General features: G+C 25.2%; 27 protein-coding genes across 27 annotated transcripts; 17 read left to right on the top strand and 10 right to left on the bottom strand.

Annotated features, from left to right (window-relative positions):
* Positions 1–7,902: 7,902 nt before the first annotated feature.
* On the top strand, positions 7,903–8,911 carry OCT59_013755 (uncharacterized protein; the record flags this gene model as incomplete). The annotated part of the gene is made up of 6 exons (XM_066141724.1): positions 7,903–7,996; positions 8,087–8,153; positions 8,225–8,262; positions 8,336–8,411; positions 8,486–8,814; positions 8,886–8,911. 6 exons carry the CDS (start codon positions 7,903–7,905, stop codon positions 8,909–8,911), a joined length of 630 nt encoding a protein of 209 aa, XP_066001832.1.
* A 1,163-nt stretch (positions 8,912–10,074) lies between these two features.
* OCT59_013756 (uncharacterized protein) lies at positions 10,075–12,258 on the top strand. The gene is made up of 3 exons (XM_025317110.2): positions 10,075–10,741; positions 10,820–11,090; positions 11,185–12,258. The coding sequence occupies exons 1-3, from the start codon at positions 10,276–10,278 to the stop codon at positions 11,993–11,995; spliced, it is 1,548 nt and encodes a 515-aa protein (XP_025179050.1). The 5' UTR covers positions 10,075–10,275; the 3' UTR covers positions 11,996–12,258.
* Positions 12,259–13,526: 1,268 nt separating this feature from the next.
* On the bottom strand, positions 13,527–14,829 carry OCT59_013757 (uncharacterized protein; the record flags this gene model as incomplete). The annotated part of the gene is made up of 1 exon (XM_025317109.2): positions 13,527–14,829. The coding sequence occupies one exon, from the start codon at positions 14,827–14,829 to the stop codon at positions 13,630–13,632; it is 1,200 nt and encodes a 399-aa protein (XP_025179049.1). The 3' UTR covers positions 13,527–13,629.
* Positions 14,830–16,059: 1,230 nt separating this feature from the next.
* Positions 16,060–18,400, top strand: OCT59_013758 (uncharacterized protein). Its single transcript, XM_066141725.1, has one exon. It carries the CDS (start codon positions 16,125–16,127, stop codon positions 17,835–17,837), a length of 1,713 nt encoding a protein of 570 aa, XP_066001833.1. The 5' UTR covers positions 16,060–16,124; the 3' UTR covers positions 17,838–18,400.
* A 554-nt stretch (positions 18,401–18,954) lies between these two features.
* OCT59_013759 (uncharacterized protein) lies at positions 18,955–20,639 on the top strand. The gene has a single exon (XM_025317107.2). The coding sequence runs from the start codon at positions 19,189–19,191 to the stop codon at positions 20,488–20,490; it is 1,302 nt and encodes a 433-aa protein (XP_025179047.1). The 5' UTR covers positions 18,955–19,188; the 3' UTR covers positions 20,491–20,639.
* Positions 20,640–22,290: 1,651 nt separating this feature from the next.
* Positions 22,291–26,012, bottom strand: OCT59_013760 (uncharacterized protein; the record flags this gene model as incomplete). Its single annotated transcript, XM_025317105.2, has 6 exons — positions 22,291–22,580; positions 22,657–23,795; positions 23,881–23,974; positions 24,051–25,402; positions 25,483–25,566; positions 25,657–26,012. 6 exons carry the CDS (start codon positions 26,010–26,012, stop codon positions 22,291–22,293), a joined length of 3,315 nt encoding a protein of 1,104 aa, XP_025179045.1.
* Positions 26,013–27,125: 1,113 nt separating this feature from the next.
* On the top strand, positions 27,126–28,679 carry OCT59_013761 (uncharacterized protein; the record flags this gene model as incomplete). Its single annotated transcript, XM_025310767.2, has 1 exon — positions 27,126–28,679. The coding sequence occupies one exon, from the start codon at positions 27,126–27,128 to the stop codon at positions 28,602–28,604; it is 1,479 nt and encodes a 492-aa protein (XP_025179044.1). The 3' UTR covers positions 28,605–28,679.
* A 123-nt stretch (positions 28,680–28,802) lies between these two features.
* Positions 28,803–30,216, bottom strand: OCT59_013762 (uncharacterized protein; the record flags this gene model as incomplete). The annotated part of the gene is made up of 5 exons (XM_025317104.2): positions 28,803–29,601; positions 29,681–29,750; positions 29,842–29,897; positions 29,994–30,045; positions 30,135–30,216. The coding sequence occupies 5 exons, from the start codon at positions 30,214–30,216 to the stop codon at positions 28,803–28,805; spliced, it is 1,059 nt and encodes a 352-aa protein (XP_025179043.1).
* A 1,706-nt stretch (positions 30,217–31,922) lies between these two features.
* OCT59_013763 (uncharacterized protein) lies at positions 31,923–32,822 on the bottom strand (the record flags this gene model as incomplete). The annotated part of the gene is made up of 4 exons (XM_025317103.2): positions 31,923–32,296; positions 32,375–32,479; positions 32,573–32,677; positions 32,747–32,822. 4 exons carry the CDS (start codon positions 32,820–32,822, stop codon positions 31,923–31,925), a joined length of 660 nt encoding a protein of 219 aa, XP_025179042.1.
* Positions 32,823–36,298: 3,476 nt separating this feature from the next.
* OCT59_013764 (uncharacterized protein) lies at positions 36,299–36,703 on the top strand (the record flags this gene model as incomplete). The annotated part of the gene is made up of 1 exon (XM_025330357.2): positions 36,299–36,703. One exon carries the CDS (start codon positions 36,299–36,301, stop codon positions 36,701–36,703), a length of 405 nt encoding a protein of 134 aa, XP_025179041.1.
* A 4,286-nt stretch (positions 36,704–40,989) lies between these two features.
* Positions 40,990–42,797, top strand: OCT59_013765 (uncharacterized protein). The gene is made up of 2 exons (XM_025331992.2): positions 40,990–41,125; positions 41,223–42,797. Exons 1-2 carry the CDS (start codon positions 41,123–41,125, stop codon positions 42,753–42,755), a joined length of 1,536 nt encoding a protein of 511 aa, XP_025179040.1. The 5' UTR covers positions 40,990–41,122; the 3' UTR covers positions 42,756–42,797.
* Positions 42,798–42,934: 137 nt separating this feature from the next.
* Positions 42,935–44,421, top strand: OCT59_013766 (uncharacterized protein). Its single transcript, XM_025317102.2, has one exon. The coding sequence runs from the start codon at positions 42,944–42,946 to the stop codon at positions 44,363–44,365; it is 1,422 nt and encodes a 473-aa protein (XP_025179039.2). The 5' UTR covers positions 42,935–42,943; the 3' UTR covers positions 44,366–44,421.
* Positions 44,422–44,837: 416 nt separating this feature from the next.
* On the bottom strand, positions 44,838–46,070 carry OCT59_013767 (uncharacterized protein; the record flags this gene model as incomplete). Its single annotated transcript, XM_066141726.1, has 5 exons — positions 44,838–44,861; positions 44,937–45,160; positions 45,238–45,409; positions 45,481–45,909; positions 45,972–46,070. The coding sequence occupies 5 exons, from the start codon at positions 46,068–46,070 to the stop codon at positions 44,838–44,840; spliced, it is 948 nt and encodes a 315-aa protein (XP_066001834.1).
* Positions 46,071–46,418: 348 nt separating this feature from the next.
* On the bottom strand, positions 46,419–47,876 carry OCT59_013768 (uncharacterized protein; the record flags this gene model as incomplete). The annotated part of the gene is made up of 4 exons (XM_066141727.1): positions 46,419–46,658; positions 46,734–46,954; positions 47,017–47,179; positions 47,280–47,876. 4 exons carry the CDS (start codon positions 47,874–47,876, stop codon positions 46,590–46,592), a joined length of 1,050 nt encoding a protein of 349 aa, XP_066001835.1. The 3' UTR covers positions 46,419–46,589.
* A 411-nt stretch (positions 47,877–48,287) lies between these two features.
* OCT59_013769 (uncharacterized protein) lies at positions 48,288–49,809 on the bottom strand. The gene is made up of 3 exons (XM_025317099.2): positions 49,209–49,809; positions 48,671–49,104; positions 48,288–48,595 (listed from the first exon to the last, which is right to left on the bottom strand). The coding sequence occupies exons 1-2, from the start codon at positions 49,791–49,793 to the stop codon at positions 48,931–48,933; spliced, it is 759 nt and encodes a 252-aa protein (XP_025179036.2). The 5' UTR covers positions 49,794–49,809; the 3' UTR covers positions 48,288–48,595; positions 48,671–48,930.
* A 147-nt stretch (positions 49,810–49,956) lies between these two features.
* On the top strand, positions 49,957–51,501 carry OCT59_013770 (uncharacterized protein; the record flags this gene model as incomplete). Its single annotated transcript, XM_025317098.2, has 5 exons — positions 49,957–50,514; positions 50,606–50,656; positions 50,724–50,895; positions 50,958–51,193; positions 51,269–51,501. The coding sequence occupies 5 exons, from the start codon at positions 49,957–49,959 to the stop codon at positions 51,302–51,304; spliced, it is 1,053 nt and encodes a 350-aa protein (XP_025179035.1). The 3' UTR covers positions 51,305–51,501.
* A 1,056-nt stretch (positions 51,502–52,557) lies between these two features.
* On the bottom strand, positions 52,558–53,816 carry OCT59_013771 (uncharacterized protein; the record flags this gene model as incomplete). Its single annotated transcript, XM_025317097.2, has 4 exons — positions 52,558–52,581; positions 52,654–52,883; positions 52,958–53,150; positions 53,235–53,816. The coding sequence occupies 4 exons, from the start codon at positions 53,814–53,816 to the stop codon at positions 52,558–52,560; spliced, it is 1,029 nt and encodes a 342-aa protein (XP_025179034.2).
* Positions 53,817–56,024: 2,208 nt separating this feature from the next.
* Positions 56,025–57,458, top strand: OCT59_013772 (uncharacterized protein; the record flags this gene model as incomplete). Its single annotated transcript, XM_025325882.1, has 4 exons — positions 56,025–56,687; positions 56,753–56,954; positions 57,027–57,340; positions 57,435–57,458. The coding sequence occupies 4 exons, from the start codon at positions 56,025–56,027 to the stop codon at positions 57,456–57,458; spliced, it is 1,203 nt and encodes a 400-aa protein (XP_025179033.1).
* A 701-nt stretch (positions 57,459–58,159) lies between these two features.
* On the top strand, positions 58,160–59,905 carry OCT59_013773 (uncharacterized protein). The gene is made up of 4 exons (XM_025325881.2): positions 58,160–58,984; positions 59,050–59,284; positions 59,357–59,649; positions 59,746–59,905. The coding sequence occupies exons 1-4, from the start codon at positions 58,202–58,204 to the stop codon at positions 59,815–59,817; spliced, it is 1,383 nt and encodes a 460-aa protein (XP_025179032.1). The 5' UTR covers positions 58,160–58,201; the 3' UTR covers positions 59,818–59,905.
* A 2,033-nt stretch (positions 59,906–61,938) lies between these two features.
* On the top strand, positions 61,939–62,268 carry OCT59_013774 (uncharacterized protein; the record flags this gene model as incomplete). The annotated part of the gene is made up of 2 exons (XM_066141729.1): positions 61,939–62,040; positions 62,161–62,268. The coding sequence occupies 2 exons, from the start codon at positions 61,939–61,941 to the stop codon at positions 62,266–62,268; spliced, it is 210 nt and encodes a 69-aa protein (XP_066001836.1).
* A 2,228-nt stretch (positions 62,269–64,496) lies between these two features.
* OCT59_013775 (uncharacterized protein) lies at positions 64,497–66,064 on the top strand. The gene is made up of 4 exons (XM_025317095.2): positions 64,497–65,146; positions 65,235–65,424; positions 65,510–65,739; positions 65,836–66,064. Exons 1-4 carry the CDS (start codon positions 64,565–64,567, stop codon positions 65,863–65,865), a joined length of 1,032 nt encoding a protein of 343 aa, XP_025179030.1. The 5' UTR covers positions 64,497–64,564; the 3' UTR covers positions 65,866–66,064.
* Positions 66,065–75,687: 9,623 nt separating this feature from the next.
* OCT59_013776 (uncharacterized protein) lies at positions 75,688–77,706 on the top strand. The gene is made up of 2 exons (XM_025317094.2): positions 75,688–76,521; positions 76,611–77,706. The coding sequence occupies exons 1-2, from the start codon at positions 75,769–75,771 to the stop codon at positions 77,208–77,210; spliced, it is 1,353 nt and encodes a 450-aa protein (XP_025179029.1). The 5' UTR covers positions 75,688–75,768; the 3' UTR covers positions 77,211–77,706.
* A 10,789-nt stretch (positions 77,707–88,495) lies between these two features.
* Positions 88,496–88,747, top strand: OCT59_013777 (uncharacterized protein; the record flags this gene model as incomplete). The annotated part of the gene is made up of 1 exon (XM_066141730.1): positions 88,496–88,747. One exon carries the CDS (start codon positions 88,496–88,498, stop codon positions 88,745–88,747), a length of 252 nt encoding a protein of 83 aa, XP_066001837.1.
* A 2,335-nt stretch (positions 88,748–91,082) lies between these two features.
* Positions 91,083–91,469, top strand: OCT59_013778 (uncharacterized protein; the record flags this gene model as incomplete). The annotated part of the gene is made up of 2 exons (XM_066141731.1): positions 91,083–91,230; positions 91,300–91,469. 2 exons carry the CDS (start codon positions 91,083–91,085, stop codon positions 91,467–91,469), a joined length of 318 nt encoding a protein of 105 aa, XP_066001838.1.
* A 6,491-nt stretch (positions 91,470–97,960) lies between these two features.
* On the bottom strand, positions 97,961–101,013 carry OCT59_013779 (uncharacterized protein). The gene has a single exon (XM_025317092.2). It carries the CDS (start codon positions 100,909–100,911, stop codon positions 98,380–98,382), a length of 2,532 nt encoding a protein of 843 aa, XP_025179027.1. The 5' UTR covers positions 100,912–101,013; the 3' UTR covers positions 97,961–98,379.
* Positions 101,014–102,618: 1,605 nt separating this feature from the next.
* Positions 102,619–104,595, bottom strand: OCT59_013780 (uncharacterized protein). The gene is made up of 4 exons (XM_025317091.2): positions 104,465–104,595; positions 104,207–104,398; positions 103,065–104,141; positions 102,619–102,971 (listed from the first exon to the last, which is right to left on the bottom strand). Exons 1-4 carry the CDS (start codon positions 104,582–104,584, stop codon positions 102,720–102,722), a joined length of 1,641 nt encoding a protein of 546 aa, XP_025179026.1. The 5' UTR covers positions 104,585–104,595; the 3' UTR covers positions 102,619–102,719.
* A 128-nt stretch (positions 104,596–104,723) lies between these two features.
* Positions 104,724–106,287, top strand: OCT59_013781 (uncharacterized protein). The gene is made up of 7 exons (XM_025325880.2): positions 104,724–104,793; positions 104,866–105,019; positions 105,131–105,165; positions 105,236–105,454; positions 105,521–105,610; positions 105,698–105,853; positions 105,930–106,287. Exons 1-7 carry the CDS (start codon positions 104,751–104,753, stop codon positions 106,169–106,171), a joined length of 939 nt encoding a protein of 312 aa, XP_025179025.1. The 5' UTR covers positions 104,724–104,750; the 3' UTR covers positions 106,172–106,287.
* Positions 106,288–139,798: the final 33,511 nt, after the last annotated feature.

Raw genomic sequence — 139,798 nt, forward strand, 5'->3', positions numbered from 1 at the left:
CCTTTTAGATAAAATTAATATACAATTATAAATTTTTTGCAGCAAATTAGAAGATATAATCATTGACAGTGAAATTTATCTGAATAATTTATTAAGTTCAATTAAAAACTGTATTGATTTACCTGATAATTTGTATAAGCAGTTAATTACTTATTATAATGAAGTTTATTTATATATGTTGAATTTAATTCTATATCAAATCTAATCAGTTAAAGTTTGCAGAATAATTTTCAACTAATAATATTAATAGTTAATGTAAAAGAATTTAAGTAATAGCTGAAATTTTTAAATTAGCATTAATACTTTAATATAAGAAAAGTTCTTATATTTTAGCAAAATTTACTTAAAATAATAAATAATACTCAGAAATGGTATAATTTTATTTTTGAGCATATATTACGACTTTCAACTATTGATGAAAAAATACACAAACTTGCTTATGTCAAATAGTACCTACTGGTTAATAATTATTGAATTAGATTTTACTGCTGAGTTAAATAGAACGATAACTACAATATTAATATTGAATTTTGAAAACTTAATAATAAATTTTTTGAAATATCTTATAATAGTATAATTTCAATTCATAATATTGTAGCTAAAGTTGCTGGAGAAACTAGGGGGTTTTGGCAAGTTAGTAAAATGCTAAAATGGCAAAAATTTGCCGAAATTATATGAAAGTCTTATTAAAAAGTTGGCGAAACTTTGGAGAAAAGCAAAACCTGATGAAACTTATTATAAATATTGAAACTGCCAAAACCTTGCCAAAACTAAAGTTCTAACAATGGCCAGTTCTACCAGTTTCTTTAAAGTATGACGCAGAATCAAGAATCCGGACTAACTGAACCGAAATCATCCAGTTCAGTTCAGTTCTATTTAATTTAAGAAAAAATGCAAAAAAATGAATACATGCGCATTCAGTAATCATATAAGGACGAGTCATAGTTCATTAGATTCCTCTCACTGAGACGCGTTGAATGGTGGTAAATTTATATCTCTAGCATCGATAAATCACTCAATAGCACATAGTGAGTATTTCTTAAACAATTCGCATTAGCAAATGACTCATTGATACTAGAGACATGAATTTACTACCATTCAACACGTTTTAGTGAGATGAATCTGATGAGCTATAATTTGTCATTTTATGATCACTGGATGGTGAATAAATTCACTTTTTGCATTTTTTTTAAATTTTTGAACGTTAAAAATCAAAATGCCAATACAAGCGATTAAACGCAATCCAGTAATTGTATAAAGATGAGTTATAGCCCATTGGAATCCTCTTGCTGAGATGTGTCAAATGGCGGTAAAATCATGTCTCTAGCATTGATAGATCGCTCAATAATCTATGGTGAGTGTCTTTTATAAAATTTGTATTAGCAAACGATCTATCGATGCTATAGACATGAATTTACCACCATTTGACTCATCTCAGTAAAACGAATCTAATAAGTTAAAATTTGTCTCTGTGTGATCAAATAGATGGCGTTTAATCGCTCATATCAGCATTTTGATTTTTAACATTCAAAAATTTAAAAAAATGCGAAACATGAATTTATTCACCATTCAGTGATCATAAAAAGACAAATTATAGTTCATTAGATTCGTCTCGCTGAGATAAATTAAATGGTAGTAAATTCATATCTCTAGCATCAATAGATCATTTGCTAATTCGAATTGTTTAAGAAACACTCACCATGTGCTATTGAGTGATCTATCGATGCTAGAGATATGAATTTACCACCATTTGACGCGTCTCAGTAAGAGGAATCCACTGAGCTATGGCTAGTTCTTGTGTGATCACTGGATGTGTATGTATTCATTTTTTTGCATTTTTTCTTAAAATTAAATAGAATCAGACCAAACTGGACAGTTTTGGTTTCAAAACTGAACTGAATTTTTGGTTAATTTCAGATCGGTTCCTGATTTAAACTGGAACCATTCAGAGCTTTAGCCAAAACTATAATAAAACTATAGTAAAATTTTGGAAAAACTAATCATAGAATTTTGGAGAAGTTTAGGTAGACAACCTTAATTGTAGCTGTTTTATTCTTACTAAATTTACAATTAGAACAAATAACAATAATAGCATGAAAAGTGAAAACTTATATAATAGTAATATTGATTAACTATAAGAAGTTTTATTAGAATCCCAAATATTACTAAAACAACTCAGATTCTATGTAACCAAAATTTCAAAATGTGATATTTCAGTCAATATTATACCTAAAAAGACGAATTATATATCAAAATGTTTGTCTTGTTGAGGCGAATCTAACAAGCTAAAGATCATTAAAATCCAATTACTAGATCCTAAAATAGCAAAATTTGAGGCTAAAATTTACATATAACTTTATACATTCAGAACAGAAATTAATTATAAGATTTATACAAATTCAGATCTGAGTTTTTTTAGTAATATTCAGGGTCCTATTCTATTTATAATTTCTATTATTATTAATATAAAAATTATAATAAATTGGTTATTTTATTTTATACATACCAAGTATACTTAGTAAATATTTATATTAAATATATTATTAAATATTATACATTCAGTAAAAATAATATAATATATATGAATAGTTATTAGACTAACAGATTAAAAACTACCAATTGGTTTATATCTATTGAATTCAGTTTTACATATAATAATAATTTTATATTAAATCAAATAATAATTATTGAATAATTACCTAATTTATTTAAATAAATAAATACTTCTAATCCAAATAGCCTAAATTTTTATATAGTTAACAATCAGATATATACTCTATTAATTACTAATTTTTAGCCAATCTATTAGTCTAATAGTTATCAATAAGATATATATCCAATTTTTCAGCTTCTAATCTGTATTTCATTTCTTTTGTTGCATTTTATTTTTTATTATTACCTTTTATTGCATTCATATTTATTTTATTTTTCATTATCATTTTTCATTACTTTTTATTTTTTATTATTACCATATATAGCGGGCCACAGTACCCTGGGTATCTTGCAAAAATCGGGGTTTAATCCTGTACCCCTGGGTACTAAACAAAGCCTAAAAATTCCGTTTTTTGCGAATATCTCACGATCTACCAGTCCAATTTGAATGATCTTTTTTTTATTTTGAAAAGCTCAATGAGAGCTATCAAACAAAAAAATGATGGCTCAAATCTAATCACTGGATCACAAGATAATTGTAAAATACCCCCAGGTACTATACAATTCTATAAAATTTTTCAAGAGGGGTACTATGCATAGGGAGGATACTATAGCCCACGATATACAGTATTTTTCATTATATTTCATTTTTCATTTTTCTTATCACTTTCCTTTTAGTTTATTTCTATTTTTTTAATTTATCTTTTTTTTCCTTTATTCTTCTTTAATTTTATACTTTATCCTTTTTATTGTATTCTTCATATGGGCTGATTTGTTTACTCTGCATTAAAAAGAGTTATTGAATTGATCTTCACAATTTTTGTTACTCAAAATTGTTTTGTAATACCAAAAAATCATCTGATTGATGATCACTTGACTAAATAATAAGTTGAGCAAAAATTTACATTTGCGAAACTTAAATTATTAAATGTAAAAGAGCTGTAAAAAAACCCATTTCACTAATAAAAAACCCATTTCTCATATATATGGAATTTTTAACATATATTATTAAAAAGTAAGTATATTTTAATAAAATATAAAGTAAAATAAAAATTTATATAGTCTTAGTAGCTATAAATGTTTATAAAAGTATAATAAAAATATCATATAAAAGATGGTATCATAATAGATATTTTCAAACAATAAAAATAATTATTTTATGTTGGAGTTTGTATTACCATCTTTAAACGCAAATATATCAAGATTCACTGATCCGTTTTCTATAATTTTAGGCTTGTTGGAAAGCCCTTGTTCTGGACTTTATAGGCGAAAAAAGAGCTCGTCGATTGAATCATTAGATCCGGAGATATTTACGTTTAAAGTTGAGGTACGAACTTTTTAACATGCCTAAATGCAAATATCTTGGGATCCACTGATTTATCTTTTATAAATTTAGGCTCTTTGGAAAGCCCTTGATCTGGTCTATATGAACGAAAAAAGAGCTTGCCGATTGGATCATTGGATCTGGAGATATTTACGTTTAAAGTTAAGATACAAATTTTTAACATATATAGTAAATACTAAGAATTATATTAATTTAAAAGAAATATTTACCAATTTATAGTATAATAACATTAAATAAAAATTTTTTAATACTCATCTCCAATTTACTGTATATTATATAGTATTTTGTATAATAAAAATGTAATAAAATCAATATTTTAATTAAAGGTAGACAAATCAGCTCATATGTTTTTGTTTTTTCTTTATGTATTATAATAGAATTTTATTTACTTATAATAAAGATCACCATAGAAAATTGGCCCTTTATTAATGATTTTTACCTTACTTTTTTCATAAATTCTATCAGTTAATTAGCTAAAAAAAAAAATTATAACAATGTAACATAAAATTTTCTTTCATAATAGGATTTGTAAAAAATTTTATATATGATTTTTATCTTAAATTTAAAGGTGATCTATAAGTAAACAGAATCCTATTATAATATTTGTACTAAAGTATTATTGTAATGTAATTTAATAAAGTCAATTTTTATTGATTAATTAAATTAATAAAATTGAAAAAATTAGCCAATAAAATTTTTATATAATCGCATGATATGTATTTTTTAGTTTTTTATTAAATTTTTTTTTTATTATATTCTTTTTTTGAAATAATCAGCAAAATGATTGGTATAATATTATTTTTATATATTAAATTTAAGGAATTAAGAAATTACTTAAATAAAAAATATTTTTTCTTCAATATATATATATATGCTTAAGGTTGCTTGTCTAAACCTCTTCAAAATCCTACGATTAGTTTCGTCAAAATTTTACTATAGATTTATTATAGTTTCGGCAGAGTTTCGGCAGTTTTGGCATTTATAATAAGTTTCGGCAGTTTCACTTTTCTCCAAAGGTTCGCCAGTTTTTTAATATAACTTTAATATAGTTTCGGCAGAATTTCACTTTTTGGCAAAACGCCATCTTGCCTAAACCCCTAGGTTTCGGCAAGCAACCTTATATATGCTATCCAAATTATTTTGAAATATATTTGGATTTTAGAATGCTGTAATTCTATGTAATTTATTATATAAAGTGCCAAAGATATCATAATTAAATTCGGGATTTTATTTATAATTATAGCAGCTCAAAATAATTTAGATAGTAATATAAAATTTAAAAAAAAATATTTTTTATTATATATTTTGCTATATAATAATTAATTATAAAAAAATGAAATATAGCTTATTTAAATTGTTTTAAAAATGATATAAATTATTTTAAATTAATATTTAAATTAATATTTACAGATTTAATTTTAAATAAAAATTATAGTTTAATAATTATCAAATTTTAAATAAAAATAATTTTATTATATTATGAAATTATTAAATAATTTTAAATTTAATTAATTAAATTAGCAATATAATAAGAGCAGTAATATATATTAGTTAATATTATTTTAATAGTCAGTAAGATTTTATAACCAATTATAACTATTTTACATGGTTTATATTATGTGTAATTTAAGATTTTCTTTTACTCTTCTATCCTCTAAAATATTAGTCATTACCCTACTAACTTAATGTAAAATATAAGAATATTTAGCATTTTTTTTTAAAGAAAATAATATTTCTTATTTAAAGAAATAATTATAAAAATAGACTTATATTAAATAATTACATTCTACTTATCTGCATTCTATAAGTTAATTAAATATCGTAGTTATTATTTATAAACAACTTATAATATACATTTATAAATTATATAATTAAAATTTATATTATTACTATATACAACCATTAACTATTACTTTTATTAATTTTACATTATATATATATATAATAGATATATACTTAATAAATAAAATTTTTGAAATGATTAATAAGCAGAAAAATAATACTAATTTTTTCTATAAGTATTAATAATTTTTTATTTATTTATAAATAAAGTTTTTTGTAAATTAATATATACAGTCATCCTTCCATATAATCACACCCTTTGGGATCATAAAAAAATGGTGTGACTATAAAAATTATATATGATGTGATTAAAGGGAAGGTTTTTTTAATAAGTTTATTAGTAACTTGGGATTAATGTAAATGTGCTTATAAGGGAGTTGTGATTATACAGGGGGTGACTATATAGGAGGACGACTGTATATATAATATATATAATTTTTTTTATTTAAATTTACTGGAAGTAGTAATTTTATTAGAAATAATTTACATAAAATAAATATTCTTATAATAGCAATTTATATATATACCAGTTAATATAATTTATTAAAAAAAAACCTCCTATTTATAAAATATATTAAATATTATATATATTATATATATGATATATTATTTCTAAAAAATTATATAACTTTTTATTAAAAACTATTTAATTAATTCAAAATATTAAATCAATTATATTATATAATAATAAAATCTTTTCAGTTATGCTTATGATTATTTTTTAATAATAATAATAATTTTTTTATTTTCTTTAATTTTTTAATATAAATCTTCTATTTTATTTAAACTTTTAATATTTTAGATTCTAGTTGTGTAATTTACATATATGGATTTTTTTTAAGCATTTCATTTTTTTAAGCATTTTTTACCATAGTTTTCCTTGCACTTATAATAACTATACATAATAGCTTATTCAGTTATACTGTAAAAACCTATAATATTAATATAGTTTTAACAATATTAACCCTTTAATAATATTTTTGAATACTCAACTACAATATAAAAAGAGTTAACTAAAACTTTTTATCAATAAAGAGCTACCATCATTTCAATAAAGTCCCCCAATGTTTATAGTTATTAAAATAGATTTTATTTATTATATTATTGTTTTTAACTTTTTTTATGAATAAATAAAATCTCTATTTATAAAAAAAGCACTATCATTATTTTAATATAAATATTATACAATTCATATACCATATAATACTTTAAGAATGAAATTAATATAATGTAAAAGCTTAGTTAATAATAACTTTTGTGAATATATATATATTGTATTATTGCATTTTATTTAAAAGGATTAAATTTTAAAATTTGAAAAAAATTTGGCTTGCAAATATAAAACTTTCTTAAAGCTTGAATATTCTAAAATCTGTTACTTTTGTCTTTTTTAAAAAAAAAGAGGATATAACAATAAAACAATTGTAAGATATATTGTCAGGTCACATTACATCACATCTGGCGCCTCACCTGATCTCAAAGTTTTTTATAAACTTAAACTTGATTATTAATATCACGTTACCTGTAATATCGTACGATACGATCAACGATCGAGACCATGAAAATTTCATATATATCATAATCTAGCCATTTGTGGGTTTACTGTTTGATAGTTATTTATTTAGTAACGCGATTTCTTAACCTCACTATAATACGGTTAAAGACCAGGTGAATCAAAGATCGTTTAAGAAAATTTATGATACGGACATCAATTCATGTGATTAGATTATATTTCAAACACGTGTCAATCCAGAATTCATTTATATAATAGTATCATTTAATATCCACATATTTTTAACGAGTTATCTGTTCTCGTTTTCATAGAAACAATGTGAAATCATCATGCATAGTAATAGTAATTATATTAAATTTAAACTTTTAAATTTCTATTTTTAGCCACTAACTTATTATGGCGTAACAATTCCTTAAATTACGAAATTATATAAATACGGTGCCTACAATTTTCAGCCCCTCCAAAAAAAAAAAAAATTTATAAAAATAGTCCAAATTTTTCACTAATCCAATTTTTATCATCCAATTTTTTTATATTTCAAAAATCAAGTATGGCACTTTCCGTGAAAAAACCTTTAGCGTACGTAATATTAATTATAGTTTATTTACTTTGTTTATCGATGACAACAGTATGTTTAGCATTCGGTAACTTTTTAAGAATTATTCCGACTTTTTTTTTTTTCAAAAAAAGAGAATTTTTAACACGAAATGACTATTTTGATCTAACTTTTATAGCGGTTAAAAAACGAAATGCATTTATTGAAAATGAAATAAATTTTAAAAGTGAAATGATTGAAATCCTGTAAGTATAAAAAATGATTTATTTATTTGTTTATTCCATTTATTCATTTATTCTTTTCCCATTTTTTTTAGGTATTTGTTAACAATAATAGTAACAATAGTAAGCGTTGGTAAGTAAAAAAATAAGAAGTGTAGATAAATTGAAAAAAACATTAATTATACAATTTTTTTTTATTATAATAGGAGTATCAATGTGTTGCTCATTAACAAGCAATGAACCAAACATATTAGGAGATGGAGGAACTGCATTAGTACAATTGTAAGGATCTTTTTTTTATCGATTTTCTTTTTTTTAATTCAAAAAAAAAAACGAAAATATTCCTTTTTTTACAGGATAATAGCAATAATATGGATGATATTACCAGCTGCATATACAGTGCTAACTATAAATGAATTAGAAAATTATGATTTCTCTTGTACAAAATCATCACACGTATGTACGATACGTAGAAATAATTTTATATTTATGTGGATTAATAGTGGAATAATGCTTTTATCGACGTTTACACTTTGCTTTTGTTATTATGGGATGGAAATTCAGGAAGAAGAAATTATAGGTATACCACTTAGTACAAATACTGAATCAATTCAGGAAGAAATTATAGGTATACCACTTAGTGCAAATACTGAATTATCTACACCACCTGTTCTAAAAAGATTGGGTCCGTATTTTTGTAATTAATTAATTTCAGTAATGATAAAAGGACAATATTTAACAATTTTAGGATTTTAGCCGATCCTAAATTTTTAATTTTTTGATACGCACTGGATGCGTAAATTGATACTTATTTATCGTAGATATACAGGGACCGATGCTCTAATACTGTGATGTGCATTACGTAAATATAACATCAGTAATTTAATTACAATTATAAATAAAAAAAAAACTGTGAAACAATTTGAATTCGCTTGTTATTTCTAGAAATTTTATTACATTAGCTTTAATTGGGTTGTGATTTTTAAACTGGCTAAATTATCCTTTAAAATATTTGCTGTTTATGTGAAAAAATTATGTAACTTATTATGGATTTTGTGTGTCAATTTTGTGGCGCAGCCGGCCGATTGTGGCTCATAAAAAGTGATGTAATTTTGGCTGATCTCGCAAATTACTTTATTGATCTTTATAGTTGATCTTATTCGACAAAAAAATTTTGATCATTTTTGGAAAGAATAAATCAATCATTTATCCGAATCCTAACTTACATCTGCATTATGCTGAAGTTTAAAAAGCTTCATGTCAAAGAAAGGATGACGTTTCATAATTTCATGTTTAGTAATTAATTATAAAGAAACAATTCTGACCAGATTAAAAAATGAACACCGGCTGATAATATTTGATAATCTCATTATCAATTAAAAATTATAACGTTCCCGAACAACACAACTTGTGCTAATTCATTCGGGTAAAAGTAAGTCCAGTACGTGGTTATTCAGAGGGTATCCTTTATAACTTATAAGAACAAAGTGCGTTTTGAAGTTCCTAAATTGTCATTGAAAAAATCCTTAGAAATATGCATCAAAGTCAAACTGGATTAAAAAATTTATTTCGTACAACTAATGGATTTTTTTTAAATACAAAAAAGAGGAATAATTTAATTAGAATTCAATAATAGAAGTAATCTTTATTCTTTAAACGAAGAAAAACAATAATAACACAAAAACGCCAAGAAGTAAAGTCACGTTACAGAAATTATAGAGCACATAGAACACATGAAACATGATTTAAATAAAAATGTTTATATTGCATTTGAATTGTTTGTATCTTTTTGAATCGTACAACAATGTACAACAATTGTAAAATGAGATTTAGCTTATCATACAGAAATGGAAACAGAAATAGAAATAACCAATTAAAAATTCTTGATGGAATATTAATAGAATTGCCTTATTGAAACTCCCCGAGGGTTTCATCTCAAAATAGAAGTTGGCTTTTTTTCCCTTTAGCTTGCTTTATTTTATATATATCAGCGTTTTATATACGTTTAACGTTTCTATGAAATAATTTACGCTTTGACCTTTATTGAACTAGCAAGAACAATTTCAAAAATTGCAGAATAACAAATATATTCCTTTTTTTCTGTTTCCTATTTATCTCGAAAAAGTTCTGCGAATTTATTTTCAAAATGGTAAAATGGAAAAGAGAAAAAGTTCAAGATCATAAATTTGATTTTGTTGATGTGGAGCAATTTGAAAAAAAAGGTTTTGCTAATAAAATAAAATATTCATACGTATTTCTTATAGTATTAAAGTCTGTTCTTGTATATCTTGCTGATTTATATAATGCTGGAGGGTTAATATTAAGTGACTTGGGTGATAAATGGGGAGGAATTACTCCAAAAATTCCTTTTAGTATATCAAGATGGGTCTTTCTGGGGTCTGTGGTTGTTTCGTTCATATTATTGTTCATTGAAGTTAGAAAAGCAAAAAAAATTATAGCTTCGGGTGACATTTCTTATGCTTTTACGAGTACGGTAGCTACTCGTTATTATACGTTAACGAGTTATGCTCATTGGTGTTTCTTTCAAGAAATAATAAATCAACAAAGAACACAAGATAGAATTGCTTTCTTTGTCTTTTTCGCTTTCAAAGGTAAATATATTTTTTCATCATTTTATTGAAGAATTTATATTATATACTAATTTATTTATATCATTCCAATGTATATAGGATGGAAACGTTTAATATTTTGTGATGGGCCACGTCAAGTAATTAATGCTTTCATTTTGTTCGCAATTTATCAACAAAAAGGTGTACATACAAATTTAAAGATATATGGTGGATTATATAGACAAGCTTCAATTGCTGTTATACTTTTCACTGTCACGGTGTTTGTTGTGTCCCTTTTATTATTGCTTTTTGCGTTTCTTCTGTATCTTCCTCTTTTATGTAAAATTCGAGGAAATTTAAAAGAATACTGTTGCCATATTATAGATAAGAGGTATAATTTCTTTATATAATTTTAATTAATATATATTCTTTTTTAAGTTTATCAAAACTTCAATATTAATCTATATATTTTTTTATTTTGTTAGAATTGCTGAACTTCTCTTAAAACAAAGGAAAAATCGTAAAAAAGATGGAAAAGCTTTAAAAGCTCCAAAACATCTTGCTGGAGTAGCTCCAACGTTACCAAGCATTGATGATGATAAAGAATCATATAACCAAATGTCACCCCAAATGCGTCCGCCGGTTGCATACGGAATGCCACCACCAACAGACCCATATATAATGGGAAAGCCTAATATTCCTCAAAATTATTCTCCACCTCCTCAAATAATGTATAACCATCAACATAGTAATAGCGCAGGATCTTTGGAAGGTAGAATTGGATTTAATAATCCATATATTGGTGGAGGTAATGATTCATCACAAGGAGTTGCCCCAATATATAACGCAAATGGTCAATTTATTGGTACAGATAAATATCCCGAAAGGCCTGATAGTAATAATTCAAATTCCGCATATTCTGATACATCGACTAAGTATTCAGCTGGACAGGGAAGAACCCCATATCCATATCCACCTCAACATCAATATCCTTACCAACAAATGCCGAAGGGCGGGTTTAATGATAATGTAGATCCATATGGTCAAAAAATTCCCTATAATCCTCCTAATCAATATCATGAACAAAATTATTATGATGCCAATGATTATAATGATTATGATTATAATAATTATTCACCATCTCAAAAATCACCTCAAAATACACAATTTTTTCCAACAGAGAGCGCTAGACAACAAATTACAAATGCAATTCCACCATCACAGAGAAATAATGTAAGGTATCAACAAAATCGACCTTATAATAATTATCAATCACAGGGCAATCCAAGATATTGATTTAATTTAAAAAGAAAAAATATTATAATTTAATTTGTGTATTTAGTATGTAAAAAAGAATAGATGATTAATTATATTTGAAAATATAAAAAAAGAATGTGGGTAACCTTTCTGTATCATAATATCGTAACATCGGGGGGTATTTTTTTTTTTAACTTTAATATAATATAAAATTATATTGTATTTTTAATTATCATTAATTAAAAAAAAATAATAAAATTATAAAGGTGTAATTATTAAATGTATTATTAATTAAAATCATCAAAAAATGATGCGTATATTTCCTTTTATCAATTGATCTTTTTCGTTTTTAACGTGTGACATTACGAACAATTCGTTGCTAGCTTTCTTTCGGAATATACTGTGGTCGTGATGGGTTGATATTTATTATACTACATGCTCGTTTAAATTGATAGCAATGCCAATTTTAACCTGTCTAATAATAGCATATTAAAAAATTATTTAGTTCAAATTTTTTTCTCCAACTTTTTTGATACTAATAATATCAAATCAAAAAAATAGAACAATTTTTATAATCTACCATTGAATTACTCACTGACTTAGTACCTTAATGGGAAAAGCATTGAGCCGATAAGGAACTGTGGTGAACCCGAAAATAATTAATTCAGTTATCATGGATATTTCATTATACACAAATTTACGATTTAGAGTTAGCATATTCACCAATTCTAGTATATAATTTTAAAACTATGCAATCAATTTTTTTAAATTACTTTTTTAGTCTATGAAGTAAAAAATTTTAACCCCTATTTAATACTTGAATTGATTAGAACTCCCAGATATCGACATTTTTTTCACCAAAATTGGAAATTTAAAAAAATAGTAATAATAGTAAAAATAAATTGAGGACGTTCATGTACCACATTAATTTTGGCCCCGACATGATTTTGACGTAAAAAGATAGGTTAAATAAACATTAAACCCTATTGTTAATTACTTGTCTATTCTAAGAACAAATTATTAACCATTCATTCATCATTATTTGATCATTAATTAATACCAGTTAATAATTAGATGCTAATGATTTCCAATATACTGTATATATATATATATATACAATGATGTGCTCTTGGTATATTGGAAGCATTATTAGAAGCACCTTTGGAAAAGATTGGAAGCATAAATTTTTAATAAAGCCATTTGGATTGGAAGCTTCCAACCAAATTTTTATGCGATTGGAAGTACAAATGTACATCACTGTTAATATACCTATATATATATTATATATTATAGAAGAAATCCAATCAAATTTAATGAACAATTTTTTACGTGAGAATGATGAATTTTTCAAATAATTGATTGACAGGTTTGTAAAAAAATATTTTTTTTACGTGTTTACACAAGATCATGATAATGTACATTATTTATGGTGCGCAGTATCAATAAATAAAGATGCAATAATTTCTTTATATCAATTGTTGACCAATTAAAGTATCATGAACAATACAAAGAAAAAAAGGAGGTGGTTAACATTAAAAATATTACTAATCTTTTTTACTACTAAATTAAAGTTCTTTTTTCTATTAAATGAATTTACTTTTTTATTTATTTATAATTTTTGAGATAGAAAAAGAAATAAATTATTTTGCTAAATGTACAATTTAATTAATACATTACCATATATACGAATTTTCATTATTGTGATTGGGAGGATAAATATCAAAAGAATCTCTATCATTCATAATTGAAACATTATCTAATTGATTATGATAATAATTATTGTTGTCGTAGTTGTTACCATATAAAAAGCTATCTCTATTTAATGTAGGAGGAGGAGGTAATAAAACGGAGAATTGATCAGAAGAATCTCTTTTGACATTTTTAGAATAAGAACGTGATAAAGTAGATGATATTCTTGATAATAAACTTGAACGTAAAGTAGAAAAGGAAGATAAATGTTTTGAAACAAATCTTGATTGATTAGTGTTGATTGTTGTATCATTTCGTAAGTAATTATCGGACGGAAATAATTTATTCTTTGAAGAATCTAAAAGTAATTGTTTCTTTTTCTGAACTCTTATTAAAAATATTATTATTAATAAAATTAATGTGCCAAACCCAACAGAAATTGATATTATAATTAATAATGAACCCTTCCCTCCCGAATCTGAAGCTTTATCATCTATTTTTCCAAAAGAATAATTTATATCGTTTTCTTCAACGCATTTCCTTTCAGTTGTATCATCAGGTGCATTTTTATCATACTTCTCACAATAATGAGTAAGACATTGATTAGAAGAAGTACAATTTTTTCCAGTACTTAGTAAAGTTTGACAAGTTAAAAGATCTTTATCACAATATTTAGATTTCAATGGACAATTTCCTAAATATTCAAATATATTAAACCAAGCAGATTCACGACCCTCAAACCCTGACCCGAATTCACTGTTACTTAATAAATTCATTATTGTTTCTTTAACTTCTAAATTTTCCGGTGGTTTAAATAATTCACATTTTGGATTAGGGATTTGACCATTATTTAAGATCAAACCATCTAAAGGACTAATCCTCCAACCTAATTTTTCTGTAGGACCGCAAAAGATATTATCACCATCTACAAAACAATATGGTTTTTCTAATGTACAATTACTTATTACTCCAAATTCCGAACATATATCAGGTATGGTTTTTGAATAGAGATTATTTGTAGGAAAAGTTTTTGTAGGTGTAGTTGATGGTTCATGATGTTCATAATGTTTAAGATATTTCGTTCTAATATCATTTTCATTAGCGCTCTCAATCTCATGAGTACTTATAACGAGACCAGCTCGTAATATTATTAATAATAAGAAATAAATTAGAATAAGACCCATAAAAGTATTTTTAATTGAGAGCGCTAAAATACATTTAAAAAAAAAATAAAACTGAAAGAAAAAAAATAAAATTAAACGTTATTTTATTTGAAACATAACTCCTAATGTTTGATTAAATCTTTTTCCGATGATGTACAATTAAAATGGACACGTGTATACAAATATTTTATTTTTTTGTATGATTACTACCATGTTCTTTTACTAACCAAACATACGCTCATTCAAAATACTAAAACAATAATCCGAAGAATAAATTTTGTGCGACTTAATATTACCTAAATAGTATCAAACCAACAAATCTACGGCATCATACTCTCGTTATATTCTTTTTCTTCAAATTATTATTATAAGTCCACAATACCTTTTTAGGGTATAACCGAATTTAATTTTTATAAATTAAAGCTTTGATCTAAGCGAAATTTTAATTGGTAAATATATTTTTTTGTTCCACTATAGTCGTAAACACAAAAAAAAAGAAAAGAAAATTCTATGATACCGGGAGCCGATCAAGTCAAGCAGGATTTCATCTATATCGAACCTATGTGGTTAGACGGCTTAAAAGATTATTAGGCAAATTTGTGTTACTAACGCCACGGTTTTTTTTCTTTTTATATTATACAATGGATAAAAAACAAGAAGCGACAATCGTATTCCTTCTTACAGCACAATTACTAATTTAATACATTCATTATTTGAATATATTATTCTTCTTTTCAATCAAGAATGTGATAATACAATGAGATTCTTTAAGAGAAAAAAAAAAAAAAAAAGGAAAAAAAAAAAGATAATAATAATCAATAATAAATAATGATTATATATATATATATATATAGTATATACTGTATTTATATATACATTCAAAAAGAAAAAGGAAATTATAATAAACAACTTTACAGACAATTTAAAAATTAAATTAATTATTCACTTAAAAAAAAATATTTCCTGTAATGCTTGAAATGCTACAGCATATACCTTTTAATAGAAATTTTAGGGAAATTCGGTTACAATCAAATTCCAAAAAAGTGATTTTACGGCCGGAAATGATTGAATCAAATATATCAATAAGTAGTTCACGTCCATGTGATCTGCGATAAACCGTTCTATTTTTATGGGATTGTACATGATCTGAATACAATGGCGCTTATTGTTCATAATTGTTTTAAAAAAAAAAAATTTTTTTTTTTTTTCTTGAATAGAAAAAAAATTTAATTGATATTTTTGTATTTTTGAAGGGATGACAGATAACAATCTTAGTTTTTTGTATCACTTAAGATCGTATAAATATTTACCTTTTTATGAAAATTATTATCCGTACAACCAAATCAAATAGAAAAAAATTATTCTTCTTTTTTTTCTTTTTTCTTAATAAAAAAAAAATAAATATGCCATATTGTTATTGCTTTAATGTGATAGTCAAATTATTTAAGAATCAATCAACTACACCAGTTCCAACCCTACCAACAGAATGTATGGAAAAAATATTTTTACATGTCGGATTGAAGGAAGAATTATTTTCTTGTCTTCTCGTTAATAAATATTGGTGTAAAAATGTTTTACCTTTATTATGGGCGAACCCATTTGATGGTTTAGAATCATCAAAAATCAATAATTTTAAATTAATAAGAATGTATCTTGCTTGTCTTGATAATAAAGAATTGAATTCTTTAAATTCTTATTTAAAACATCATAATATATCACTCTCAATTTCCTCAAAACCTCTTCACGATTATACCTCATTTTTAGAAGAATTTTCTTATAAAAAATTGGAATTGGCAGTTTCATTCTTTCTTCATGAATGGCATAATAGAGATTATAATATAGATTATAAAGAAGAAATTATTTTTTATTTATCCTCATCAATTTATAACCTTTTCATGAGTCAAGCCACTAATTTAAAATCCTTAAAGATCGATCAACATTTTCGTCGTTTAGATATTCCTGATATTTCAACATTCTCTAAAATTCAACCCGTAATTACTTTATCAAAAATTACAAAATTTCAATTAGATTATGAAAAACCTGTTAGTAATAATTTAAATAATTTTTTAGAAATATTACCAAAATATAGTACAGAAATTAAATCAATGGAATTTAAAATAACTTCTTTTGAATATAAATTTGATATTATAAAATTGATTGGTAATATAATTAAATTACAAAATTGTTTGGAAAATTTTAGTTTAACCGGAGTACAAAATTGTGTGGAAGATTTAATGCCAGAATTACATTCAAAATCAGATACTTTAATTAATGTTAAATTTAGAAATGTTCATTTTACTGAACATTCATTAAGTTTATTATCAAATTTTAATAATTTAAAACATTTCGAAATTTGGTATTGTGATGGTTTAAGTTCAAATTCTTGTAAAATTTTATTAAGTGGAGATTTTCCTAATTTAAAAAGATTACATTTAGGATGTTCAGAAAATCAAGATCTTATTACAGCTTTTTTAGATAAAATTGGTCCTTCAATAATACAATTAGGTTTAAATATTATAACTGATGGAACAATTAAAGCAATATTAAATAATTGTACAAATTTGAAAGATTTACAAATTATTGATTATCATCCTATGGATCATCCTGGATTTTTTAAATTATTCCACGGATTAAAAGGTTTAGAAAGGTTAAGAATTAAAATTAGTCCTGATAATAAACATTATGAAAAAATGATTTTATGGGCACGTATTGGAGCTCATGATTTACCAATTTCTTTGAAATATTTAAAATTAGAATGTGGTTTACCAATTTATCAACTTAAAAGATTTTTGGATCCACGTAATAACAAGGTTACTCCTCATTTATCTACCTTGATTATTAATGATTTGAATTTTGATTATTCTCATATGGAAGTAATTAGTGATTTTGTTAAGAAAAGAGGAATATTAAAAGTTTTAGGAATTGGTGGTCCAACAAAATTTAGTTGGAGAACTTTAAGAGAATTTAAAACATTAAGAGAAAAATATCGTGTGCATATTATTCCAAAAGATGATTTGGACCAATGGTAAAAGAAAGAATAATAATAATAATAATAATAAAAAAAGAAAAAAAAATATTTAAACATTACGATAAGATTATCTGCGAGTGGCGCAGGATATGCTCATATGCATACTTAAGCATAACATCCACGTGAGTATTCATGTAGGGCGTTATCCTTTTTCAACAAAATAAGAAAACAAGGACAAAAATGAGCAAAGTACAAAAAAAATAAAAAATAAAAAAATAAAGAAAGAAAGGAAAAAGAAAAAGGAAAAAAAAAAAAGAAAAAAAGAAAATGTAATTTATTTTTATTTTTAGGTTTTATATATATATGTGTAATTATAATTTAAGTTGTACAATTTTTTATGTAAATAGTAATTACTTTTTTTTTTTGATAAGAAATTTTGTAAATTGTTTTTTTCTAAGAAAAATTTTGTAAATTATTTATTTTTTTTTTATTTTAATAATTTATATATAGAATTAAGAACGTGACGTTATTTTTCGCATTTATCGAAGAAGAAAAAAAAAAGATATATATATATATATTAAGGAATACCTAATATTTTTTATAATTAATTATGTACATAAACAAACAAAATTATGAATAAATAAATTTAATTATAACAGATGATGTTAATCAAGATCAGAATACGGAACTTCTTTCTTCTTCAAAAAAATAAAAAATAAAAAATTAACTATTATTTTTACAATTATCTTCTCGAAATAGAAAAATAATTATAACAATAAATCGGTTTCGAACGAATGCGAACAATATAATACAAATCGGAAGTTCGAATAAATTTCAAAGAAAAAAAAAACTTAACAATTAAGTTTCCTAATTCATTAACATGAAAAAAAAATAACCATAATCGTGAAACTGAACAATCATAAAATGCTGATCGATTAATTTGACAATTTATTCAACAACCAATCAAATCAGGTTTTGAAACCTTATTATAAAAGTGTCCTAAATCGGGGGATTGACTCCGTATTTATATTTACAACAAACACAATTATCATTGTGTTTCATATTAATTAATCAAGTTACTTCTCAAAAGTCAAAATGGCTTATAATTATATTTTATTTTACTTATTATGCTAGGAAATATATATATACATTCTACGCGTATAGTTATCCACATTTTTAAATTCATCATTCTCCAATTCCCCACTTCATTAAACATATATCTATTATATCCTACAAATTCTCTTCTGGAAGGAGAATTACGCGCAAACTGTCATTCTTTATAAAATAATAATTCTTTATAACATTGTTTAAAGAAGTATTAATAAATTAATTTGACATTTCAAATTTTTTACCTTCCGACTTTTTACCTTTCAACTTTTTACAAATAATTTCAATTAAAAGATCCATTCATCATGCAGAAACGAAGTGCCAAATATGCTCTTGAGCGATTTGAAAACCCAAAAGTTTATAACCCTTACATCTTTCATCGTCCATTTATGTTCCGTTGGAAAGGTTCGGTTATTCCAAAAGTCTTACCACAATCGCTCCTTGTAACCATATTATCGGCTATCATTACTTACCTTTACGAAGAAACACAAATAAATCTTGGAATGAAACAAACATTTATCACAGTACTTGGTTTAGTAGTGAGTTTATTACTTGCGTATAGAACAAATACAGCGTATGATAGATATTGGGAAGGTCTTGGAACTTGGTCGAGAATGGTTGGTGCTATTAGAAATATGACACGCTGTATTTGGGTAAACGTTAACGCTGAAGATTCTGAGAAAGTTATAGACGATAAAAAAAGAGCAGAACATTTGGCAGAAAAGAAAACCGCTATAAACCTTCTTTTAGGTTTCGCCATTGCTACAAAACATTATCTACGTGAAGAGCCAGTAAAATTTGATGATATTAAACCATTTATCTCAAATAGTGATAGTAATTCTCCTGGAGTTCAAGTTTTAGTTGGTAGCGGAGAAGATTATTTTCCTGAAACTGGTAGTAATAGTAGTACAAGCACTTTTGGCGGAAAGTTTATAAAGAGTCTCAAAAATCTTTTACCTACATTTAAATCAGAAAGCAAAGTTAATCATAATTTACCTTACGAACTTACTTTATATATTTCATCATATATTCATAGTTTACATGTCAAGAAAACAACAGATGATGCAACAATTAGTAATTTATATTCTAATTTAAATTGTTTAACTGAATGTTTAACATCCTTCGAAAGAATTTTACGTTCCCCAATTCCTTTAGCCTATGCAATTCACTTAACTCAAGTAACTTGGATTTATTGCCTAAGTTTACCTTTTCAATTATTGGAAGATCTTGGATGGTTAACTATTCCCGTTACATTCCTTATTACAATGACATTATTTGGGGTTGAAAAAATTGCCGGTGAAATTGAGAATCCATTCGGGTGGGATGAAAATGATTTAGGTTTAGATGATTTTTGTGGTTTATTAAATCGTGAATTAAGTCATGTAACTTCTGAACCAATTCCACCTATAAATGAATGGATTTACACAAAAGAAAATCTTCCTTTCGAAACAGTAAATATTAATGCCATTCCAGCTCGTAATTTACAGGAAATATTTAATTCGAATACCAGTGAATCTGTTGAAAAAAATGTTGAAAATTATAAAAATGATGAAAATCAGAATGATCATAATAATGATAATAATGATACTGTTATTAAAATGGAATAATAATATTAATTAATAGAATCATGTATTATTTAATTATTTCTTTTTATTATAGTTAATTAAATTTCCTTTCTTTATAATTTATATGTACATGTAATTATTATAATACCAAAACAATAAAAGAACTTTAATTTTAATAATTTTTACTTATAAATTCTTTCACTACGTAATCCATGTCTTGTTATGTAACCATTGATATTATTTCAATATATATATATATACAGTATATATATCTTCGAAATACAGCGAAATATGTAATTTATAAATTGACCTTAAAATAGTTATATATAAAAATTGGATTATATTAAATATCTTTAATTGCCTTTTTTTTAAAAAAAAATAAAAAAAAGCGGTTTGGGCCGATTCGCGTACAGCTATCATAAGACAAGCAATTTTTTTTACCAATCGGCTTTTTGTATTTGTAGTTAAGACTCAAGATTACTAACCTTTCACTTGCATTTAAAGTTAATGAATTTTTTCGGGATGGAGCACACCGAGACACCTTTAATCCTTTAATAATAAATGTTGAGTATGGGACATTGTCCAACAGGATTTTAATGTCTCCCAATGCCGATACCGGCGATACGACGATAATGAGTATGATATGTATATATGGTATGGTCAAATATCAGCTATATAGAGTTTTAATATGTACCCATACTATACTTACCATGAATGTCATATCATACTCATTATTTATTTTCTCATCCAATGGTATTACGATCCGAATAAATCCGCTTAATTTGGTTTAATTTTAAAATTTGTTGATTTTAATAAGATAATGATTAATGTAATGTTGATTATGATGAAATATTATTTTAATAAATATTTGCATTTTAAAATTATTTATCGTTAATATCAGTTTAAAGTAAAATTAAAACATTATGACGGATTAGCCAAACGGAGGATTGAAGGCTCATAGTAGAGATATGATTATTAATCCATAATAATATAAATAGAAAAAATCTCCTTTTTTTAAAATACATATGAAACAGTTCTTCATAACATTTCATACAAACGCAACAACAATGTAGGGATTAGAATCAATTGAATAATCGAAATGTTTTGTTTGTCCGCATTCCTTTCGTTAATTTGTTTGTAATTTTTAATTATTGCAGCCGCATGCCAAGACCTTTGTCATTAATTATAAACCTACGGATCATATTTTTTATGGTGCAAAAGAGCTCTTGTCGGAATTATCGGAATTATCGGAAATTCGGAATTGCATATCAAAAAAAGAACACCAATTTTCAGATCACCCGTGACATCAACACGTGATCTGTGGATTGCTGAGGTTGCTGCGCCACTAACCTTTTTCTATGCCCTGAAAAATCTTAGTATTGATTTCCATATTATGTCGTCTCACACCTCACAGGGATTTCCTATAGTTTTATTTGCAACAGGATCGATAAATGCAATACCAAGAATCAATGGCAACACTTCAGTTATACCAAGACATGAAAGAAGTTTAGTTTCTCTTTATAAAGATAGGAAGCATTGACAACTAAGACAACTAAAGCGTAACAAATAATATGATTACAAAATTTTAGGAATAAGATAAACATTTTTGTTTTTCGTTTTTAAAAATAAATTATTCAAATATTTTGTTTATCAATGAATTTTTTTTTATTGTATAAATAAAGTTAGTCATATTATTATTTATTATAATTATAAAAGTAAGGGTTAAATATTAAAAAGTATTATATTATAAGAAATCCACTCCATCCAAATAAAAAATTCATATCAATTAATATAATTAATTAATATAAAAAAAAAATGATAAAAAAATTATACACATTAACATTATATGAGATAACAACTCAATCTTCCAGAATAATATGATAGTATCATTCCTACAAACATTATAGTGGCTTGATATGCATTGAACTTCACATTATCAGTAATGACGAATATATCTTCATTGAAATCAAACATCTGGTGTTGTTCGATGGGGGTTTCATTGAAAGTCTTCATAATCTCTTCATATTCTTCTAAATTTTCAGATTCATCGCTAACATTGCCAATATCGGCAGCATAATTATTTTTTTTATTATTTCCAATTTTTGCTGATATTACTTCAGAAATAATATTTTCTAAAAAAAACCAAATAAACATTAATATCATCATTTTTTAGACGCGTATATATTAATCATAAATTTAATTAATTACCTTCTTTCTCATAAAAAGTACTTGGATTAATAATACTTGGTGATTCTGCAAACGATAATCTCTTTGATTTACGTTTGGAGGTACGATCTTGCTGAACTTTATCAACAATTTCATTTGAAACAAGTGTAGCATTAGGATCTAGCGATTGAGAAATTTTTCTTGAATGTCTTTGATTCTTTTGATTAAGTGAGGAGAGACTATCTCGTTCGTTATTATTTGTAGTATTTAAATCTATTGGATGAGAAAGATTTCTTGAATGCCTTTGTTGTCTATGCAAAGCAAAACTACTTTGTTCGTCAAACATATCGGCATCAACGATTCCATTTGCAACAGGTGTAGAATTAAGATTTATCGGTTGAGAAAAATTCCTTGAATGTCTTGAATATCTTTGATTTTGAGATTTTTGTACGGTCTCAAATTGTGAAATCGGTTGTGCAGATTTCAATGAAGAATAATTTGCAGTGATCGGTATATTTTTTGTTGATACTTCTGCTACTTTTTTTTGAGCTAATGGAATTCTATTCTTTTCATTATATGTCGTTTTAAAACCTTCTGTATATTTTGTGATTTTAATCTGCATTTTATTACTAGAAACATCTGAAGGGTGTATAATCCTAACAATTTCTTGATCATCTGGAAGTAATTCAACTTTAACATTATTGGGTATAATATTTATATCAAAACCATTCGGATACATTTTCTTGGAGTAACGGATATCTGTAAATTCATTATTTTTAGCAACAAATGTCAAATTATATTGGAAATTTTTTGGATGAAGATTTTCTGATACTATCAAAGATGATGAATTCATTATGTAAGGTGGAAATCCAATTTTTTTCATCATATCATCAATTTTTTGAATAACCATTGGAGTTCCAGTTGAGATGGATTTGAGGATAGCACTCGGAACAGAATCAAGTTTTATATCGGTATCAACAACATAAATTATACCTAATGCTTTAGTATTTCCATTTGCATCAAATTTTGGAATTATTTTCCATCCAGCAAAATGAATATGACCACGAACGTATTTTTTAATCTCTGGAATTTCTGGATCAGTAACTGAAGTCGTAACAAAATAAATTGCACTAGTTTCCTGATCGCGTTCAACTTTTCCACATAAAGCAAAATCGCGTCCACTTTATAAAAAAAACAATCATAGGTATTAACTTTTAGTTTACTAACATGTATATAAAAAAAAAAATCATTTAATAGTAAATGCACCTAATAGGAAAAGTTCCTTTCAACGAGACCTTGCTCAAATTATTGTCATTATCATACAGTTTTACGTTTTCACCGTCTTCGTAACGATCATCCCCTATTGAGGTTTTGAGAATAAATCAATTAAAATTTATATAATCGTGCAATATATCAAAATATGAAAGATGACTTACAAAATTTTCGCATATCTAAGTTTTTAATAACTGATAAAAAGTCATCAGCCGTAAACTTTCCAATAAGTGTATAGTCTCCACGAATAATTGGAGTTGATCTATTGGCAACATCTTTTGTATATATTTTAACACCCTTACTTTCTGAATAAAGGTCCCAACCTTCCAAGGTTTTAATATTATCCTTAAAAGTCGTAACAGCTTCATTTACAGCATCATCATATGGATGTTTTATTTTTGGTGGTGGAGGTGGTGGAAGCGATAAGGGTGGTGAGGATGGTGGAGGGGGAACGTAAGGTTTAGATTGAACAGGACTTGTAGGTTGAGTTTGTATGGGTACAGTTTCTTGGTCAGGGGGTAACGGAAACTGAAATCTTCTAGGTGATGTTGGTGATGATGATGTTGTTGGTGGTAATGTTGGTAATACTGGTAATGTTGGTGATACTGGGAATGTTGATGATGTTGGTGATATTGGTAATGGTGTTAATGCTGGTGATGTTGGCGATGTTGGCGATGTTGGTGATGTTGGTAATGGTGGTAATGTTGGTAATGTTGGTGATGATGGTGATGTTAGTGATGCTGGTGACAATTTTGGCAGAGGATGTAGCTCATCAAGCGTAACTTGAGAAGAATGAGAACTAAGATCATTATCATTATCTGAGTGAAGAAAAGTTTCCTTCTTAATGTTGTGCAATTTCAGTGAATCAAATGACGTTTTTCTGTTGATTTCTTTTTTAAAAGATAGAGCATGAATAGTATTATTATTATTTGAATAAAATGGCCTGTTGGTTTGTATTGAAGGTAAATCAAGTGACATTTTTCTGACGATTTCTTTTTTTAAGGGCTGAGTACTATCACCAAATGTAATTTCTCTCCTGTGGTTTTGCATTGAAGGTGAATCTGATGACTGAGATTCTTTAAAAGTAATTTCACGTTTAAATTTATTCCGTTGCTGATCTGCCACATCTATTTGATTTCTTGGAGGAAAAAATGAAGCATTACTTCCATTACGAGAATGAGGATTTGAATCTGGAGGGGAAGCACTAATAACCATAGGTGGAGGTCCATTCTTTTGCAAATATTGATCGATAATGTGAACAACAAGTGGGCGTCTTGTTAAATATTTTTTAGCCACAACTGAGGGCACCCATCCATTAACCTTAGTTTGAAGTACATAAGTGACTTTTGTACGGAGAGGATTATAAGAAATTGGTTTAATGATCCAGCCATTAAGATAAAGATATGCTCGAATTCTATCAACAACATGGGGTACTTTTTCAACTGAAGTAGCCGCAAAGTAAATAGTTCCGTCTTGAGTACATTGAATTTTTTCTACTAGAGATAAATCTCTAATTCTATTTTTAAAAGATATAAAATATTTAAGTTAATTTTTTTTTTAAAAAAAAAAAAATTAATTCGAATAAAAATTATTTACCTAGTACCAGCCACACCTTGCATTACCATATAAGTTAAACTTGTTGAATCGTTTAAATTATCGACGAGATTTCCTTCTTCGTACCTAAAAAAAAAAATATTTAGTTTAACATCTGATTTCTAAATTTAATCAATCAACCATTTTTGAACAAATAAATCACGTGAAATTATTTACCAAGGATCCCAAAGTTTTCTCATTCCAATAACAGCGAAAATTGATTGAGGACTAAATCTTTCAATAATATGTTGACACATAAATATAGGCGCTTTTTCACTACCACCAATTCCATTTTTAGTATAAACAGTAGTATTTTTAACCGTAAGAGCTTTTTTCCAACCACCTTCATTGACAATTGATTTTAATTTCTCTAAAGCCTTTTCACCTTGTTCAATATGATAAGCTGGTGTCGTTACTACAGGATCATAATGAAAAGATTCATTTTCTTCACTAGGTATCAATTCACCAGATTCTTCAACGAATCCTTCATCGTCTTCAAAATCAGGAAGTACTGTGTAACGAGTTTCAGCCATTTTTTATATTGAAATTTTTTTTTAAAAAAAAAATGTAAATAAATTAAATATAAATTATAATTAGATTATAAAGAAAGAATGATTAAAGAAAATAAAAAAAAAATAAAAATTTTTTTTTTTTTGAGAAATTTATGAAGTTGGCAAACAAAAAAATTCTACAAAAATTCGAAGAATTTTATCATGAGTAGAATAATTTTGTTCGCTCTCGTTAAACACTAAGGTATGAGCAACCTTAGGAAAAAAGAAAATGATTAATATGAAAAAAAATGAAAAGAACATGTCTTATATGTGATCAATCAACAATATTGATTAGTCAAAAAGAATATGGAGCCTGGACCATAAAAGATAACTTTATCGGAAATAAATTATCTTATAATTAAAGGGGTTGGTTATCATGAGAAATCTCATGGTTTAATAATCAAAAATGTTAAAGATCTAAAAAATTAATAATCATACGATTTCGTGTTACATTGACCGTTTCATTTTATATGCATTAGAAGGAGGATAGAGGAGAAAAAAAAATAAAAAAAAAGAGGAGGAATAATGGTAATCACGCAGATCCTTTTCATATTTTCCTTTTTATTATACCGATCAAAATGAATTTTTAATTGATTTATTTAAGAAAATCATTTTTTTCTTTTATTCTTGTAGATCCTGATTATAGTATGAGATTTAGAGTTAAACTAGTTTTACTACTTTCTTCTTCCACAAATGTATCAGAATTATCGGGAATCCGACAGTTGTGATGGTGGATAATCCCGCTGTACGATCTAGCATATATATCACATGTGGTGGGAGACTGGGAGTTGTGAGACGAATTCGCGATCACAGGGGTCAAGTTAAGTCCTCGTTCCTGAGATTATATGCTCGAAGCAATTTTTTTATTAAAAATATTAAAAATATCGATCTTAAAAGAGTTGTGATACATTTTTTATTGAATCAAACCATTGGACCTATCAAAATTTGCATCTGATTATCAAATCCAGTATTCTTTGAAACGTGACATGACATAATTTATGCAACAAATATGAAGCATACATACGAAAATTTTTTTTTTCTTCTCTCTCTCCCCTCTCCCAACTTTTTTTTTCTTTTAATAATAATAAAAACACTATGAAATTACCTACGGAATGTTTATTAAAGATTTTCGAAAATTTTAGTCCAGAGCATCATTTTTGGGATGATGATTATAAACTTTTATATAAATGTATATTAATTAATAGAGAATGGTGTATTACAGCAATTTCAATACTTTGGAGAGAACCTATAGATTGGATACATTTTAGTCAAAAAAAAGATAGACTTGATCCAATAATATCAACATATCTTTCATGTTTACCAAAAGAAATTAAAACTAAACTTATTGAAGAAGATGGAATTAATTTACCTTTAAAATTTGAGAAACCATTATTCGATTATCCATCATTTTTACAAAGTCTTGATTATGGAGCTTTATATAAATCAGTTAATGGATGGTTAAAAAATACCAACCAACTTGATAATATAAGTAATAAGATTTGTAAAAATTTTCAATTATTTAATTCATTAGCAAATTTATTTATAGATAGATGTTATTTAAAAAGACTTCGATTTTCTAAAGGAGAGAAATTAGAATTTATTATACCTTTAAGTACATTACCAAAAGCAAGTATTTGTTTAGAAAATTTAACAACATTTATGTGTGAAGGATGTACGATGCCAGAAATTATGTTTGCAGCAGCAAAAATTTGTAAATATATTTCAGAATTTCATATTTCATGTTGTTGTAAAGATAACGAAGGATTAGCGGAACTTATAGAATCACAAATAGTTTTAACAAAATATATTTTTATTAAAGCCACCAAAGATGAAAATTTTCCAATATTAGAAAAAGCTTTAAAGAAAAGAGCTCATTCAATTAAAGATTTATGGATATATGGATATAGTTTTACAATAGATTATTTTTGTAAAAGTAATAAATTACAAAATTTAACAATTCATTCAAATATGATGGATAGAAAAGTAATGGAAAGATTTGTTAAAACAAAATTTACTCAATTAAAAGAATTGGAAATTTCATTACAAGTTATAACATTAAAACAACTTTGTACTTTAATTATAAATACAGAAGGAAATCTTGAATCAATTTTAATATTATGGTCAGAATCTGAAGAATCAGAAAATTTAATTTTACTTACAGAAACTGTTATAAAATATGGTAAAAATTTAAATTATTATGAGGCACCATTTTCTTCTGAAGCAATTCATTTATTACCTTTACTTTTTCAAAATTGTAACAAATTAGAAACATTAAATATATTTAGTAATGAGGAAGAAGAAGGTTTTATATATGATATTAGTGATATATTTATTAAACTTGGGGAATTTGTACCTTTAAAATTACAAAAACTTTTTTTAAATCATACTTGGGATATTTCCGCTGATGCTTTGGAAAAGTTTTTACTTGATTGTTCAAAGAAATTAAAGAAAAAATTAAGTTTTGATCTTAATAATTCAACAAGTGATCATGATTTAATTATGTATAGGTATAGTATAAAAGGTGTATGTGAACCTGGTATTTTTGATTATTCCAAAGAATATTACATTTGTTAAAAGTAATATAATAGACTTTTTTTTATTTTTTATTTTATTTTTTTATATTTTTCCTTGTAATTTTTTTCTCTCTTCCTTTTTTTCTTTTTTTTTTAATAAAAAGAAAGAAAGAAATTAATATAATTAATATGATCTTTCTAATCCGTTCACTAATCCGTTCACGTAATCTGTTCACGTAATCAGGTCACGTTAATCCGTTCATGTAACTAATTTTATAATAATTGAACCATCATAATTACTACTTCTAGAAGTTTTATCACTAAATGTCGATGATAAACGTTTGCTATTAATACTGTTTTCACTATGAGTAGAAACGATTTGATTTCTACCTATTATATTAGAATCATCAGAATATTTTCGTGGAATAATTATAGAACCATAAGTTCTACTAAAGGAACTACCTAAACTATATTCCGATATATAAGAATTATTAGAAGAATTATCAGAAAATCGTTCGTGTTTAAGAAAAGAAGGTGAAGGTTTACGAAATATTACTATTGTACCATCAGACCTATTAAATTCAATATCATCTTGATTAATTGCAACGTTAATATTCTTTGATCCAGCTAATTTAGTTGAATCAAATGATGATATTAAGTTACTATTTATAGGATTTGAGTTGATATTGGAATTGAAATTTGAAATGCGATTGTGATTGTGATTGTGATTGGAATTGGAATTAAAATTAAAATTAAAATTAGAATTAGAATTAGAATTAGAATTAGGATTAGGATTAGGATTGGGATTGGGATTGGGATTGGAAATGGAAATGGAATTGAGTTGAGAATTTTTTTGTTCCATCCATAACCATGTGGATATTATTGCCGTTAAAAAATATGAACCGGAAATAACATATCCAAGTACTAAAGTTGATATATATGTAATACATCCTTCACGTTGTTTAAATTGATATTGATTACAAGTCAAAATATTACTCATATCGAATTGCGGAGATAATCGTAATATACCGAATATCATCCAAGCGTTCATCAAAACGCTATTATTTTAAAAATCGAATAAGATTATAAAAATAAATAAAAAAATTAGAGAATTTTATAATTATAATTAATAATTACCAATCTACAAAAATATGTAATTTATATGGTCCTTGTTTCCGTCGTTGATTTAATTGAAACAAGTAAAGGGCTAAATTTTAATATTAAATTTAATTAATTTATTTGAAATTACAAAAGTAAGTAATACAAGTAAATGCAATAATTGATAATCGATAAATTACCACTTAAAACGAATCCTAGATTCATTACGCAATATTCAAAGAATAGTTCGTAATTACTAAGAAAATAATAATAAATAATGATGAATTTTTCTTGTATTAAACAATATTCTTAAATTGACAAAAATCATAAAATTATATTATTGTTCACTTACTTTGGAATTACTCTTTTTAAATCGATTATAGAACCAGTATGTCGAAGTATTTCTAAATAAAAAAAATTTAACGAATCAATATATATATATATCAGATACCAATATTACCGACTACCAATATTCAAAGAAATCGCAACATACCAATAATAATAGTTATCAAAGAACCCAAACATTGTAATAATCTTAAAAGAATCAAAAACATCAGTAGATTATTAGAATCCATTATATTAAAGTCATTTCAATAATAACAAAAAAAAAAATAATTTTTTTTTTTAAAAAAAAAATAAGAAAAAAGATTTTTAAAGAGAGTGGAAAAACTCTAGAGAAAAATAAAACTCTAGAGAAAAAAAAAGGTGATTTTTTTTTCCACGTCTAGAATAGTCTTTATTAAATATTAAAAAAAAAAAAAAGTATATATATATATATTATATATTATATATATATATTTTTTTTATTTTTGTTTTTTTTATTTTCTTTTTTTTAATTTTTCGTTTCAGATTTTTTTTATTATTTTTATATTATAAAAATGTTTGAAATGAAGTGACCAATTAAAAAATTTATCGGAAAATTTTTTACCTTGTAAAGATCGGATATTCCTTTCACATAAATGTTGATTCCAAAATTTTATAAAGAAAAATTGATCTAGCGCATGTTATTTCCTTATTTATTCCAAAATACCGTGGAGTTTATAATTATGATATAGAAAATTTTATACTAATAAAAATAAATAATAAATTAAGCGGGATTTCCCTCCCCGTTTTACATATTTGAGCTATTTTTTCCTTTTTTTTTTTTTATTGAAAAAAAAAAAGTGTGTGGATTAATGAAAGCCATGCTTTTTAAATCTGATTAGGGTTGATTTTTTTCTTGAAAATCTGGAAAATTTTGGATAATCCAAAAAAAAAATTTTTTTCTTCTGCTCTCATCTAAAAAAGGAAGATAAACACTTTAAAATGCACGGTGTTTAAAGGGAACCTAATCAAAATGATAAACACTTTAAAATGTATGGTGTTTAAATTGATGATTAGATTAATTTTAAATAATAATTACCGTATTTATGACAAATACATATCAGTTATTAAATTCCTATTTCCGAATAAATTACATATTAAAGCATTCTGAGTGGATTATCATCTCATGTAATAATATCACGGGATGATTTTTTAGTTAGTAGTTATATACATGAAAAAACATTGCTTGTACCGGTAATACTCAGTCATACGTATTCCCGTGGAATTTGCAGGAATCTATCGGAATCTATGCCAATTTACATTAATAATACTGTACAAATCTCATAAAATTCCACGGAACGCACGTCGAATTTACAACATTGGTAATACTTCCGGTATTAAATGATATTACAAATAAACATTAGTAACATTGGAGAATTTTAGATCGTTATTAACTTATTATTATTATCAAAAGAAATTTAGAAATTTAAATCAATTATCATTGCCAAGAAATTTAGTAATTGTTGTCTTACATTGTGATTGATTATTGTGATAATTAACCATTTTTGAAGATTCATAGTACAATAATTCTATTAATGTTATCTTTATTTTCTTAATATGAATTCTAAATTTGGATTTTAGCTTCTTTTTACGTAAAAAAAAAAAAAAATCTATTAAGAAAATAAAAAAAAATTCAAAAGAATACAATAAAAATACATATATATATGAAAAAATACACAATGTAGTGCACTATTATATAAAAAATTACATAAGAAAATAAATCTGTGTAAATTATGTAAAACCATGTGGTCGATCGCATTTGAAATTCAAAAGCATCATACAATTAACGTAATTATACATATAATAAAAAAAATAGGTAATATAATAATAATAATAATAATATAATAAATAAATAATATATATAAATACTGTAATAATGTAATAAAATATAAGCGAATAAATAAGTGATATTACCTTATTACCTTAAATGACTTAAATTATTATATGGTGGTATTGAACTATTATTACTATGTATTGATGATACGTTGTTATAACGATTATAATTATTATTTTTTGAATATCTTGGATGAAATTGATTTGTTTTTGGTTGTGGTTTGAATTTTTCTTTATCAATATTAATATTATAACCTTCATTATAATTATCATCATTTTCTTCATCTTCTTCATCGACTGATTTAAAGCATACAGCGCTTAGTATTGATATAAAAAGCATTGATGAATACGCCCACATTAATATGAAGCTTATTTTACGTAATAGGCAAACCATCATGTATTGTTGTGGACACATTGATGAAAGTAATTGTCTGTCTAATTCGAATTTTGTATATAATGCTATCAATAGAAAGAATATATATTAGAATTTTGGATATTTATTATTCCTATATAAATAAATTTTTATTTTTATCTTACTTGGAACTACAATCCATGCTATTAATAAAAGAATCTGTGAAATAATTTGTTGTCTTGGATTCAATAGATTTAATGATCCTCTGAACGCTGCAATAATTAACGTAACTATTCAAAAAAAAAAACAAAAAAAAAATAAATAAATAAATAAAATAATAATAATATTATTATTATAATATTTCACTCGAATTTTAAATTTACCATCTTTAAGAGCTGTTACTGATATCAATCCTAAGTAAACATAATCAACATTATTAATTGGAATTTCGAAATTAATTCGTTTTAAGGATAAATATTTCGCGATAACTAAAAAAAAAAGAAGAGATTTAGAAAGATTTTCTATTACACGTTAATTCATAAAATTAAATTACTTACAAAATCCAAGACATATTAAGTTAAGTAGCATTAATATAACAAATAAAAGAGTGGAAAATATGACTTGTAATTTCATTTTTGGTCAAAATGTATTTTTTTTTAAATTATTTATCGCCCTAGAAAAGTAAGATATATAATATATTTTTTGTTTTTTTTTTGTGTTACTTCGATTGCTTTGTGAAATATTTAGATTTTCTTTTACCGCGAATGAACGTCGTTTTTATATGTATTTCGTTATTAATTAATTTGAAAATCATTCCTTACCTTTATAAAAATCGTATACAAAGTGGTTCAACAATAAATAACCAATCAATGAGGCTAAAATAAAACCAACCCTTTTTGTAAATACGAATGTCGTCCCATTTTCTTTTAAATAAATTGTGTATTTATGTATATTAATTAAAAAGCGTTAAAAAAAAAAAAATTTCAAATGGCGTCAAATCATACCTTTAACAAGGTTAATTTAAAATACCGAAAAGGTGGGTGTAATGATCATCCTAATTATAGTTTGTATGAAATCATGAGTCAAATTATTTAAATCATCTTGTAACACATATTCTCAATGATCTCTCAGCGAGATATATTAGAATATATAGATTAAATTGATTAAATTTACATCAGAAAATTTTCTCTCCAAGAATCTTTGTAATTCTGCGTTAACCTGCGTAACCCTGCGTAACCCTGCGTAATCTTTAAATCATTTTATAAAGGAATCTACATGACATATTTTGCACTTCCATTGTGACCGTCGCTGATTGAGTTATGTTAAAATGGGCATAACGTGTTACTATTCGCGTCATTTGTTTTTGTCGTGTAAGGTGACAAAGAAATGAGTCATTTTCCATTTCGTGTGCTGGTGTACTGGAAAAATTAAATATTTTAAATTTAGTATTCATAGTTCAAATGAATTGTTTATTATAGCCTCTATTTAGCTTAAATAGGAAATGTTGAACTTTAAATGTTAACCAGATTGCATGATGAATTAATGATGCATTTTATAAATATTTTATTCACACCCAAGCATATGAGGAATACTCCTCCGTTAATAATCTGCAGTTGGATTTTTCTTTTAAATTAATGATGTTCATGTTACTAACAATCTTCAAACAACATTTAGAATAAAGGACTTCAAAGTTAGTCCACCCTCGGTTATAATAAATTTGACGTCCGAGCCGTTCGGTAATACTATAAATAATTGAGTAACTATGAATACTATGAAGAAATTTTCGTTATATTTTTCGGTTTTCTAAATTTTAATATTATCATACTATTATTATTATTATTATTTGTTTTATTGAACCTCTTTAAAAATTTCCTAATTAATATTAATAAATAATTACTATTATTTTTAATAAAAATATTTCATTTCATTTTTGGTATATTCATAAAAATTCAGAAAATAAGAAAATTCGGTATAAAAGAATCTATTATAGACACTTTACTTATATGGTTACGAAGCTTTTTTTTTTTTCATAGTTCAAATCTGTATGACTCCCACATACTTGTGGGATCACCTATTTAGTAAAACCATATTGCCTTAATATCCTTGTGTTACGATCAAATTCTTTCGGATAGATTTCTAATGCATAAATTTTAAAGATTGACTTTTAATAATAAGTGTTACACAGGTAACCTATTTATTTTAAAAAGAAGCGAAAGATTATTAGACGACCTCGAGTAAATATCAGCAGTGCATTTTTAAACGAAAATCGGTGTTTCCAACTGAGATACACCACAAAACAAGTCGAAGCATTCGACACATTGGGGAAATATCAGGATGCAAAAAACTGAGAATTAATAAACACAAGGAAGCGTTTCGGACGAGTGACTTCTTGTGATTTGTTTTTGATGAGGAAGTGCTAAAAATTGAGAAGCAAGATAAACAAAGGACTCCCTGTAAAAAAAGTCGATCCATTTTTTACATTCCATCTTTTTTCCGTAAAAGGCTCATATTTCCGGAATTAATAACCTCACGGAATTTATCAAATTATTTACATTTTCCGTAAATGGATCCGTGAAAGGCTCATTTTTACGGAGTTTTTATAGAAATAACGGATAAAATTTTAAAATTTTTTATAGGGACTAGAGCACAAGTGCGAGCGAACCTGCACCTCCCTTTAAGATTTGCAACACGAGTCTGAAATGATCCTCATTGTATCAACATCTGTTTCACTGACATAAAAATTTATCGCTCGTTTTCCCGAAACTATTTCAATGGATCATTTTGCCCGACATGAGACATAGTATTGAAGACGATGAAATTTTGCCTTCGAAGTTTTTTTTTTTTTGAATAATATCCTGTATTTTTTAATTATAATTATTTTTTTTACTAGATAATTAAAAAATATATCATTTATATTTGTATTTAGGCCATTCCAAACTAAATATTATTAACGTCCTTTCTGGCGCGAAAATTTGAGAAGTGTTATTTTACGGTATGTTCATTTGTATTTATTACGGTATTGTGCTTTAGGTAATACATTAATCTTTTTTTTTTACTTACTTTTTTTAAATGTTTTCAAGAAAATAAAATTATTTATTTATTATTGCTTTAACAATTAATATTAGTTATATTATATATTAGTTACTTAAATGTTGAATTGATAATATCCTGAAAAAAAAAAAAGATCTCTAAAAATAATTTTTTTATTTTCATTGCGCGATGAATATTTTTTATAAAAATGTTAATCGCTACTATTTTTCGACGAAATGTCCATTCGGCGATTCGGTGAAATAGATTCATAAAATACACTTTCGGCGAAACGTCCTTTCAGTGAAATATCCTTTCAGCAAAACTGATTAAAAAAAGATAAAGAAAATTTTTTTTTATAAAATCAGTATTCATTTTGTCTATTGTTCATATGAATATTCAATTTTAGAAAAGAGAAGGGGTGCTTTAAACATATGTGAACATATGTAAATCATTTTTTAAATTTTCAAAAATAGAGGGGGGGGGAGGGAAGGATGTTAAATTAATTGGAGCGGTCTTATCACTTTCTAAATAAATAAACAATCAATAAAAATAAAATAATAATTATTTATTTATAATTGGTGCTATATAGTTAATTTTGTAATCAGTTCGTTAAACTTCTTTTTGCATTTGGCATTTGAAATAATTAGCACTGAGGAGCATCTAATAAAATTTTCGGAATTTTACATATCAGTAAATGGCATTTCGGTGAAATGGAGTAGGTAAATTTTCATGTCGGTAAAATGGAAGCCAGCAAAATTGCGTCGGTCATAATATCATGTCGGTAATGTAACCAAATATATTAATATACGTAGCATAAATTTAATATTAAACTACAAATATTAACCAATAGATTAAAAAGTCTTGGTATAGCTATATAAACAAAAGAAGTCTAATTGTCATAATAAAATACACATAAAAATATCGGTAACATTGGTAGCATTTACGCATCGCGTATAATTAGTTAATCATATACTTAAAATGTTATATAAATACATCTCAAAAAACTTTTTTACTTAGTTAAATACTATCGTTTTAGAAAAATAAATTAGAACAATATTATTAGAAGAATTAGATGAACCATGGATGAGACCTCGAGAGTGAACGCGATGAAGGTGCAATGGGCCTCAAATATTGCCCTTACTCAAAACATTGCAAGCATCCTTTGGGAAATCGTTCCAATTCGGCACCACCATTGGAGCCGATACGTGGACAAAGGACTCCCAAATGAAGTGTGTCGCCTTGTTCTCATGCACCCCCTATCCTTTGTTGATCAAGAGTCCGTCTCACATCTACTTTTGGTTAATGATCTTCCCTATGATAGTCGCGATCCAAAAGAATTTACTGAATTTACTGATTATATGGAGAGTGTTGCAGAATTCGGTTTTAATCATATCATAATCATTGGAGAGATCGATTACGGAATGGTTTTTATGGATTGCTATAGTCTTCTATTTCAATATGTGCCAAAGATTGTGGCCAAGTAAATCAGATGATGGTTTACCGCGATTTGTGGAATATAATGGGAATGTATATAAGTACAAATCAAAATTGCAAACAAAATTATATATTAGTGAAAATATCATAAAAAAATAATTCTTTTACATTATTTGCGAAAATTCTTGAAAATAATAAATAATAAAGTTTGAATTCACTAATAGATGATAAATGATGTTTGATTGTTTGATCGACATGTATCACATACAGAACTGCTTAAAAGGCGAAAAGGACAAGTTTATGATTTTATTATCAAACAGCTCCCTGACACCAAGCGTAAAATTTTATATAAGCAAACACAGAAAGCTTTGAGGATTACCAATTTATTCGAAAAATAGGAATGGGCATAAAGACATAGAGCGGATACTATTTCAAAATTTACTAATTCTCAGATTCAAAAGATAATAGATCTCTTCACCGAAAAACCCACATTGAAGATCCTGAGGATGAAAAACAAGAAGATAGGCTCAGAATCGTGTTGTACATTCCCGAATTTTTATCGCATGATTAAGAAACGTATGTTCGATTGGCCTTCTAATTGGATATATGAGTTTTTTCATTAAATTAAATAATTTTAGCCTTATGCAAAGATCGTATTTATTTTATGCAGAATACAATGAGAAAATCCAAACTAGGATTCAATTTGTACACTAAATTATATTATTAAAATTGAAATTATAAAGTACAAATACATCATATATTTTTTCCTAACCCTCCATTAAAGATTTTATTTCAGGGGTGTTAATTTCAGATCAAACACATCAAAATAAAAAAATTAAAAAAATTGTGTACAACTAACTACAAATTTCTCAGCATTTCCATCACCGCCAAATCTTCATGTCATTTGCTAATATGCTATTACATTCAATTGTTGATATATAAAAAAATAAATAAAATAACGAAATTTCCAAACAATAAGTATAGTGATTCAATTTGTAAAATTTCGTTCAGAAATAAAGATGTCAATTTACCGTATTTTGCCAGAAAAATACGGCGAAAGAAAATAAAAAAAGAAAAAAATAAATAATAAATAAAATAAATAAAAATATAACTTTCCCAAAGTACCCAAAATACTCAGCTCATCGCTCGGCCAAAGCGATCTAAAAAGAATACCACAATAACGTTCACACTGATATAAACCCAACCCGATTAACATCATTATAAGTCGGTGGGATTGAGAGTGCTGCAGCTTGACGAACATGGTCTATTTACTTATAACGCACATATTAAACGTACTCATGACTTTACTCGTAACGCGCGTCTCCTCCCCGTTGCTTTTTTTGGCGATTATATATTTAATTATGACACAGTAGCAGAATCGTCTGCAAAATTGATGATTCATGCACGTTTGATTATTTTAAAATGCACTTCAAATTATTATTGAAATTTACTATTCTGGTGTAAGAAGAATTAAATACTTGAAATTTTTTAAGCAGTAACAATTCATCTTAATCTTGAAGAATTGATTTTTGGGATACAAGAGCAAGGCATTTCCTAAGGTTCTGTATCCATTCACTTCATACCAGATTAGTGTTATATCCCTGTATTTTTAACGCATATTCTAATTTTTCATAAACTATTGATTAAAATAGATAATACGAGACCAACTAACGTATACTTTGGCAATTGTAAAAATTACTTTTTTTAACTATTTTAACTTTTGGGTTTAGAAAGTTATTAGCCCACATTTGATCGATGACCTGAACACTATTTACTTTGTAAATTTAAATCTCGAACTAAATTCCTCCAGTTTCTCTCGCACTGTTGTACGTGCACATTATATTAAAATCCCAAAAATTCTTCGTGCAATACTATCCCAAAATTTAGCTTATTATACGCATTCCATCTCCTTTACATTATTTATTTTATAGGAAGCCAATACGCTTGCGCGTATCTTGTAGCTGTTGTTTGCTTCATATTCTAGATTGGCAAGTACGGTATGACACACACTCTCTCTAAGAATCCTTTTCAACAATATAATTTTGTTGAAAAGAGCTTTCAACATTCTAAGACATATATTGTCCGGTTTTCGATTGAAGATCTCTTCATATAATATATCCAAGACAGGCTAATGACGTTCCATACCGTTATAATAAGTAGAGGACGAAACTTGTCCGTGGTCCCATATGGAGCAGTTCACATAAAATAATTTTTATGTTAAATTATAAATCAAGCAGTATTTTTGTCCTCAGATATCATTGAGTTTAAATTCTTTTTTTAATTAACCAAGAAAAAAGAAAAAAAAAATTTAGTAAATTAAAAGTATAGATTCCCGTTCAACATCACAATTCTTACCATTTTTATTGGTTTAGAAATGGTTCAATTCTAATAAACAACTAAGCCGTTCCTAATAAAAAAAAAAAAGTTAATGTCCTTTCAAATCCCAGAAAAACCAAAAGAAATAAATTAACGCTTACGAGTCGACTCTTTAAATCCTTAGAAGCCAGGTTATCTCCAAAAGGAAGTCCACCTCCCAGGAAAAAATTGGGTATTCTAAACCATTGCTGTACCAGTCATCCCTAAAAAGGAAGCTATAGCATTTAAACAGCTATTCTTTTTTAGGAACATTTTTCGGCACTTGGCTTCTTTGCGAGCGTCTCGGGTGGCGTGTTTGCATTTTAAAATGACAATGAAACACTTCAATTACCAAGTTCGTACCAAGAAATCCCACGCGGCTGCTGAAAATTTTTTAAAACTACCCAATCTAAAAAGAAAGATTAACTGCTGTTAATAGTCAATTGAATAATAGAAAAAAAAATAATGATGAGCGCTTACTAAGTCTGTCCAGGAAAACCAAAGGAAGCCTGTCCTAAAAAAAAAAGAATGGATGAATGTTGTTCCTAAGATTAAAAGAAGAAGCGAACGCTTACCTTTAATTTTCTCAAGGGAAACCAGACGGAAAAAAAATAGATTATCATTTATAGATTGAGCAATTTGGCAATTTAAGCATACTGTGACACACTCGTAACATGGCGCGACTGGCGCGTCATCATCATTCAGTGTTCTTCCCGAATAGTATTGTACATGTATTAATGAATAAATGTCAAATGCCTACATTGAAATAACAACTCGAAAGAAACAAAATTAATAATTCTATTTGTTGGGTTATAGCGTTGCTTCCAAGAGGTAGAGGAATGGTGTATTATGTATTGGTAGAATACATGTGATAAACTTCCTTCGATTATTTGCCATATCGCAATTATCGCATGCTTACATATCCCGTTCAGTTATGAGCTTTTGAATGATTTCAATCTATCTATTTTAAGATCATATTCTAAATTGAATGTAAAATAACAGTTTGTGTTATAGCATTGAAATTTATAAATATCGCATTTTATTAATATCAGATATATTGAAAGTACATGTAAATTTTTGAATTCGTCTAACTATTCGTATATACTCATAAACATTAGTTTTGTCATTTGATAAATCGTTTTAAAAAGGAAAAGGGTGGATAGTCAACTAGCAATCTAGCACCAGTACATAGTAGCACGATCAAGAAGAAAAACTTTAGACCAACGCGAAATACTTCATTCTGCATGTGATCGCGAATATACGGCAGTCAAAATTACAAAATATTACGCAATCGGTAAAAAGTTAATTTAATATCATAAGAGATTGAACTGATGTATCATAATTTTAATGCTAGTAATTTTTTTATACGGGATTCTTTAAATAGTAAAAGAGATATGAGCTTTCAAAACCTTTTATATTTTCAATACAATTATATTATAAACAGAGTACAATATCTATCAACAAATTTTGTTTATTAACTCCGAAATTAAATTCCAAATACTGTACGTAATTTTTTTCTTTAAATTTTTTAGGATCAGTCATTTTTTAGAAATAAGATTCCTAATTTAATTAACCCTGCGTAACAGTAAATCATTTATAAGCTTGAATCTAGAACAATTCATATAGTACGTATAATACACTAAAATAGGAAGTAACACTAATGACGTCGCGTCATTACTTTTGTTGTGTAAGATGACTAATAAACCACTGCGCCATTGCGCGCGCTGGAAAATTAAAATTTTAAATTTAGTATTCATATTTTGCATTTAAAATTGGTCCAATGATTATTATAGCTGCGCGCAGAAATCTAGAATTAGCTTAAATAGGAAATGTTTAACGTTAGTCAGAATATTTACCATGGCGTGATGACGTAATAAATGTAATAAATGTAATAATAAATATTGATCTAACAAGTTTTCTCATGTTTACAGTTAGTTATTTCTTTCCCGCAGTTTTTATTTTTATTTTTTATTTTTTTTCCGTCAAACTTTTTTGAAACAATTTCTTTATTACAGCTTGAAAAAAAAAAAAGTAATATTTAAGAGTTAGCTTTATTGGTGTGATATTATTGATATTGTAAAAATTGCGATATAGATAAAAGTTTTTTCGTACGCATGGTAATTTTTTTTTTTTTTGGCAAGTTATATAATAAGGTATTTATATTTATAATATTAATCCGTTAATTATCTCTTTTAAATGAACCACACTACTTAGTTTAAAATGAGTCCTAGATTGCCACCCGAATGTCTTTTATGTATCTTTGAAAATTTTGGTCCGAGAAACAATGATTGGACTGACAGTTTCAAATCATTATATGCTTGTATCTTGGTGAATCGCAAATGGTGTGAGGTCGGGCTTACTATACTATGGAGAGAGCCAATTGAATGGTTACATTCTAAAGAACGAAATAGAAGTCGACTCGTATCATTAATGACCGTTTATATTTCTTGCTTGCCAGATGACTCAAAATTGCAAATATTGAATAGTGCATTACAATTACCCGATTCAACATTGAAATCGGCGTCTATTGATTATTCATCATTAATGAAAGGTTTTGATTACCAATCTTTATATAATGCGATTGGTTTTTGGTTATCAAAAAATTATAATCAACAAAAAAATATGGCAACAAATGAAATAAAATTTCATCAATTACAATTCATGAATCTTGTTTGCAAATTATTTATGAATAAATGTAAAAATTTAAGAAGATTTAGTATATTTATGAAAGCTGGAATCAAAGATGAAATTTTACATCTTCCTCTTCTATTAGGAGCCGAAGAATGTTTATCCAACATCACAGAATTTTCATGTAAAGGATGCCTTTCCTCAGAATTTATGTACCTCGCATCTCAATCGTGCAGGAACATCAAAAGATTTAATATAGAATGTTGTTGTACGGACAATGGAGGATTGATTAGACTTATTGAAGTACAAAAAGTTCCCTTGGATTGTATTTTGATAAATATGAAAAACAATAACATCCCTCTTCTTGAAGATGTTATTAGGAAAAGATCACATTCTGTTACTGAAATACGATTATTTGGATTAGATTATTCATTAGATTTCTTTAAAGAGAGTAAGAATCTTGAAAAGATAAAAGTATTTCCCACCATGCATATCGATGAATCGATTTGGGAAAATTTTATTCATTGTTCATTTCCAAAACTTAGGGAATTAAGAATTCGTCCAAAATATTGTTCTTTATTACAATTGGGTGCCTTGATTAAAAATACTCATGGAAGTTTGGAATATTTGGAAATTAATTTTGCTGATTCAATTAACGTAGAGGAATTTCCTGCGTTTACTGAAATATTAATTAATAATTGTAAGAATCTTTATTATTATAATGGTCCATTTCATATTGAAGGATTTGAAATGTTACAATCATTTTTTCAAAAATGTCCAAAACTCGAGTATTTAATTATACGCAATTCAAAATCTGATGTTGAATACGTTAAAAATGGAGTTGATATTAGCAATTTATTACAACAATCTGGATCATTTATTCCAATCAATTTAACAAAGTTTCAGATTATAGGTAATTTTATTATTTCAGTTGAAGCTTTAAAAATCTTTTTACAAGAATGTTCTATTAGATTGCTTAAAGTTTTAGAATTTAAATTTACGCCACAATCTCTAGATATTGAATTAGTAATGGAAAATTTTGCAAATCAAAATGTTATAAAATCAAATTATAACAAATACGAATTATGTGAAAATCCTTTAGAATTTATACAAGAATGATACAGTAATAAATATTTATATTTTTTTAATAAATCATAAATTAAATTTTAAATTTTTTTAAAATTTAATAAATTAAAACCCTGATTGATCAAAATGACGTTATGCACGTCATAATAACTAGCATAGTTTGTGCGACCATAAAAGCAATAAATAATCTCAGTCTTTCTCCGAATCAACATATTGTAAAGATGGTCTCACTTCCATCACAATGTCTTTTAAAAATATTCGAAAATGTATCAGTATCCATTTATAAAACTTTGCACAATTGTATTTTTGTGAATAAACAATGGAGTTTATTGGCAATTTCTATTCTTTGGAGAAATCCTTTGGAAAATATATCATCAGAAAATGATGTCGATGATCGTATCATTTCAATTATGAAAACATATATTGCATGTATTTCACAGAAATCAAAAGATTCTCTTATGAAAAATAATTTACAATTATCAGAAGAAATTTTGCGACAAGCATCATATGATTATCCATCACATTTACAAATTTTAAATGTTCAAAAAATTTATGATGGTATAACACTTTTGATAGAAAAATATTTTCATAAAGAAGATAGAGAAAAAGAATTTCATCAACATCAATTATTAGATCATATTTTTAGGATGTTTATGAATAAATGTAGAAATATATACAGGATCGATATTTCTGATGTACCAAAATCGATTAAAATCATTCACTTTCCATTTTTACCTGATAGTGATAAATGTTTATCAAATATCACAGAATTTTATTATAAAGGAAAAACACATTTAGATTTCATATACATTTTATCACAAGTATGTACACAAATTAAATCTTTTCATATAGAACAACAATATCAGAGTAATGAAGGATTGATTAATTTATTTAATGTACAAAAAGTTCCTTTGGAGTCCCTAAGTATTGATTTTAAATCTAATTTAACGTTTTTTATCGAGGATATTATAAAAGAGAAAAATCCTGATAATATTATTAAATTAAAAATAAGTGGAAATTCTAAAATTTTCCTCTTAAAATTTAATAATTTGAAAGAATTGGAGAGTAATACATGTTATGATAATTATTATTTACGCGCAATATTTCCAAAATTGGAGAAATTGATCCTTCATGAATTTTCTTATATTAGTAATTATGCTTTTTGCGATTTTTTGAAAAATCATAAAATAAAATATCTTTATCTTATAGATAGTCGGATACAGGATTTGAGACAATTTAGTGAAGCTATCATTAATTCTTGTCCAAATTTGGTAGAATATGAGGGATATATTTGTACCAAAACTAAAAAAGCTAGAAATAATCATTTATTAGTATTATTTAAAAATTGTCCAAAATTAGAAAAGTTAAGATTTTTGGGAGAAGATACTTCTTGCGGAATTAATGATATTTTAAAATATTTATCAGATTATATTCCTAAAAAATTAAATACTTTACGATTTGATCCATGTTGGGAATTTAACGAAGTATCTTTAGATGAATTTTTAAATGGGTGTAAGAAAAGATTGACGAACAAATTAAATCTTGAAATTTCATCATCAAGAAGATCTCAAGATATTAATTTAGTATTAGATAAATATGTAAGAGAGAATGTCTTGTATGAAGAATGTATGAATTATTATTAATTCGGTATAAGAAAATATTTGATTTTAAATTTACCATACATGGTATATAAAATTCATTTGGTGGTTCCTTTATTTAATTTGGTAACTTTTTTCTATAAATAGGAAACGCGTAAAATCATATGAATTTGCTACATCGTATATATACCCATATTATTATTAACCATAAATAGGTATATTCTTTTTTTTTATGATAGAATAAATATCAAAAAACCATGTGAATTTGATTATGGGATCTTATCGAGATTACACTAAAAAATTTTCTTTTTGATCAGATTGTAAATTAGAGCGGATGAGAACGAGATGTAAATATAATCCTGAAACATTATTATTGAGGCTGAAACATTATTTTTAACGAATTTTTCGAATTTTTGATTTCACTTTCACAAAATGTAAATATCCCGATTTTTAAATTTAGTTATCTAATAAGCGTGCAGGAAAGTCAACAATTTCACAACATCCCATAATAGATTATTTAATGGATAAGTTCAATAATCCACTAAAAAATTTAAAAGAAATTTAATAATTCCTTCTTTTTTTTTCATCACATCACATATTACTTAACAAATCATACCTCATCATTCCCGCCAATTCTTTCGTCATGACAGACAACTTCTTGAAATGACTTATCATTAAGGTTGAATTCAAGTTCATGACTTCGTAAAATCTTATTACCACTAATTTGTAGAATAATTCTATCTTGGGATTTTACGTATATACAATTATTTGTTGAATTATACCCTTTCAGTTTCCAAGTATAATTATAGTTTCTTCTATTATATTCAGGATGACAACTAACTACAAAATAAAAGAAATAAAAGAATATTTTAGATGATTCTTTTAAAAAAAAATAATCGTATAAAGTTATAAATTACCTTCTGTATGATTAGACAAAGGAGATTTATATGGACTACAACATATCAACGATTTGTCAGTCATTTTATGATTCAAATAAATTCCACCATCATATAAAACAAAATTCGATTGATTCGAACTTTTAACGATCCATAACGCATTTTGTTCTAGAGAAGTTTTACCAGCAAATACCTGTAATATTAAATATATATATAATCAGTACCTTTTTTTTTTTGAACTTTTAAATAAATCATTTTACTAACCGCTTGTTGTGATGTACCCGTTTTATAATTCAAATTTGATGCGCTATTCAAATATTTTCCAGTGGCTGCATGTTTTATAGCAATACAAGAGTCATTTTTAATTAAAATTGCTTCATCTGCTGTTATATCGCCAAATAATTTTAACAGTTCTTCCATTGAATTAATTTCCTTCGCCTTTTTTAAGAATTCATCATTAAAAAATTCGTCATAAATTATACTCTTTTGAAAAATATTTTTAATTTCTTCAATATCATTAATTTCTGCATTATAACAAAGAGATTGAAAGTTAGCAAGAAAAGTTGCTGTATTACCACCATTCTTTTCAGGAATATATTTTAATGTTAGCAATTTTCTTTTACAGGATTCTTTAAAAATAGTAAAAGAAACATGAGCTTTTAAAGCATTTAAAAGTGCATTGGTTGTTCTATACTATTAATAGAAGGAATTTTAATTGCAGGATGAATCAATTGTTTACATAAATATGCATGTACAAAGTCGTTGATTATATTACTGCTACAATAACAAGATGCTTTAATTTGTCGAATCCATTCTTCAGGATGCATAGTCCCATTATACTTTGGAATATCCATTCTTAAGAGGAAAAAAAAAACAACAGGATTTACTAAAGCTTTTATAAAATTAGAGCAATAAAGAATCGTGTTCAGAATCTATTAGTTGACTACTAATCAACTTGATTAACCTGATATAAAACCTGTTGCAAAAAAGTTTGTCCATAGTGATTGATACTATAGGAATGGTAACTTAAATCAACTTAAATCCAAATCCTTAAATTCTTCAACAATTAATCTCGGATTTTTAAGAAATTTTTTTATGCATTATTTCTCATAAATCATAATTTCTTTAAAAAACAAAAGGATTTTATGAATAAGCTAAAAATATCCGATACGCAAAAAATTAATCATCGTTCGTTATTTGTTATGGTATTATTCAAACACGTAGTTTTAATTAAAATTACCAAATCTTCAGTACTTTAGTAACAATTTTAAATTTGTTATCTTAATAAATCTAACATAAAATAAAAACAAAATACACCTAATAAAAATTTTATCTGACTTTAGTTTGGTTAATGATAAATTTATAACTTAATTTCATACAATATATTTAGAAATATCACATAAATATTGAAATAAATGGGTATCAATAAGTTCAATAATCCACTAAAAAAAAAGTTTGAACATTTGTTAATAATTTCTTTTCTAGTTATTCGTTAAATTAATTTTATTGTTGAATACCTCATCATTTCCGCCAATTCTTTCGTCATGACAAACAACTTCTTGGAATTTCTCATTATTAATGGTGAATTCAAGTTCATGACTTCGTAAAATCTTCTTAAGATAGTTATTTTGTAAAATAATTCTATCTTGAGATTTTACATATGCACAATTATTTGTTGAATTATACTGTTTCAATTTCCAAATTTCATAGTAATCCCCGTAATTCATATAGCAACTTACTACAATATAAAAGATCTCATTATTTATTTTTAAAAAATAACTATACTAATTTATAAATTACCTTCTGAATAATTAGATAGAGATTTATAAGAAGTGCAGATTAACCTTCTGCCAGTCGGTTGATGCACAAAATAAATATCATCATAAAAAACATTCGATCGATTTTTATTATCAAAAATGTTCCATATCGCATTTAGTTCTAGAGAAGTTTTTCCAGCAAATACCTACATAAAAATATATATAATGGAACCATTGAAATAATTAACAAAAAAAACCATTTGTGTATACGGTACATAAAACCAAGTAGGATAAATATTTACTAACCGCTTGATTACCTGAACCTGTTTCATAATTTTCATAATTCAAATTTGACACACTACTTAAATATTTTCCAGTGGCGGCATGTTTTATAGCAACATAAGAACCCTTTTTAACTGAGATTGCTTCATCTGCTGTTATATCATTAAATAATTTTAACAATTCTTCTATTGAATTAATTTCCTTCGACTTTCTTATGAATTCACTTTTAAAAAATTCGTTAGACATCTTAATGATAATTTTGTAAATTATAATCTTAATTTCTTCAATATTATTAATTCCTGCATTATAACAAAGAGTTTGAAATTTAGAAAGAAAAGCCGCTGTATCCCCGCCATCCTTTTCAGGAATATATGTTAATTCCAGTAATTTTTTTTTACAAGATTCTTTAAAGATAGCAAAAGAGACATGAGCTTTCAAAGCATTTAAAAGCTCATTGTATGTTGATATATTTTCAATAGAAGGAATTTTAATTGCAGGATGAATCAATTGTTTACATAAATATACTTCGTTTCCGCTTGTATTGTTATAGTAATAAGATGCTTTAAATTGTTGAATCCATTCTTCAGGATGCATAGTTCCATTATACTTTGGAGGATCCATTTTTTAGGAGGAAAAAAAATAACGGGATTTACTAAGCTTTATAAAATTGGAGCAAATAAATCGTGTTCAGAATCTATTAGTTGACGACTTGATATAAACTTGATATAAAACATTGTGCAAAAGATTTACCATTCAATTTCTAGTTAAATTAATTTTGCAGTTAATATATTTCTTTCGTATTTTCAAAATTCTCGCAATAAAAAAAAAAATTGTGATTTAACGTGAACGGTAGTTACAAAATTATCGTACACAAATATCTTTTAATGCAGGCTTTTTATAACAGATTTTTTAAAAGCAAATGAATGTTATGATTTAATTAAAAGTTTGGGAAAGAAAGCGCTTAGAAGAATTTATAGGTTTAACCACTACTTATATTACTACAGAACAATGTAGGAAAATCTCTATATAATTTGTAATTTGTTTTTTTTAAAAATTAAAATAATCCGTTTAATAAACATCGTCTCGCTTCAATAATAAATGGTAAAATAAAAATTTCTATAAAACTTCATACTAAACTCAAGTATATTTTAGGCGATGAGAGATATTATACATGAGGGGTACTGCTTTACGGTCTTTCAAATAAATCTAATCTTTGATCTTCAGTTGTTAGTTTGTTTAAAAAAGTTATAGAATAGATTTATAGCTTAATCTTTTATAATTTACTTAGAAGTGTCATATAAATATTGAAATAAATGGTTATCAATAAGTTCAATAATCCACTAAAAAAAAAGTTTGAACATTTGTTAATAATTTCTTTTCTAGTTATTCGTTAAATTAACTTTATCGCTGCATACCTCATCATTTCCGCCAATTCTTTCGTCATGACAAACAACTTCTTGGAATTTCTCATTATTAATAGTGAATTCAAGTTCATGACTTCGTAAAATCTTATTAAAATAGTTATTTTGTAAAATAATTCTATCTTGAGATTTTACATATACACAATTATTTGTTGAATTATACTGTTTCAATTTCCAACTTGTATACTCCTCGCTACGTGTATTTACTACAAAATAAATTTCAATTATTTATTTAAAAAACAGTTATACTAAATTTATAAATTACCTTCCGAATAATTAGATAGAGATTTATGAGAAGAGCAGCTTAACCTTCTGCTAGTTTGTTGATGCATCAAATAAATATCATCATAAAAAACATTCGATCGACCTTTGTTATCAAAAATGTTCCATATCGCATTTAGTTCTAGAGAAGTTTTTCCAGCAAATACCTACTTAAATATGTAATTTTGGTAAAAAGTATATATATTAAAAGTAAAAACGCTGGCGTATACGGAGATATAGTAATACTAAAAAAGAAAAATATTTTACTAACCGCTTGTTTACGTGAGCCTGTTTCATAATTCAAATTTGATACACTACTTAAATATTTTCCAGTGGCGGCATGTTTTATAGCAACATAAGAACCATTTTTAACTGAGATTGCTTCATCTGCTGTTATATCATTAAATAATTTTAACAATTCTTCTATTGAATTAATTTCTTTCGACTTTCTTATGAATTCACTTTTAAAAAATTCGTTAGACATCATAATTTTGTAAATTATCATCTTAATTTCTTCAATATTATTTATTCCTGCATTATAACAAAGAGTTTGAAATTTAGAAAGAAGAATCGCTGTATCTCCGCCATACTTTTCAGGAATATATTTTAACTCCAATAGTTTTCTTTTACAACATTCTTTAAAAATATCGAAAGAGACATGAGCTTTCAAAGCATTTAAAAATTCATCGTGCGTTGATATATTTTCAATAGAAGGAATTTTAATTGCAGGATGGATCAATTGTTTCCATAAATACTTTTCTTCAGAGGGTGATATTTTATTAGCGCAACAAAATACTTTAAATTGTTGCATCCATTCTTCAGGATGTATAGTTCCATCATATTTTGGAGGATCCATTTTTAGAAGGAAAAAATGTACCAAAATATGTTAATCCCGTTATTTAAATGAATTCATGACACAAAAACTGGATTGTTCCGAATTTAGTAAATTTGTAACCAATAAAACCTGCTAAACCTGCTGAAATTTTTTTAATTTCTTTCTCATTAAATAACACTTTAAAATGGAACCTCCAATTTATGATGGAAGAATTCATCCCAATGAATATATCAAAAAAATGCGTACATATTGTAACTTTAGACAAATAACAAATGAGCAAGAAATTCTTAAATTCGCTATAATGAATATTGATTCTACAATTGATATACCTAAAAATATAACCTCATTTGATGCACTCATTAATGCATTAAAAGGGCATATCTCTTTTAATATTTTCAAAAATTCATGTAAAAGGAAATTAGAGTTATTAAAATACGTAACTGAACGTGAGGGTGGTGATACTGCAAATTTTGTTACTGAATTTCGTAAACTTTGTCATGATGCTGAAATTACAAATTTGGTAGAACAAAAGAAATGTCTTTTTAATGCAGTTCCCTATAATTTTCTAAAAAATAATTTCACTAATGAACAAAGGAATGTTACTTCTATGAATGATCTAGTTAAAGTATTTGAAGAAAGTGTTTTAGAAGATTCAAGGATAATTAGAAATGGATCTATAGTAGCTTTAAGACATATCGTCACAGGAAAATATTTATCGAGCTGCAATAAAAATTATCCAGGGGTTAATATGATTTAAATAAATATTTACTAGTAGGAATTTTATTTAACATTTAGTTTTAAATTCTAATTTATTTATTTATTTTCTTTTCCAGGATAGAAGCTTTAGTAGTTTTTTTGCTATTCTATTTGGTTCTTCTAATATGGTTAGTTGAATTTGTTATAATAACTTATGGGTTCTAAATATGAATTAATCTTACAATGTTTTTATAGGTTTACTGTGACGATTTTGGACCAAATGCTTTATGGTCTATGAATTCTAGCACTGAATCTATTAATTCTGCCATTGACTATGGTGAACCCATTCAATTAAGACATGAGATTTTTAGTAAATTTTTTTACACAGATATGGGTAAAAAATCACCTACAAGTAATCATTTTAGAGGTTAGTCTTATTTATCATGCATTCGAAATAGTTACTATTATTATAATCTTATTACTTTATAGTATGTTGTTACGAAAAAGAAAGGAAAGATCATTGGATTATTGGAAATTATCATCATCAAAGTGATGATGGTAATGTGAAATCTCAGGACATCATTACACTCCAATGGAAACAATCTGAAGTTAATAAGAATATTTTGTTAAGAAGTCATGAATTTAAATTTAAGATTAAGAATGAAGATAATGAAGATTATCAAGAAGTTGTTGCTCATGATCAAAGAACTGGAGGAAATGATCAGGTATATAATTATATGAATGTAAATATATAAATGTTTAAACAAAGTTGTTAACGTTCTTCTTTCATTTATATCTAGTGGTGTATTGAGCTTATTGGATATCGTGATACCTAGATCGTTCATTATGATTTTCAATTATAGGTTTTATAATATCGTAGTTTAATTATTATAATAGATCTTAAAAAACGTTGAAATTTATTTATTTTATTATATGCGTATATGGTACCGATCCAAGACAAATAATTTTAAACATCAAAATAATTGTAATCAAAATTAAATTGGAATAAAGGCCTGATAAAATTCTTTTTACCAAAAATTGAGGCACTAATAAAGAATTTACTAATTAATTAATATCTGTAATATTAACATTAATCACTATTAATTTGAATTTTTTGGTTTGCGTTAAATACCTAATATATATTAATATTGATAAGAAAAAATACATATATATTTATTTATTTATATTCAAGAGATGAGTTCAATAAAATTTAAATTCGGTAATATTAAAAAAATTACATATTAATTATATCAACAACATACTTCATCACAATTCTCTTGAAATTTATCATTTAAGGTTGATAAAACCTTATTATACTGTAAAATTCTATCTTGATTCGTGTACGCACGTTTATTAGTTAAATTATACTGTTTCAGCTACCAATCAGTGAGAATAGAGTCCTATATTATGCTCTTGCTACAGAATAAAAGCTTTCAATAATTGTTTAAATAAGATTTTTTTAAAAAAGGATAATTATACTAAAATATTTAAATTACCTAACGTGCAAATGAATTACAATTAATAGTCTATAACATATTTGACCTGAAAAGTTTTACCGGCAATTACCTACACAAAATCAATTCTTTGGTTTTAAATAATCCTTTGCTTTGTAGTATTAAAAATTAGTAAAAATAAACATAAAACTTTAAACAAATCATTTACTAACCACTTGATTTTGCCGCACGCGTTTATAACTCAAACTTGATCTGCTGCTTAAATATTTTCAGTAGCGGTATATTTTATAGCAACACAAGAACCATAATAACACATTTAATTGATTTATCTGTTGTAATATCACTAAATAATTTTATAATTCTTCCATTGATTGAATTAATTGAATTAATCTCCTTTGATTTTTCTTAGAATTCATAATTAAAAAATTCATTTGAAATCATAATCTTATGAATAATATTTTAATTTCTTTAATATCATTAATTTCTGCATTATAACAAAGAGATTAAAAATTAGCCAAGAAAAGCTGTTGTATCATCACATCCTTTTCATTTTACAGGATTCTCTGAAAAATAGTAAAAGAGATATGAACTTTCAGAACCTTTAAAAGTTTATCACGCGTTGACTTTTTTTTTATTTAAGAAATAAGTTCAATAATCCACTAAAAAAACAAAAAATTATTTTGTTAACAAACATCTTCATTATTTGTTAAATTAATTATATCACAACATACCTCATCATTTCCGCCAACTCTTTTGTCATGTCCAAAAACTTCTTGAAATTTCTCATTATTAAGATCGAATTCAAGTTCATGGCTTCGTAAAACCTTATTAAAATCGTCATTTTGTAGAATAATTTTATCTTGGGATTTTACGCATGTACAATTATTATTGGTTGAACTAGCATGCCGTTTCAATTTCCAAGCTGTGGAATATCCTATATGACGACCAATATTACAACCTACTACAAAATAAAAAAAGCCTTCAATAATTAGATAAGTTTTTTTTTCTTATACCACGATTAAATTTATTAATTACCTTCTGTATGACTATACAAAGGAGAGATATAATGACCACTACATATCAATGTTCTGCTAGTCATTTTATGATTTAAATATATTTTATCATCATAAAAAGCAAAATTTGTATAAGGATATTTCTTCGAAGATTGAGAACTAAAAGTAATTATCCATAACGTATTTGGTCCTGGAAAAGTCTCACCAGCAAATACCTATTCAAATTTTACATGATTTTAGTAAAAAAAAACACGTCTTTATATATGTTTTAAACTTTAAATAAATTATCATATACTTACCGCTTGACTATATGATCCCGTTTTATAATTTAAATTTGATACACTACTCAAATATTTTCCAGTGGCAGCATGTTTTAAGGCAATACAAGAACCAGATTTAATTAAATTTGCTTCATCTTCTATAATATCACCAAATAATGCTAATAATTCTTCCATTGAACTAATTTTCTTTGACCTTTTGGAAAATTCGCTTTTAAAAAATTCATTAGAAATCATAATCTTGTGAATAATATTTTTAATTTCTTCAATATCATTAAGTTCTGTATTATAACAAAGAGATTGAAACTTAGAAAGAAAAGCCATTGTATCCCCACCATCCTTTTCAGGAATATGTTTTAATGCTAATAATTTTCTTTTACATGATTCTTTAAAAATAGTGAAAGAAGCATGAGCTTTTAATGCATTTAATATTTCATCTTTTGTTATTATATTTACAATAGAAGGAATTTTAATTGCAGGATGAATCAATTTTTTATATAATATAGCGGTCGATATCTCTATATTATTACATAAACAAAATGTTTCAACTTGTTGAATCCATTCTTCAGGATGCATAGTTCCATCATATTTTGGAGGACACATTTTTTAGAAAGAAAAAAATGTAACAGGTAACGTAACAAAAATTCGCTAATCCTTGCTTTTACTGTAAAATGGACTTCCAAATTTGGAAATTGCGCCTTATAATATACCAAAAAAATGCGCATATATTGTAATTTTAAATTTGCTATACTGAATGTTGATTCTACAATTAATATATCAATACAAGTGATGATATATTACTTTTACAATTTTAAAAAGTAGTATATACCTGAACGTAAAAGTGGGGATACTGCAAATTTTATTTACCAAATTTCGTAAACTTTTGTCATGATGCCGAAATTACATATTTAGAGACGTTTTTTTAATGCAATTCCTTTAAATTTCTTATCTATTAATGAAAGAATGTTAATTCTATAAATGAGTTAGTTGAATTATTTGGAAAGCGGCGTAAGTTTAGATCTATCGTAGTTTTAAGATATATATCCACAAAAAATATTTATCCTATTAACCTATTAATATCCAGCGAGTAATATACCCTTGTTATCAATTTTTATATTTCCTATTAATAATTTATCTTTCTTTCAAATTACAATAATGATATTGCCAGTTAAATTTATAATCATCATTATTATTTTGAACCAAAATTAAATTTTACTTTTTAATATAAGTGATTCTTTGTAAGTTTATTGTGGTAGTTTTGAGTCAAATGCTTTATTGATGATTTATTAGTTCTATTCTATCGAATACTAGAGCTAAGACATACTGTAAAACATTTATCAAAGTGTCCTCAATGAAAATCGCTAGGTTAGTTCATAATCTGACATATGTTTAGGTTTCTTAATAAATTAACGTTATTAATAGTATAATATAACAAATTACAACGAATATCCTTAGATTAGTATTAAGTGTTATCGTAATCAAGATACCAAGGAAATATTACTTCGATGAAATTATTATGACGAAATAAAAGAAGAGAATGATGAGGAGGATTAAGAAGGATATGAAAAATTATAATGAAGAAGAATACAGTGAATAATATAATAATGATGAAATAATATTTTTTAAGAAGTAATAATTTAAATTTTACAGTCAATGGTAAAATTATCAGAAAGTTCAGCAGTTATTGCTAATGATCAAGGAATCGTCAGGTACACGCATATACTGTAAATATTATCAACGTATTTATTTATTTATTTTAAAAAAAAGTAAAAAAAATAATAAATATTTTATTTTTATCCTTTACATTTTTTGTGGATGTTGAGCTTGTTAAATAACTGAATTAAATTATTGCGATTTAAAAGATCTATTCAGTTTGTCAATTATTTACTAGTATGCCATAGTACCCTAATAATAATTCAGGTTGATACATTTGAAGCAATTACAAATTATTTTGGAATTAGTAATTGGAGTAATTAAAAATGAAGTTATTTATTCGTGAAATTTTCTGTCGCGCTTATTTATTGACGTGAAAATATCCTGGATCGAGAGTGACACCACATATAATTTTTGGCTTGTTAAATTTGAAATTAAGAAAAAAACTAGAATTATCATCACGGTTTACGGGTTCATTGCATATTTTACATTTTTACTTAAAAGACATGTCAAGAAAAGTTTGTGAAATTTTTTTTGATGCAATAGAGAGATGGGATCAGTAAACAGCCAAAAGTTTAAAATTTAACTTTATTGACTGTACCACAAGGCAAGTAATCATTATTGTTTGCTTTTACATGCATATTTTTGGGTATTATTAAGAGTTCCCAACATATAATACAAACGTCAATTCCGGTTATTAACATCATTTTTCAGATTCCTTTTCTCGAATTTAGATATGGTTATAATATCATTCTCATAATTATTAATTCGAAGCAGCTCTCCTTCCCAGATGAATGCTTTGAATTTTTGAAACCGCATAGAAGTTACTCCAACATCTCAGGTAATAATACTACATACAATAAATCATTTAATAAATCAAAAAAAATCAATAAAAAAAAAGCAACAGAAACCTGATTTATCGTACCTTTATCTGAAAATAAAATGTCTTCAATCAATAATGGTCCTCTTACTATATGATATAATATACGCAACAATGATTAAATAAACTAAGTGCATCATGTGATGTTTAAATATCGTGATTAGAATATCATGATAACTATCATATACATAATCTGTCAAACTTGATCTAAAATCTCATCATAAATTTTACAACCTTTTAATTCTTTTTATTCTTTTAACTTGTTTCGGAATTTCAGAATGGGGCCTCCTATTTATGATGGAAAAATTCATCCTAATGAATATGTTAAAAAAATGCGTGTATACTGTAATCTAAGACAGATTACAAATGAGCAAGAAATTCTTAAGTTTGCAATAACGATGATTGATTCTACAATTAATATACCGGAAAACATAAATTCTTTCGATACACTTATTAATACACTAAAAAATCATATTTCTTTTACGGTTTTTAAAAACTCTTGTAAAAGAAAATTACAAGCATTAAAATATATATCTGAATATGAGGAAGACAATAATAACGATAATGCCTTAAATTTTATTACCGATTTTCGTACACTTTGTCGTGATGCGGAAATTACAAATATCGAAGAACAAAAGAAATATCTTATTAATGCACTTCCTTACAATTTCTTTAAAAATGAATTTGTTAAGCATAAGAATGCTAATTCTACGGATGAATTAACTAAAACATTTGAAGAAATTGTTTCAGATTATTCAAGAATAATCAAAAATGGATCCATCATAGCTTTAAGGCATATTGGTACAGGAAAATATTTATCCAGTTGTGATAAGAGGTATCCACAACAATATCAAAACCATAACCAACAATTCTCGCAAAATATACCATTTACTAATGTACAAAATCCAATCCAAATCCAAATCCCAAGTTTTGATTATATGGTTAGTTGAAAATTATTATAATATTATAATTGTGTTTGTTATTAATATAATCTATGTATTTATAGGTTTACTGTGGTGATTTCGGGCCAAACGCTTTATGGTCCATTAATAGTAGTAATAATTTAGCTACTGCTCCAATTTCTTATGGTCTCGATCCTAATTCTATCAATTACGAAAGTTCAATTCAATTACAACATAAGATTCTTCTTGGTAAATCTTTTTATACAAACATATTTAGACAATCACCTACAAGTAAACACTTTGAAGGTTAGATTTATATGTGATTCATTCTGAAATCTTTAAAAATTTTTTAATAAATTAATCTTTTTATTCTATTAGCATGTTGTGGCGATAATTTTCAATTTCCTTGGAGTATTAAACATTATCATAATCATGATAATAAAGGAAATGTGAAATCTGGAGATATCATTTTACTTCAATGGAATAATAATAATGTTAATAATATTATGAATAATAATAATATTAATAATATAAATTTTTATAATTATCTTCATAATCTACATAATAATAATGTCCAGTATGAACATGCCAAAGATATTTTTTTAAGAAGTCATGATTTAAAATTTACCGTTGATAATGAAAATTATCAGGAAGTTGTTACTCATGACCAAAGAATTGGAGGAAATGATCAGGTACAATATAGTAAATTTTCTTTTTTTTTCGTACGCGTTAGAATTTACTATTTTAAAAATCATTATTAATATCTTTGATTCGCTTTATATCTAGTGGTGTATTGAACTTATTGAATAAATTCGCATGGAAACACGTGCTTAGTTTAAAGTGGAAGGATAACGCACTTTGACTTTGAAAACTAGTTGTTTTTATTTCTTTATGAGTTATTACTTCTTGATAAGTATTATTATTTGTGATCAAGACTACTTAAATTCTTACTATCTGAATAAATTCTAAAGTTATTAACATACCTTCGCTTATGAAATTCCCATAAAATTTTCAGTCCAAATACTCATAATATATATATTAATTTTATCAGTGGCTTTTTTTTTTGATTGTCTGTACTTGATAAATAAATACTTTTCGATTACAAAATGTCAGAGAACAAGCACGAGAACAATATGAATATTTCAATAATACAACATTATCAAATTGTACTGATTCACTCATAGAATTAACATTATAATTAATCTGTTTATAGAAACGTAACTTAAATCCATTTTGGAGTGAGTTTTATAAAATAATGACTTCTAAATCATTGATTTCACCATCATAACAGAGTGACCAAAATCTACAAGAAAGCTTACAGTTCACCTTGCATCCAGGATTTTTTCTGCAAAAAAATTTAAAACCCGTAATAGTAATGTGGTGTTTTATTATTATGATTTACGCAACAATATTAAAAAGTGTATCACGTGATGTTAAGTATTGTGATTAGAATATCATTTAGCCAATTATATTATTAAGGATAAATTAATTGTCGGCAACTTTAGCCCGTTATAAAATTTTACCTTTTTATTTCTTTTTAATTTTATTTCAAAATGGAACCTCCCATTTATAATGGGAAAATTCATCCTAATGAATATGTTAAAAAAATGCGAGTATACTGTAATTTTAGACAAATTACAAATGAACAAGAAATTCTTAAGTTTGCAATAATGATGATTGATTCTACAATTAATATACCGGAAAACATAAATTCTTTCGATACACTTATTAATACACTAAAAAATCATATTTCTTTTACAGTTTTTAAAAACTCTTGTAAAAGAAAATTACAAGCATTAAAATATATATCTGAATATGAGGGTGACAATACCGTAAATTTTGTCACCGATTTTCGTACACTTTGTCGTGATGCGGAAATCGCAAATATTGAAGAACAAAAGAAATATATTATTAATGCACTTCCTTACAATTTCTTTAAAAATGAATTTGTTAAACATGAGGATGCTAATTCTACGGATGAATTAATTAGAACATTTGAAGAAATTGTTTCAGATTATTCAAGAATAATCAAAAATGGATCCATCATAGCTTTAAGACATGTTAGTACAGGAAAATATTTATCCAGTTGTGATAGAGAGTATCCACACTCTAACCAACAATACCAAGACCATGACCAGTACCATAACCAACAATACCAAGACTACTATGACCAGCACCGTGGACATAACTATAGACAACCTAACTTGGGCAGAAGAAGTGCACGAGGTTTACGAGGTGGTCGAACCCCAATCTTTCATAACCAACGACTCCCACAACATGAAATGTTTACATTAAAACAACCAACCCAAATTCAAGCCTCAAGTCTTGATTATATGGTTAGTTGAAAATTATTATAATATTATAATTATATTTTTTATTAATATAATCTTTGTATTTATAGATTTACTGTGGTGATTTCGGGCCAAACGCTTTATGGTCCATTAATAATGATGATGATGATGATGATGATGATATTGATATTGATGAAGAACTTGATTTTCCTTCTCATCCTTCTCGTGATCTCGATTTTAATCCTATCAATTACAAAAGTTCAATTCAAATACAACATAAGATTCTTAGTAAATCTTTTTATACAAACATATCTAAACAATCACCTACAAGTAAACACTTTGAAGGTTAGTTTATTTGTGGTGTATTCTGAAATCTTTTAAAATTTTTTTAATAAAATTAATCTTATTATTCTATAGTATGTTGTGGCAATAATTGTCAATTTCCTTGGAGTTTTAAACATTATCATAATCATGATAATAAAGGAAATGTGAAATCTCAAGATATCATTTTACTTCAATGGAATAATAATGACAGTAATAATTTAGATAATGACGATAATGATATTTTTGTTTATCCTCATCATAATAATGTCCAGCATGAACGTACCAAAAATATGTTTTTAAGAAGTCATGATTTATATTTTACCGTTGATAATGAAAGTTATCAGGAAGTTGTTACTCATGACCACAGAATTGGAGGAAATGATCAGGTACAGTATAGTAAAAAATTTTCTTTTTTTCGTACACACTAGATTTTACTATTTTAAAAATCATTATTAATATCTTTTGATTCGCTTTATATATAGTGGTGTATTGAACTTGTTGAACATCCGCAAAAAAACTTAACAAATTCGCGCGGAAACTCGTACTTAGCTTAAAGTAGAAGTATAACGCTTTTTGACTTTTGAGTACAGTGAATGAAGAGAAAAAAATAAAAATACTTAACTAATTATTTTTATTTCTTCATGAGTTATTACCTCTTGATAAGTATTATGATTTGTGATCAAGAATACTTCCTTATAAAAAATTTTTATCCGAATATTTCCATTATTTCTCCGTGGCTTTCATAAAAATTCCGTGAAAATGATACATCCACGGATATCCGTTAGAGGGATGAAAATTTCCATACATTCACGGGAAAAACATGGAAATATAAACACGGATCAACATTTTTTACAGGGCTTAAATTCTTACTATCTGAATAGATTCTAAAGTTATTAACATACCTTAAGAAATTCCCATAAATTTCAGACCACTCTCCACTGAGTATTACTATTTGGAACAGAATACCCATGATATATGATAGTAGTAATTTTATAAGTAGCATCTTTTTGTTAAATGTTTGTATAGTGCAGTACTTGATAAATACTTTGCAAAATGTCAGAGAACAAGCACGAGAACGATTTCTATGATTCTATCTCAAAGTTGAATATTCCAATACAACATTAGTTATCAAATTGTACTGATTCTTTCATGAAATTAACATCATAATTCATTTGCTTAAGAAATGTAACTTGAGTAAATCCATTTTGGAGTGAGTTTTATAATAAAAAATAATGTCTTCTAAATCATTTGTTTCGCCATCATGACAGCAGAGTGACAAAATTTGGCAAGAAAACTTATAATACCACAATCTCGTTTCCAGAATTTTTTCTGCAAAAAAATTTAAAAACTGTAAAGTAATGTGGATCATTTATTAAATTGTTGTGTCCGTAATTCGGTCTAAACAACATGTTATCTTTTTTGTTGTATAAATTCATTATGATGATGGATATAAATTAGAGCCTTAGAGCAATTTTATTTATTTGTTTTATTATTAAAATTTTGAACGTTCATAACGTCCTATTTTCTTATTAGTCATCTGAAAAATATTTGTCAACCTTTAACAGTGTCAGACCTTCAGGATCGATCCAACTCAGGAAACCAATGATATTACAGTATATTTTGCATTTTTTTTTTTACATTCTGTAACCATTAAGAAGTTGGTTTTCGATGAAGTAATTCAAGGCAGGGAAATTCTTGTAACCGCGTGATTACCAATCAAAACCAAATATATAACGCGCCTGGATATGATATATATGGTGGTCAACTTGTGAATCGAACAAACCGTATATTCAAATATCGGCTTTATCATAGTTTCTCAAAGTGCTGGATTGAACATGAATTTTCAATTCTTAGGAATTTTATTTTTGGTAAATTACGACAAAAAACGTAGCCCCCTAAATTGGTATCTTTATCTAAAGTCTTCGCTATAATACTTCAGTTGTAGATAAGTAATTGCGATATTCTAATTGTAATCCGTCAATACAAACAAAATAGTCTTGAATAATATTGATGAGGTGATTTGAATAGGGAAAATTATTATTATATTAAATGTTTTTTTTTTGTTTTACGAATAAATTAAAACAATAATGCAATACTTATAAATTATAAAATCTAAAAAAGGTGATGCGTACATATATAACCATTACAGAAATGTTACAACACCGCTGCAACATTACATAGATTCAACCTCTCTTAACTACCTCTTTTGAGCTCTCTCTTTACACTAATCCTAAAATATTTATTTATGCGGTCAAGTTTAACCTGAACTGAAGATCACAACTCTGCAGCAGTTTAGCCTAATTTATTAACATAATGAAAAGTACCTGACCAAGCGAATAATGTATAATCCCCCGTATTATAAAAATAGGGTAACGTATCGTAACCGTAATTTTATTCTAAAGCGATTTTATCCTAAACCCATGCTAATCCTGTGATCTTATTGCTAACATTTCAAAACAATAAATTTTTTTCTAACTGAATATGTATTCACAAAATGGACAATAATAAATGCTTTTTTATAATTTCGAGTTTGCAAAACAAAAAAATGTAACATTCTATTAATATTCAACAAGTAACTGAATATTAAAAAAAAAGTCTTATAAATATACGTTTACTTCCAGGTAATTTTGATCAAAAAATATTGAAATCTCAAAAAGAAATCTTGGAAAAAGAAAATGAAAATCGCACTTTTCTTAATCTTTTTGACTCTCTTGACTACTTTTACTATTACTACTGCTACTCCTGCTCCTTTTCCTGAATTATTAGATAAACGAACCGTATGTGGTGACATTGTTTGCAGTAATTATTTTATTTATTTATTCAAATTATTCAAATATTTTTTTTTTTTTAAAAAAAAGTGAAATACTAATTCTTTTTCATTTAAAAATAATAAATAGAGTCCGGTTGTGGAAATTCTAATGCTTGTTGTTGTACAATCTGCTCTAATCAAACTTGCCGAACCCATTGTAATTGCGAGTGTAATTGCCCTCAACCATAAAATATAATAATGATCACATTATTTTTATTATTTTCGAGATATTTACGCGATATTTTAGCTTATATTATTCCTATTTATAGATAATATGTACTTTATTACTTTATTCACATTTAATTCTTATCTTTTTTTCGTCTAATTATTAATAAAGGAATTCTTAACTATCAAATTTTGATATCCGCGAACCAAAGTTTTTAACTATGTCAACAATTAACAATAAAAAATACGCGTATAAATTAGCAAACCGTCAAAACGTGCTATGATATTATTATATAAATGTATTGTCGGATCTATAGTAATTAAATTTCAGCATTTTGATAATAAGCCGCAAATGTGAATGATGTATGGCATATAGTGAATGTAAAATCAAAATGTAAAATTTTTTTTTTTCTCCTTTTTTTTAAGGAACGGTTCCACTAGGCGGAAGCGCGATTTATTCATGTAACCAATCAGAATAATGTTCAAACTATGATAACAAGTCAGAAAATTTTAATAAAAAGCTTCAGTAAATTGGTTTTTGTTTACCAAAACTGGTTAGAATGATTTGGAAATTTTATCCTTATAAAATAAATTGCGAATAAAAAAATAGCAGATAGATATTAATTAGAAATGCGAATCACCTAGCATTATATGTAATTATGTATTACTTATTATTACAGATGACTCCTGTAGCAGACGATGGATGGATTTTCATTATTCTTTTCAAATATTTTGGTCTATTGAGTTTATAATATTCTTTCGCATTTTTGCATAACAATACATTTATTTTTCTAAGAAAATCTTCATCAGCATTTTATTAAATCTCAGCGTTAGAATTTATGAAAATCGGCAATAAACATCGTGGTATCTTATAGAGTATTCAATCATAATTAATTGATAAGTTCGATATGGCAATACAACAATATTTTGATTTAAATATCGAGTCAATAAATTTAAAATACATTTTACCTCCAATTCTTTCTTTATGAGCTAAGTATCATTATTCACAGTAAACGTAAAATCATGACTACGTAAAGTAATTATTGTAAAAACATTTCATTATTCATCACTATTTAAAACAGAACGCGCATAAACCCATAACAATATATAATAATATATTGCTATTCGCATGAAGAATAGAAAGCATATCAGACATAATATATTCGTGAATTTGAAATTACAATTTACCTATAAATATATAAAATCTAATTTACATACTTGATGTTGCAACATGTCTGAGTAACACAAGAACCATTTCTTATATTCCAATACAATATTATCGGAAAAGTTGTGTTAAAATCATTCATAGAATTAATATTGTATGTCTTAATCTCTTAATTCAGCATCACGGCTAGATTTAGCAAGAAATCGTGTGATATCACCTCGTTGTCATTCAGGACTTTTACAAGAATGTAAGTAATATGTTATTTTAACGAATTAATTAATTAATCCATTAATATTTTTTATATATTGGAATGAGACTTAACAAAATAAGCAAATGAATAATATTATTTTCTAATTTGTTCTATTCAACCGTCCCATCTTATTTTGAAATATCCATTTTAATTTAAAGGGCCTGAATGGTTTAATATAGCATTAATTACGCAATTGAAGCAATCCATCAACTCTTCCAACTTCTTGGAAAGTTCCAAAATTTTAAATAATTTTATTGAATCTAATGGTGCAAGTTATCTTTTTAGGGTTGATATTGACAGAAATATACAATGTTCTTTATTTATAAATAATACATATGCCATCCTTAAAGTTCTTTGTGCTAATATTAATTCGAAAAGGTTTTTTATCTAAATTTTGGATAAAGTAATAAGTGAAACCTTAAAAAGTAAAGATCATATGTTAGTTTTATAATAAAATCTAGGAGAATGAATTTTAATAAGATTTATTTAAGGATGATGACAATTAACAATAGCCAGTTAGACTCATTTAAAAATCCGTGGTAGAATTTTTTGCGCCTTTTTAAGTCAATCTAACTATTAATGTAGGTTTGCAAATATCATGTCATTGACTTGGGCCATTAAACCGCCCGATTTAAATTAAAAAAATTGATGGGCAACGAGATATAAGAGGTGCACAACAAACAAATTGCGCCAATATTACCCTTAATAGATAAATTGATTGAAGATTTAATATGAGAATCATAAGATACAATATATTAGCTCACATGAACACTACGTCAATCTTTTTAGATGATCGACGATCTTCCACAATCCATTTATACCAAGTTTGAAATTTTTCCTTCTTAAAAAGTTTTCAAAGTTACTTTTCTTTTTCATTATATATATATTTTTTATTTATTTATTATTATTATTATGGAACCTACAAGATTTAATGGAACTAATCATCCACACATGTGGATTAAACAAATTCGTTCATTTTGTTATCTTAAACAAATAAAAACTGAAAAAGATATTTTAAATATTTGTATTGGAATGGTTGATGTTCCGATCAAAAATCCTGAAAAAATCAAAACATTGGATGATCTTATAGAAGCATTAAAATCAAATATTTCATTTACAGTATTTAAAAATTCTGCTCAAAGAAAATTAAATCTTTTAAAATATGTTACAGAACGTGATGGTGGTAATACGGCGAAATTTGTTGCAGATTTTCGTTCACTTTGTTTTGATGCTGAAATCATTGATTTAGAAGATCAGAAAAAATATCTTTTTCATACTTTACCAAATGATTTTTTTAGAAATACTTTTATTAATAGAAGAAATATGGATAAGATTAATTCTTTAGATGATTTAATTAAAATGTTTGAAAATATTGTTGAAGAAGAATCACAATTAATTAGGAATGCTTCTTGTGTTGCCATAAAACATGTTAAAACTGGAAAGTATCTATCCTCCACTACAAAATATCATCAAACTGGAAGTGGAAAGCAAATAGTAAGTAAAATCAAAATCAAAATCAAAATAATATGTAGATAAAATCAAATCTTTTATTCATTTTTTTTTAAAAAAAACTTCTTTTTAGGTATTTGCAGGTCAAACGTTACCAGATTCAGATGCATTATGGTTTATTAAGGCTTCTCGTGATTTACTCTCCTATAATGATATGTTTTCATTGCAACATAAAGTTACAGAAACTCTCATTGGACGTGAATCTCTTAATGAAATTATTTATCACGATTATACAGACAGTGATTTTGCCGATCACGTCGAAGGTTAGTAGCCTTTAAAGATTCTGACTTTGGAATTTTTATTAATATTTATTTCTCATCATCTTTTTCCTGTCTTTTTTTTTTGTAGTATATTGTTCTACACCTTCAAGAACTTCACAATTTAATTATCATTGGATGGCACAGAGAATTAATTATACAAAATATGACTCTTCTTACGTAAGATCTGGTGATATTATTAACATTCGTAACGTAAAAGATAATTCTTTCTTACGTAGTCATGAATATCAAATCACTATTTATAATGAAAATTTTCAAGAAGTTATTTCTCAGGACAAAAAGCCTGAAGAAAATGATGAGGTATTTATTAGATTTCATTACTCGCATTTTTGTCTTATTTATTATATATGAATGATATTAATATACATTTTTTTTTCTTCACACAATGGTTAACAGTGGTGCATTGAACTTATTGAAAATCATTAATCGTAAATTATTTACCTAGAATTTTTGTACACCCCTTATATTCTTTGTTATAATAAAATTTCATCCCGCATTTTTAAATTTTCTTTTGTTATTTTTTGTTTTACATACTTTATTAATTTTAAATAAATATGTTATTAATTAATTTTTTGAATAACTGAATAAAGTTAAAAATTTAGATTCTTTATGAAATCGAAATCTCAAGAACAAAATATATCGTATATATATATGTGTGAAAGCAAAATGTTTTTGCTGAATAAAAATTTTTAATCTGTATTATGTAAAACTAGTTGATTCATCCACAATAATCATCGTCATCACTACTATATAAAAATTTAAAAGTCTGATAAAATCATAATATATTTAATATATTTCCTATGCTCATTTTGGACAAAAAGATAAAAGATCTAAGAATTCGTGTGATTAAAATACCGTTGTTGCGCTACATATTATCGTCAAGCACTGCTTAAAGTACCCCGGGTACAACTTCCATCCTGACAGTATTAGAAGAATTTAATATATGAGACTTTTAAATTTGATTTAAAATAACTATTAATTATGCTGATTTTTAAGAATTCTAAATATTACATATTCGCTAGACGGTACTAAATTTAAAAAGAATAGAGTATTAGTGTATAATCAAAATTGACGAATAAAATGATAACAAGAACTGAATACCATTATATTAACATAGATTCGATTTATAAAAAAGATTAGTATGATATACATTTTGTATTAACCTAAAAAGAATTGGATATTTCGACATAATGGAGGATTTGGACATTGGCATATACAGTAAATATAAATATGGTTATTTCAAATTCTTTTCTAGATGTTTTTATTGGTGAATATTGACATAATGAAAGAATTGTATTTGGTTTAAGGCTCTCAATTATATTCTTTGCAGCTTTTCTAGATGTTTTTATTATGATTTCTATTCTTGTTGTTTAATTGCTAATTTCCTGTTCCTTAGAACGGGTATTAGCTAGGGTAAAAAAAAGATGCATTTGTTCTTCCTTTTGCCAAATATATAAATTCGTCAACTTGTTTCTTATATTTCATAATTGAGAAAAGAAAAGAAAAAAAAATTATATTAATCTAATAATTATGAAATCATTACCTTATTCCAAAATAAAGCAAACCGAGGTCAATGTGAATCCATCGTTGAAAAATTATCTCAACATTTTTTTGATACTATAATTTCATTCTTAAGCAATGAAAGTGTGAATTCAAGTAAAAATTTAGATACGTGATTAAATGATTAACTATAAATTTATTCTATCGATTATATATCCAATTTTTTAAATATTTCAAGTAATTAGGATGTCAAATTAATGATTCTTCTTGTCACTAAGAAACACTCAGACTAAATTACAAAAAAATAAAAAATTTTGTGCAAAAAAAAAAATATATAATACTTGTTCGATGATATATGCTATAGATATTAACACTAATCATAGAATATCTATTGGTGATCAACAAATCATATCAACTAATCATTGTAAATTATAAATTGTAAAAATTGAAATATGTACGTACTGTACATACACATACATGATCTAGAACCAGCGCCCCGATTACTCCGATACATGGATACATGATGAGAGGACCTGTTCACTAAAAATAAATTACATAGTTACACATTTCTCACAAAAGACTTTGAATTATGAATCGTAAAGAATGTTTAATCGTAAATTTGTTTTATTGATTACAATATCCAATTTTTTAAATATTTCAAGTAGTCAGGATGTCAAATTAATGGTTCTTCTTTGTTGCTAAGAAAATCTCAGACTAAATTACAATGTTAATTAAAAAAAAAATTTTGTGTAAAAAAAAATATATATATAATACTTGATTAATGTTATATATGCAGCATTAACACGGAATTGGCGTTTTTTACTTCTACATAGGCTTGAAGTTTAATATCGATATTAACACTATCATAGAATATCTATTTGTAATCAATATTCAATAATATCGACTAAATCATCATAAATTAACGAGAATGAACGAAAATAAGGTAAAGTACACAATAATTTGGAGTGTTAAATTGTAAAAAATTGAAAGATGTACGTACGTACATCCGGGATTACTCCGATACATGATGACAGGACTTGTCCACTAAAAATAAATTACATAGTTACACATTTTCTTACAAAAGACTCTTTAATAACGTTGAAAATCGTAAATTTGTTTTATTGATTACAATATCCAATTTTCTAAAATATTTCAAGTAGCCAGGATGTTAAATTAATGGTTCTTCTTTGTCGCTAAGAAAATCTCAAATTACAATGTTAATTAAAAAAAAAATTTATGTAAAAAAAAATATAATACTTGATTGGAGTTAATATCGACTATCATAGAACATCTATTTGTGATCAATAATATCGACTAAATCATCATAAATTAACGAGAATGAACGAAAATAAGGTAAGGTACACAGTGTTAAATTGTAAAAAATTGAAAGATGTACATACTGTACATACACGTACATGATCCGGGATGACTCCGATACATGATGACAGAACTTGTCTACTAAAAATAAATTACATAGTTACACATTTTCTTACAAAAGATTCTTTAATAACGTTGAAAATCGTAAATTTGTTTTATTGATTATAATATCCAATTTTCTAAATATTTCAAGTAGCCAGGATGGTTCTTCCTTGTCGCTAAGAAAATCTCAGACTAAATTACAATGTTAATTAAAAAAAAAAAATTTTGTGTAAAAAAAAATATAAATACTTGATCAATGTTATATGCAGCATTAAATACAGAATTGGCGGTTTTACCTTCTACATAGGCTTGGAGTTAATGTCGATATTAACACTATCATAGAACATCTATTTGTGATCAATGATATCAACGTAAATTAACAATTTTGAGTGTTAAAAATTGAAAGATGTACATACTGTACATACACGTACATGATCCGGAATCAGCGTTCGATTACTCCGGTACATAATGACAGGATTTGTTCACTAAAAATAGTTACACATTTTCTCACAAGAGAAATTGTGAATGATGGTTCACTAAAAATAAATCATAGTTACACATTTTCTTACAAAAGACTCTTTAATAACGTTGAAAATCGTAAATTTGTTTTATTGATTATAATATCCAATTTTCTAAATATTTCAAGTAGCCAGGATGGTTCTTCTTTGTCGCCAAGAAAATCTCAGACTAAATTACAATGTTAATTAAAAAAATAAAAATTTTGTGTAAAAAAAAAATATAATATTTGATCAATGTGATATGCGGCATTAACACAATATTAGCGTTTTTACCTCTACGTAGGCTTGGATATTAACAATCATAGAATATCTATCTGTGATCAAATAATATCGACCATCATTCTAATCATTGTAAATTAACAAAAATAAGGTAAGGTACACAATAATTTGGAGTGTTATTGTGTTAAATTGTAAAAAATTGAAAGATGTACGTACATACACCGGAATCAGTGGTATCATTACGACAGGACTTGTTCACTAAAATAAATTACATAGTTACACATTTCTCACAAAAGAACTTTTAATAACGTTGAATTATAAGTGGCGAAAGATTATATCACATCATATGCAAACAACATGCAGTGACTGCATCTACCATAATAATTTGTGATCATTACATATGCACTATAGTTGTTTATTTAGAAAAAATACAAACTCTATAGTATCTGTTCATTTGGAAATACAATCTCACTATAGTAGTTGTTCATTAGGAAATATAATCTCACTATGGTTATTAATTTGGAAACATTATTTCACTATAGTTGTTCAATTGGAAAAATGATTTTTTGTTTGAGAAGTATTAAATTTATTAAATTTGTTAATCGAGTTATGAAAGTGATAATAACGTTATAAAATATGAATAAACTTACATTAAATAACAGATTTTGACAGTAAATCTACATTAAATAACAAATTTTGACAGTAAACCTACATTAAAGAATAAATTTTGACAGTAAATTCTAATAGAAAATATAAAAATTATCGTAATATTAGATATTCACGTTATAATCCAAAGGAAAAACAGTTACTTTACCACATCAACATAAAGATTATTGTTGAAGGTAATTTGTTCACTATAGGGCTCTCCAGGTCTCTCAATTAGCGCTGAAATTTAAAAATAAATATTTATATTATTTCTTTAAATAAAGTATTATTTAAATTACATTAAAAATTCAAATCAGAAAGATAGAAATGACAAGTGAGTAACAGATTTTTCACCGCATCAACACAAAGATTACTACTATAGGTAATAAATAAAGTATTATTTAAATTATATCAGATCAGAAGAAAAATAAAGAAAAAAAAATGACAAGCGAGTAGACCACGCACGGATTCTTTCCCGTAAAGATTATTATTATAGGTAATAAATAAAGTATTTTTAAATTACATTATAAAAATTCAAATCACAAGCGAGTAAACCACGTACGGATTCTTCATCACGTCAACGTAAAAATTATTACTATGGGTAATAAATAAAGCATTTTTAAATTACGTTATAAAAATTCAAATCACAAGCGAGTAAACCACGTACGGATTCTTTCCACATCAACGTAAAGATTATTATTATAGGTAATAAATAAAGTATTTTTAAATTACTTTATAAAAATTCAAATCACAAGTGAGTAAACCACGTACGGATTCTTCACCACATCAACGTAAAGATTATAAGAAGATAAAGAAAATAAGAATGACAAGCGAGTAAACCACGTACGGATTCTTCCCACGTCAACGTAAAGATCAATACTGTAGGTAAATAAAATAAAAATATTATTTAAATTACATTATAAAAAATCAAATCAAAAGAAAATACATAAATGAAAAATAAAAAATGACGAGTGAGTTAAACCACTTACTGATTCTTTATTAAAACATGATATAAATATTTCGTTCTTTCCGATTTCAACAATGTTTCACCATTCTTTTCCTTCTTTTTCAACCATCAATAATAATATATTTCAAATTCTGTAACAAATTCTCGAACTTATATGAAACAATAAAAAAAAAAGATCATCATGTCTTATTTTTAGTTTATAGTAATGTAAACAAAAAAAAACATTATCTTTTTACCAATTATAGTTTTTTTTGTTATTGATTCAAAAATAGTTAAATTTTTTTTCTTTGATCCGGAACATTTTAAAATACCTTTAAAGTATTTCGGGTTATCGGGAGGATGATTTAACGACCTGATCTGTATAATATCTAATATCAGTTTAATATTAAATACATGATACCAAAATGGTTAGGATTAACTAAGATTAGCCTTTTCCGATTTTCAATTAAAAAAAAACTGGGCAGGGTTAAAACGTATTTGCAAATCACCTTCACTAAAAATGTAATGGGGCAAAAAAAAAAAAAAAAAAATTATGAAAGAAACAAAAGAACAAAAAAAACACACACACACACACAAACAAAAAAAAAAAAAAAAAAAAAAAAATGATTATCAAACTTTTATGTCCCTATGACGATAATGACGATAATCGGAATTTAACCTTTTCAATAAAATTCTTTAAACGGTAAAAATTAAAAAGAGAAAATTTTTTTTTTCCATCGGATCTTTAAATCCTTCTTTATTTTCCTTAAAAAGAAAAGGGAAAAATCTTTTATGATTGAAAAATCACTAAACTATAATTAAAAATTCTTTCACACGTGAATGCATTATATGAATGGATTGTTGGTTAAAACATTATTATTTTTTTAATTTACTTGATTTGTATTATATAATGATCATTAGAATAATAGAATTTTCATATGATCATCTTGAAACTCTTAATCAGTTCGTTGTTCATTAAAGTTCTCTAATAGAACTAATGGGAACTTTATTTTGATTCAATCCCTTTTGATGGAATTCTCTTTTAAAAGGAAAGTGACTTAGCCACAGGATTCTTATGTCCGATTGATATGTTATTAATGTGGCAGTCCGATTAACACGCGCCACGACACAACGCCCGGTGGCGTAATCTTAAAGGGTTCATTCGTTACCAGAATAAGTCATTAATTATATAATTATATGACCCATATATATATTTTATACACAACACATGTTTTTATTTTAAAGGTAATAAATAATAATATGCATATAAGTTATCGATATGCGCAGTAAAAGATCTCGCGAATTTTTTTTTATAATTCTAACTACTTTATCAGGTATATACGCCTTCTTCTATAAGCCGTATATGGTATGATTTTCTCATTATGATACGTGTTAATTGTTAATTAGTACGAATTAATTGAACAAAGAAAAATTGTATTATTAAATTTCAATGAATGTTTTATAATAATTTTTGAAAAATAAGAGTCTATTTTTAGGAATTAAAAACAAAACTATCTAATTTCTTAATAATCGCGTATAAAAAGAAAAAAATTTATTTTCCTTGGCGGAAATTTATTAGCGATTTTAATATACGGTTTTCCGATTATTAGAAAAATCTTAATTTATTATTAAGAATATATATGGTAAGTATAATGGATAAAGATGAATGAGAACGAATATCATCAAAATAGATGATAAGGCTTAAATGCACATCTTTATTTAAAAATGGATTTCATTTTAAATTCCATACCTGTAAAAGAAATAATAAGAATATCAATAAGAACATTCTTTTATGAGTACACATTGAACACATTGAACACATTGAACACATTGAACACATTGAACAGTGAACACATTGAACACACATTGAACATATGAGAACATTGAACACATTGAATACATTGAACACATTGAACACATTGAACATATTGAACACATTGAGAACATATTGGAACACATTGGAACACTATTGAACATATTAAACATTATTGAAAACTATTAAACACATTGAAACTATTGAAAACTATTGAACACATTGAACACATTGAACATATTGAGTACATTTGAGTACATAGAGAGTACATTTTGATTACATTGTCAATTTTAAAGATTAACAAACGGTACTTCTAAACAAGTTGTGGCGTGTCAATTGTAAGACGTGTTATTCGTTACACATCAAAAACATTTTGCACGCCCTGATGTTAATTTTAAGTCACTCAAAACTTTCTTTTTAAATGACAAGAGTCACGTTACTCTAATACAATACATGAATTTCACCTTACATTCTTCTGTTTGTATCACCGCAGATTTTAATTAAACAATATATATTTTTTTTTAAATAAAGTTTTTTTATCTTTTTTATTATTTATAGATTGTTCTTTTTTAAGGATCTCCTATTTTTTAAAAAGAATTGTAAAAAAAAAAAAAAATATTAAATACTAATAATTATTATACGCAAGAATGTTGTCATACATTTTTTTTATACTTACTTTACTTAAAAAAAATATATATATATTCTTTACGGAGGATAATCCGTATATTTTAATTGTTTGGATCGAAAAGGAATTTAAAAGGTATAAATTGCCTATAACAAAATATAACAAAAGGGTAACGTAAACGTAATAGAGGACCGAATTACATTAAAATAGTAATGAGAAAAATATAAGGTACCGGTTATAATCTCCGATACTTGAAACTCAATTATTTTGAAACTCAATAAACAATTTGATGATGACATTTTTATGTTCGGAAAATTAAATTTAACCTATTGTAATATAATAAAAAATAATTTTTTTTATTTTCAATTCTTTGACCAATAAGAATAATTAATGATTTCATTGATTTTTTTAAGTAATTTTAGTATAAATTTACTAATTCATTTAAATTCACTAACCATAAAAAATGTTTATATGATTCATATCAAACGCGTTACAATGTGATAAATAAATGGCATCATTTGTTATGAGGGACTAATTTCGGTCGAAAAGAAATCAATTATCAATTTTGAACAATTTATAAATTTAAAATTATCTCATCATGACTCAAATTAGGAGTTACGGTGATAAAAATCCGGTGAAAATCCCTACAAAAAGAAAAGGAAACTAGTTTAATAACCAGAAAATAGAAAAGAAAAAGAATAATATAACATAAAAAAAGAATAATATTAAAGTTTAGCTTGTTTTTAGAATTTTAAGGATAAAATCAAGTTTAATAACGTGAAAATTAATCGATTAATGATATGAAACGTGTATATCATTAAACGAATTGAGGTAAAATCGTTAATTAATCAATGTTTGTTTTGATGGCCAAAGATTATTTCAGGATTATCCATCTTCCTCAACGGAATTTCGGACTAAAAATACTGGAAAACCCAAAACGCTAAAAAAAAAAATAATAATAAATTTTTTTTTTTTTCCCTTATATTATTAGCACAATAAACTATATACGGATGATTGAAGAGCCAATAAGATTTGTAGATGTTAAACTATAATTAGGTATTGAGTTCAAAATTTTTGGCCGTGCACATCATTTTCACACGAGACACAATAATTTTCTCCAATAATATTTAATAAATAAGAATTGTTACTCTAAAATTACAATAAAGTTTTTTTTTTAAATATTTGGAGTACAATACATGATTTAATCTATACAAAAAAACTTGTTTATTTTTTTCACTAAAATGTTTCATACAAGTTTATTTATTCTGAATTTGTCAAAAACAATTACTTAAAAAAATTTGTCCATTGTTGCTCCAATCAGACTTCTGCTACAAAAAATAATGTAAGATTGCGACAACGTTTTTTCTTTTTTCTAAAACAACGAAAACTTACGGCCCGTTTGCATTATCAAGTTTCTTAACAATGTTAAACAAGTTTTTTCCTAAATCATAAAACGTTGTTGAATTGCTTTTTAAAAAATTAGTGGCTTACAAATCTTACAAATCTAAAAAAAATTGTAATAATCATATTATTAATTTGTTTTTCCCTACGTTTCAATTAACATTTTTGTAAATTTCTTCTTTTTCAGTATTCCGTGAAAAGTTTTTCGTAGAAATTTGTTTATCCATGTGAGTATCAATTTGATAAATTCTTAAATTAGAAAATTCACAAATTATACAAACAAAAAAAAAATAAAAAATAAAAAATAAAAAAAAATAAAATAAAATAAAATAAAAAAAAATAAAAAAATATAAAATAAAATAAAATAAAATAAATATAAAATAAATAAAAAAAAAGATAAGAAAGAAAAAGAAAGAAAGGGGGAGGAATTAAACCGAAAAAATTTTAAGAGAAACCCTTCACACGTAATATTCGTAATACTTTTCCCACAAGTATCCTCATCATTTTTTAATAATCTAAAATAATCCCCCCCATTTTACTATTTTTAAGCTTTTTTTATGCTTCGACATGTGTCATAAATTAGCCACTTTTCAAACCCTTAAAACCTACCTAGCCACGATCGTTTTTTTTTTTTGAGAGTAAAAAGTATATATTTATATGGTTAATATTTATATGTATATATTATATGAATTAAATGAACTTCCGAATTAACACAAGAAAAAAAAAAATTTTTTTTTATTTTTATTACTTTACGATTTATTTTTGATTATTTTTTAAAATAAAAAAGTTAAAATAAAAAACTTTTTCCTATACGAATCAATTTTATCTGTTTTTTTTACAACAAAAACTGTAAAAAAAACTCTCTTAACACCACCCCTTGTCAACACTTTATCTACAATACAAATATAAATAATATCAAGTAAAATTGTAGTACAATCCCAAATCCAAGATCTGCGTTATGATTTTTGGTTTTTTATTGTGATAATTATAATTTATTATTTTATAATAGTTAAAAAAAAAATAAATAAATATATATATATATATATATATATAATATAATAATATATATAAAAAAAAAAAGTAGTCTAATTTTTTTTTAAAAGAACTTGTTTCTTGTTTTTTTTATAAATACCCACCAAAGATCCTCCAAACGTCCATTTTTATTCTTCAAATAAATCTTTTATTGATAATAAATCCTTATATATAAAAAAATTATCATAAAACAAAAATACAGAAAATAATCATGTCATCAAAACAAATTACAAAAAAACGAGGAGTTGTCGCTTGTAATAAATGTAAACGCGATAAAAAGAAATGCGATGGTAGTTATTTAACTCAAAAACCTTGTAAAAATTGTCGTGACCGAAATGAACGTTGTGAATATATTGAACCAAGTCGATTGAAAGCTAATGAAATGATTAACAATATATCTTCCAATATTTCTAATATTGAAGATATTCAATATCAAGATTTTCCTTTGCGACAAAATTTGGATAAATCGAATATAATCTTACAATTATTAACAGATCCATCAACTACAAATGAACAAACTATTATTTTAAAACGACTTTATAATGAAATTACAAGAAATCCTGAAAATCCAAATTTTATTGGTAATAAACGTGATGAATTATTCATGAAATTAAAACTTCTTTCATCATCATCTTCTTCTTCAACCGATAATAACGATCATACAAAAATTCAAATATGGGATGATCTTTGTTCTTTAGTTAATGAACTTGATAATAATTTGGATTCTATTCTTAATACTTGGAATTCTGAACCTTTGGAATTTTCTTCTTCTTCTTCTCCTATCATTACTAATAATAATTTAATAACCCCACCAAATGATCAACTTAACGTAAAAACGACAACAACAACAATTACTACAATTCGAGATAAACCACCTAAAGTTAGGGTTATTAAAGGAAATAAAAAGACAAATGATATTAAAAAGCGAAAATCTCGTAAAAATCAAAGAGAAAACAAAAGAACTGTAAGTAGTGATAAATTATTAGAGAAAGAAATTCAAGAAATTCAAAGAAATTTGACTTTTTTTTACTTTTTTTTTTTTTCATACATTAGCAACCATATCCAGCAGGAGGACAAATAGTAATAAGACCATCTAAACAAGCACATACAATGATTTGGCATCAAAATGATCCAATTGATGATGTTCCAATCATGGCATTTCAAATACAGCATCATCCTATTACACCACCAACACCACCACCAGTAGTAAATCGACCTCAACAAAGAACTCAATTTCAACAACAACCATTACCATCATTCCCACATTTTCAATCCGTGATACCTATTAATCTTTGGGATCATTCAACAACAACAATGACAATGCTTTCACCTAAACCAAGTCCAACATTTTCAGAATCAGAAATTAATAATAATGAACCAACCACAAATTCTATTCTTTTATCTCCAACACCATCACTTCATGATGATATAGGAGATATTGTTTCCTCACCTTCTAACTCATCAATTGATCATACGAGAGTAATATCTGATGATGAAAAAGAACGATTTGGATTGATTAGTTTAACATCGACTACAACTGGATCACCACAATCACCTTCATTATTTACAGTAGAAGAATTTATTGAAATGTGGTCCAATTCTTCAAGTGTAACAGATGACTTATCTGTAGTAGAACCAATTTGGAATTGTTAATTATCAAGTGAAAATGGGGTTCAAATATTTCTTTGTTTGTCATATCTTTATTCAATTTCCAAAAATAACTTCGGAATTCGGAAGTCCATTACATTTATCATATATGGTTAGATTAGAATTTTCAACATTTTTTTTTAGTTAATTTTTACTCATTTAAAAAACTTTTTTCATTTTTTTTTATTTTTGTTTATATTTTCTTTTTCTTTTTTTTTCCAAAATTGTATATAATTTTTTATTTCTATAAAAAAAAAAAATTAAAAAAAAAAAACTTTTTCATATTCTTCAACATTATAGCAAACATTGGCAACATAAGCAAGGTTAACACAGTGTTTTAAATGAACTACTAATGTGAAACGAAATTATAGTTGTTCTAGATCACATGCATAACAATGTAGTTAGAAGAAAAAATTTTATATAATTTGTAAATATAATACAAACTTTCTTTCGTTAAAATTTGATAATACATTATACAATGATTACATTATACAATAATAATATATTTTATATACAATATATATATATATTATATATATGAATATTTTGAATGTGGATTCCTTTATTCTTTATTCTCAATGAAGCAATAAAAAATGGTTTAGTGTTAAAAAAAATGGGACCAAAAGTAAAACTTTTCGTATCAATTGGGAAAATCGGAGAATTTAATAAAATGATACATATGTGACGTTTTACTGATTCTTATAATAATTATTTTAAAGTTAAACTTTGGCGTAAATGTAAAATTTATTTGTCACATAAGATGACAAATGTCAATGAGTCATTCAAATTAAATATTACTATATAAATTTTAACAAAAACTATATTTACCATATTTTTGGGGTTATCTTAATATCAATGGTCAACATTATTCTAACCAAAATTATTTATTCATTTGAATTAGTTTTTATATTCTGTTACAGTTCATTTCTTTTTTGGTTATCAATTTAATCAATTTTGAAATTCTTCAATCGGAAAACTTTCCCCCATTTAAAAATTATTTCTTTTTTAATAATGAAATTTTTTTTTTTTTCTTTTCGTTAATTTTATGTTTCATAATAATAATAATAGTAATTAATATAATGATTTTTACTGCAATAAAAAAAAAATATCTAAAAAAAGCAAACAAATAAAATTAATTTTATTTTTTTTATTTTTGTTCTCTTTGAAAAATATATATATATAAAAAAAAAATATTATAATAATAAATAATAATAATAATAATAATAAAATTCTTTGTTAATAAATTCATTAAAAAAACTTGTTCATATTGTTTAATGTAACACAGCCGGTTTTCAATGTTCTACTAAATCTATTATCCGCCGAATATGAAAGAATGAGAAAAAAAAAATGAGAAAATTTATTATTATTTCAATAACAAGTTTTTTTTTGTTACATTAAACGTTATCGATAATTTCTTGATAAATTTTATGTGGCTGAGTAGAAAATAATAAAAATCCAAAATATAAAAACGTGTATTTTATCATTTTTGGGGTTTCCGTAAATTTCCGTTTGATTTAGTATTTTATTAGGTAGATAATGGTGGCTTTTTGTTGTGATAATTACTAACAAACAAAAAACCTTGGGACATGTATAAATATTTTGTACACAAATTATATAATCTATTTTTCTGTCATTTGATAAGAAACATTTAATTATTATTTTCAATTTTTTCAAGTCGCAGTAAAAAAAATTTTCATTCATTACATTTTTGAATAAAATAAACACGAGGAAACATACGATATAATAAACGTGTATCATTTATAATCATCTTAAATATATTTTTTTTCACTTAAAAGGTTTTGTTATTTTTTCCTTGGCATTTTAATTCATCTAATTTTAGAATCAAACTTTAAAAAATTAAAAAACTTTTTTGAGTTACGTTACAATACTTGATCTGATAGAGATTGAAAAACTAATGAGTTAAATCATTTGCTGATAATTGCTAAATAAAGTTTTATTACGTATGATTTATAATTGTTGTCAAAAAATTATCGTTTTTTGAAATTATTAAATGAATTTATGAAATTTGTCCTCTTTGTCACGCGATTCTTAATTTCGATTTTTTTTTTTGATTAAAACATTTAAGAAATATTCCTATAATAGAAATTTATTTATTTATTTATTTTTTTAAAACAATTTATTTATCTTTCTGGAAAAAAAAAATTCATAAAAAGAAATAGTTCTCTTATAATGGTTTCAAAAAATTCTATAATTAATCTTAAATTTGATAAGCTTTATATAAGTGATTTTCTCAAGTGAATTCTATATTCGGTTAAATTCTCATCATTTCTTTATAGTAATAAAAATTGCAGATATAAGAATGAATGAATTATTTATATTATTTATTCATGTGGGGTTTAATTTATCGGAAAAATGAAAATCTTTTTTTTTTTCTTGAAATTTCTCTTGCAGACATCATACCTTTCTTTTTTTGTATACATGATAATAATTTACCAGTAATAAATTATTTTAAATTCATTGAAATTATAATATTTCGTATTTCTTTATTTACAGTATAATTTTTTTTTTTTAAAAAAAAAAAGAGTAAAAAAGCATTTCGCGCGAAAAAAATCAATGTCTAAAAAATCATGGCACGAAAATCTTGACCAACATTAAGATGATTCATTACTGTCATCAGTGTCATGTGATGAAAATATGAAATGCAATCATGTGTCTAACTGTGGCGCTGATAGATGTATCGCATTTATACTTTTTACGTTGAATGAATGTCTATAGTTTTTCCGTGTAAATATACTTGTGGAAATGATGTTCCGTTAAATATGGATAAATGTTTAAGAATATCAGGTATATTAAAGGTTAAAATTTAATATCTGGTTATATATATTTAAAGGTTAAAATTTTTAATATCTGGTTATTTCAAAATCTATCATCATCGAAGAACATCTAGTCTTTATTTAAACCAATTTACCCGACGTGAACCTACTAACAGATCAACGAAGATAGCATGCTTTGTACAATCGAATATACTGTATAAAGTTGTCATAGCAAGTAATTATTGAACTGGTTAAAAACTTGTGTCCAAAATTCGATGTATACATTTAGTTCTAATTTACGCTTATTACTTTAAACCCCGCATATTTGATTTGAAGTTATATACAGTATTATTCTCTGTATCTTTTTTGCTAGAATTCACTTTCTCAAGTTCTGATACAAATTAATTAATTTTAAATTCCGTTACATACATTTTGGTATCGAAATTTGTATATACAGTAATGCTCTTTAATTTCTTTTATATTTTTTATATTTAAAATGGGTAAATATTTAAAATGGGTAATTTAGCTACAAGTTAAATTAAACTGAATAATCAGGTATTGATTTATTGGAATTTTACATAAATAAATATTAATGGTATTAATCACAAAAAATAAAAAAATTTTAAAATTTTCAAAGCATCTTTTAAAGATTAAGTGATTATAGCAAAATCAATTTCAATAATACTAATGGAATAAATGGATAAATTGATTTAAATCTGAATACTTTAATCTGTATTATAGTATTGATCAAAATATAAAAATATATATTTTTATTATTTAGTTATCTTTAAAATTAAAAAATTACTATTTTAAACATTTTACACCTGACAGTATTTACAGTTCTCAAAAAAAGTAATCAGAATTACAAAAAGTGCAAAAAATAAAAATCCACAATCAATTTTTTAATTGAAGAAAAAAAAAGTCATTAAAAATTTAAGCTATAAAATCCTAAAAATTCTGTTACAGCATTCAAATAGTAATAATAGGATTAAATAAAATCTAATTAATATTAGATAAATAATATTTAATTTATTTGAAAAAATATCAATTCAAATAAGCTTAATGCTTTTAAAATTGAGTTTTATTAATGATTTTTGAGTCAACTTTAATCCAAATTTACTGAAAAACTGATTAATTAAATGGCAAAAAAAAATTTTAATAAATTAATAAAAGTTATTCTTTTATGTTTATAATATTTTATAACAAATATATATGCTGATTATTAAATGTCTGAGAACAATATCAAATCTTTATAAAATTTACATTCTACTTAAATTTTTAATGATATTTTTTTTTAAATTAAAAAATTGATTGTGAGACAAAGAAATAAGATATAAGGCTGAAATTTTATATTTATAACCTTTACATATTTAACAACAAATCTTCAAAATTTAAAGTTATTATAATTATTGATTTTTATTTTTTTGCATTTTTGCAATTCTGATTACTTTTTTCAAGTACTGTACATGTAACTATTTGTTAGAAAAAAAATACAGTCTTTAGCTAGATATAAGTCACCTAGAAATTTTTGATTGCATCATTATTTATAATAACAATATAATCATATAGTAGTCATATCTCATAATACTAGTATTTTAAATCTTATATATATTGATTTTTTCTTATTTTATATAAATTAAATATATGTAAATAAACAATATTATGATAATACTACATCTATAAAAAAAAAAGAAAATTTCTATTATTTCATTTATATAGGGTTTCAATCCAGATCTGATTGATCCAGATTCAAATCTAGATTTCCTTATTTTTTGGACATCTGGATTTTACTTTTTTGCAACGGATGAATTCGTTTTTATTAATTTGAGCCAGCACTATAAATTTGGCCAGAGCTAGCAAATTTTGCAGACAGTTAATTTTTGACATTTAATATTAATTCCAGTCAAAATTATAATTTTAATCAGAGTTAAGGTCAAATTTAGAATCTGAATTCAATCCAGATTCGCAAAAAAAGATCCAAATTGCTTTAAAAAATAGGATTGAAACCCTACATTTATATTTACTAATATTTAATAACTAATTGGTTTTTATTATATTTATTAGACTTTTTTTTCTATTATTAATGTATTTATAAAAAACTTAATATATACCTTATAAAAAAAATTAATCTATTTTTTATATTCCTTTTTTTCTGTAAAAAGCTCATATTTTTAGAATTAATAATTTTATATTTCAAAATTTATCAAATTATTTACATTTTTTATAAATGGATTTGTAAAAGACTTATTTTTATAGTATTTTTACAGAAATAATAGATAAAATTTTTATAGAGATAATTTTGCTTTTTATTTTATTTAAATTTAATTATAAATTTTAGATTTTAATTATAATATAATATAATTTAAAGTGTAAGATAAATTTAACTTAAATAATTTAACTTATTAGTAAATTTTATATAATTATATACAGTCCCCTCTCGATATAATAAACCCTCCGTCTTATCTGATCAGAGCTTCGTTATAAGCAAATTCATTAATACTATAATGAATTATTCAGTATAGTATAATGAATTTTTTGGTATGGGCATATCAAATATGAGGATCATGTAATTTATATGATTTGCCAATCTATTTCTGATCAATTTTCATTTATAAAAAAAAATTTATAAACTAATTTTTTTTATTTTTGTAGGAACAGATCATTTGGCCATGGCTCTTACGATTTCAAAGGTGGAGTACTATTGTATTTAGTAATTTAGTATAAGAATGTTTTGCTAACATTTTTTTTTTATTTTTGTAGAAATGAACTATTTGGCTACAACTTCTAGGCAATTTCAAAAGTGGATGGGACTTAGAAGTACTATTGTGTTTAGTAATTTTATACATGCTGCCCAAATTATTTTGGGATGCCATAATTACAATTTGGGATGCCATAATTCATTCAGTTTATATATAATTTACTATGTAAAGTGCCAAAATAATTTGGGATGCCATAATTGAATTTGGGATTTTATTTATAATTACGGCAGTCCAAAATAATTTGGGTGGCATGTATAAGTAATTTAGTATAAGAACGTTTTGCTAACATTCTTTTTTTTATTTTTATAGGAATGGACCATTTGGCCATAGCTTCTAGGCGATTTCAAAGGTGGGTGAGACTTGGGAGTATTGTGTTTAGTAATTTAATATAAGAACATTTTCTAACATTTTTTTTTATTTTTGTAAAAACGGATTATTTGGTCATGGCTTTTAGGCAATTTTAAAGGTGAGTGGGACTTGATAGTATTGTGCTTAATAATTTAATATAAGAACGTTTTTTTAACATTCTTTTTTTTTATTTTTGTAGGAATGGATTATTTGACCACGGCTCCTAGGTGATTTCAAAGGTGGGTGGGACTTAAGAGTATTGTGTTTAGTAGTAATTTTGTATAAGAACATTTTACTAACATTCTTTCTTTTTTATTTTTTTGTAGAAATGGATTTTTCAGCCATTGATTTTAAAAATGAGAGTGTTTTATTAATATTTTAGTATAAAAACAATATGGATAAAATATGTGGTAAATATGTAGTGCAAATTTACTTTAAAAGGAAATTTAATAAATAAAAATCTTTATTTTACTGAAAAAAAATTTGGTATAAAAAAAATTTGTTATAAAAAGATTCATTTTGTATATGACAATTCATATACTTTACTTCATACTACGTTATACAGTAAATAAATATAAACTTCGTTATATCAAGGTTTTTTTTATATTTAAAATTGGTACCACACAGATAATCTGTTATATTGTGTTATTCGTTATATCGAAGTTTGCTAAAAAAAAAATGTAAATTATAATCACAATTAAAAATATAAGAAATATTATTAAAAATATAAGAAAATTTGGTTATTGTATATTATAATATTCAAATAAATAAAATTTATATAAAGTGAAAAAAGTTAATTAATATTTTTATAATTTTAGTATAAAAATATAAGTAGTAGAAATAAAAGAAAAAAACTATTTAAATTAAAAAGTTAAAAATAAATAAAAATTAGTGAATAGAAATATATAAAAATAGATAGAAATAAATAATAAAATAGAAATTTAAACTACTAAGTAGAACAAAATAAACTTATTACAATTATAATTTATAATAATAAATTATCATTTAATTTGAAAGACTTGTAATATACCAGTCATATAATAATAATTAGAGATCAATTAAATATTTGATATTATTATATAATCAAATAGGATTATGCTATTTTTAATATATTAATATTTTTCAAATTAAGTAGATTAAATTAACTTTATTATATAATATTACTGATATTTTTGATACATTACATCATATAAATTAAATATTACTTATATTACTTTTATAATAAATATTACTATAAATAATAAATATATATTAAATTAATTTTTCATTAAGCTGAAAAATTATACTACAATCAAATAACTTTTTAAAGTGATCAACATTTATCAAAATTTCTAATTATGGATTGTATTAATTAATTGTAATATTATTTAATAGTATTTTATTAATTTTTATAAAACTTTTCAAGTAAAACTAAAATAAATTATAATAAAAAAAAAATTATAAAAAAAAATCAATAAATTTATATAATATTTTGTTAATAATTAATATTTTTTACCTTCTTTTGCAATTTAAAATTATTATTCTCTTTGTCCATTATTTATTTATTATTTTCATTTATATATGAAATTTAAGAATTTAATATTTTTGCTAATTTTTTATTAATTGATAATAAAATGCAAATATTTAATAATCAATTTAAAATTAACTGCTCATAAACTTTATTTATTAATTATCTAATAATCTTATTTTTTTATTATTAGTAAGTAAAATGTATAATAATAATTTAATATTAGATCTATAATGAAATATTAATTTTTTGTGCTTTTTAAAATTTTGCTACCCTTATATAAACTACTTAATAAAAAGATTATTAGATTATTAGATTATCAGAAATTATAACTAATAAATATTCAGTAATTCAAGTAATAATCTAATAATCTAATAATCTATAAAACTCTGAATAATACTAATATAACTCACATTTGGGTTTGTGTAGAATTTATATGAAATTATTTTTTAAACTAATAAATTGAATTTGTGTAGATTGGCTTAATTTTAAATAACTCACAAATTATGTATCAACTAAAATAGGAACTAAGAGTTTAGAGATGTATAGTGTTGATCATTTTTTAACTGTAAATAAATATTGTCAACTTATCATGTAAAAAATGTTTACATTTTATATTTTATATTCTGTTTGTTTAAATTATTTATCCAAAATTTTTTATAATTATTTCTGGATTATTTTAATTATGTTAAACAATACATATTAAATTAAATTCAATAAATTTATATTATATTTATTCCAATTATATTAAAATTATATCATAATAATTGTTATTTTCCATTCCTTAGCTTTTAATATGTCAATATATTGCAAATTATTCTTATAAAAAATAATGAATTACTTGTATTATTACAATAAAGGTAAATTTTCATATTATATAGAAAGAATTTATATTAATTGCTTAGTAATTCAGTTTTAATTCCTTTAAGTTTCTATTTTACATCACTTGTATTTTTGATATACATTTTTTTTTTATCTAAAATACTAAAATTTATATTTTATAATATTGAGTTATAACAGGTTGAAAATATTCAAAAGAGCATTTAAAAAAGCACTCATATGTTGCTAAAGTATTACATAAAGCTTTGCATAAGCTGCCTTGAACTAAGCACAGTCTGGCTCAACTCAATTTGAAAAAAAAATTCTGGCCTGAGCCAGAATAAGCTGAGTCATAAAAATTCTGGTTTAAGTTAAAGTAAACCGAACTGAATCATAAAAATCATGGTTTGAGCTAAACTAAACTTAAACTTTATTTTCAAAAAAATGGTTTGTAACGTTTTTTATTAAAGCATTAAAATAAACGTTGCAAAAATATTTTTTTCTAATATAATATTATAAAAAAACATTTTTGCAATGTTTTTTGATAATAATTTAAGCCAGCTTGAGCTTTTTAAGCTGAATCTATTATTAATTTAAGTTTTTTGAATTGGATTTATTACCAGCTTAAGTTTTTTTCAAGTTAGCTTGTGAGCTATTAAGTTAATTTAATCGTAGCTTAGCTCAGCTTAGATTGAAAAGTTTAAGCTAGCTTGTGAACCAGCTTGGCTCATGCAAAGCTTTAGTATTACATGCAAAAAAAGTTATTTGTACAGTCTATTCACTTTTAAGGTTGCTTGCCGAAACCTAGGGTTTAGGCAAGATGGCGTTTCGCCGAAAAGCGAAATTCTACTGAAACTATATTAAAGTTATATTAAAAAACTGGTAAAACTTTGGAGAAAGGTGAAACTGCCGAAACTTATTATAAATGCCAAAACTGCTAAAACTCTGCCAAAACTATAATAAATCTATAGTAAAATTTTGACGAAACTAATCGTAGGATTTTGAAAAGGTTTAGACAAGCAACCTTACTCACTTTATAATGAATTTTGATTTAACGGATTTCTTAATATAGCAGATCTTTAGTATTATACAGAGGACCCCGGATATCTAATATAAAGGTCATAATGGACTTTTGGCCAAAAACACCCCTTTTTGCTGAAACTCAAAAAATCGTTTTTTGTAAATATCTCAGCATCCAGTAATTCAATTTTAATGAACTTTTTTTTATTTTGTAGCCCTCATTTAGCTCTACAATTTAAAAAAAGTTCATCAAAATTGAACTACTGGATGCCGAGATATTTACAAAAAATGATTTTTTGAGCCCTGAAAAATGGGCCAATCTGCCGAAAGTGTGACTTATGACCTGTTTTGGAGATATCCGGGGTCCTTTATACAGCGTGAAAAAAAACCTTGGAAAAATTTTGGAAAAATTCCGGTTAAATATAAAAATTTTGGAAATTGATTTTTTCAACTGATACAGAATTAAAAAAAATTCTGGTTTTAGATGGTATTACCAAATATATAATAATCTTTTAACTTTTTTTTATTCATGCATATATAATATGGAGTAATTAGAAAAGATGTACTGGCTTTAAATAATCATATTGTAATAAACTACTGAAATAATAAATAATAAAATTAAAGATAAAAAACTTTTTTGCAATATAAATTTATTAAAATATTCTGGAAATCTGCTACGCTACGACTGAAACAATTTTGGGATTATAAGATTTTACCAGTTTTATCAGAAATTTACCAGAAAAACCAGTTAAATTATAATGGATTTTCCATGCTGGTGTTATACTGATTTTAACATATAAAAAAAATCTTATTATACCAAATATTACTAATAAAATGCTGTATACCGTTTAATAAAGTAATCTATAAATCGTATAATATAAAATGACTCTTATTATAATGAATTTCTCTTTATAACAAATTTTTTTTTAATATAATGAAGAAATTTTGTATAACATAAATGCATACGTTATATGTTGTGACACGTCGCTCATAGGATATTTAAAATAAAATATCGTATGTTGCCACCAACGTGTTGAGTTCGAATAATATCTATGCTTGGTTTAAAATAAAAATTAGTTACAAAGATTACAAAACATTATTTTCTTACCAATTATTATTTTAAATTCTCGACCTTAATAATATAATATTAATTAATTCTCAAGCGTACAATGAGTATATTCATATTTGAATAAATTTTAATAATTAATATTTTAATATTATTTTTTTTTTATTGAGCCAAAAATTGACTGCAGAATTTCCTATCGAAATCCACTTGTATTTATACATTTTTAAGAAAAATATTTCTCATATTTACTATCTTTTCTAATAAAATTTGAAGATCTATTATCATATGACTATCTCATTACACTAAACTAAACTATAAATATAATTTTATTGGCTAATTATTTACCCATCGGTTAATTATTTATCCTTCGGCTAATTATTTATCCTTATTCTATTTTATTGTATTTTTCAGTTATTACAATGTTATTATACAATATATCACAATATACCAAATTTTCCAAGCCATACCAGATTATTCCAGTTATGTTTAATGAATTTTCTTATGTTATAATGCTATACTGAATAATTCATTATAGAAATAACGAATTTTCTTATAACGAAGGTTTGATTGGCCAAACCACTCACTTCGTTATAAAGCAAGTAAACTGTATATATGAAGCAGTAATTAAACTTTCAAGAAAATGGAATAAAGATTATATTAACTGTCATGCTAGAAGTAAAGAATATACATGAGTGTTAAAGGTAAAAAAACATTATTCTTAAACTGTTTTGTCAAATTTGCCTGCAATTTCTAAATTAGAATGATTAACACTAAATTAATTCTTTAATTTTGGCCAGATTATCATATAATTTTGCAGATTTATTGATCTACATTCTGGCCATAGAAATTATAGTATTTATTTTGCTGATCATTAAAAATTAAGTCACAAATATGCAAATAAACATGCAAGTTAGCACTTCAGAATTTTAGTTTTTTTTGTTAATTATTTATTTTGTAGTTTTTTATTTATTTAATTGTAACTTTTTTTATTTTTTATGATGGAAGCCTTACAAGAGTATGAAAATGATGTTTATATTGCTAAATTTTCACAAAATATTTTATTAATAAATGATGCTGATAATGATAATATAAATAGTAATGATGATATTAATGAAATAGAAGAAATTAAAGAAAATATTAAAGGTAGAGGTAGAGGTAGGGGTAGGGGTAGAGGTAGAGGAGGTAGTAATCATGACCATAGTGATAATGAACAGATTGTACAAAATAAATATAAAACTTTCATAATTTAAATCATTTTATTTTATAAAAATTTTATTTCGCACTTTTATTATAAATTTTACAAAAATTATTCTTTTTATTAAGTACTATATAAAGTCAAACTCTTATACCTAAAATTAAAAAACTCAATTAATAAAAGTTGTTTATCATAATAAATTCTAAATATTTTATTAAGGTTTTGAATAGCTACGATCAAATTCCAATGAGATCGCCAAATTTAAAGAGATTTTTTTTAATTTTACAATTATTTTTAAAAGTGCAATTATTTGATCAATAAGTAATCTTTAATTTTTTAATATACGATCGGTAAATTAATGATCATAATCATGTGATTTATATGTTAATTTAATTGGAAAAAAAATTTTTGTCAAAATAGCTTAAGTATTTTTAAAAATAGATGAGAATTGAATTTGTAGTAAAATTGCAAGTAAATTTACCTGCAATTGCCTACAGTTTAAGGAATATAATTATTTTAATATTAATAAAAAATATAATAACTCTAATAATTCTGATAAAGAGTGGAAAGATTGGAGTAGTGAAGTTGAGAACGCAATAGATGATGATATTATTAGTATTGGTGAGCGTGATGATAAGCATAATGAAAACAATAATTCTAATTTTAATATTAATCTTAATTTTAATAAAAATATTAATTTAACTTCAAATAAAAGAAGAATTTGTAGCGGGCTTTATTCTGCTAAAATTTCAGTATATATTAATTGTACTTCTGCAAATTTTGGTAGTTCTTGTCATGTAGAAACAATTGCAAAAGAAATATGGAAGAATAGATTTAAAAAGAGATTTTCTAGAAAGAAACTTAATTTAAAAGAAAAAAAAATTCTCAATCGTCAAATTTATGCTGAAAGTCAATGATTTATTAACCATCAAAGTAATTATATTATTTTAATATTTTTATATTATTTGCTAGTTTATTTATTTTGTTATATTAAAACTTACATATTTTAGGTGATTCTGTATATGCTAAAGAATGTAACAGATATATTAATGAAAATTGTCATAATAAAATCTATTATACAGCATATTTATTATTGTGTTCAAATACTTTATTAGCAATCAAATTGCTGTACCAACACCAAAATTTCAAAATATAAAACATACTCCTTTATTTTGGTTTGAAAATGATCTTATGAAAAAATATTTACAAAATGTTAATTTACTTCAGATTTACAACAGCAAGATAATAATTCCAAAGAAATTAAAACATACATGTAAGTTTTTTAACAATTATTTCTTTAATTTAATTATTATTTTGAACTAATGATTTGAAAATTTAATTAGTTTATTTTTGGCAGTAAAAAAATCTTCTTGTCTTTTTTAAAAAAAAAATGTACCTTGTGATAAGGTTGCTTGTCTAAACCTCTTCAAAATCCTACGATTAGTTTCATCAAAATTTTACTATAGATTTATTATAGTTTCGGCAGAGTTTCGGCAGTTTCGGCATTTATAATAAGTTTTGGCAGTTTCGCCATTCTCCAAAGTTTCGCCAGTTTTTTAATATAACTTTAATATAGTTTCGGCAGAATTTCGCTTTTCGGCGAAACGCCATCTTGCCTAAACCCCTAGGTTTCGGCAAGCAACCTTACCTTGTGATAGAGGTAAGATTGCTGGAAAAACTAGGAAGTTTTGATAAGTTGGCGAAATGCTGAAATGGCAAAACTTTGCCAAAACTATATGAAAGTCTAATTAAAAAGTTGGCGAAACTCTGGAGAAAAGTGAAACATGATGAAACCTATTATAAATGCTAAAACTGCCAAAACTTTGCCAAAACTATAATAAAACTATAGTAAAATTTTGGAGAAACTAATCATAGAATTTTGGAGAGGTTTAGGCAGGCAACCTTAAATAGAAAAGCTCATATTGGAAAAATTACTAATTATCAGACTCAAATAGTTACATATTTTATTGGATGTAATAAATTTAAACAAAATGAAAAATGGTATCAATTTATTAAAATTAAACTATAAGAAATAGATATTTCACTTCTCCAAAATCTATTTTTTAGTACTATATCTGTAAGTAATACTTTTTAATTTAGATTTTTATATATTTATTTTTTGAAAACTAAATACTAAGTTAATTATTTAGGCACAAAAAATAGCATAATGTAATATGATAATTCCTAGAAATTGTAGACACAAAAAATATGGTAATATATTTAATTTTTTGTTTTATATTGTATACTGATATATGTATAATATGCAATATCTAATTTTTTTAAAATTAAGATATTTCTCACTTAAATAATGGAACTGCTGTTCATGGTGATATAATTGAAAAATCTTGTCCAATACAATTTATTAAAATTATTTCTTATAACGTTACTAAATGTTTTTTATTTGTATTAGTATTATTCACAATCATCCTCCACCTTTACCAGAAAAAATACCTGCTGAAATTAAAAATAATTTGCAACTTTTAATTAAACAGGCAATTCATCAGGATGATACTATTACTTTAAGATTTTTATTATCAGGTAAATCTTAAATTTTAATGGAAATTTTACATTATTATATTATTAATAATATACTGTATTAATTAATAGGGAATTTGATAAATACATTTTTCAACAAAGAAATCTTAGCAGAAGTGCATGTATCATTGAATAATATTGATAAATTGCGTTATTTAATAAGAAAAGCATATAAAAATTTGCATCCATTTAGGCAAAAAGTTATAGATGTACAGTCAAACCTTGATATAGCAAACCCTTGATATAGTGAATTTTTCAGACAACTATAATAAATTTCCCCTTATTATAACAAATTAACCAATTAAATCTCTTAAAATCTTTACTATAACCCTATAGTAAAGTTGAGGTCTGGAACTTAGGGTTCGTTATAACAAGGGTTGACTGTATATCATAAATCATAATGTATTAACTGAAAATTCCAATTTAACTAATTATGTTCGTAAAATTAGTAAGTTTTTAAATTTAATTTATATTTATAATTAATTGTATATTAATAGTAATTATTTTTTAGATCTTTTTACAAATAATGGCCAAGTAATTATTATATGCATGCTTGCTGAACAAGCCAAAAAGTTGATTGCACTTGAGTGATTTCAAATTGATGTTAATTTCAAACGAGTAAAAGGAGAAATTAATGAATTTGAAATAAATACATATGATTCTAATTATCATTTAAGTAAATAAATTTTTTAAAATTCAATTTAATATATATATATAAGAAAATATATATTAAATATATATAACTTTTATTTTAGTATTATTATTTTGTAGAATTTTCACAAATATTTTTATAGCTGAAGGATATTATAGATTATTTTTATTCTTATTTCAAGTAATTTATGAAGTAAGTGGACAACATATTAAATTTCAACACATTTATAAAGATGGTATCAGATGCATTCTAGCTGATCTGGATAGTGTACAAGCCAAGAGCTTAGAATTAACTTTATATGATCTGGATCGTAAAAGAGATTAGAAGATTTATTTGACCTTTATTTTTAAATCTTGTTTTATGCATTTTGAATGGTATTTATATATTTATTTTTCATAATTTATTACTTTTTATAAATCTTTAAATATTAATTAATTTATTTTTTTTTTTAAGAAATTTGCATTACAGAACATTTGAAAAAAATACAAAAAAGTTAATAAGATAAATTCCTAACACATCTAGTAAAAAAGAAGTAAATATTCTATTACAATAAATAAAAAATACAAATAATGATGGAATAGAAGGTATATATTATACTTTAAATTAAGTAATTATATTATTTTACAAATTTTTTTTTTTTTTTATAAATTGGTTAAAATATTACCAATAACCATATATATTGTTTTTTTTAAATCAATTTATTTCAAATATCAATTATGAAACTTGATGCAAAAGTGGAATAAATACTAATAATGCAGAGGCAGTTCATTCTATAGTAAATAAAAAGAAAAAGCAATTAAAATTACTATTAGCCATTTTAAGGTTAGTTATTTATATTTACTTTGATAATTTTTATTATACATAATTTTAAAAATATTTTTTATTTTATAAAGGGAAAAAATATGATGAACAGTGTTACAAAACAATTGAAATTTATAACAATACAGGTGTTCTTTATACACATCGGGATAAAAGTGAAATTAAGTGAATAAGTAAATCAATAATACGCAAAGATATATACCATAAAGTTCTGATTATAAACACCCTCCCGAATATAAGCACCCCCAGATTTTTATATTACCCGAAAGTAAGCATCCTTGACCAACACTATGATAATTTTGGCCAATACTACAATATACTAAATATATAAATTTACCCAAATATAAGCATCCCTATAACAAAAAAAGGTTAACTTTTTTAATTAAATATAGGATTTTGTAATCAAAAAAATAAAGAACCAGTTATTGATTTAACAAATAATCATTTATTTAATAAACCCTCTTTAAAAAAAAAACTTTCTTTTTCTACTAATAGAAAATCATCAAAAAAAGTAAAGAAGAGCTATTAAAAAATAAGAAAACAGAGATATTTGAATTAGAAATTGAAGAAAAAAAAATGGCATTAAGATAACGTGCTATTAAAGCACAAATTGCTGAAGCTGAAGTTAAAAAACTAGAAGCTGAAGCTAAAGTATTAGAAATAGTTAATTAACAACAAAGACTGAAAATTTAGTCATATTTCTAGATTGAAAAAAGTTTGGTTTTATGAAATTTCAATAAAGATTATAAAGATTATATGTTACTACTAGTATAAAAATTTTTTTAAAAAATAAAATTTAATTTATAAAAAAATTGGTTTTTAAAGTAAAATTTGTGTTTATAAAAAATTTTTTTTTAAGTAAATGTATGATCATGTAATTTTAGATATTGTATATATATATTATATGTATGTATATTTTTATTATATAAAGTAATAATATAATAAATATGTATGTAGTACGTATAGTAAAAAAATATAACTATATGTATAAAGAAAAAAATCACCATATATGACATACAAAAGGTTGTATACATAACATCATAATGTTTATCAAAGCATTTACTAAATATTCATAAATAGCACTTATTGAATACAAGATATATTGAAAAAGTATCTATAAATGTTAAATTAAAATATTAAAAAAAATGCTTAAAAAATTAAATAATTAATAAATAATAAAATATTGTAGTATTTAAGTATTTTATTTTTTTATTACTTAATAAATGCAAATTTTTAATACTTATCAAATACTGCTATTTGATAAATACAAGACTTCCATTATGTTAAACTTCGTAATGGACATGTTTTCTATATACCAATTTATTAAGAAAAAAAATTGGACACAGAAGTGACCTAATTATTAGGAAAAATAAGCATGAGTACAGATCTCAGAGGCTGAAAGACTCTATAAAGGGATGAATGATATAAAGATTTTAAAGGAAAGAGAACTTAAATATCCTAAGATTATGAAGGATATGAAGAATATGTTTGTCGATCTTTGTAGTGCAGTAAGATGGTAAACTAAAAAAGTAAGGCAGATAAAAGTAGTTGGCTAGATCTACTATACCAGTTTGTATTTATATTTAAATTTCTATTTGTACTTACAGTATATTTTTTAACAATATTCTGTTATTCTTCAGAACTAATAATGATGTTAATGCAACTTGATAGCTTAAATAGATATATATGTTGCATTATGAGGATGCTATTATATTAAATAGCAGAAGAAGTTGAACAGTTCAGGAAGAACTTGAAATTTATTACTTTGATATTGAAAACCAAAGCTATAATAAAGAGAACTATGTTATTATTGGTCAAAGGTAAAAATAACCTAAAAGCAAAAAAAAGAATAAAAGCAAAAACTCTAGGAAGTAGGCAAGAAATCTGCAGTTATGGCTACTACATAAATTTACAATTGCATTAGTTTACCAAAAAAAAGAAAAAAAAGTCAGACTAGTTTTCAATGATATTTTTATATTCTAATCATCTATTTAGAATTAAAGTTGAAATTAGTAGGATATAAATGATATGAATATTCTTAATACCAAAAAAATATTCTCTAAATAATAAATCCTTTAAATTGCATATGGGTTAATTTGTTTACTTTGCATTAAAAAGAGTTATTGAATTAATTGATTTTCACAATTTTCATTATACAAAATTGTTTTGTAATACCAAAAAATCATCTGATTAATGATCATTTGACTAAATAATAAGTTGAACAAAAATTTATATTTGCAAAACTTAAATTATAAACCCATTTCACTAATAAAAAACCCATTTCTCATATATATAGAATTTTTAACATATATTATTAAAAAGTAAGTATATTTTAATAAAATATAAAGTAAAATAAAAATTTATATAGTCTTAGTAGCTATAAATGTTTATAAAAGTATAATAAAAACATCATATAAAAGATAGTATCATAATAGATATTTTTAAACAATAAAAATAATTATTTTATATCAGAGTTTGTATTACCATCTTTAGATATAAATATATTAAGATTCTTTAACCAATTGATTCACCAAACTGAAGCTAGAAAGTTACTCAAAAGTTATTTAAAAGTGATAAAAAAGTATCTGGAACTGGTAAGGAATTGAATCATATAATTAATGTAGTAAAGCACAGTAAAATTTTGTTAATTTCAGCATAATTTATATTTTTACCTAAACTTTGAGATACAATAACTTGACATCCAGGCATCCAATTTATATGATCTTAGTATCATTGAAAAGCTCTCAATAGGACCCCGAACAATACTGATACAACTCACATTTGAGTTTACATAAAGTTTATATTAAAATTTTTCAAAAGTTGCGTATTACAGAAGTATTTTTAAAATTTCGTTATCCTATATACCCCTGTTTTTAACATAACCAGTGATTTAATTTTAATAAAATTTATATCATTAGATTCGTCTCAATAAGAGGATTCTAATGATAGTAAAATCGAATTCCTAGCTTCAATATTGACAGAGTTATGTTATAAAATGTATTTTTACTTTAGTATTTAAAGTTTATTTGTGAGTTATATTAGTATTATTCGGGGTCCTCTCTCAATGCTCTCTTTCAAATGAGCTCAAAATCACATGAATCTAATTACAGAAAGCTAAGTTATTCTGCCCTAAAATTCTGGTCAAAAATATAGTATAGTGTTAGCCAAAATCTGATCTGCAAATTTACTGTATCACCTGATTACAACATGATTTTTAGCAATCAATGCCAGCCTAGTATCTTGGCTACAAAAAGGTCACAAAGCAATGAAAATAAGTAGATAGCTAGAAGGTAATAAAAAGAGGATAAATCAATAAAATCAAATAAATATTTACAAAGCAATAAAAGACTACTAAACAATAAAATCAAATGAATAGTAATAAAGCAATAATAAGCATAGAATATGAAAACAAGTAAATAGGTAACAATTTACTCATAACTAGATAACAATTTAATGCAACTAAGTTGCAATATATATATATTGCAACCTAATAAACATTTTTAATATATAAATATAAATTTAATTTTTTTGGCTATTTGTTAATTTTAAATTAACTAAATTTTTATACAGATGGTAGTCTTATAAAAAGCTTTTATAATAGCATTATAAATAGTAACGCTTGAACAAATAATAAATAAAATTCATCTATATATAAAGTAGTACAAGAAGTTGTATTTATTGAAACTATTACAGAAGTACCAGTGATGTTATATATTAATAATTAACTATTTTCAATATAAGCAAAAATTTATGCAATTTTACTAGTTTTATTTACCTATTATAAAAGTTTAAAAGTACATATATATATAAATAGTATAGCAGTAATATAAACTATAAGTGAAATTTTCTGCAATTTATGCCTTTTTTAAATAAAAACAATTTCTTATTATTATATAAAATTTTTAGAGTAATTAAAAAAAATGAATTAAATTTAGTATTTCATAACATAAAAAAAATAAATGAAATAACAAAAGAAATAAATTAGCCAAGTAAGCTGTTTTTAGCATTTTAATTTCTAACACAAAATATTTTTATCAAGTCCATGATGGTATTAATTTTTTACCTAAATAAATTATAATTGGAATATTATATATATAGTATATTTTAAATGCACAAACTTAGCTTATAGTTTTTTTTGGATTAAATTATTGAACAATTTATTGCTGATAGATAAAATGTTCAAATTATGCAAATTTGTATTATGCAAACATTTTTTTTGTCTAGTGTATAATTTGAAAGAAAAAACTATTGCTTATTTTATATATATATATTATTTTCATAAATTGATAAATGCAAATTTTTTATTATATTTGTAATTATATATAACATTATATATAATATAATATTTGGTAATCTGGTTTAAACTATAATCATAAAAATAGTTTTAAATCATGTTCTAAAATTTAAGCTTATAATGAATTTGAATCAAGTTCAAGCCAGTTTAAAATCTGCTTAAGCAAAATAACATCCCTAGCAAAAGTATTGGAATTTTAACTATTATAAAGGATTAAATAAATCCTTTTATCTAAATTTGTACATTAATAGCAAAATATAAATTATATTTTAATTTTACTAAAAGAGTATTAATAATTTACTTTTTTTACTTTTGAAAATAAAGTTTTATTAGATATTAAATATTATACTTCTTTATATAATAATTTTTTAACAGTTGCATTTTTTTAAATCTATTACTTTTACATCTGAAAAAAATATAACTAATCAATCAAAATAATTTTATTAATGCCAATGAATTTTTAGATAGAATTAGGTGATAATGATGACAAACATGTCAATATAAGTTTGTTGGCATATTAAAAACTATAAATACATAACGCTAAAATATTGTAAGAATACCTATATTTCCTTTGTAAATCATTGAATTTAGCTTTATTATAGTAAACGCGTCTTATTGGTGTTTTGTGACAAAAAAATTTATTGTTGGAGTACCTTATTGTTACACAAGGTCCGAGTGGCGATCTGAGTATTTATAAAAAAAACAATTTCCGGTGGTCTGGACTTAATCATATCTCTCTCATTTCTATCAGAGAAGCGATAATCATTCATGTTATCCACGATATAAAGTACTGAACCATAATTGATTGTACAAAATTTGATCATCTATATCTTTCTAACCTGAAATAATTATCTGGATAATCATATCATTAGGATCTTCTTATTAGATACATTAATTATTACTAATAATTATAGTATGAAATATGGAAATTCTTTCCAGACGAGGAATGTGCAATTTTAGTTTTTTTTAAACAATCAAACTTAATAAAATAAAAGTTCAAATCATTATATTTAATATTGTCTTTATATAAAAATCTAGACATAAATATATATCGATGATAATACAACATATATATATACAAATATATATATTAAAAACTATTACTATAATAAAGAATGACTAAAATAACTTGTTAAAATATACTTTTGGTTATAATATAAATCATAATACATAATTATACAATACTTTTATATATTGTCTCTGATAGTAATCCTCAAAAAAAAACCAAAAATAAAAAGAAACTAATAATTGTTTGATAAAATAAAAAAGATTGGTTTTGATAACTTTCATCTCATTCAAAATTGCTTCTCAATCAAAAAAATTAAATTAATAAATATAATTCAAAATATAAAAAATAAGTAATTCCATAAATTGTTTGTGATAGGTTTTAAGCGGTTTCATTCTCTTTATCTTTTCCTTTGTTTGTACAAGTAGTACAGGTGGAAGTAGTAGCGTAAGAAGATTTCATTTCTAAAATATCTTCCATCTTTTCCAAAACAGTTTTAGCATTTGAAGTCTCAATATTATCCAGCACCTCACTACAAGCATACAACCACCAAGTTTTCCAAATTTTGATCATATTATCTTCGTCAATATCTGTACAACAATTCTTTTTTAATAAAGCAGGTCTAACTACATCATTAGTTAAATTAATTAATTCTTTCTCGACTTTTTCAACAATTTCGAATCTCCATTCAGTTGTACAAACGCCTTCACTTTCATCGTATTGTTCAACCCAATTACAATCATCTTTTAACAAGTTCTTTGATATGAAAAGAAAATAACAAGTAGCATTTAGCCAATCCCCAATTTCAACTAATTTGTAACAAAATTTTTTATAATTTTGTTCAAACCAATTTATGAAAAATTTTCTTGCATAATCTTGAGATACATGTTGTCCCGTTTCAATATCATAAAAAAAACTTCGGCCACTTGAATTATAATAATGATGATGAAAAAAATCTGAATCATCGTTGTTATCAGCACTGCTGCTACTATCATTATTATTATTGAAGAAACCATCATCAGACAAATCTTCATTTGAACTCGAACAATAATCATCATAGTCTATTCTGGCAGTATGATCTCCATATTCAGCACACATCGTTTCAAAATGTCTCTGCGCTAATAACTTAATGAACATTTTCCTTGAAAATATATGCTCAAACGGAATTTGCAATAAAAGGGCATCCAATATTGATTCAGCGCTAAGATCATGATCAGATTGGTGCGGAATAGTAACTGCTAACTTTGAAATATCTTTACGTTTCTCGTTGGTTGCTGATGATGCCAACGATGTAATCGTTGTTGGTGATGATGTTATGGTAGTAGTAGTATATGCGGGAAGTGTTGAAGTAGTATTAAAAGTATTAATGTATGTAGTTAATCGGGGAATCGTTGTTGAAGTAGTAGTAATTGAATTAAATGAAGATGATGAAGTTGTTGTTACACTTTTCGCTGAAGATTTTTTCAAATCATTATTATTCAATTGAACATTAATTCCTTGACGGGCCAATTCTTTGTTCATAGCAGAATACTTGTTACGTATATCTTGTTCATATAAAGACTTTAAGATCAATTGTAACTTGATAGCTGTGGTCTCAATAACTTCAGAAACTTTTTCGCGTTTATGTAAAATTTTTGTAAGATTTGTACGTAAATCTTCATAAACTGATTGCAATTGAAAATTACGAAAAACGATACTACAACTATCTAAACCTTGATTAGCTAATATAACAGATTTAAATTTTTCCATTAAAGTTCTTAAAAATAAATGACGTTCATTAAGTTGAGCTAATTGTTTTTCTATTTCTTCTGATGAGATTGATGATGTTAAACCAATACTTTTAGACAACTTCTTTGATGGTGATGAAGAATTTTTTGATAGGTCCATTAAAACAAAAGAAAATATGCCATTAGACGAATTCGATTCATTTTCATTATTATATGACCACTCATTTGAGAATGTTGATAATAAAGAGCCTTTAAATTCATTTGTTAAGAAATTCATAATTTCCATATGACGTTTTCTTAACGAATTTCCATAAACATAAAGCTTTTGCTGACACATTAAATATCTATAATGAAATTGCATTAATACTTTAATGTACCATCGTTGTTCACTACAGCCAGTTGATGTTGAAAATTCTTTTGAATTTGCTTGTTCTCTTTGGCGAAATCTTCTTATCATCCCAACAATTCCTTTAAGTAACATGTCCCTTGTTGGTTTCGTATTTTGCCATACTATAAAATCTATGTCTACTTCCGAATTTGTTGTAGAGGATGAGGGATTTGCTGTAGTTACAGCCTTGTCGGTTGTTTGAGATGTTGAATTTGATGATGATGATGAAGGACATGAATTCAGTTTAAATCCGTAATGTTTACGCAAAGCTATTTTACCAAATTTTTCAATTATATCTTGTAATGTATTAGTATGAGCAAAATAGTCTTTTCCAGGTGGTGACTCAATTAATAAAACTTTATCTTTAAATTTCGTACAAGTAAATAACATTCTTTGCACAAGAACAGAATAAAGACATTCGATTGATACACCATCTTTTTTCGTTCTAACTTTGACAACGCGTACAATTCCTTTCCTGTTAAAAAATATAGCAGAATAGTCATCACCATCTGATCCAATTGCTACATTATACACTCCCGAGCGTACTGCTATTATAGGAACACTTTTTAATTCTTGTGGTTTTATTGCTAATGATTTTTTATGTGATAGTGACGTTATGTTTGAAGGGGATAATGGGAAATCAAATATCGAATATAATGTTGATGTAAATTTGTGTAGTGTTTTACAAGTTTGTGAGATCGCACAGCGGTCTAATATATTTAATGTTGGTTGAAGTAGTATCTTTTCTACCACACATGTTGGTTGATTAAATAAATGATGTTTTGATGTTGTCGTCATCTTTTACGGCGCAGTATTATAAATGAACGGATAATATAATCTAAAAAAAAAATTTTCAAATTAAAAAAAAAGAGGTTTTTTTTTTGAATTTTGAATTATATAAGTAAAAAAATTTCCAATATACATATATATATATACATATATATATATGTATTAATTGATTGGTAATCCTTATCAATAAATATTCTGCAATAATTTTCTATTTATTCCATATAATGCACCTATGCAGAAACAAAAAACAATTTATTTTCGATTAAACTTTAGAAATATTTGTGAATCAATTTCTTTTTGAATTATAAACAAATAAAATAAAAAGGACTTTTTGTTTAAATAGTTGGAATTTTTTTTTTTATAATTTTTTTTTTAAAAAAAAAGATGTTTCGTAATAAATGATGTGCGTATATTGTATATAAATAAAGATTTACATACTTGGAATGTTGTCGGAGAAACTTTCCATAGAAACATGACTTACACATGATTATTATTGGGTAATTTTTTTAACTAATTCATTTTGCACAAGGAAAAAAAAAATAATAAAAAATAAAAATAATATAATATCTTACAATTTTTGGTCGAAAAGTTCTGTACCATTAATTGGACTTTAGGGATTGTTATATAATTGTATCTAAATACTATTTATTACTCACCTTGAAAGTGGAAATAGTTCAGTTCAATAGTTATTAAGGATTGTAATAATAGTTGGCGGCAAATTTTTATAGTTAAAAATTATGGACTATGGGTCTATGTCGTAAAAATGGAGATAGTGAAAATTCTTTTAAGTGTGAAGAAATGGGAAACTTTTTTATGGGGATTAAATATTGCTGCGGCCCTATTAAATGATTATTTATATGTGCATAAAATAAAAAGAGTTTGTTGTACTTGAATTACAAAAATCCCGTATTATATAATATATTCGGGGATGTTGTAATGTTTAAAACAAAAAAAAAAAAAAAAGTTGGAATTTAAAGGAAAAAAAAGACGGTTATAAATTATAAAATTATAAAATTATGTATATATATTTATAGTTTAATACGCGAGAAGTCTTGGCAAAAAAAAAGAACCACGCTACCCTGACCGTTATTATGCATGAATGCAACATTTTATGCAGCTATTGAAATAATACCACGTGACTTTTATATTATAAAACTTAAAAGGGTGAATGCTAAACGTAGGAAAAATGCCAAGAAATTTTGTAAGACCTAAAGGATTAACCATGTTCTGATTCTACGCTCTACGTAGAATATTCTACGTAGATCGATTATTCTCTTGTTAATTGAATCATGTGATCGTAAATGAATAAATATAGATAATCGATTTTTTTTATACAACAAAACATATTCGATAATCATTATATACATACTTGGAAGTTATTATCAAACTTTATTACAAAGGCTTTATAGTAACTGGTTAAAATTACACTATATTATGATCTTTTCTTCTCTTTCTTTCTTTTTTACCATATTTCTAAATAATTAAATAATTAAGCCTAATTCTAATCGACTTCTGGCTAGAATTATGAATCTTTGACTAGATTCAGTGGTTTTTGTTGTTACACGAGCGGAAGTTAAATCAGTGTAACATGTCGGGCATTTTTCATGTTTGATCTGTATATTTCTAAAATTAGTTATAATGAATTTGTTATACGTAAAATCAAAATGTCATACAGATCGGTGTAACATATAATCAATCTTAGAGAATAATTTTTAAAGTATTATCAAACTGGTTCAATAATGCTATTATAGATATTTTACGTATTTTAAAGTACAAAAGTTGGATTTTTTTAATTTACATTATAATTAATGTAACCACTATGCAACCATTTTGAATTTTTTTGAATTTTTAGTTTTACCTAGTCCATATTGCTCACATACTGTTTGCATGTCTTTTAGTCCATTTAGCTCACCTTGAGCTACTATTGTTACTTCACCTGTGCCGTTACCTTCATTACGTATCTGACCTCCAATAACTTTACTTGCTATTCTTACGAGATCTTCTAATGTAACTTTATCAATTTTTTTACACATTTCTTCTGCAGATATTTTATAACCATGCACCTGAACCTACAAATTGCACAAACATTTATTTAATTTTATTCTTTATAAACGTATATAATCCGATATATATACCCATATATACACAAATAGAACACGAACCTGTCTTCCCAAATCTTCTAATTGTACCATCCTTGATTCTAAGTTCATCAGTAAACTACTTTTTAATTGATTTTTTGCTCGTAAAAGTTCCGATTGTGTAACACCTCCATGATCAAATCTTGTTACTGAATTAAGTTGTTGCGCTATAACATCCAAAATATGATGATTATATTCAGGACGACATGATGCCGATATGCCAAAAAGTCCAGAATCTGTATAACAGTGGTTAAAGCACATACAAGATTCCATCCAATTATACTGATTAAGCACGTTTGTAAATAGGCGACTATACATTCCCTTGCCAGGTCCACCAGCTGAAAATGATCCTCCTCCTCCAAGAAGCATTTGAAGTATTGCAAGTCCATAAATATCTGGATCATGAATTGAAAGCCCTTCAAATGCAACATAAACATGTGTATGCGGAATTGATTGATCTAGGAAAAGTGAACCACCTGTATAATGTGCCTTCTGATTTGCTGTAAAAATTGATGATGAATTTGCGTTAAAAAGCGAAGAAGCCGCTGTTGTTATTGTTTTATATAATGATGATTTTGTTTGTATTTGTTTTGGTGTTGTAAAGGGTAATATGGTATGTGCATTAAGTTCTGGTGACCTAGGTATATCACCAAAATGTTTCATAGCCAGTTCAACAATTTCTTCATGTTGAGCTCCAGCAACTGCTAAAACCATTCGCTCTGGGCGGTACCACGTTGAAATATATTCTTTAATCAATTGTGGTGTCATCATCATAAGTCTATCCTCTGGACATAACATTGGATTCCCTAGTGTATTATTTTTGAAAGCTACTGTATGAAGAAGTTCTGGTAGTATCATTTCTGGCTTTTGCCATATTTCCTGAATTTCATAAAGTGTTGTTTGTTTTTGTTCCTCCACCTCTTTCAGGGTAATACAAGGGTTTCGAATAACATCCGAAAAAAGAGCTATAACCTTAGAGAGATCTTGTGAGAAAATAGCAGATTGATACATAACAGCTTCACGACTACTAGCACACATTATATTGCCTCCAAGAGATTCCAGTATTGAGTTAATTTGTTCAATTGAATGAGTTTTTGTACTCTATAAAATTGAGCTATTTAGCAAAAAAAAAAATTTTGTTGTTAGATACAAAATATTGTACACACCTTGAAAGCTAATCGATCTAACATATGACTTAAACCAAGGGTTTGTGGTGTTTCATATCTAGATCCTACATCAATATACACTCCAACAGCTGAAAAATGACCTGGAGTATTTTCAGACGTTACACGTACACCATTAGATAAAGTTGTAATTTTTGTAATTTCATTAGAAATTGTTTTTGACAATTCTTGATCCTGTGAGAAATCGAAATTAATTTCCAAAGGTTGAAACAACTTAGAAAATAAGGGTGTAAGACAAACCTTTTTTATATTGGCTTCTACATAAGGAATGTTTGTGACTGAAGAAGCAGAACGTACCGAAAACTTTCTTAGTGTAGGGAAATGGGAACGAGTTGCTCGAAGTATTTGAGGCAAAAACATTGTTCTATTACTATTAAAATTTTTTTTCTGATGGTGTTTTATTACAGATTTAGATCTTTTTTGTACCACTACATCATATGAGATTAGTGTTGGTCGACACTATAATTCTATAATTCACATTGCTGAGTGGAGTAAAACTGCGGAAACACCGAAATTTGATCATTTTATGTCTTCAAATAAAGTTACCGAAATAATCTTCCTTGGAACAGGTATCTAGGCTACATTTTCATAGTCTATAATTATGACTACATTGTAAGAATATTAATAGATTAAGTGTTTAGGAACATCTTCGGGAGTACCTGTCATAGCTTGTTTAACTGATCCCGAGCAGAATTGTGAAACTTGCATGTCAACCTTAACGCCTGAAGGAGAGGTTAATGTAAGAAGAAATACAAGTTTATTAGTTAGAGTAAATCACGAAGATGGTAGAGTTAGGTATAATTTGGGTGCTTTTTTTGATTTCCACAACAATTAATCCAAAATTATCGAATTTTACTTATGTTATTGTGCGAATGAATTCGATTTTTCTTTTTTATATTTAATTAGGAATATTGTAATTGATTGTGGCAAAACGTTCTATGGTAAATATTCTTAATTATAATGTCTAAAATATTATTTATAATTTCAATTAATGAAAAAATATTTTTGTAGTATCTGCATTAAAATGGTGGCCATATCATAAGTTGCGTCAATTAGATGCAATAATATTGACACACCCACACGCAGATGCAATTAATGGATTAGACGATTTAAGAGCTTGGACATTGAATAAAGTTATACAAGAATATATTCCTATTTATTTAACTAATAATACTTTAGAGGCTGTTAAAACACTTTTTCCTTATATTGTTGATGCAAAACAAGCAACCGGTTCGTATAACTTAACTTTTTTTAACAAAAAGAAATTCTCATTTTAAAAAGATTTTGTTTGATTAGGTGGAGGTGATTTACCAGCTTTTCAATGGAATTTAATCGATCCAAATAGACCATTTACTGTTGAAGGATTAGAATTTATTCCTTTACCAGGTGATTTTCTTTGCATATATTTCTTTAAAATCTAAATAATTATTTTTGATTATTCATCTTTTCTTTCGTCTTCTTATATTTCTCAAGTTCATCATGGAAAATACTTTACAACAAATGAACCATATATATATGTTGGTTTTAAGTTTGATAATATTACGTATATATCAGATTGTAATTTTATACCAGAAGATATATTAACTAAAGTACAAGGGAGTAAAATATTAATATTAGATGCATTAAATTGTTAGTATACTTTAATTTTCTTAAAATATCTACTTTTAAGTTTTGTTTAACTAATCTGCTTGGGTTTTTGTTATAGATCAGGAACATTCATCTCATTTTTCAATAGATCAAGCAATTAATATATCAAGAAATTTAAATCCAATACCAAATAGAACCTATTTAACAGGGTTTTCTCATGCAGTAGACCATTTCAAATTAACCAATGAAATGAAACAATTACAATTAAATGAACCTTTATTATGGGTTAGACCTGCTCATGATGGATTAAAAGTTATTATTGATAACTTGAATAAAGAACAAGAAAAAAAAATAATTTAATTAAAAATAATGTTAATTAGTTAATTGATGTTCTAATTATAATTACATCTTAATTTTAATTAGTTAAATAAATTAATAAAAAAAAAGAATAATTTTAATTAATTAATTAAGGTCTTAATTTTTATAATTTACTAGTTATTTTAGCTATTTTAATACTTATTTTTACTAAAAGGTAACAATTGGTAAGTTAAAATTAATTTTAAAAATTTTTGAATTTTTAAAATTTAGTAATTATAAAAAAATAAAAAATTAGGTTTGTTAGAATTTTCTTATTAAGATGCATTTAATAGTAATAACTAATAAAATTGTATTTCTAAAATTAATAAATAGTAAGATAAATTTATAAATTTTTAGATTTAATAAAATATCCTACATCAGGATTTCGGAGGTGGTGTAAAATTTCGAAATATTACACTAAAAACGTAATATTACAAAAGTTTACGCTTTTAAATTTAAATAATTATAGTAATTTAAGAATATCTCGCTATCTACTGATCCAATCAAGACGATCTATAACTCATTGGAATCAGCTCATCAAGACGATTCGAATGGTAGTAAAATCGCATTTCTACAGTTGATAGAACGCTCTATAGCATGCAATAAAGTTTTAAATTAGTAGAAAGTCATCTATCAAACGTAGAGATATGATTTTACTACCATTCGAATCGTCTTGATGAGCTGATTCCAATGAGCTATAGATCGTCATGATTGGATCAGTAGATAGCAAGATATTCATAAATTACTATAATTATTCAAATTTAAAAGCGTAAACTTTTGTAATATTACGTTTTTAGTGTAATATTTCGAAATTTTACACCACCTCTGAAATATTACACTAAATTACGCCTAAACAAATTTCCTGATGTATTACATAATATTTATAATATTTGTAGAAAAATAATTTTATTTTATTAGATTTTCTCATTAAAATGTATCAAATAATAGTAATTTTATATTTTTAGAATTAATAGATATTATTAATCAAATTGTTAATTTTTTTATGTATAACGTGTAATTTGTAGTTTAATTATATTAGAATAGTTTTCTTTTATTTGAATTTCAATATATATATAGAATTTCTTTTAATGTATACCTTAATAAAACTGCAAATGTGTTGCAATTAAAAAAAAATTGTTAATTTGTATAGAAAATACCATAAATTTTATTACAAAAATATTTAATAAAATATTATAAGATACTTAAAAATATCTTTAATTAAAAGACAAAATTGCAAGCAAATTTGCCTGCAAAATAGTTTAAAGGCATTAGAAACTAAATATATAATGATATACAACTTATAATTAATTTATATTAAAATTAATACTTTTGTTCTTTTAATGATTATTTTAAAATCTAATAATTAGATTTAAATAAATTTTTTTATTAAAAAAAAAGATTAATTAAATTGGATTACTAAAGCTAATGATAAAATAATTGTAAAAAAATATGAAAAAACTATTAATAAAGTTATATAAGTGTTATATATATTTAGATTCTCATAATTTATATAATTTATTTTATTTTATTAATAATAATAGATAAAGTTATTTGTTAAAATTCAAATTTTATAAAATATTATATATATAAAGAGGTTTTACTGCTAATTTTATATCCTAAATTTTTTTTAATTTTTTGTAAACACTCTTCTTTATTTTTTTTTTATTTCTGAGTTTTGTTCTGCAGTTAAAATAGATCTATATAGAATACTTACTTAAGGGTATAGACAAAAAGGAGTAATATTCTCTATACAATTACTATACTTCTTAAATTCAAGTATCTATTTGATAGTGCATATGTGAGATTTCTATAAAAAAATGATAAGTAATTTAGTAGTTAATAAATTTATTTTTTTATTTTAATAAATCACTAAATATTTTTTTTTTTTTTTTTTTTATGTTTTAGGAGGACATCGGCATAGCCGGTTCACTAGAGCTATATGGAGGGAGCACTACAACTTAAAGTTGCGGAAATGCACTCCTACCATTGAGAACAGCTAACCAACGACTCTCTAATTATTAAGAAGAACCGGACGTACATCCCCCTACCCCCTATATACCACACTGGGAAGACGACTCTAGTTTATACCCACACAAGGATGGATCGTAGTGTAGCAGGGTTTCTGACACAGTTATACTACCCACTAGCGCCCGTCAGAAGCAAGAACCACCTACGTACGGCAGATATAATGGATAGACATCGAAGCCCTTCTAGATGATGGTTTAGCTTAAAGGTACTGCAATACTAAGACTACTAATATGGCCTCACTCAAAGCCCACTACAGGCCACGATTACCATACCAGCCCACCATAGTTGTAAATCCCCCAGTAGTAATAGTAGTAACTACCAGGACAGTAAGCTGCTAAGGTACTGGGATCACCCTTTTATTATAAGAATCCAACCCAAGCTTACCTGCGTGATCACCTACCAGTACATCAAATTCACCTGAGAATCGAACCTCACCTTAGAACCTTATATACCTGTGAGCCTACGAACGTCTCCAATCAGCCTAAACTTATTAGAAGGTAAACTACTGCTAAGACATTGCACTTGAGACTTTACCATCTATGAGGACCATCTAGCGTAGTAAACCCCCACAGTAAAGTTTACCATACCATAAATCACTAAATATATTACAAGCAATATATATATATATAAAATATTATTTGCAAATTAAATTGTATCAAATTAATTAAATCTAAGAATTAAAATTAATAAAATTTTAATTTAAACTATAAATTAACTGAATTATTAAATTACAAAAGAATTAAATAAAATGAATTTATTTTTCATTCTAAATAAGATTTAATATTTCTAAAAATTAATAAAATTTCATTTAATAGAACTAATCAAAAAAATTTTCTTAGTAAAATTTGTGTAAATAAAATTCATTAAAAATTTTATCTGAAATAATAATTTTTATTCAAATGATTAATATTATATAATACAAATAAAAATTCAAGTAATAAATTTATTTTGATATCACTTATTTGTAATTAAAATATTATTTTTTAATTCCTATTTTTTAGTAACTAGTTGTATAGTTTTTTAAATAATATTGGATTCATGATAAATTTTAAGGTATAGATTATATAATAATTATTAAAAACTGACTTATTAGCAGTATATTTCAAATAAATGTTAAGAAAATTTAAGAAATTATAGTTAAACAATTATAAATGAAAACTCTAGTCATATTTTTTAAAGAATATATTGAATATTTTAAAAAAGTTAGTCAATTATTGTGAATATTAGATGCAAATAACTAAAGAAAATGTCTAGTTAAGAAAGTTTTTCCTATTATCACTTCTTTTTTCAATCTTCAATATTATTAATATCTTTATATACAGATTTAAACAAATATTAAGAATGGCAATTTTTTAATAATTATAATAAAAGTAATTAAAAGAAGAAGTTAACTAAAGTTATCAAAAATGTGAAAGTACTAACTAAAGTTCAGAATTTTATTGTAAAGTTAAAAGAAGAGAATTATTATTTTTTTAATTATCAGATTATAAATCTCTTTAAAAATGACCTTCTGATTTAGTAAATAGTAAAATTTTTTTAAATGATAATAAAAAAAGAATGAGAAAAATTTGGAAAGAAATATATATTTTTGCATTAGTTTATCCATTAAATTTAAATTAGTAATTATATAATTTAGATGAAGCTATCAGTTAAAGAGAAAGAGAATATATACAATATACTGATCAAAATGAAAAAAGTATTAAGCCTTAATTGAAAAATATATTTTTACTATTAAAAGAAATTCAAAATTAAATTTAATAATAATAATAATGAGTCACAATTAACAAAAATTATTTTTGAGATGCTATTTAAAGGCAAATTTGCTCTTAAAAAATATTATGATGTATGAATATAAAATATATATTGAAAATTGTAGGTATACTATATTGACCTACAATAAATTACCAAATTTTTGTTATATAAGGATATATATATATATTTTACAATCACTAATTTCTCTTATCATATAAATAAATAAAAAATAAATACTGTATATAGCAGGCTTAGAAGTATTACCATCCATAAGAAAATTAGCATTTAGCAAAATGGTAATAATTAAAAGTTTTATATTAATATATCATAATTTGAAAAAAAATAAAATAATACATTTCCTATAAAAAAAAAAATTCAGAAAATGTACTGAAAAAATGGAAAACATCCAGATATATACAGAAAACATTGAGATATATATAGAAAATATCCAGGTATATACAGAAAATATACTAAATTTTGAAACAACTCAAAAGTTGAGTTGTTTTAAAATCTGATATATTTTTCATACATGTATAGATGATTTCCATTTTTTCAATACATTTTCTGGATTTTCTTTTTTTATAGGAATTAATTAAATAATATATATACTAATTGATCTAGCTGTATTAAAAGAAATATTAAAATATTATTTTTAAATTTTATGCAATACATTCAAATATTATACATTTTAGAGTTAATAATATTATGATTTTTGATTTATAGGGTAATAACTTTTAAAATACTCTCAAATAAAATAGCTTTATGATTTTTTTCTGCTTTATTTTAAAAAAGCATAGTTTTGAAAAAACATTTATATATTTGCCTATATTAGTGTTTTATTTTACATGTAATATAAATGTAAGATGAAATTATTTCTAAAGTTATATGATTCAGATTGCTATCAATAGTAATAGGTTTTCTAAGTTTTTCCAAATTTTCTGTTTGTATTAAATTCATATGATCTATAATATTTTGAATCGAAATAATATAGAAAATTAAAAATATCACTTGCATTACAAGTAAATCTTAATTTTACATTCATCTTAAATTTAATTAACATTAAGGATAAAAAAGATTATATAATTGCTAAAATCTTAAAATAAAAGGCTTAATATAAATATACTGCACCAGGATCCCGCCTATTACTAAAATATGTTACCAATAAAAATTTCACTTTTATATGAAACCTTACCTTAGGATTTGCTTAAATTCTATTGGTTAATTAACTAAAAAGGAAAAAAATCATAACAATGTAACATAAAATTTCCTTTTATAATAGGATCTTCAAAGAGTTTTATATATAAACCTTATCTTAGGCTATAGGGTGACCTATCTTAATAGTAGGTGGGGTCCTACTGCACCATTTTTTTATGCAATTTTGGCAAGTTTACTAGACATGGTATCTAAACTCTATCATTAATATTTATTTGTAATCATTTTCTAAATTTCATTAAGCTTTATTTGGCTAAAAAGAAAATTCAAATCTGATTAATTATCTTATGATTTTGAGAAACAATTCAGTGCCAGAAAAGTGCTAATAATTGACTGGGAGATAGGATGATACATACCTATGATATAATATACATCATAATTCATAAAAAATCCACAAATTGATTATATATATTGTGCTTCAGATTGATTCTTGCTTCAGTCTAACTCTTTGAGAAGTATGTCATTTTTGGCCATACCCACTGTTTTTACTCTTTAGTCCAGCCAGGATTATTACCATGTAGCAATCTTTCTGTCAAAAAATCTCTGGTGAAATCTCTGCACATGTCACTAATGAATCAAAAAATCAATTCATATGATAGTGCAGAAAATCTTATTGATAGTTAATATTATAACTAAGAGACTTAATACCATCAAAGAAGCCTGCTGTGATAATTCTGGCAGATTTATGGTGACATGTCCAGTCCCTGCATTGCTGCGTTGCCACGCCACTTAATATTCTAATTTTTCCTAATTAATTTATGCCTAATTCCTGGGTGCTACAATAGTCAATTTCACCTCTCGATTGAATCTTTCCGGAATGAAATGATTCATCATTATACTGTTACCCGAAGAATTCAGCCAGTTGAAACTGATCAGCTGAGCGATCAGAAACATCAAGCCAATCAAGCCAGTCACATGCAAGTTTGTCTGGAAGTTCTGGTAAGTAAAGCCGGAATTAATATTCCATTTATGTTTTCATAACTTATAATTCGCTGCTAGCTTAACTGTCTGGACCCGATTCAAGTAACTTTTTGATCAAATAAGGGACAAAAAAGATTACTTCGGGGATGTGTCTCCACATAGCGATGGAAATTTGTGCACCTGGGGGAAAATCAGAAAGAATACGGTTCAAGAATTTTATGAGAGAAATATCAAGAAGAGAGATGGTTACATTAGTACTTTAGATGATAGGATAGATAGTAAAACTTAGTTAGTAATGCGGAGTAGTGGGAAGAAACTGCCATTCCTTTTACTATGTAAAAGATGTTTAGGGGCGGGCAAATTCCTCCCTTTTAAACACCACTACCCGCTCTTTTCACTTCATTTTACATAGCTAACCAACTCCTTTATCATTTATAATTCAAAAATATAATAAAAGACTTTACTTTGATTCTTTAATCGTATGTGCGAGATTTGTGAAAAAATAAAATTTTATTAATACAGAAATAAAATTTGGTTGAATTCGTTAACCTTATACATGACGAATTTTCTATGCTAAATAAAGCTACCTACGCCTTACTCTAAAAATATTTTTTCAGTCTCCTCGTACTAGGCTCTTGTTTTGTCTGCGATTATGATTATTAACCATTACGAGTTTGCAAACTTCTATAAAAATAAAGACACCGACTCCAACGACCAAACGTAACGTCCTACTTTCTGATTGTGCGATTTTTGCTTCAAGTGAGCTCTTTATAAAGACAAATTCTTAGGTTATTTCTATTCAATTTACTCAGGTTTATAGAGAAAAGCACATACCTTAGTATCATTTCTAAATAAATCTAGTTTCGTATCAAGCGTTCTTCGAATTTTTCTAGGAATTCTTTCAAAGATTATTTAATTTCTTGTTGTAAAGACGACTGTGAAGATTAATAAAAACGGTTAGCGAAAATTTCGCGACTAAATCTTGAAAAACATATATTGGGTTACAGGGTTTATTCGGGAGGATTTATTCTGGACTATAGATATAACACTTCTGTTTTTTATTATTTTCTTAATTACTGACGGAACAATAGAACACTTCTGTTTGAAAACGGTAACACTTCTTATAACGAATTTGATAGAATCAAATGGCGTATATCCAATAAAATTCGTCAAAATCCCTGAACCAACCAATTAAATTCTTCAAATTCTTCTGTTCAGAATTCAGAAAAAGATAAATTCCCCTCTGTTAAGCATCTTTGCTGGGCAAGCATACAAGATGATATGTGATACGATCGAAGGGTTACTAATTAAGGTGATTTTTTCTGACTTCGAGCATATATGCGAGAAGTGCGAGAAGGCAAGTAGAAAGAGAGCGTAAATGCGTAGCGTGAAAAAAAATTATCTTACGTTGCCGAGGAAACAGTTTAAAGAAAAATTATGATAAAAATAAATACAAGTTTGAGACTTTGCCCGTGATACACGATTGTATGCTAAATAAAGTTACTTATACCTGTTTGCTAAAGCTAACCTCCCTACTCTGAATCCTAATTCGACTTGATATTATTTCCCCTGTCGACTTTACCCTTTTAATTCCCTATTTTTCAACATCAAAAGCCGAGTCCGGCTTCTGCGCCTCTTCCAATAACCATATGTCCGAGGACCTTTTCCACCTTAGCTTGCAAATCCTCATCTTTGTACACAACGGTTACAGGTTCTGATAGCTTAAACGATAACTTCCCCTCGCTATATGAACATTCCATAAAATTTCATCTGTAATAATTCCAAAAGTCTTCGTAAACGCACCTCTTCCCTCCATCTCACTTGCTTACGCTTACGGTTTGATAAAGCGGATTCAAGTTGTACAGCATTCTGAGCAATGCCCTTATAAAAATCTTCGTCCTTTACTTCAGCCACGCCAACAGTTTTTGCGGTTTGGAGCAAGTCTATTGCAAAATCCACTGGACCATGCCCATTAGGTCCTGTGATATTTTTTCTGGCCGGAGCCCAAACTTGCCTTCGTATAGATTCGCACCAGCAACCAAGTATGAACACACATATTGCGATTTCGATGCTTCATTTCCGATGATTGAAATGGTCTTGAGGCGGGGTTTCAGTTCGGTTATAAAGATTTCTAAGCAGAATCATCTTTCAGATCTTTGTACTCGCAAGTGAAAGGCGAAAATACTGATAATGAAGGATCATCCGATTCGCCAGTCCGTATAGCTGACACATGACCTATCCGAGAAAGCTTTTGAGAGAGTTTCTATGACAACGATTAACTTGAAATTGTTCTTTGATACGAATAGCCGGAGCATTTTGCAGAAGTCTTGATCATTCTGAGGTGAATATCTTTCTTTATCTCCATTTATAAATTTTAACACCGTTCCATCTTTTTCAAGAGACGGTGGTTTCATATTCTTTCGTATATATTCTTTGAGGCCTTCGAGAGTCGCTGCGTTCCACTTGAATCCGTTCGTTCGTTTCGAGCTCACGATAATGTCGAACACTGACGGGTTAGTAAATTCCCACGAAGAGGTCTTTCCCACTATTTCATACATACCATATTCAGACTTGTTAAGTTTCTCCTTCAACGAAGGCGACTTCCTCTTTTAATTTCAACACCTCCACCGAAGTGGCAGTTGTCGCGGGTGGTTCGACAAGAAATGAATATGTTCCTCGGTTGGTGAGTCAAGGAAGTATTTCGAAATCTTATTTGTCGCAAAGGAGTTCGTCCCTATCATTGAGTGAGATTACTAAAGAGATCGTTGCGATCGTCAGGGATCTTCACATTCCATAGGCTGAGTTCGTCAGCCTCTACATCATGAAAGCTTTATGTTTTTCTGCCTTGATAACTTTTGAGGAGCTGGTCCTTCTCAATATTGACAGCCCTGTAAAAAAGTCGATCCGTCGTAAAAGGCTCATGTTTCCGGAATTAATAACCTTATATCACGGAATTTATCGAATGATTTACACTTTCCGTGAATGGATCCGTGAAAGGCTCATGTTTTACGGAGTTTTTATAGAAATAACGGATAAAATTTTTTATAGGGCAGGGAAGGCGTTCGCGAGTGTATTTTCTTTGACAAGACAGAGTAACGTGATAGACATTTCGACTTATATGCATTTGTTTCGTAACACAGGAGTACATGCAATTAGCGCAATTCGCCAATTATATTTATCTCATCTATCTCATCTGATCCCTCCACAAAACATACATTTACGCGCTACAATCGTTTAAAAAAAATTTATTTTTTTTTTCCTTGTGTCCCCTACAGTCAATATACTTTTACCTGAAATCGCCTCTTTAGATACATCGTTGATTCGCAGAGAGATCCGAGCATACCTTTTTTGGGAAGAAGAAATGTTCACCACAAAACTCAGAAATGTTGAGAAAGATGTCTCTTTAGCTTCCAGGTAATATATAATAAAATATTATAGGAATTTATGATGTATAATCATTTATTTCTTGGTTTCTCATTTTCAAAGGCAAAGCATCATTTTTCTGTAGCAAACCGTATACTTACGGGAACAAATAATACATCGGAATCGGGGTCCTTCTCTTAATGTAAGCTACACGAATTTTTCCTTAATTACACTTCTAAAATCACCAGTCAATTAATTTCAGATTTTCGATATATATATAGGTAGAAGTATTAAATCTTACTTTCCATTGTACTATCAATGCGTTTCTATCACTTACTAGAACTGTGAATTTGGTCAGATGCTGGCGAGTTTAGACACGAAGTCACATCTGAAAAATTATAATATTGTTTGTCTCTTTGACAATTCCCCTACAGGCCTACACTGTATGGTGTCATACTGAAAGCTGACATTCCAACCTGTATGAATCTGAATTCTTATTAATGATAAACTAGTGGAGAAATTGAAAATAAATTACGACAATGACAATGAAATTTTTCAAAGAATGAAAATGATCATGGAAAACTTGATGACAAACATGATGGTATTTTATACATGAATATCAATGATGTAAAAGTTGGCATTGGTTATGTTGAAGTTGTTTCATGATTATTTCTGACAAATATTATGACCTTGAGAAGCTATTGAAAGGTATATCTGTAATTCTGGCTACTTAATGAAACATGATTCTAACTAATTTTATTTCTCTATTAATCATTTTGCTATGATATTTAAAGAGTCTCAGCAAGTTTATACTAAAATACCATTTATATTACTGTATTTAGGTATAAATGTGTTCTTGAAAACAATATAATTGGATTTACTGGTTGATGCAAAAACCTTCATCTTGAATTATATTGAATGATTTTAGATTTTTTTTATGCACAAATTTCTTTTACTTCCAAATGTTTAATAAGTAAATTAATTCAATGGAAATTTGTCATTCTATAATTAGAAAAAAAGTAAATTTATGTGAAATTATAAGTTTTATAAGAAAAACAATTGATACTTTTCAATCATTAGATTGTTCTTTATGGCTAACAATAATCTGTATAATTTTTTGATAGTTAACAAAAATTGTTAAAAAAAAATATATTTAAACAACCTTGATACATAGATATTCAGTTACAATGTATATTTTGAATACATCAGTTTTTCAAAATTTAGAGGATTATTAAAGCACTTACATTATAAGTTAATTGGAAATTTAAATATTTTTCACTTCAAATTAAATGTTTTGTCAATTACTTGGTACCTACTAAAAGAATCAACTGTGTAGCTATTTCTTTTAAAAAATCATTTCTGAAGGAAATATAATTATTACAGAGATTTAGAAATTTACTGTAAATTAAATTAGTGACAAAAAAAGGGTTTTTACAATTAAATCTGAAGTTGTAAAAACAATAATTCAAACATACAAAGAATATTCAAACATAAAAAGCAGCAATATTTCATTAATAATTCATGATTATTACATTAGCTATACTTATTTTAAAATAGTAGATTCAGTAAATCTTACAGACAATTATCAAAGTATAATGAACTGACAATCTGTATTATTAATTGGCTTTGTAAATAATATAAATATGTATATGACTTTAATTATAAGAAATTGGTAATACTACTAAGCAAATTTTATTATATGTAATTGTACTGAAAGTGAAGGTAATATTTAGTATTTACCTAGTAGTTTCACAAACTATACAAACCAAAAGTAAATTACAGAAATATATAGATTTAATTGTAGATTTTTTTGAAAATAGAGAATACCTAATTTTTATTAGAATTAATTTATTTGCGATTAAATAATAATTGCTATTTTAATAAGTAAATAATTCAATGGAAATTTGTCATTCTATGATTGGAAAAAAAGTAAATTTATATGAAATTATAAGTTTTATAAGAAAACAATTGATACTTTTTTACCATTAGATTGTTCTTTATGGTTAACAATAATTTGTATAATTTTCTGATAGTCAACAAAAATTGTTATATATTATAATATATATTTTAAATATACCAGTTTTTTAAAATTTAAATTATTAAAATACTTCCATTATATGTTGATTGAAAATTTAAATATTTTTTACTTCAAAATGAATGTTTTATCAATTATTTGAATCTACTAAAAGAATTAACTGTATAATTATTTCTTTGAAAAAATCATTGCTATATATACTGAAATTCCATTTTAATTTTTAAAGGGAATATAATTATTACAGAAATTTAGAAATTTACTGTAAATTATATCAGAGACAATCAAAGAGGATTACAATTATAAAAATAATAATTCAAACAAATAAAAAACACAATCTTTATTCAAATATAAAAAGCAATAATATTTCATAATTATTATATTAGCTACACCTATTTGAAAATATTAGATTCAGTAAATCTTACAGACAATTATCAAAGTATAATAAATGGATAATTTGTATTAGTAATTGGCTTTGTAAAATAAAATCGTTACATCCATTTTTTTAGTTATTTTTTTTGATAATATAAATATATATATGACTTTAATTATGAAGAAATTGGTGATACTACTAAGTAAATAGCTAAATATTTTATTATGTATAATTATACTAAAAGTAAAGGTAATATTTAATATTTACCTAGTAATTCTACAAACTATACAAATCAAAAGTAAATTACAAAAATATACAGATTTAATTTTGAAAATAGAGAATACCTAATTTTTATTGGAATTAATTTATTTGCAAATTTTTTTTATAAATTAAGAAATTAAAAATAATAATTGCTGTGCAAATTTTTTTTATAAATTAAGAGATAAATAATAATTGCTATGCAGTTTATTATCTGTATAGATATCACCTAAAAAGATTCTTTTGTAAAATATAATTAAAATTAAAATTTTTTATAGTTTATATTGATGAAAATAATATATAAATAATAAAATTAATTGATATAAATTGTTAGTTTGCTAAAATAATGTAAATGATTATATAGATAATAAAAAATTAAAATTAAATTGTATAAATTAATTGAAGTAATTTTTGTTTTATAGATTAGTAGATTTAGTGGTATTTAGCTAAATTCTTTTTGCCAAAAATTTCAGTTTATTTTGATTTTGTTATTGGTTAAATTATAGTAGCTTGCAAAAGTAATGCACCATGCAAATAGTTAATTATTAATCATATATAGTGGTATCAAATTAAAATAAAATTAAAAATGTAAATCATTTATCATATAATTATCAGAATATAGCAAAAATTTAATGTAAATTGATTGGTTAATTTTTTAGTATAATACATTTTGTCAAAAAAAATTGGTGTGTTACTTTTGCAGTTTTTTGTATTTTTAATAAATTAATAATATACTTTGACCTTACTAAATCACACTACTGGTGCTCAATACCACAATCATGTAATTTATAAAAAATTTTTTATTGGCTAGATTTTTGATTCACTATAACGCATCATTAGAAAGATATCTATCAATGCTAAAAATATGATCTTACCATCATTAAACTCATCTTACTGAGACAGTTCTAATGAACTAAAGATCGTTCTAATACAATCAGTAAAAGATGAATTATATCTTAGATCAGAATTTTTATTTTTTGACATTTGAAAATTTAAAAAAATGTGAAAATTAAGATAACTCATTATGTAGTAATCATAAAAAAATGAAAAAAGGCTCATTAGATTCATCTTATTAAGGCCTATTGAATGATGCCAAAATCATTTCTCTAGATCAATAGATATAATTCTATTGCTAGTTTCATAAAAAATGTTTAGCGTTGATTATCTCGTAATATATTAGAGCTAGAGAAATGATCTTACCACCATTTGACGTGTCTCGATAAGATAATTCTAATAAGCTATTGCGCATTTTTATACGATTACTGGTTGCTGAGTTATTTTGATTTTCGCAATTTTTCTTAAAATAAAATAGAACTGAATCGAACTGAACAGTTCAGTTCCAAAACTGAACTGAGAACTGAACTGAATTTTTGGTCAGTTTTGGATCAGTTCCTGGTTTAAACCAAAACCGTTCAAAGCTCTATATATGATATTTGGGAATTGGGATCCTGTAATGTTTCGTCAAAAATAATAAAAAAGTAAAAGAATTTTGAAGTTTATCTTTGAAATTCTTTCCAGAAGGGTTTTAAAAAGCCGTTAACCTAAAAAGAATAAATCAAATATTAGTTTACATTTTGTTCAAATAAAAAATAAAAATACAATAATTTTGAAGTTTTACCTTTGAAATTCTGCCAATCTATATGGCTATCAAAAAACTTACAAAAGAAAAGGAAATTGAAATATTAGTAATATTTTGCTAAATAAAATAAAAAAAAATAACAAAAAAAAAATTTTTTTTTTAAAGTTACTTTTAAAATGGATTTTAGCAACATTTTAAACCTACAAAAAATAAGAATGAACATTAGTTTTTGTTCGTTAAATAAAATTAATAAATTTTTTTTTAAAGAATTTTGAAGGTCAGTACTTATTACCTTTGAAATTTTTCCATCCAGAAGTCAACTGGAAAAACCTAAAACTACAAAGAAAAAATAAATGAAACGTTAGTAATATAATTTCGAAGGTAAATACCTTCAAAACTGAAAAATTTTTTACTTTCCATTCCTTATATATATTCTAAGTCTGGTTTATCCAAAGAAGTCCAGCAACCTATAAAAGAATAAGAATATTAAAAAAAAATGTTCTTTCATAAAAATAAAAAAAATAAAATTTCGCAATAAGAAATGTTCTTTTTTTTTAAAAAAAAAAATATCAAAAATAGTTGTAAAACTTACTATTTACAAAATAAAAATAAAAGAACGTTAGTAAAACATTCTTAACAAAAAAAAATATATAACGAAATAATTTTGGCTTATTACCTTGATCTATTTCGTTCAGAGAACCATTTGTTTTATATAAAAAAAAATGTTTAGTAAATGTTCTTAATGAAAAATATTAAAAAAAAAAAATAGGCTTATCTTGGTCCATTTTGCTTTGAAGCTGTTCCTAAAAAAATTTTTAAAAAAATATTAGTAAATATTCTTAACAAAAAAATAAAAAAATTTAAAGTTTCATAACAAGACATTGTGAAACTCACCATTTTAAAGTTTTGGAAAACTTTGAAGTACTAAAACTTATAAAAAAGAAGAATAAAGAACGTTAAAAACGTACAAAAATAAAAAAAATTAAATTTCGCAACGAAATGTTGTGAAACTTACTATTTCAAAATTTTGGGAAACTTTGGAGTACTGAAACTAAAGTTGTCTGCCAAAACTCTACAGGCTATTGTCAAAATGTTGAAACTAAAACCTATCGAAATGCTGAAATGCTGAAATAGTTTCAACTAAGGTTGCTTGTCTAAACCTCTTCAAAATCCTACGATTAGTTTCGTCAAAATTTTACTATAGATTTATTATAGTTTTGGCAGAGTTTCGGCAGTTTTGGCATTTATAATAAGTTTTGGCAGTTTCGCTTTTCTCCAAAGTTTCGCCAGTTTTTTAATATAACTTTAATATGGTTTCAGCAGAATTTCGCTTTTCGGTGAAATGCCATCTTGCCTAAACCCCTAGGTTTCGGCAAGCAACCTTAGTTTCAACATGTCAAAATTATTAAACCTTAAAAATATTACATTTCACTTAATATCTCAGCATCCAATGATCATGAAAAGATGCTCCATAACTCATTAGAATTGTCTCATAATGACGAGTCGAATGGTAGTTAAATCATCTTTCTACGATCACTAAATATTGAGATATTGAGCGAAATATCAAAAATCAGCATTTTATATTTTATGATATTGCATTAGGATCCCGCTTACTTCTAATATAGGTATCCCATATCCAAAAATCTGTGGTAAAATTTATAGTAAAATTAAATTTTAGGTCTCTTAATTGTCAAAGGTAAAATTATATATATAATAAAAAAAGATCACTAGTTTTATAAAGTAAAATTAAAAGAAGTCTCTAGTTTTATAAGGTAAAATGAATTAATAATTTGTATAGGTTTCAGTATATAATAAGGTAAAATTTATATTATAAGTTAGACCCTTAATTTTATAAATAAATACATGAAAATTTACCCCTTAATTGTAATAAATAACATGTAATAAAAAAAGACGTAATAGTGTAACAAGTTTATAAAAAGAAATAGACGTAATAGTGTAACAAGTTTATAAAAACTTTAGACGTGACAGTATAACAAGTTTATAAAAACTTTAGATATAACAGCATAGCGAACATCTCTATTTTATCACAAATTTACTGATCATTTGCCGATCATTTATTTGATCTTATCACATAATACATATGTCATTGACAGATCAATTTTACACAATAATAAATATAATAAGTGTTTAAAATTTACAAATAACTTCACAAAATTTTAATTTTAATTAAAAATTTATATAAAACATAAAAATTAATACAAATACTAATAATTATATTAATAATTTAATCATGTTTAGTATAATATTTCAAACAGGTTATCTATATTACTTTCTATTATTTCTAAATTATTTTCAATATTCTCATCATTATTATCTTCACTTAAACTATTATCATCTTCATCTTCAACTAAAAGTTTTTCATTATCTTTAATGATGTAAATAATCTTTTTTATTAGAAATATATTAATAACAAATAATTGGCTAATTTCTCTATAAGCAAAAAACCTGCATTATGAGTCGAAACCTTGCATTATTTTTTTTACAGATTATATATAATAAAAGGAATGTTCATGCAAAATTTCAAGTTTTGGCTTTGCGTATTCGGCTTCAGTCTTCAATTTTTATCCCGAAACTTCAAATTATCACATATTAATAATTTTGCATATAAAAATTAAAAATTATATAAATTATTTAATTTAAAGTTATACAACAATAAAAGGTGGCATATTTTATTTTTTTCTTATTTAGGCATTTACTTTGCCTTGCATTTTTTCATAATTTAATCATTTTTTCATAATTTAATCATTTTTTAATAAAATGAAACTTGTGATCAGCAAATGATCGTTAAAGTGATATAAAGCATGTTCGATATGCTAGACATACCAGTGTAACAAGTTTATAAAAACTTTAAACGTGATGGTATAACAAAATTATAATAAGATTTAGATGTGATGGTGTAACGAAATTATAATAAGATTTAGACATGACGGTATACTGAAATTATAATAAGATTTAGACGTGACGGTGTAACAAATTTAAATATCAAAATATAAACAAATTTAGATGAGATAGAAATTATTTTAGACATAATAGCATAATGACAAAAATTTATATAAAGAACTTTAGAACAAAAGGGTGGTAATGGAGTAAGGGAAGAGAAAATTGTCTATGAATTTTTTTAAAAAATTTTGTAATTTTTTAGCATTATTTTTATATTAAATAACTAATTTTACTTCATTTTAGCATAGAAAATTTTTTAATAATTTTTTAATTAATTAATAAAATTTATTAACTCTTATCTCAGTCAATTTAAACCTAGAATTAAAGCTCTAAATGGTCTGGATTGGTCCAGGTTGGGAAGTAATCTGGGACTAAACTGAAAAATTAGTTCATTTCGGTCCAGTCCAGTTTACATTAAAAAGAGAATCTGAAACCAAACTGGACTGGACTAGTTATTTTGGTCCAGTCTGGTCTGATCCTATAATAAAAAAACATTGCAAAAACATTTTTCTAATTAAAATTACTTTGAAAAAACGTTTCGCAACATTTTTTCATTAAATTATCATAAAAACATTGCGAAAATATTTTTTCTATAATAATATTTTAAAAAAACGGTTTTACAACGTTTTTCATTAAATTAATCAAAAAAACATTGCAAAAACGTTTTTTTAATTAAAATTACTTTGAAAAAACGTTTCAAAATGTTTTTTCGTTAAATTATTATAGAAACGTTGCGAAAACATTTTTTCTATAATAATATTTTAAAAAAAACATTTTCGCAACGTTTTTTATTAAATTAATTAAAAAAAATGTTGTGTAAAAATTTTTTTATAATAATATATTAAAAAAAATGTTTTGCAACATTTTTTTATTTAATAATTACAATCGCAACATATTTAATATAAAACTATTGCGAAAATGTTTATTCAGTTCGGTCTGGTCCAATCTGTAAAATTTGGTCCAGATTAGATTTATAATCTGAAATAAAACTGGACTGAACTGAATATTTTGGTCCAGATTGAAACATCAACCCAGACCTGACCAATCTGAATTTTCGGTCTGGATTGCCAGATTAGGACTGGACCGATTAGAGCTTTACCTAGAATAATGATTTTACTACCATTAGAATTGTCTTAATGAGATGATTCTAATGGTATAAAATTTATCAAAATTAGATTACTGGATTTTTAATAATTTGCAAATTTATATTTGGGTATTGCTAAATATCACCAATGGTGATCGTCACCACACCACTTAATTCTGGCTGAAAATTATAATTTGGCCAGAGTTAAAAAACACATCATAATTTTTTTTTCAAAAATTTCAATTTAAATAATAAATGTGTAAAACAAACCTGAGTAGATACTAATCACTAAAATTTTGAAAATTTGACTAAAAAAAATCTTTTTAAAACAAAAAATTGTATTTTGCTTATAAAATTAAACTTTCCTATTTTTCTCAAAAACTATCTAAACAACAGCCTTTATAATTTAAGGTAAACTTGTTCTACCCATAAATTTACATATAGTAATAATATTTATATTATAATTAGAATAATGTCACAGTCAAAAATTTTTGAAAATTCAAAAAATATTTTACATGTAGTGACAATCACCACTGGTGATATTTAGCAATACCCTTTATATTTTGTATTTTTTTATATTAAAATTTATTTATACAGTAGTAATAAAAATAATAAAATTTTGTATTAATTAATAGAAAATTTCTAAGTTTACACAGGGTGTTTGTACACAGGTCATATAAATATAATTTTTAATAGACTAATTTTTTGTTTTTTAATTTGAAATTGAATGCTACCGACATTATACTCTTTTACTTTTTATTCTTATTATATTACAGATAAATATATGTATTTTCACCTGCTCTGCAAGTTTACTTAAGGCATTAAAGGAGGTTTTGAATGCCGTTTTTAATCTACTAATATGACCCGTGTTTAAACACCCCGTGTACAAATAGAAATTGCCTAATTAATAAATGTTTAAAAAAATTTTAAACTATTGTAAAATACAGTCAGACCTCTATATAATCACACCCCATATAGTCACATCATATAAAATTCCTCTATATAATCACACCTTCAGAAAATACTAATATATATAATTACTATATAAAAAAACCTTTGTATAATCACATCATAGTACATATGGGCTGATTTGTCTACCTTTAATTAAAATATTAATTTTATTACATTTTTATTATACAAAATACAAAATAATATACAGTAAATTGGGAATGAGTATTAAAAAAGGTTTATCTAATGTTATTATACTATAATTTGGTAAATATTTCTTTTAAATTAATATAATTCTTAGCACTTACTATATATGTTAAAAATTTATATCTCAACTTAAAACGTAAATATCTCCAGATCCAGTGATCAAATCGGCAAGCTCTTTTTTCGTTCATATAGACCAGATCAAGGGCTTTCCAAAGAGCCTAAATTTATACAAAATAGATCAGTGGATCCCAAGATATTTGCATTTAAGCATGTTAAAAAGTTTGTACCCCAACTTTAAACGTAAATATCTCCGGATCTAATGATTCAATCGGCGAGCTCTTTTTTCGCCTATAAAGTCCAGAACAAGGGCTTTCCAACGAGCCTAAAATTATAGAAAACGGATCAGTGAATCTTGATATATTTGCGTTTAAAGATGGTAATACAAACTCTGACATAAAATAATTATTTTTATTGTTTGAAAATATCTATTATGATACTATCTTTTATATGATATTTTTATTATACTTTTATAAACATTTATAGCTACTAAGGCTATATAAATTTTTATTTTACTTTATATTTTATTAAAATATACTTACTTTTTAATAAGGGGAGTTACATATATTACGTAATATTCAGTTTAATATAAACTTACTCCCCTCCCCCCTTTGTCAGATTTAATAACCAATCAAATTATAATATTTATAAATTATATATTTTATTAAGTGTAACGTAAGATTTTAGTTACCCCCCTCCCCCTTTGATAATTACGTAATATCTGTAAGCTCCCTAATATATGTTAAAAATTCCATATATATGAAAAATGGGTTTTTTATTAGTGAAATGGGTTTTTTCACAGCTCTTTTACATTTAATAATTTAAGTTTCGCAAATGTAAATTTTGTTTAACTTATTATTTAGTCAAGTGATCATCATTCAGATGATTTTTTGGTATTACAAAACAATTTTGAGTAACAAAAATTGTGAAAATCAATCAATAACTCTTTTTAATGCAAAGTAAACAAATCAGCCTATATGAAAAGCCTCTATATAGTCACTGATTTTTGCGGAACCAATTAGGTGACTATATAGAGGTCTGACTGTACTTTATTTAATAATTAAATGCTTTTAAAGAAAATTTAAGTCTCTAAAAATTTAAGGTAAAATTCAATATAATTTTAAAAGGTCACACTATATATAAGGTAAAATTATGAGATAGAAAGGGTTGGTAAAATTACTAGTAAATCTGAAATTTTGTGAGGAGACCTTTATTAGAAGTAAGCAGAATCATATTGCATTGTTTAACATTTCACTTAATATCTTAGCATCTAATGATCATAGAGAAATGCGTTATAGCTTATTGGAATCATATCATAATGATAAGTCAAATGGTAGTTAAATCATCTTTCTACAATTACTGAATACTAAGATATTAAGCAAAATATCAAAAATCAGCATTTTGTATTTTATGATACTACGCCATTTGATATTTCACTTATTATCTCAGCATCCAGTGATCATAAAAAAATGATTTAACTACCATTTGACTCGTCATTATGAGATGATTTCAATGAGCTATAGCGCATCTTTCTACAATCATTGAATGCTGAGATATTAAGTAAAACATTAAATGGTGCAGTATCACAAAATACAAAATGCCAATTTTTGATGTTTTGCTCAATATCTTAGTATTCAGTGATCGTAAAAAAGATGATTTAACCACCATTTGACTTGTCATTATGAGATGATTCCAATAAGCTATAGCGCATTTTTTTACGATTATTGGATGCTGAGATATTAAGTGAAATGTCAAATGGCGCAATATCACAAAAATACAAAATGCTGATTTTTGATGTTTAACTCAATATCTTTGCATTCAGTAATCATAAAAAAGATGATTTATTTATTTTCTTATTTTTGTAATATTGTTCGATTTTCTTGTAAAATTTTTGAAGTTAAAATATAAATAAAAGATAAAGTCATAGGACTGTTTGCACAGTAAAAAAGATGATTTAACCACCATTTAACTTGTCATTATAAAATGATTCCAATGAGCTACAATACATCTTTCTACAATTATTGAATGCTGAAATACTAAGTGAAACGTCAAATGACATAGTATCGCAAAATATAAAATACCAATTTTTGACATTTCGCTTAATATTTGTGATCATAGAAACTAGAACAACAGTTTTACCACCATTTGATTCGTCATTATAAGATGATTCCAACAAGCTATGATACATTTTTCAATGATTATTATATGCCAAGTTATTAAATGAAACGTGATATTTTTAGGTTTTGACAATTTTGACATGTTGAAACTATTTTGGCATTTCAACAAATCAGAGAGCTAATGTCAAAATAATTTTGACAATTTTGACATACCAAAACTCCCTAATTTTAGCAGACAACTTTAATTGAAATCTACAAAAAAGAAGAATAAAGAACATTAAAAACATTCTTTGAAAAACAAAAAAATATATATAAAGTTCGTTGCAAAACTGCAAAACTTATCATTTCAAAATTCACCATTTTAAAGTTCTTAAGTGAAACATAAAAAAGAAATATAATGTTTTTTATAAAAAAAATATAAAAAAAAGGTTTACAATGCTATATAACATTGTAAAACTTACTATTATTAAAATAACTAAAATACTTAACAAAATGAAGAAATGTTAACGTTTTTTACATAAAAAAAAATAAATAAATAAAAGAATTTGGTTTGCAACGTAACAATTGTGAAACTTACCAGGAAAGAATGAGAGTGAAATTGATAAAATTTATAGTAACATTTATTTTAGATACAGTTTTCATGCTTCAAAAGAAATTAAGAAAAGTATTACATATCAATTAATTAATAGTACAAAAGTTATCCAACAGGCTTAAAGAACTAGACCTAAAACTTGGGCAAAACAAGTTTGAAATATAATAAGAAATGATGGTATTCCTGACAATAAGGAGTATTTAGATATAACTTCTTATGATATAAGAATTTCTGATAATCGATATATAGATTATTTTGGTAAAAAAATTCTAGCTAGAGATGTACTTGCATATCATCAGAATAAATCTAGTTTGTGTAGTTTATATTATCATTATACTTCATATGACTGGGCAGAAAAAAAGAAAGACTAGTTATATATTCAACTAACTACTATAGCATATATATATAGTAAAATTATATCAGCAAGGTTATGATAGATTCATTGGTTATAGTGATTGGACTATTATCTAGCAAATCCTGAACATTATTGTACTACTGCTGAATAAGAATTGCTATGTATGATCTGCTTATTCTGAGTTAGATTTTCTAATCTATAACAAAGTATTTTTTGAGAAGTTTAGAAAAGTCAATAAAGAAATTCTTGATTCTTAAATACTATAATTATAGCTTTGAAAATTTCTATGTAATAGTTATCCAATAAGCTTACAGAAATTACAGTCAACCCTTATTATAACAAATTCTAGGGTCCAGACCTCAACTTCACTATAAGACTATAGTGAAGATTTTAAGAGATTTGATTGGTTAATTCGTTATAGTAAGAGAAAATTTATTATAGTTGTCTGAAAAATTTACTATATTAAGAATTCGCTATATCAAGGTTTAACTATACAAGAAAAGACCTAAATCTTCGACAAAATGAATTTAAAAAGTAGTGAAAAATAATGGTACTTTTGATAGAAAGAAATTCTTAGGTATATTTAAAAAAGGATAGATGATTATTAATTCTGAGATGCAAAAAGAATATGCTTTATCTTGCAATGAGTTTATACTTTATTTAAAAAAAAATTATTCAAAATATATTGAATAATTAATCAAATCAAATTAATCCACCCATATGAGAAATATGTTTATTGTTCTTTTAGTAGAATAAGTAAATGGATAAAAGTTAAGAAATATCAGTTAAGATAACAATTGAATAATGTAATATACGGGGATTAGTGCTTTTAATAGATCAGTTCAGACTAGATTTAGCTTAAATCTGATTTGATCTGATTTTTATTTTAATAGAACTGATCTGATCCGAATCTGATCAGATCTGGTTCAATTTGATCTGAATCTGGTTCGGATCTATTTGGATCTGATTTGAATCTGATTCAAATCTAATTCAAATCTGGTCCTTGTACTAAAAAAAGGAAAGGGAACGTTAATTATGTTCCTTAAAGTAAAAAAAAATAAAAATAAAAATAAAAAATGAACTTACCATAGTTTGTTCTTTTAAATTCTGGTCGTTCAGCTTCGTCTCATGTCCAGATTTTCTAAAAATAAAAGAAAAAAACATTAATTACGTTTCCTTAAGTAAATTAAAAAAAAATTTAAAAAAAAAATGAACTTATCATAGTTCATTCTTTTTTTAAATCCTGGTCGTTAACGACTTCATCCACGTCCAGGTTTTCTAAAAAAAAGAAAGGGAACGTTAATTATGTTTCCTTAAGTAAAAATAAAAAAAAAATTAAAAAAAGAAACGAACTTACCATAGTTCGTTTTTTTTTAAATCCTGGTCGTTAACGACTTCGTTCACGTCCAGGTTTCCTAAAAAAAAAGAAAGGGAATGTTAATTACATTCCTTTAAGTAAAATAAAATAAAAACTTAAAAAAAGAAATGAACTTACTATAGTTTATTCTTTTTTTTAAATCCTGGTCATTAACATCTTAATGACTTCATTCGTCTAGGTTTTTTTTAAAAAAAAGAAAGGGAACGTTAATTACGTTCTCTTAAGTAAAATAAAAAAAAACTTAAAAAAAGAAACGAACTTACCATAGTTCATTCTTTTTTTAAATCCTGATCGTTAATGACTTCATCTACATCCAGATTTCCTAAAAAAAAAGAAAGGGAACATTAATTACGTTCCTTTAAATAAAAAATAAAAAAAAACCTTAAAAAAAAGAACGAACTCACCATAGGTTTATTCTTTTTTTTAAATCCTAGTCATTATGCTTTGTTCGTCTAGGCTTCCTAATAAAAAAGAAGGGAACCGTTAATTACATTCCCTCAAGTAAAAATAACAAAAAAAAAAGAAATGAACTTACCTAGTTCGTTCTTTTAAATCTTGGTCGTCTGGCGTCCGTTTATTCAGGAAAGGGTTTTTAAAAAAAATCTGATCTGAAATCTGTTCAGATCAGATCAGATTTTCTCGTGTTTGATCTGATCCGATCTGAATCTGATCGGATCAGATTTTTTTAAATCCAATCTGATCTATGAATCAAAATTTTGAAAACTGAACTGATCTGACTCAGATCAAATCTGCAGATTCCAGATCAGATCAGATTTTTTTCAGAGCACTAATGGAGATGTTGAATTTTTGTAAAGATTTCTGTTTAAATTGCTATCTACTATTGCCTATTATGAAAAGTACTCAAAAAATTAATATTTTTTTATTATCCTATAACTAAATTTAAAATTACACTTTATTTTTTTTACTTTCACTTCACCACAATGCATTGTTACTTGTTAGTATATGTGACATAAATTAGCATGTTAAAGTATATATGATATAATATATATATGATAGTCTACAAATCATCTGTGAAACTATACTTATGTGACAAAATAATTTTACATATAAATCAATTTCCAAAATATTTCAAATTTTTTTCTTACAATATTTAGCAGAATAAGATTTAGTGAAATAGCATTTATTAATATGTATATTTGCTCCAGAAGGATGGAATATTTTGAGTAGAATAATGTCTATATAACGTTGCTGGGTTTTAATATTAAGCAGTCAAGTGAAAAAAAAGTTCGTATATGCATTACCCTTCAACATCTTTGAAAATGTCAAGATCTTTAATATACATTCTACATACTCTTATTCTCAAACACAAAATTTTAGCGTAAAAATTTGTTGCATATTTTTCTACTTTGATTCCAACATAAACTCGAGTTTAGAGAAGATGTAAATGGAAAAATTGCAAACTATTTAAAAAAGAGTATATGAAATTTGAAATTATAGTTGCTTATTTTTTATTACATCAGGAAATTTAGGCGTAATTTAGTGTAATATTTTGGAGGTAGTGTAAAATTTCGAAATATTACACTAAAAACGTAATATTACAAAAGTTTACGCTTTTAAATTTGAATAATTATAGTAATTTAAGAATATCTCGCTATCTACTGATCCAATCAAGACGATCTATAGCTCATTGGAATCAGCTCATCAAGACGAATCAAATGGTAGTAAATCGCATTTCTACAGTTGATAGAACGCTCTATAGTATGCAATAAGTTTTAAATTAATAGAAAGTCATCTATCAAATGTAAAGATAAGATTTTACTACCATTCGATTCGTCTTGATGAGCTGATTCCAATGAGCTATAGATCGTCTTGATTGGATCAGTATATAGTGAGATATTCTTAAATTACTATTATTATTCAAATTTAAGAGCGTAAACTTTGTAATATTACGTTTTTAGTGTAATATTTCAAAATTTTACACCACCTCTGAAATATTACACTAAATTACGCCTAAACAAATTTCCTAATGTAGATATGTACTAATAAAAACTCTTGTATCTTAAATTAGTAAATTATATTTAACTTATTAGCCAAAATTTTTGCTCTATTATACAACTTTTTAAAGTTCTTTTTTTTAAATAAAATAACTACTTTTAATATAATTACCTAGTAATGGAATTGGTTTAAAATTTAATTGGAAAATGAAAACTTTGATTGTCTTATGAAGATTTTAAAGAGTGTGAAAAATGAAATTAATGATGAAGATTGTAAACAATATCTTAAGTTATTACAGAATATTAACCAAATAATTTATATTATTTTTGTTCTTTGTATACTAGAAATAATATAATGAATATGTTGTCTAGACAAAATAAGTATAGTGTGATTGAAAAAGTAACATATTGTCAGCAATAATCTCTTTTATTATACTTATAAGTTATAACAATGATTTTTTTAAAACAATAATGCTATGATTATATTCTTTTAATCTTCTCAATTAAATATTCTTTTTTCAGCTAAATGTTAATTCATATTCCATTCAGTATATTATTTTTCTGATCACGTGATTATTCTGGTATTTACAGTTATATCAGTTACCAATCAGCTACCTAATTGATAATTGATTGGTAACTAATTGATGCCTAATTTTTTTACTTTTCAGCCTGTATCATTCTCAGACTTAGGGTAAAAATAATATATAATATTTTGTACAGATCTTACTATAAAAGGAATTTTATGTTACATTATTATGATTTTTTTCCTTTTTAACTAATTAATCTGCCTAACATTAAATGATCAGTATAGAAAATTTACTTTTATAAAAATATCTCATATATAAATAGGAAATCATTTTTATTATTAGTTTATAAATTTAATAAATTTAAAATGTTAATTTAAAGTTAATAAATAAATTAATTAAATTATATATATATAAATCATCATATTTTAATATTGTTTTCTTGTCTTACTGGTTCACTTTGGTCATTTGAAAAATTATATATGTATTAGCACTTCTTATACTTCTGGTTAGATATTTTGGCTAATTATATTATTAAGGTTGCTTGTCTAAACCTCTTCAAAATCCTACGATTAGTTTCGTCAAAATTTTACTATAGATTTATTATAGTTTCGGCAGAGTTTCGGCAGTTTCGGCATTTATAATAAGTTTCGGCAGTTTCACCTTTCTCCAAAGTTTCGCCAGTTTTTTAATATAACTTTAATATAGTTTCGGCAGAATTTCGCTTTTCGGCGAAATGCCATCTTGCCTAAACCCCTAGGTTTCGGCAAGCAACCTTATATATTATTATTTAAAAAAAATGTATTTAGACAAAAATATCAGCCAGATGTTAAACTAATAAAAATATTCAAGAGCTGGAGAAACTAGGAGGTTTTGGCAAGTTGGAGAAATACTGAAATGGCAAAACTTTTCCAAAAATATATGAAAAACTTATAAAAAAGTTGGCAAAACTCCGAAGAAAAACAAAACCTTATAAAACTTATTATAAATGCCAAAACTGCCAAAACCTTGCCAAAACTATAATAAAACTATAGTAAAATTTTAGAGAAATTAATCATAGAATTTTGAAGAAGTTTAGACAGGTAACTTTATCTTCTAATTACACCATTATGCATTTTTGTGAGTAAGGTATCACTACATCTAGTAAATAAAATGAAAACATTTACATAGTATTTTATAGTAGGAAAACTACATTTTTCAAATGTATTATTAATTTTTCTTTTTAATAAAAATTAAAAAATGACTTATCTTTATGATAATAGCAGATTTTTATTATTTACAAATTTTTACTGATTAATATTTGGATCATGAGTTAATATATGGCAAAATTTGAAAAATATTATTTTTATTAAAAATAAAAAAATTATTACCATACCATTCCAAAATTAAACAACCATTTTTTTGAACTTAATTCCAGCCAAAGCAGTCATAATTCTGGTCAAAATCTCCATAATGCGGGCTAAGGTTGCTTATTTTCAGGGTTGTTTAATTTCGGAATGGTACGGTACTTCTATTAATCAAATTCTTTTCAGTATAAATTATAAAGTATAATAATAATATAACTGTTAAACTGAAATATATTTTATTGATAGCAATTTTACTTTAATTGTAATATACTATTGAAATGTAACAATTCTTGATATGGATTGATATTTATAATATTTCTTTTACCTGTACTGTACATACCACTAGTATTTAATATTATAGTATGTATTTTTACAAAAACTATAGCTTAAATCAAAGAAGTTGCTCTAATTAGCATTCTCAAAAATGGCTGGAAAAAATGTTTGATTAGTATTATTTTTATTTTTTTATATTGCAAATATTGCAAAATAATTAAGTACTGTAATGTGAAATATAATATAGTATTGGTTTAACCAGATTATAAATAAAAAATACATAAATTATATAACTATATGACGTGAAATATAATTTTTGTTCTTAAATACCAAATTTCTTTTATTATTAGTTCAAATTACTAAAAGGTTTAAAAGGTTTAATGAAATATAATAATTTAGTTATAATAGTATAAAGGTTTATTTTAATATACTGTACATTTATTTAGAAATCCATAGACATATAATAAAGGTCAAACAAGAGTTGATTAATACATCAAAAAAAGATAAATCATTTTTTTTTTAAAGGAATATAATAGGGTTCAACTTATATTAAGTGTTCATTTACAAAGTATTAATAATACAATTACTGACCTTACTTTTACTAAATGGAAATTTAAATAGCCTAGTAAAATAGAATATCATGCTAAAAATGTGACTTTAATTGTATAATTATGAAGTATCTACGTTAGTCACATAATTGACACATCTAAGTCATCATTTGATTACAATGTCGGAAGTGATAAATTAACATTATGCTCGGAGTAATACCTTTTGAAACTTGGAATTCTTAGGCATTTGAGGCACATATGGTGTTCTTACCTCAGGACTATCTGAAACTGTCACATACGCGTTGCTGTGAAACTTTACATGCAGTAGGAATGAAAAATATATGTAAAAAACAAGGTATGTTTTTTTTTTAGATGGATGCGGATCCTGGATTAAATGCGAGCCCTACATTATTGCTCTCACAAAGAATCTACAGCTAATTGTATATTTCTACTCCAGTTAATTGTTTCTGTAGTAAATGCTATATTTCTACTCCAGATTACATGCTTCGCATAATGTTTATTAAATCTATCCCTTGTTTTTTGGATAATAGGGTGTTGAAAAACTATGATTTATTTCAAATCTCTCAAATCTCTCGGTTAATCCACTGAGTTCATTACCTCTCATATCCCCAATAATCATTTTCTACTTTGAAATAAATTATCTCACTCTCACGGTCTCACCATATGAGAGATTAAATTCCGAAGATTAGCAATAGGATTTTTTTTTTAAAAAAAAATAAAACGATATAATACAATATATCCTACCATTTTTCACATCAATCATGTGATTTACAATTCGACCCTAGCAATGCGGTCAGAATTGATGATTGCACCATTCTCCTCTAAAATCATTTGGAAAGCTCCATAGTCCGTTAGTTCGTAAACTTAGTACTGTATTTATATTTTTTAAGGGACCTTTATCATTCTATTCCTTTTTAAAACAAAAAATAGAATGACATAATCGACGTATATGCCTGATCATTTGATGCTTTTTTTATTGCATCAATTTCTTTCTTTTTATTGCATAAATCTGGTGAAACTAACCGAACGGAAAGTTTTAAAGGATCAGCCAAAAAATATGTAACTCGGCGAATTTTCTATCAGGGAGAGATCTGTAAAAGTATTTAACCAAAAATTATCTAGAAAGAAAGTTATTTTTTTTTGGTAATTTAAATAACATAAAATAGTTATATGGCGTTAATAAAAATAAAATTTACTTACTCCAGATTATAAATTTTCCTAAAATATACATAAAAGGCATAAGGGATTACATTACATACAATTTCATCAAAGATTTTCAGGGATTTTTTACTTTGCCGTTATTTAATGAATGATTCTTTTTGTTTCAGATTTTCAAGGTTGCTTTTTATTTATTTTTTGTGTTGCCTCAAAAATAAATCTTTTCTCATGATTGAAAGTTTTTTTTCATTGATGTTGTTACACTTTTGATACCTACACTTATAGCATCCAAGGCACAAAAATTTTTAAGATTATTCAGGGTTCTATGATTTAAATCAGTTTACTTTTTCAAGTAAAAATAAATGAAATCTAAATGGTTCATTCTAATAAATATTACATAATAATTAAATATCATTTGCTTGTGAAATGATAATTTCTTTTCCTCATGTTAAATTTTTTTTTTTTGAGTAATCTATTTCCATTTTCTTTTCATTTATATAATAAAAATAATAAAATATAAATTCTTCTTTGTTTAGTATTTAATTATCTCGTAAGAGTTTCCTAAATAATTGATTAATTAAAAATTATTATTAATCATAAATAATTGATTACGTTATATCTTTTACCGTGTTTCCTACTTCTAAAAATATTCTCGCGCCAAAACCTTGAACTATATTAAAATCATTTTTTTTTTAATTTACCATTATTATTAAATTAATTTTTTTGGGTTCCCTTCCCCAACTTTTTTTTTTTTTTTTCTTCTTTCACATTTTTGTACATTTTCAAATAGAGAAAATGTTTGATAAACAGGTGGAATTTAATCTTTTTCAGTCAAAAGTAATTCTTTGTTATAAAAATACATATATAATATATATATATATATATATATAATGGTATGTATTTTTTTAAACGGGCCATTTTGGTTGATCGATTTTTAAATCACATTGGCATACACAAGATTTTCAAACCATTAATCACTTTTGGAAACAAAAAAAAAAAGGTTGTAACGGTAATACCGGTAATACATTATCACACGCATTTACACATATGAAAAATAACCCCCTTTTAAAAAATAACAATAACGCAATAAAGAAATTTCTTTTTTTTTTCTTTTAAAAAAAAAAAAGAAATTTTAAAATAAAAAAAATAAAAACGGATCAAAATATAAAAAGTACCTTTTAATAATAATAATAATAATAATCATATTTTATTTTATTTTATTTTTCATCAATTACCATAAAATTTTTTTTAAACGTTAAAAATTTTTTTTTTCAATCAATTATATTTTATTAAAAAGGGGGGGAAGTTTTTTTTTTTATTGTAAAAAAAAATATAAAGAAATTTTTAATATAAAAAATTAAAAATAAATATATTTTTTAAGAAAAAAAATATCTTTTATATATATACACAAACTGCTATATGACGATCGTTTCACATGAATCCTTTGTCCTTTTTCACATTACCTTGCTGAATAGTAAGTAATTGTTGAATTTTTTTTTTTCACCACCTGATTTAAAAATTCCAATTTAGAAATAACTCTTTTCCTTTCTTTCTTATCAAAAGCAATTTCATCATTATCCCATTATATATTAAATTTATTACAAAGAAAAAAATAGAGTTTAAACCATTTTTAAATTAATGTAAGGGGAAGAATAAAGTTTATTTGATCTTACAAAGTTAAATAAGATTATTAAGATTAAGAATTATTATTGAAAAATGAACACAAAGATTAAGTTTTTTTATTATATATTATCATTTCTTATCATGTTTAAGTGCATTTAATTATAATAGGAAAAAAAGTAGCGGCAAAATCAACTAGCAGAATCAACTAGCAGGTAAACGGGCACAAAAACAACTAGAAAAACAATTAGGCAATGACTGTAAAAATCAACTAGAATTAATTGCAAAAACAACTAGCATTAATGGTAAAAGCAACTAGCATTAACGGCAAAATAACTAGCATTGATGGTAAAAAATTAGTGGTAAAAACAACACTATCCTAATAACGTGATACGAACGGTAAATGACCGCAGTATTTGAAAAATTCACACCGCAGTAAATCAAAATTACATTTTAGGAAAGAAAAGTCTTTCTAAAACTTTGTCTTTTTTTTTTCCAAGGTCCCCCCTTTTTTTTATTAACAAATACGGGATAGATTGAACGGAATTCATACTATCATACTAATAATCTTTTTATGGTTTAACTTTAGTAAATGTCCGCTTACGAGATAAAAGTGCGCCAGCCTTTAGATGACCACAACTTTATCTTATTGCCCAATCTGTTACTAATAATAAATAACTAAGATTGGATTTAAACTTCTCTTTTTGATTCGATATTCGAAAATGTACTCTTGTTACTTTGTTACTTTGTTACTTTATTACTTTGATACTTTGTCACTTTGTTACTTTGTTGTTACTTGTGTACTTTAAATAATAAATAAATAGAATTTTCAAAAACGGTAAACAAAAGTGAGAATGTAGTTTCGAATACTAACTTAGTTTAAAATTTTTTTGCTAATTTATAACGGAAAAAAGAATTTTACCGAAGGAATATATGTAAATTTATGTAAATTTATGTAAATTATGTAGTCTATGTAAATTATGTAGGTTATGTAGGTTATGTAATTATGAACTTAAACCTTAAAATCGAAAAGGAACATAAGAGGAAAGTTAAAGGGGAAAAAAATACTTTTACCCTTTTTTATATATACATATATGTACATTGTACATTTTTTTCTCAAGTTTCTTTTAATGGTAATAGTAAACAATTGCGGTTGACACACCATGACATTTCTTATTTTGAACCTTTTTTTATAAGGATAATTTCATTTCATTTCGGGTTAATTAAAATTATTTTGGTGTTATAGAAGTTTTATTATTCCCATTATTCCATTCCTCTTCTAATTGTAAAATTCCTTTATTTGTAAAAATTAAAAAGCATAACAAAAACAAAAAGTATGTTTTCATCATTTTAAGGGTAAACATTCTTAATGAATGAATTTCATCCTTATTTATATGTTTATATGTTTATATGTTTATATATATATATATATATGTATATATGTATTCGCCTTGTTTCGCCTTTCGCTTTGTTGTTTCGCCTTCATCTTGTTGTTTCGCCATTCACTTTGTTGTTTCGCCTTCTCCTTGTTGTTTCGCCTTCTTGTTTATATGTAAAAAGCGTAGAAAAGAAAGCATGCAAAATAAAAATAAAAATAAAAATAAAAAAATTAAGACTTTTTATAAAGATACATTTGGTCTCATTTACAATTCTTAACTTACTAAAATGATAAATTTGGTCAATCTGATTGTTCTTAATGTTTTAATGTTTGGACATATGACTTCATTATTTCCTTCGTTTTTTTTTTTTAAAAAAAAAAAAAAAAAAGAGATTTTAGTTTCAATAAAGTTGCCCACCCCAACGAAAAAAGTTACATGTAAATAATAAAAATTCAGCCAAAAAGTGAATATTGAGGTGGCGGTATCAATATTTGTTTATTAAATATTTATATATTACAAGGTATTACATTGTTGTGTGAACAATTTATAAATAGTAACACAAAAAAAAATTTATTATTCACTCGGTTTTTACTCAGGATTTTTTTTACTAAGTTTTTATTAATTTTATTAAGGTTTTGTCCAGTAACAATAAAAAAAAAACCATGTTTATTAACTCATGGTATACAAAAAATTTTTTTTATAATGACGATTACTTAAAGAATCTACTTTGAAACACGTTTGTTCGTTTGTTAACTTTCTTGTTTATCTTAAATCTGTCTTAAAAAAAAAAATCAACTTTAAAATTTGCGACACGAAAAAAAAAAAACATTAACACGACATATTATCAACCGTTTCTAACGTGGTTAATATTGATATCGTTAAAGAAGATTAATTAACTTTCTTGGGTAAATTATTATAAGGTTTTCTTTTAAAAAAAAAAACAAATGGTCAACAAATGGTCAACAAATGGTCATCATTTATAATTTATGCGTTAAACATTTTGAATTTCTTTACTTTTAAAGGAATAATTTTTTTTTTCTCAAAAGTTATAATAATAATAATATATTTGGAAAAAAAAATAAAAAAAAATAAAAAAAATAAAAATTTTAAAATCCTAAAAAAGGAAACATACATTATATACAAATAATAAACAAAATGATAAAAGTCAATAAGGTATTATTTGTTGAATATAAGTTTTGTACGCTAGTTATTTGTATAGTTGTACATTAGTTATTTTGTAAGTCATACGTTAGTTATTTGTTTACCTTTTTTTTTTTCGACAACTCTTGATTAGATAATAATAAATTTAAATTTATTGGTTTGGATTATCTTTTTTTTTTTTTCGCCCAAAAATTATTTACCCCAACGAAATCTTTGAGAATATCGAACGATTATGTGATAGACGAAGAGAAGTAAATAAAAGATTTTTTTTAGATTGTTGGGAATATTTTTTTTCATTATATTTTTTAAAATTAGTAGTTTTAATTTTTCCAATTATGAATCGGCAATACCCGATCATCAAAGGGAATTTTTAGCCACGGACCATTCGGACCATTGTAACATTTGGTAAGTAAATATTGGTAAATATT

This window comes from Rhizophagus irregularis, chromosome 21 (assembly GCF_026210795.1).
Source record: "Rhizophagus irregularis chromosome 21, complete sequence".
Taxonomy (NCBI): Eukaryota; Fungi; Glomeromycota; class Glomeromycetes; order Glomerales; family Glomeraceae; genus Rhizophagus; species Rhizophagus irregularis.

Coding starts and splice junctions, on each gene's coding strand:
- OCT59_013756 (XM_025317110.2), top strand. CDS start 10,276: ATGGTAAAATGGAAAAGAGAAAAAGTTCAAGATCATAAATTTGATTTT. Junction 10,742..10,819: donor TGTCTTTTTCGCTTTCAAAG/GTAAATATATTT, acceptor CAATGTATATAG/GATGGAAACGTTTAATATTT. Junction 11,091..11,184: donor TGCCATATTATAGATAAGAG/GTATAATTTCTT, acceptor TTATTTTGTTAG/AATTGCTGAACTTCTCTTAA.
- OCT59_013758 (XM_066141725.1), top strand. CDS start 16,125: ATGAAAATTATTATCCGTACAACCAAATCAAATAGAAAAAAATTATTC.
- OCT59_013759 (XM_025317107.2), top strand. CDS start 19,189: ATGCAGAAACGAAGTGCCAAATATGCTCTTGAGCGATTTGAAAACCCA.
- OCT59_013766 (XM_025317102.2), top strand. CDS start 42,944: ATGGTCTCACTTCCATCACAATGTCTTTTAAAAATATTCGAAAATGTA.
- OCT59_013769 (XM_025317099.2), bottom strand. CDS start 49,793: ATGGATCCTCCAAAATATGATGGAACTATACATCCTGAAGAATGGATG. Junction 49,105..49,208: donor CAGGCTCACGTAAACAAGCG/GTTAGTAAAATA, acceptor ATATTTAAGTAG/GTATTTGCTGGAAAAACTTC.
- OCT59_013773 (XM_025325881.2), top strand. CDS start 58,202: ATGGAACCTCCCATTTATAATGGGAAAATTCATCCTAATGAATATGTT. Junction 58,985..59,049: donor CCTCAAGTCTTGATTATATG/GTTAGTTGAAAA, acceptor TTGTATTTATAG/ATTTACTGTGGTGATTTCGG. Junction 59,285..59,356: donor TACAAGTAAACACTTTGAAG/GTTAGTTTATTT, acceptor ATTATTCTATAG/TATGTTGTGGCAATAATTGT.
- OCT59_013775 (XM_025317095.2), top strand. CDS start 64,565: ATGGAACCTACAAGATTTAATGGAACTAATCATCCACACATGTGGATT. Junction 65,147..65,234: donor CTGGAAGTGGAAAGCAAATA/GTAAGTAAAATC, acceptor ACTTCTTTTTAG/GTATTTGCAGGTCAAACGTT. Junction 65,425..65,509: donor TTTTGCCGATCACGTCGAAG/GTTAGTAGCCTT, acceptor TTTTTTTTGTAG/TATATTGTTCTACACCTTCA.
- OCT59_013776 (XM_025317094.2), top strand. CDS start 75,769: ATGTCATCAAAACAAATTACAAAAAAACGAGGAGTTGTCGCTTGTAAT. Junction 76,522..76,610: donor AAAGAGAAAACAAAAGAACT/GTAAGTAGTGAT, acceptor TTCATACATTAG/CAACCATATCCAGCAGGAGG.
- OCT59_013779 (XM_025317092.2), bottom strand. CDS start 100,911: ATGACGACAACATCAAAACATCATTTATTTAATCAACCAACATGTGTG.
- OCT59_013780 (XM_025317091.2), bottom strand. CDS start 104,584: ATGTTTTTGCCTCAAATACTTCGAGCAACTCGTTCCCATTTCCCTACA. Junction 104,399..104,464: donor TAGAAGCCAATATAAAAAAG/GTTTGTCTTACA, acceptor GATTTCTCACAG/GATCAAGAATTGTCAAAAAC. Junction 104,142..104,206: donor TAGATCGATTAGCTTTCAAG/GTGTGTACAATA, acceptor TCAATTTTATAG/AGTACAAAAACTCATTCAAT.
- OCT59_013781 (XM_025325880.2), top strand. CDS start 104,751: ATGTCTTCAAATAAAGTTACCGAAATAATCTTCCTTGGAACAG. Junction 104,794..104,865: donor AATAATCTTCCTTGGAACAG/GTATCTAGGCTA, acceptor TTAAGTGTTTAG/GAACATCTTCGGGAGTACCT. Junction 105,166..105,235: donor TTGTGGCAAAACGTTCTATG/GTAAATATTCTT, acceptor ATATTTTTGTAG/TATCTGCATTAAAATGGTGG.